General features: G+C 40.8%; 5 protein-coding genes across 8 annotated transcripts in view; 2 read left to right on the top strand and 3 right to left on the bottom strand.

Moving 5' to 3' along the window:
- Window positions 1-46,819: 46,819 nt before the first annotated feature.
- Window positions 46,820-59,347, bottom strand: znf346 (zinc finger protein 346). The gene is made up of 7 exons (XM_023342000.1): window positions 59,240-59,347; window positions 56,463-56,566; window positions 56,215-56,304; window positions 52,430-52,577; window positions 52,106-52,324; window positions 50,599-50,698; window positions 46,820-48,453 (listed from the first exon to the last, which is right to left on the bottom strand). The coding sequence occupies exons 1-7, from the start codon at window positions 59,295-59,297 to the stop codon at window positions 48,204-48,206; spliced, it is 969 nt and encodes a 322-aa protein (XP_023197768.1). The 5' UTR covers window positions 59,298-59,347; the 3' UTR covers window positions 46,820-48,203.
- Window positions 59,348-61,426: 2,079 nt separating this feature from the next.
- Window positions 61,427-78,099, bottom strand: LOC102219275 (15-hydroxyprostaglandin dehydrogenase [NAD(+)]-like). The gene is made up of 7 exons (XM_005814333.2): window positions 77,197-78,099; window positions 71,683-71,806; window positions 64,189-64,295; window positions 64,007-64,103; window positions 63,826-63,902; window positions 61,810-61,967; window positions 61,427-61,737 (listed from the first exon to the last, which is right to left on the bottom strand). Exons 1-7 carry the CDS (start codon window positions 77,287-77,289, stop codon window positions 61,599-61,601), a joined length of 795 nt encoding a protein of 264 aa, XP_005814390.1. The 5' UTR covers window positions 77,290-78,099; the 3' UTR covers window positions 61,427-61,598.
- Window positions 78,100-86,355: 8,256 nt separating this feature from the next.
- On the top strand, window positions 86,356-124,422 carry larp1 (La ribonucleoprotein domain family member 1). 2 transcript variants are annotated; one of them, XM_014474656.2, is made up of 21 exons: window positions 86,356-87,062; window positions 101,851-101,915; window positions 102,796-102,861; window positions 106,004-106,075; window positions 108,630-108,780; window positions 110,546-110,680; window positions 110,751-110,903; window positions 111,701-111,863; window positions 114,744-114,888; window positions 115,558-115,726; window positions 116,695-116,861; window positions 117,094-117,189; window positions 118,247-118,573; window positions 120,095-120,218; window positions 120,480-120,685; window positions 120,755-120,861; window positions 121,083-121,240; window positions 121,321-121,465; window positions 121,536-121,645; window positions 122,153-122,280; window positions 123,335-124,422. In XM_014474656.2, exons 1-21 carry the CDS (start codon window positions 86,690-86,692, stop codon window positions 123,554-123,556), a joined length of 3,282 nt encoding a protein of 1,093 aa, XP_014330142.2. In that variant the 5' UTR covers window positions 86,356-86,689; the 3' UTR covers window positions 123,557-124,422. The 2 variants fall into 2 exon arrangements, with proteins under 2 accessions (XP_014330142.2, XP_023197529.1); XM_023341761.1 differs by lacking the exon at window positions 106,004-106,075.
- A 1,671-nt stretch (window positions 124,423-126,093) lies between these two features.
- faxdc2 (fatty acid hydroxylase domain containing 2) lies at window positions 126,094-140,029 on the bottom strand. The gene is made up of 9 exons (XM_023342551.1): window positions 139,932-140,029; window positions 138,919-138,962; window positions 136,265-136,362; window positions 131,923-132,026; window positions 130,663-130,784; window positions 128,295-128,500; window positions 128,099-128,204; window positions 127,113-127,279; window positions 126,094-126,496 (listed from the first exon to the last, which is right to left on the bottom strand). Exons 1-9 carry the CDS (start codon window positions 139,948-139,950, stop codon window positions 126,340-126,342), a joined length of 1,023 nt encoding a protein of 340 aa, XP_023198319.1. The 5' UTR covers window positions 139,951-140,029; the 3' UTR covers window positions 126,094-126,339.
- A 3,112-nt stretch (window positions 140,030-143,141) lies between these two features.
- Window positions 143,142-144,179, top strand: part of LOC102237754 (core histone macro-H2A.1) — an 18,746-nt gene continuing 17,708 nt past the window's right edge. The window contains exon 1 of one of the 3 annotated variants that reach the window (XM_023342547.1): window positions 143,142-144,098. The gene's annotated coding sequence lies outside the window, so the exon portion shown is untranslated. Of the gene's footprint in view, window positions 144,107-144,136 lie in introns of those variants that run through there. The other 2 variants (XM_023342548.1, XM_023342549.1) reach the window with 2 other exon arrangements.

Genomic DNA, 144,179 nt, shown 5'->3' with positions numbered 1-144,179 from the left:
TTGTGTTTTTACAGTTAAATGTAGTGAAGTGAAAGTCATAAGTTTCCAAAAAACAAACTTCAGTATTACTCAAATAAATATATTCAGTTACTGTCCACTAATGGTAAACAAGCCTGTTTCTGTAACTAGTAGAAAACTTTTACTTTCTATGTCATTTGTTCAGACTAATATTTAGTCAATATTGGTCCCAATCCTTAGTTTGTAACTGTTTACCTGCTTTTAGTGAAAAAAAGAGAATTACAACAAACCAAACGAATAAATCAGCAAAACTAAAGCAAACGACATTATAAGGAAAGGAGAGGAAGATGAAAGAGACACAGGAATGAAGAGGTTAAAGGTCAAGAGGGCAGCAGTGACGAGACAGAGCGAGTCGCTGAGTGTGTGTGGGCTGTGAAGTTGCACGCGTGTTTCCATCTCTTTTCGTGAGCCATAACTCTCCATGAACCTCCAGGACCAACTCCGTCCGGCTCAGACTCAACCAGGACGTTTGAAACGTGGTTCGAAATTACAAAAACATGCATTTATGGTAGATCACCTAAACCTGAGACTAACTGGTTTAAATAAAAACAGCTTTAACTTTGGTCTCTAGGCTCATTAATATCAGACATTTATCACAAAGAAACTAGTTTCAAATTATTTTCCTCCATCTATGAAAACTGCAAAAGATAATAGAGTTTAACTGCAAAAACACACAATCTACCAAGTTAGTCTGTAATTCCTCAAAAATGGTAAAAAATTCTAATCTCACTGGGAAATTATTTCACAACCAATGAGAACTGAACTGTTACCTAGCAACCCCGGCCAAGCCCGACCTGTTACCCAGCAACCCCGGCCCGTTACCTGGCAACCCCGGCAACCGCTAGTAACCCAGTTCTAGTCCCACTGGCAGATTTCACTTATAATAAGACCTTTTTCTAATGTTATAAGTAAAATAATCCGTCAGTAGGAATCATTGACGTAAAATAGACTCCTACATCTTGCTGAAAACTAACTTCCTAGTTAGTTTTGCTTTTGCAGTGTTCTGATTTTTTCTGCTTTTTCTTAAGATGGTATTTTCACTTGATTGTGATTGGTTCTTTTCATACAAGATATACACTGACTGAATGAAAACGATCCGTCATTCACTGGTGGTTTATACGCTTTAAAGTTACTTGTGTGTTGATGTCATAATTTTGCGTACAAAAGGCACATGAAACTTCACACCTTTTTGGCCTGGTTAGTGTTCCATACATAAGGAACAGGGGCCTCGTGCATAAAACAGTTTGCAGTTTTCACACTAAAACTTGGCGCATGGAAAAATTTAGGAAAGTGCGGCGAACAAAATAAAAATCGGATGCATAAAGCCGTGGCCGCGCACCTTTCCTTTATAAATCCTAATTTGCGGAAGCAGAGCAGCTGCTGCTCCGCCTGTCGCCTCCATAAATGCATCTTAATGTAAATTGGTATAAATACCCGGAAGTCTGCCGCCGCGTGAAGCAGTAACCATGGCAACGTCCTTGTTCGAAGCTGTAAAAGTGTTTATAATAATTATATTTTTTATTTAAAAGGTGCTTTGAGGACACATAATGTCACCTCACAAAAATAAAAATACATTTTAAAGAAAAAAATCCAAATTAAAAAAATGAAAAATAAAGAGATCCTGTAAATGGCTGTTAGAGCAGCAGAGCGTTCAGCCGGATTTAAAGACAGGCAGAGAGTCTCTGAGTGGGAATGTGGACGATTATTGTAAATACTAGATGCTTCATGTCCAGAAGGAGCATTCACATAGCGGGCGGCTGCAGCTGGACCGGTACCGGTACCGGTACCTGCTTTAAGTTCTGCTCAGAGCTCCAGGATGATCAGTCTGGATGAATCTAAACGCTCAGAAACCAGCAGATCAATCTGATCTCTGATCAATGGCTCCATGTTCTCCATCAGAGCCAAAGCTCCTCAGGTAGCGGCTCACCTTGGTGCAGCTACTGATATACCTGGGATTGCATTCACACCTGATCACCTTCAATCAATCAAACCTGTTGATTATTTTTAATCAGCAGGTTGGAGTTAATCTGCTGATCCAATTTTAGTGACAATGAAATGACCCATAGATGCATTTCGGCGCTTCAGCTCTCGGACCAATGAGTTACATCTTTATGAGACACAAACTGAGGAAAAGTACTATTTACATTTTAGTGAGGTTTTCACATACTTTTATTTTGATTTTCTTTATTTTGTCTGCGTGTTAGCTTATTGTCTGAGGATAAATGCGGTTCAGTTTCATCATTTACGATTAAACAAAATATTAAAACCATGAAAAAACATCGGGTTTGATGCTTCTTGGTCTAAATAACTGAATGTCGTCAGATTTCGGTGGATTTAGTGAGTTTTGACGCTTTGTAGTTTGAATTTGTCCACAGAAAGTTTGTGTGGCTGCCGCACATTTTCACAGCAGTGAAAAAGTGTGCGTATATTTACACAACCTTTGACACAAAGTACATTTTCATACATGCTGACTTGTGCGTCGCCCCAGGAAAACTGTTGGTGTTAAATAGCCACACCCCCCCGCGTGACGATCAGGCATCTCCAATGGATTCAGAAAAGGATAAAGCAACAGAGAAACTTCTCTGTTTTAGAACAGATTAAAGTTTAACTCCTCTGCTGAACCCTGGACCATGTCTGCAGAGTACAAGGCTGTCTGAGTGTGTGCGCGTGTGTGTGTGTATGATCCAAAGCAATATTTGTTAGTTTGTGTTATCTACTGACCTCAGGAAGTATTTGTGATTGTGTCTACACACACACTGTGTGATAAGGCCAGGAAGAGTGTGTGGACACAGGATGTTGAGTTAACATGAGGGGGCTGATCGCAACAAGCTGCCACGTGGATCCAGAGTACCGACGCAGAGACCCGACACTATCTGCTTCCTGTCACTATGTAAACACTGCAGCACCAAAATGCTCTTATGCTGCAAAAACAACAGTTGCAGAGCGGTCACTCCACCACATTTTTGTAGTTTGATAGCAGCAATATGATTATGTAACAGCAGGGAAACTTTTTATTCCCAAGTTTACTAAAGACGTCAACAACATAACACTTGATCATCCAACCCTCCATGTTGGATTCGGAGTCTGACCCACAGGAGGGGAATGAAGAACCTGCAGAACCAAACATTCAGAGGAACCCAACAGCGTTATTACTGGAGTCATTACTTTATCTCTTAAGTTTACCTAAAGTGGATTGCGCGCCTCCTTTCACTCAAACTGGACACAGGCTGACCTGTATGGATATGTACATGAACCTCCTGTATGTTTCTGAATTATGTTTCTTTGGTGAACTCAAGGTAGGAGTCTAAAACCTGCCGCATTAGCTCTGGTTGTGCAGCAATATGTGAACCAGGAATAGCTTGTAGTCGCGCTTTCAGAGGCGAGGGTTGAGGGAGCGGTGAGAACGATTTATCTTTGTGGACAAATAATTTTGTGCAACGTTTCCATCTCAACTCGCTGCCCAGCGCCCGGTTCTGTCTGCGCTGATAAAGTTGATGTCTGTGTTCCTGGTTGGTCGGAGCGTTAGTGGCTAATGAACCAGCGCTAACCTCATCATGCAGGTTCAGCCCAGTGAGGAACTTTCACGCCCTCCTGGTAGTCACGCTTCACGCTTGTTTTATATTATTTTATTATTTTTACGGTTACACAAAGAATCAAACCATGCCAAATGCTTTGTCCACTTAGCCAGACAGAGTTAATGGGCACAGAGATCAGAGAAACTCGTCCCATAAACTGGAGCAACCGAAACAGTTTCTGTGTCTCTTGTTAAAAACTCAACAGACAGAAATGTTAGAGCTGCTAAAGCCACATTAGCATTAAATTAAATCTCCAGTTTGTTGCTCATCTCTGCTCAGTGCAGCAGATTGAACTCATCCTGCAGGGCCGGTCCAAGGCTGCATGAGGCCTGGGGCAGAATCTGACCTAGGGGCCCCTCTTGCTGCTAAAACCATCAGCACCTCTAACAGCTTCTGGGTTGATTTAATCTGGGAGAGAGAGAGTAGATTAACTGGCCAAACCAAAAACAATCAGTTATAATTGCAGTTTATTAATTTGTATTTGTGAACAAAATCAAAGATTAAACTCACAGCATCAGATTGTTGCTATGGTAACAGTTTAGCTATGAATATTCTTCTTTGAACTTTTACAATGTAAACTTTCCAGCCCCTTAAAATTAAATGTTAAACAATTTAAAATCTTTTAATTTATGCTGAAACCATTAAATCAAATTTAGCAGCATTGATCATCTCAATAAACAAATATTACATTTATGTATCTGTGTTAAAATATGATCATTTATGGCCCCTGAAGCCCTGAGGGCCTCATGGAGCCGCCGACTTCATTTGGATTAAACAGAAGTTCAAATAATTGATATTCATTTTAATTGTATTTTTTTGTTTTTGTGAGGATTTGGGTTTTCTGTGTGTTTATTTAGGTTTCTGTGTTCAGTAGAGTCTCTGTGTCTTCTACCCCTTGACTGATCCCAGCTGTGTCCTGTTTCCTTAATTACTCCCTTGTGTATTTAATCCCACCTGTGTCTGTGTTTCCTCATCGGGTCCTTTTTCTATTCTGTCGTGTCATTGTCTTTGTCTGCTACCAGAGATTAAGCGCCTAGCCTTTGCTCACCTGTGCTGCCTGGATTTTGTACTCTTTGTCATTTTAAACCGTCATTTACTCAACAACCTGGGTCTACCACATCTACCTCACCACCTCTCAACCGCACTTCATAGAATAGAATAGAATAACTTTATTCATCCCAGCAGGGAAATTATTTCGCAGTTACAGCATAGAGACAAGACACAATAACAACTACCACTGAGTAGCAGTTGTAGACAAAATAAAAATAAAATATAACATGCTGTTAATATAAAAAGCAGCTTAGAGCAGTTCTTGCAAAGATTCAAAAAATGCAGATATGTATATGTAAATATATGTACAGCAGTGTGCCACAGTGCAGTTGTGCGAAATCGGACTGATTAGTGCAGAACAATGATTTAGCTTTTATTGTACAGTGAGATGGCCTGTGGCAGGAAGGATTTCCTGTATCTGTCCCTACGACAGCGGAGCTGGAGCAGCCTATTTTATTGTCCATCATAGACAGAACCTTCTTCAGTGTCCTCCTCTCCACCACAGTTTCCAGGGACTCCAGCCTTAGTCCCAGTACAGAGCCAGCTTTCCTGATGATGTTGTCCAGTCTATTAGAGTCGCTGGCTCTGATGCTGCTTCCCCAACACTGGAAATCAGTGGGTGTACAAGGTGAAGAGAAAGGGAGAAAGCACAGTTCCCTGTGGAGCTCCTACGTCACTGACCACCACATCAGACAGGACACTGCCCAGACGGACAAACTGTGGCCTGCCTGTCAAGTAGTCAGTCACCCAGGAGATCACTGAGTCGTTGACACCCATCCTCCGCAGCTTCTCACCCAGCAGCAGAGGCTGGATGGTGTTGAAGGCACTGGAGAAATCAAAGAATGTGATTCTCACAGTGTCTCCTCCACCATCCAGGTGTGACAGCGCTCGTTGCAGCAGGAAGATGATGGCATCGTCAACTGCTAAGTGGGGCTGGTAGGCAAATTGCAGGGGGTCTAGAAACGTCCTCACCTGAGGCCTCAGCTGGGCCAGGACCAGTCTCTCCATGACCTTCATCACATGAGATGTGAGAGCGACTGGTCTGTAGTCCTCTGGGTCGGATGGCCTTGGCTTCTTGGGAACAGGAACCACATGTGATGTCTTCCACCGCAGCGGGACTCTCTCCAGCCTCAAGCTCAGGTTGTACATGTGTGCCAGTACAGGGGCCAGCTGGATGGAGCAGGTCTTCAGGATCCGTGGTGTAATGCCATCAGGTCCTGCAGCCTTCCCCTGGTGTAATCGCTCCAACTGTCTCTCAACCTGGCCTGTAGTCACCGTTAGCTGGGGGTAGGTGTTGTTGTCTGCAGTGGAGATGGGGGGCATGGGGGGCTGAAGAAGAGGTGGTGTGCAGGAGAATGCAGGTAGGTGGATTGAACGACTTGGGGCAGTGTGGATGTGTGGGGGGCTGGTGGTGGTAGGGGAGTAGCAGGAGGTGAGCTAAACCTGTTGAAAAACTGGTTGAACTGGTTTGCTCTATCCAGGCTCCCAGATCTCTGTGTGTCCTTCCCCTTCATTCCAGCGATGTTCTTCATTCCTTTCCACACATCTCTCACACTGTTCTGCTCGAGTTTGGACTCAAGCTTCCTCCTGTAGATGTCCTTGCATGTCCTCAGTGTCTCTCTGAGTTCACGCTGGACTCTCCTCTGCTCCTCCTTATCTCCAGACCTGAAAGCCATCTTCTTTTTGTTTAGAAGTGCCTTCAGGTCGCTGGTAATCCAGGGTTTGTTGTTGGAGAAGCAGCGCACGGTCCGGGCTGGCATGACAGTGTCCTCACAGAATCTGATGTATTCTGTGATGCAGTCAGACATGTTGTCGATGTCCTCCCCATGAGGCCCACAGAGCACATCCCAGTCTGTCGACCCAAAGCAGTCCTGCAGTGCCTCAGCTGCCTCCTGTGTCCACCTCCTCACCGTCCTGATGCGCACAGGCTGCCTGCTCACTAGAGGGACATACTTGGGAGTCATCCTTACCAAGATGTGGTCCGACCTGCCGAGGGGGGGCAGGGCTGTGGCGCTGTATGCATCTTTGGCATTAGCATACAGGAGATCCAGCATTTTGCTTTCCCTGGTGGGACAGTCAACATACAGCTGGAAGTTGTGTAGAGTTTTGTCCAATGAGGCATGGTTAAAGTCACCTGTGATGACCATGAAGGCGTCCGGGTGTTGAGTCTGTAGTTTGGTTGCGGTAGCGCTGATGACGTCGCAGGCCACCGCTGCATCAGCTGATGGGGGAATGTAAACAGCGATCAAAATGGCGGACGTAAACTCCCTCGGTAAATAATACGGCTGCATTCCCACAGCCAGAAGTTCAATGTCCGGGCTACAAATCTGTTCCTTCACGTTAACATGACCGGGATTACACCACCTCTCACTCACATACAGTGCAATCCCGCCGCCCCTCTTCTTCCGACTCTTGGAAAAGTCCCTGTCCCTGCACCAAGGAAAATCCAGGAACCTCCATGCTGTAGTCCGGAATAAGCGAGTGCAGCCAGGTTTCCGTGAAGCAGAAGATACTGCACTCCCAGTACTCCTTCTGGGTCCTAACCAGCGCCGTGAGTTCGTCTGTCCTATTTCCCAAAGACCTCACGTTCCCCACAATAATCGCCGGTATCGCTGGTTTGTGCCGTCTCCTCTTCTCCCTCCGTTTAACTCCAGACCTGCAGCCCCGTCGTCTCCTCCGTAACTCCTCCGGACCACAGGCCCGTCTCCGGGCAGCAGCAGAGGCCCACACAGCGCAATCAGCTGTTCACGCACATAAACAATGCCGCTACTCCGCTCGGCGAGGTTCTCCGCAACAATCAATGCCTCTACTCCGTAGAGAACAGCGACAGAACCGACAGAACCACATCCAGCCATTGTGGAAAGCCCAACTGATGATCTATGGGTTCTTTAAGCACGGATCCTTAATGGGTTACAGCAAATATACACAGATTAACACACACGACGGGAGCTGCGTCTGCAGGCAGCCAGCTGTGCCGGCGCCATTTTGAAAAAAGAAAATGACATGACACTTTTGTTGTTTTGTGGCTAGTTGTAGGTTTAGGTAGCGTTTCACTGTCTATGTTTTCCCATAACATGTAATTACCCAGTAATATTTTTACATTTCCTGTCTACTTAACATCTTTTACTACAAAAACACGGTGGAAGCCTCGGCGCCCCGACCGCCGGGCTGAGCAGGTTTACTGGGGCAAACCCTGTGATTAGTAACTAGTTACTCAATTACATTTATTTGAGTATTTTTTTAGAAAGATATTAACTTTTAGGAGTATTTTTACCAAGTATTTTTACTTGGGTACATTGATTGTGAAGTTTTTCTGGATTCACTGTGAGTCACTTCACTGAATGAAGATCAAACTGGTTTCAAACAAATAAATCACCACAAACTCACTTCCAGTTTTTGTTAAAGTTTCAAACATTTTGTGCTAAAATGTTTCTTTTTCCTGATTTTGTTATTCTATAATTGTGGCATTTAAATAAATTATTTTCATCTTGACCTTTAAAATTGCAACATTTCCAAATAACTTCATATTATGATCCATTTGATGAGATAATTAAGAATATTACATACTTGATGTTTGATCAGTTATTTAATACTTGAGACTTTTAACCAAATACTTTAGTCTTGAGTAATTTCTTGGATGGATAAGTTTTACTAGTTTACTATGTTGAAGTTTGGCTATGATTATTTTTTGGGGAGACTCTACCCTCCTCTATCCACCAGACCATTTAACTACCATAGTGTGTAGCTTAACTACAGTGTCCAAGCATTTCCGGTACAAAATATTATGCCGCTGCCACAATATGAATGCAATATGAGCAAAGTCTCCTGTTAGCTAATGAAGGAGTTAGCCAACAGGAGCGTCAAGAACGGCTAAATGCGTTTAGATCACGTGTTTTCCCAAAACGAAACGGCAAAACAAAATTAAATTAAATATTTATATCCAAAGTATGCAGTTCAGAGGTTAAACCTTGAGAATGAAGCTAGCAGCTAGCACAAAGCGCTAACAGAAGCTGACGGCTCAATGCTAACCAGACCAATGACCGTTAGCTCTTTATCAACACAGAAAATTAATGTCTGTAATTAGCTTTGCTGTCATTAGCAGCTCACCGCTTTGCTGTGGTTTCCACTGGGAGAAGGAACCGACCCTCAATCAGACCCAGTCTGGATGCTGGCGAAGGTCCGTAAGTTATCTAAAAATAGATTTTCCGTCTGATGTGGAAACAGTAAAGAAAAATAAAATGTAACCAGACACTTCTGTTGCCGGTGACGATGTAAGGAATCCTGTTTAATTCACTCCAGCCCAGTGGGGCCCAAAGTCCGGCATCCTGCATGTTTTATTCCCTCCCTGGTTTTAGTAACAACTTCCTCAGTAGGTCAGTGATCTTCTAATGATCCATCATTGGATCCAGGTGTGTTAAACCAGGGAGAGACTAGAACCTGCAGGATGCCGGGCCTCAGGGACCCACTGTGGGCCCAACATTTTCACTGGTCTGCTTTCGACTTCAGCAGAACTTAACTTTACGGAAGAGGATTAGGGTCACCGAAAAAATAAAATAAGAAGCTGCGAGGAAAAAAAATGGCGGATTCACAAAAATGATTAACAGTTCATCTTTTTTTGGCAAAGGCGGTGACGTCATAGCCAAGAAAATGTTATTCCTGCACGTTATTCACGTGACCCGGATGACGAGCGAAATTCAGATGGAGGTCCGGAAGTGGATTTCTCCGGTTCAAATCAGAACAAAATGGACCACAGTGAGCAGCTAACGCTCTAAATGGGCTGAAACAGACGAGGAATCTAAAAAAATATCCGTATATTTAGGATATGATCCATATTCTCTCTGTAAAAAAGACTTCTCTTATAATCTTGAGGATTTACCCTCCAGATAGTTAGTTAGATCCACATAACTAACTATCTGGAGCTTGTAACGCTCGGGTTGTATTTAAGGGAGGAGAGGAGGCGGCAGACTCGTCTGGGCGATCAAAAACATACAACCACACTGGTACTGGGAATTTCCACAGTGTTATCTTTTAATAAACTCTCTTCACCAACCTTACAAGCCCGGTTGAACGGCTGCTATAATATCAAACATGAAAATTAGCAGAGTCCAAACAACCCGTAACATTACTAAGGAAAGCTAACATGTCGTAGCACGTTTCTCCCACGCTCTCTACAGAGAAGCCGTGGCGCATACTTGTGACGTCACTAGCAACACTAGAGTGTCTTAAAGAGACACTACACAATTACGGCTGTTACATATTCCCCCCGGTCAAAAAAAAAGGCTGCCCTCAGCCGAACACAGCAAAGGCACAGTCAATACTTCACCAGCCTCCATACATAGAGAAACTGTTAAAAGTAAACAGGGAATATACAGCACAATATTGAAAAGCCGGCATACATGACAGTTTCCAACAAAGTGAATGTCTACTTGGACAAACATTGTAAAACGAAAATAGACTTAGAGCATTCAGGACAATTACAAAATGAAATTCCCGTTTTGTACTTTTTTTTTTTTGAATCACTGAACGATATGTAAGAAACATTCAAACATGGTCCATACAAAACTTAAACAACAGTCATAACATCAATGAACACAAATAAGGTCACTTCAGGTCAAACCGGGAAGTATGAAAAGGGTTGGTCCACTTGTGGACTGACCAGTCAGTGGTGACCCTCGGAACACGTCTTGGTCTAAAGTTATAAGAAACCCCAACAGCACACCCGTTGTTAGCAGGGGGCGAACTGTTAACATCTGTCTCCAAAGCAGTGTCAGTGTCTTGAACAGAGTTTTGGTCCAAAAAGGGTGAAACAGGGTCAATGTAGTCAAAGTCAGTTTCAGCTGGGACGTCGCCAGAGACCATCGCAGTGTCGACAACATCACAGTCAGGCTCTGGGTCCAAAACAGCAGGGGGCAAACTGCTGTCTGGCAAACTGAAATCCAAATCTGCAGAAGCCTTTCGCCTTGAGTGTTTGTCAGATGGAGCTGTAGCCCAGGTGTAGAATGGTTGAAGGTTTGCAACATGAAATACTCCAGCTTTCTCTCCAGTGTCTGCTTTGGTTAGACAGTAGTTCACATCAGACATCTTTTTGTAGACACGGTAGGGACCCGTGTAGAGAGGTGCTAGCTTTGCCGAAAAGTTAGTTGATGCATCTGACTTTGGGTGTGATTTTGCTCTGACCAAATCTCCAACTTTAAAAGAGACTGGGCGTCGTCTTAGATCATAGTAATGCTTTCGCCTTGTATGACTTTCTGCGAGAACCGTACGAGCATGGTCATGAGCATCTTGAATCAAAGCTCTCAGGTGATCCGAGTAAGAAGTCTCAGGGTCGTCCATTCCTTCCCACGACGCCTGAGTGATGAGGTCCAAGGGAGTGTCCAACTCCCGTCCATAGAGCATCATTGATGGGCTCAAACCTGTACTCTCATGAGGTGCAGTACGCAGTGCAAAACAGATCTGGGGAAGATATTTGTCCCATGAAGTGTGCTTATCCTCAATATATGCTCGAATGGCTGTTTTCAGTGTGCGATTCACACGTTCAGTTGCATTAGTTTGGGGATTGTAGGCAGTTGTCAGTCTGTGCTCAGTTCCAAGTTTTGACACAACATGCTCAAACAGTTCACTGATGAAAGGTGTTCCCCTGTCTGAAATAAGGTAGGATAGAGAACCATGTCGGGCAAATATGTCGGTGATGAACTTATTAGCAGCAACTTGAGCTGTTGCTTCCCTCACAGTGCTCACTTCAATCCATTTGGAGAAATAGTCCACAAACACAAGGATATATGCATTTCCCCTTTGAGTGCGGGGTAGTGGGCCAATGTAGTCCACACCCGTGTACTCCCATGGTCTCTGTGGTTGGATTGGGACCATAAGACCTGCTGGTTTTCTCTGAGTTGGCTTAGTGGTTTGGCATGAACAACATGACACCACATATTTTTTTACATCAGAGTTCATGTTTGGCCAGAAGAATCTGAGACGCAAGCGTGCCAGAGTTTTTGCAATGCCTAGATATCCGGCTGTAGGATGATCATGGTAATACTTGAGCAGATAACTACGGAGTGCAGTAGGAGCAAAAAGTTTAATCTGCTTGAGTGGGTGAAGACCACACTTTGTTTTTGGATCAATGAAATATAAGAGTCCATCTTGTACAATGTGCTGTTGCAGATCTTGGTTATCCTCCTCACCCTGTTGGTCATTTTCGAGTTGACGGAGCAAGGCGCCTATGACTGGGTCCTCCAGCTGCAACTGATGAACATGAGGACGGTCAGACACAATTACAGAAGGCAGAGCACGAAGATCCATGATTCCGATCATGGCATAGGGAGGAAGAAGATCAATAGGTGCATCCACATCAGGGAGGAGGTTACGTGAAAGGGCATCAGGCACCTTATTACGTTCTCCAGGTTTGTGAATGATGCTGAAGTCGAAATCCTGAAGGCGAAGAGACCACCTGGCAAGCCTACCAGAGGGATTGGGTCGAGACATCAACCACTTGAGGCTGCTGTGGTCGGTGTAAATAGTCACATGTAAACCTTCAACATAGGGACGGAAATGTTCCAATGCCCAGATAACAGCCAGACATTCTTTTTCCCGGAGTCGAATAGGGCTTTTCTGATTTATGCAGAGCACGGCTAGCAAAAGCCACAGCTACATCTTTGCCATCCTCATCCTTCTGCATCAATGCTGCTCCAAGTCCAGCATCACATGCATCAGTGTGGATGAAGAACGGACACGTAAAATCTGGGAATTTGAGGACTGGTGCCGAAGTTATGGAATGTTTTAGAAAGTCCACAGCTGCTTGGCACTTGTCACTCCAGTTGAACGTCACATCTTTTTTGTGAGAGCAAAGAGTGGCTCTGCATGACTGGCATAGTCTTGTACAAAGCGGCGGTAGTAACCCGTTAGGCCAAGGAACTGTCGCACCTTCTTTATAGTGGTTGGCACTTTAAACTCAGTCACAGCTCTCACCTTGTCGGGGTCAGGATGAATGATAGATGGTGTAACACGGTAGCCGAGGAAGGTGAGTTCTGTAAGGCAGAATTGACATTTGCTCAGTTTCAATGAGAGGCCAGCAGATTTAAGCCTGTTAAAGACCTCCTCTAGGTCATGTAGATGCTGCTCGAAAGTTGGTGATGCGACAACAATATCATCCAGATACACTGCACATGACTTATAAATCAGGCCAGCCAGAACATTGTTCATAAGTCGATGAAAAGTTGCAGGGGCATTACATAGGCCGAAAGGAAGGACTTTGAATTGAAACAGACCACAATGCGAGATGAAAGCAGTCTTTGGTTTAGCCTGTTCAGCGATGGGGACCTGCCAGTAACCTCGAGCAAGGTCTAATGTTGTCAGAAACTTTCCTCTTGATAAAAAGTCCAATGATTCATCCACTCGTGGGAGTGGATAAGAGTCTGTCACAGTCAGTTGATTTAGACCCCGGAAGTCAACACAAAACCGTGGTTCACGAGGGGGTTTGTTCACAATGACTACAGGAGCTGCCCATGGTCCAGATGCAGGTTCAATGATGTTATCCTTTAGCATCTTTTGTACTTGTTCTTCAATGATTTGCTTTTTAGCTGGGGAGGTGCGATAAGGTGGTAGGTTAACTGGCTTTGCATCCCCAGTGACGATGATATGTTCTGCCAGAGAAGTGCGACCTAGGTGACCATCAAACAGATCACTGTAGTTATCTAGCAACTTTAACAGTCCTCCTTTTTCAGCAGAATTTAAGTTAGCATCTTCAACTTTTTCCTTAAGTGAGACCTGTGGAGTGTTCTGCAGAGTCATCGTTCCACACTCCAGATCAGCCTCCACAAAGTCGTTTTCACAGGGTTCATCCAGAAATGGGGGATTGTCATCCATAATTACTGTTCTGGTTGGGACATGAATTGTTAGTGAAGTGCGAGTCATAAAGTCCATCCCAAGAACTAAGGGGGATGACAGGTCCTACACTATAACAAATCGTTGATAGACTGACTTGCCCATAAATCCAATGATCAACCAAGTTACTCCCAATGGATTGCAGTCAGTGCCGTTGGCCAGTCTTATAGGTGGGGAATGCCACTGATTCTTTAATGAGACATTTTGGGTCTTTTCAGGTATCAAGTCTGCATTTACTGCTGAAAGCGACACACCTGTGTCGAGTGTGGCCTCCAGAGCTGTTCCTTTTAAGTTCACTTTAACTCTGAAAGGAGTGTTCCAAGATGATTGTGAAGCTCCATCTTCAACGTGATTGAGCATAGGTGGTGAATTTGGGACTGACACAGGCAATGAGGGCGGAGTTACTGACCAGGGGGAGGGTTGGCCCTGTGAAAAACTCTCCCCCCTCTGAAGTTTCCCTGCTTCCTACCTGTTGGGTTTGGTTCTCTCACCACGTTAGCGCATTTTTGGTTCTGCAGGTGGAGTTTGGGGACGCTCTCTGGCAGATCTTGTAGAATGTCGAGCTCCATAATACTCAGTGGAACAGTTCGGACATGTGCGGGATGTAACACCAGGCATGGAACATTTAAAACAGTAGGGTCCATCATCAGTTCTATTTTTCATCTGGACTCTTGATGGCTGTAATGGGCTGGTGCCGAGAACAGAATGTAGCTCATGGTCACGCAGCACCAAATCAATTACTGACCTGATAGGTGTTCCATACAGTGCCACTCTGTACTTCTCCACTGCATGTTTACAGATAAGGTCAATCTGTTCTTGCTCAGACGGAGGGTTCCTCAGTCTTTTGAACTCACTGAGCATATGGGCTGCAAACGTTGGGAGAGGTTCTTCGGGGTGCTGGAAACTGTCCAAGATACCTCTCATAATATGCTCCTGGTTGTCAACAGGTAAGAACACGGTTCTGAAAAGTTCACAAAATTCAGTCCAAGTAGATACATGAGAGCTGAGAACACTAAACCACTTCCTTGGTCCCTTAGCTAGGAAATGTGGTAGTTCTCTGAGAATCTGAGTGTCTGTTAAGTCCAGTGAGGTCTTGTAAGCATTGACAGACTGCAGCCATTCCTCTGGATGAAGACCACCATCATTAGTGAACACAGTCGGTTCTAATTTTGCTTGGTGCAAAGCGGCAGCGAGGACTCTGGTAGTATTAATTAACTGCAGCGAATCCGAATGTGTCTGAGACGGAGCCCTCATGGACTGAGTGGGGTCAGGTGCTGAGTTGTATTGCTCTTTTTTCCTGGTACGTAGACTAGGCACATATGGAGTAGATGACTCCTGAGGGAAAGGTTGAGTAACCTGAGCACTTGGGACGTTAGGGACGGTTTTAGCTTGTTGAGTCCAACGCTCCAAAATATTTTTCTGGAGATCCAAAGATTCATGTAGACATTGTTGAAGCATGTCCACCTCTTCTTTTAAACTTTGTACTTTATGTTCTAGGTCAGGGGTATTGTGTCTGGCAGTATTGTGGTTTGGGAGCAACCTAAAGTCCAAATCATCACATAGATCAGTCAAGTCAGGATGAGTAGCCATAATGCACACTTATCTGAACCCAAGTCTGTATAATGCAAGTTATGCTGGAATAACTTCAGTTTTGGTCACACAGAAATAATTCCAAGAATGTTAGTTATTAATTTTAGCAGTGTGAAAAGTTGAAACACATTTAGCTGGACACAGACATAAACTTAGAATTTCACATGGGTAGAATTTTTTTTTTTTTTTTTTTTTTTTAAGCCAAACACCCTTAAAGATAGTTTCCAAATAGGAACCTTCAAACCAGTAAAATCAAAAGTCAGCAGTTAGGAACACCTTCAAATTATTGTTTTTTGTTGTTGTTGTTTGTTTTGTTTTCCTCCTTTGTCTTTTTCAACCAGAAAAAATTATGCTGCTGAGTCCAACGAATAGCTTCCGTATATTTGTTTTAATCCGGTCTCAGTCAGAGTTTAAGATTTCCCTTTGTCCCCTCTTCTCTTATTTTGCTTTTCGAATACTCACGGCTTCAGTTAGTATCTTCTCAGATGAATTTGTCTTGCAGCTCTGATCCGGTACAGAGCTGAGTCCAGTGAGAAAGTTCCGAAAGATCGTTCAGGGGGAAAACAAAGCTTGCAGCGCGGCTCAGCCGATGAGGGTTTTCCGCTTCACTCCGCTGTGCATACATGCACATTCAGAAATTATAAAGCATAATCCGTCTCACGTCCAGGCAGCGCAGTTGATCCCAAGTTGTCACGACGAAGGGTTTTAATAGGGAACCATATTATATACAGAGAACAGCTTTGAAGAATCCGCTCGTTGCCATGGAAACGCTCCGTCTTCTGCGTCTGGGCTAGCCTGGTCCGTTCCCACGAGGTATGGCGGACATCCACTATTTTGCAAAGTATCTCCTCAACGTTTCAATCATCAGCTGGTAGAAGATACTGCCTTCTGAGGTCCAAGAAAAAATGTTCGGGCGCCATTTGTAACGCTCGGGTTGTATTTAAGGGAGGAGAGGAGGCGGCAGACTCGTCTGGGCGATCAAAAACATACAACCACACTGGTACTGGGAATTTCCACAGTGTTGTCTTTTAATAAACTCTCTTCACCAACCTTACAAGCCCGGTTGAACGGCTGCTATAATATCAAACATGAAAATTAGCAGAGTCCAAACAACCCGTAACATTACTAAGGAAAGCTAACCTGTCGTAGCACGTTTCTCCCACGCTCTCTACAGAGAAGCCGTGGCGCATACTTGTGACGTCACTAGCAACACTAGAGTGTCTTAAAGAGACACTACACAATTACGGCTGTTACAAGCTTCAGACCTCAAATTATACGACGAGCCAGAAGAAAGTTTCCAAAAGCCTGGAGAATAAAATCCTTTAGTTTCAGGTTGGGTCAAATTTAGGACCAACAGAATCATTAAATGGCTGTGGACTGGTTTCTGCCGGGTGAGTAGTGAGTTGTGCTATTTAAGTAATATAGAACTACCAAAGATTCCCAAAATGGGAATCTTTGTCCAGGTACCAGAGAGGGGCCAGTTTGGCCCTGTCCCTAGAGCTACCAAAGAGGGGCCAGTTTGGCCCTCCAAGAGAGGGTGTGAAGAGGCGCCTTTGTTATGTAAATAAGGCCATTACTATCCTGTTCCAAGGACAATCAGCGTGAAAGTTGATGTAGTGAGTTTGGCTCTCCTCCCCCCTGCTCACCAAATGCAGTATATTTCAAGTCCCATGCATAGTTTCTCTTTGCATGGTAATTCTTACAACAAATCCTGATGTTGTTTTCTAAGTTTTGTCCCTCAAGTATCTTGTCTTGACTCTCAATTTTCTTTTTTAAACAACATGTTAACCAGTTTAATAGCAGATGCGCTCTAAAACTTTGTATATTTTGCATCCTTTGTTTACGGCTTTTTTTTGTGCAAACTTTACAACAAAATTAAATGTCTTTTCTTAGTGGTTAAATTATCAGCTAATAAACTGTTCATGATCTACTGCATACGTTTTGTTAGGTCAGTTGTTAACCTAACAAGCAACAACAACTGCACCATTTAATTGATTTTAAATGTGTACTATAGGCAGAAATGTCTGTCCACTAGCCTATATTAATTATTTAGTAATAAGCTGTTGTAGTGACTGGTGGATGGTTATGGTCTTTTCTATAATTTCTTCTCTGAAATTGCAATAGAGGACTGGGGTTTCACAGTACACTATGGTGAAAAGTCAATTTAATGATGTCGATGAAAGGATGTTAGCTGCCATCTTCCAGGTGTGTTCAGTTGGAATCAGAGAGTAATTAGCAGGAAAACTAAGAGTACTTGTTCCATGCAGGTCACCTACATCCTTTCAACAATTGTCAACGTCTAAACCTATCACACTGCATGCATCCTCACCCCCGTCTGTTGACTGCCTCTTCTGCTGTTGGTTTTGTAGGTTTAAATACTCAACAAGCTGTCGATCTTTTACACAGCATCAATGTTATTCTTATCTCTATAAAAAACACAGAAATAACCCCAGGCATTTATGACATGGAACCATAAAGCAATCGAAAAGCAAACTCTGGTCTACCTAATAACCAGGGTTATTAGGTGTGGTTTGAATGCATAAGTATGTGCCAAGCAAAGTGAATACCATTCCAAAAGCAAAACGTGAATTGTAGGTCAAAGCATTCTGGATAAATAAACCAAAGCAAATGTGCATGTCTTGCGCTAGCGGGAGGAATTGCTGGTAGTCTTTTGCCAAAGATAAAAATGAAGTCATACAACTGCTAAAATCTGACGTGACTCTGTTTTTGTTTACATGTCATGATAATCATTACATTCAAAATTGTAACATCTGTTACATTTTAAGTTGATAAGATATGCTTTCACACTGCATTGTGTTAAACAAATGAAACCCCATTAGCAACTTGTTTATCCTCTTGCCTGTGAAAATGCTGCACTAAGAATCACTGAAGGAAATGACAGAACAAAATCTGAACAAGACACTAAGCACAACTTGATTCTTAAAAATGTAAGCAAAAGTGGGGTGGCCTCAGATTTTAGCTGTTGTTGGATGTTTATTTTGTCTTTGGATAAATGTGAAAAAACAAACACTGTTCAACAAAATCTGCTCAGCATGAGTCGGGGATGAGGCATCAAACTATGGAGAATGTTGTTTTTCACACAAGTACCCTCTGCTGTAGTGCGTTTCCTGCTTTTGGAGCGGTCTCAGGACCACTTGGCATTCACGTATACATTCAAACCGCACTACAGTTCACTTCAGCTGAACCGAGACCTAGGCTTTTAGGAGGACCAGAGTTCACTTCTTTGGTCCGCATTAGAGTTTGAGTACACATTCACACCTCCCTAAATCAACCAAATTTTCTAGGCAAATGAAAAAGAGTATTAACGTGGGCTAAAGAGGGCTGGTGTGAATTTACCCCAATTCTCCTGAAACTTTGGGAACCTGTGGCAGATGTGTGCAAATCCACTCTCAATATCTTGTACATCACATGCCAATGTGTTATAAGTGGGAAAGGAAATGCAATTTTTTTCAACTTGTGGAGAAGATGAGCTATCTTATGCTGAAGATTGCTGTGTATTTTATCCAATTCACTTGTGAAAAAAAAATCACAAATGCATAGAACAAAGATACATTTCAAACATTTTTCATGTACAATATCAGTAAATACAAAGTTACACAGAAGCAGCACAGCGGTGTGGTAATTACCAATGTCTCCTTGGAAAAAATGATCTCCAGTTTGAATCGTAGCCTTGGATTTATTCTGTAGAGTTTGCGTTCTCTCGTGCCCTAGTGTTTGGACTTCCTCTAGCAGTGCTAAAGCATAAATATTAATAATATTCAAAATACCTTGTTTTAGTACATGTAAGTAGCCATCTTGGTGTGTTTCTGTGTTAGCCCTGTGTTGAACTTTAAATTCTCCCTAAGATACATTCTGCCTATCATCGACAGATAACTGTATCCAGTTTTTGGGCCTGAATAAGATGTAAGCTGGTACAGTAAAAATGTCAGAAGAACATTTCTGAATTGCTTGGGTAAAGGTATTGGTCTCTGTAACTCAATTCCATCAGGGTTGATAAAAATGTAAATGCAATAAAGAACCTTGGATTTGATGAAAATGTTTACATTAAACACTTTGGTGAGCACACTTGAGTCTATGAAACAAAAAATTCTGCCTTTTTCACATGCAAATGGTAAAAATTGAGTAAAAAATCTTAAAAATAAATTATCTTCTATTCCATTTACATAATTATCCACTGAAATGTTTTAAAATTAAGAGAAACAGTGCAATTGCACGTCTGTTTGCAGTCATTTTTATATGTATAAAATGTGAGCATACGCCTAAATGTTGAATTGGGGAGTGGGGAGAAGGTGACTTTAACTGCTGTGTTTTGAGCGTGAAAGTTGATGTAGTGAGTTTGGCTCTCCTCCCCCCTGCTCATCTACATGGATGCTAATTAGACCATTCAGAGTCGTCAGTTTGGCCACATTTGGATGCTAATAACCCAGTTTGGCCCCTCTTGGTAGAGATAGGAATTTCTCAAAATCCTGGTAGTCCTAGTGTTAAGTAATTAGTCTATGATAACGATGCTACCGCTAACAACAAGCTAACCCAGGTTATTTCTATGAGCTTGGATCTCCTGGTAAATCATTTATTTAGCTTCTGTAAACCAAATTCATGCAGGAGTTGTAGGTTAATGTTGAGTGGTTGTAGGGTTCAGGTCCAATGCAGGTCCTGGATTCGCTCCGACCTACAGAACCTCCGTGTTGGACTCAGACATGAACCGTGTGGGGGAACAGTCACAGCTCTCTGTCTGTATGGCTGGGGAGGTTACATTTCATTTATTTAGCTTTTAGCTTTTAGCATCAATAAACATGATCTTTTCTGTCCGGGACTCGGCCCTGAGCTAGCTGCTAACAACATTAGCGCTCTGAGGACAACCAAGCTAGGCCATAAAATAATATCTTACATATGAATGCTTGTCTTTCTAAGGAACTGTCCAGTAAAATATCTGAAAATACAATATAAACGATGCGATCGTTACCCGTTAGAAACTCGGCGCTGCAAACTGGCGTTGTTAGTTTTCACACCTCCTGTTTTTAACTGTAGATTGTTGATCCACTTTTCTCCTCTTTTTCCTGAAAGTTTTTAAAATTAACTCCCTTGTGACCGACTACCTTAGAAACAGGAAAATAACGTTTATCTTTCTCTGTATTAGAACGGCTGGAACAACCGTACAGGACTCAGACTTTAGGCTTTTTGATGCTGGATCAGCACAAATAAACAAACTGCTTTTACTTCCGTCTGCACTGGGTGACGTCAGAGCTACGTCATCTGAAACCCAGCGATAGCGAATGGAGAAAACTGAACAGACTGAAAAGTGTAATAAAAAAATTATATCTAAGCATCACCGGAGAGAATACATTCAGTTTTTTTCACTTGTTGACACTCAACGTCCAGAAAAATAATTATTTAAGGGCTGAAAAAGTGGGTTTTGCATGATATGTTCCCTGTAATTCAAGTGTACTAAGATATTTGCTCTGTAAACCTGACCAAATACTTGGTAAGATGTATTGTTTTGCAGTGTATTCCTTTTAAAGAACCAAACGTCAGTCTCTCCTCTTCCAGGATCTGGAATCAGGTGACAGGGTCAAAGTTTATGCTTCTAAAATGCTTAAAGTTCAGTTAATGATTGACTGCTTCAAGACTGCACTTTGTTGAGGGAATGATTTATGTTTTTTTCTTTAAGAACAAAAATATATTTAATAAATGCAAAAATATTCATAACCACTGTAACATGTTTTTCTTTTTTTGTGTTTTCTTACTTCACAACCACAAACTTCAGCATGTTTTATTGGGGTTTTATTTGATAAAGTAAAACAAAATAGTGGGTAATTGAGAATTGGGTCACTCTTTAAGTTTGCCACAGGCTGGACTTTGACTGGGCCACTGTGGCTCTGCCTCTGTCATCCTGCTGGAAGGCCGATTTCTACCACAGTCAGGTTTTTCTTCCACGATGACAAATGTTTCAGCCTACTTAGGAAACGGATCCCCATTAGGGCTGAAACGATTAATCAGATTAATTGATTATTGATATTAATCATTAACTGGAGTAAACTGACTAAAAGAAACATTTGCTGAAAGATCAACATGTTCAGAGCAGAAATCAAATCAAAACTGTACAAAAAATACAACCTTTTGCATTTTACATAAAAACTAAACATTTCCCATATGAAACTTCTCATTAGACAGTTTTATGGTTCAAATTCTATACAAATAATAAATTTAACACTTTTCTGTCCAGTTATTAATTAGTTACAGCTTTTCACAGGTTGATGTTTGGAGGATTGTTAACTCCTTTGCTACAAACCACCCTGGTCCTCCAGGCTCCTGTCCTCCATGGTTCAGAGGTTTTCCTGCTTTAATGCCTCATTCAACTGACTGCAGTTCAACAAACGCCTGTTAATCAGTCATCAGTGGAAATCAGCTGGACTGAAGCAAGGAAACACCTAAACCCTGCAGGCAGTGAGTCTGGAGGACCAGGATGGGAACCACTGAACTAACGGATGCTGCATTGTTGCATTTTAGGCTACAAAAATGTGTGTTTTCTGATTTTGCATGTTTAAATGTATTTTTTATATGCATTAAAAAATGCTTAAATGAAAATTCTGCAGCATATGTCATGACGTGTGGTGATGAGGTAGACGCGGTGGACCCAAGTATGAAGAGTAAATGATGGTTTAATGATGAAGAAACAGATCTCCAGGCAGCACAGGTGAGCAACAGCAACAAGTCTCACACTGGTAGCAACTGGCATTGACAACAACAGACAGAAGAGACACAGGTGGGTTTAAATACTCAGACTGTAATCAGGGAACAGGACACAGCTGGGAGCAATCAGGGCAGACTGACCAGAAACCTAACTAAAAACTCAGATCCTCAGGATATGGACACTTTTTCATCTGATTAGTTACCAGAATAGTTGATTCATCAGCAGATGAATCGATTAACCATCAGAGTCTTGGATCCTCGCGGTGAGCCCTCCTGACAGGCTAAACTGAGTTTTAGAGTAAAATGAAGCAGCTGTGTGTAAATGAGAACGCTCCGATCCTGTTCCTGTTCCTGTTCCGTGAAAACGGCTCCGGCTTCCTGAGCTGGACCTGCAGGCGGCCCAGTCAAAGCCAGATTCCCGTCAGCTCGTCTTGTTTATGGATCCGTCTTCTCTCCAGACTGACTGATGTGACTCTCAGACGGACAGGAAGCCCAGAGGTCAGAGGTCACAGCACGCCGCTGAGACAAACAGGACAATAAATCACAACACTAACAAAACGCTGAGCTTTGGAAAATGATTTAACATTGAACAAAATGTTTTGTTATCAGGAGAAATTAAGATTATTTTATAGTCTGTAAAAGATTATCCATGTGAAAGGTCAGAAATATTGGCGCTGTGGCGGCGCAGGGGAAAAGCAGAGCCGGCGTACGCAGGCCTCAGTCCTGGTGGCGGCGGTCACAGGTTCGATTCCCGGCCTGGTGACATTAGCCAGATGTCTTCCGCCTCTCACTGCCTCTTTCCTGTCGGGCTACTTTAAATAAAGGCCACTAGAGCCAACAACACCTTACAGAAAAGTTCAGAAACATTCAGATTCAGTTTGTCTGTGAGACACAAAGTTAATCAATAAAAGATGATAAATATGATCAATGGAAAGAGAAACATTCAATAGTCATAATAGTAAAAACAAATAACACAAAATGGATGGAGAAGCTCATCAATAAAACAACAAGAGTTTTTAACAAATTAAAATAGTGAAAAAATATCAATATACAGAAAACAGACATAACCTCCACTGATCAGAGGTCAAAGGTCAATAGTTTGACAAATGAAATCAAATCATGTGGTGCAGCTTGTCTGAGCGCACATTTTAAAAAATGTTAAGTGCTTATCAATAATATCAATAATTATTTCTGCGAATGTGAATTTATTCTTCTGTTTTATTATCGTCTGATTTAAAACGATTTAAAACTCAAGAAATAACAGCTGTGATTAAATGTTCTTCATACTGATAAAATGACTAATCATTACCCTAAAACAGTGTGTGCGTGCGTGTGTGCATGTGTGTGTGTGTGTGTGTGTGCGTGTGTGCATGTGTGTGTGTGTGTGTGTGTGTGTGCGTGTGTGTGTGTGTTTTGAAGGAAAACATTAAACGTAACTGCGCTGCAGTCGCCCATTCAGCTGGAATGTAAATGAAGCATAAATTACATGTAATTAACTGTAAATGAGCTAAATCAGAAACTGAGCCAAACCAAGCAGCATTTCAATGTTTGCTTCTACAAATTACAGATCTATGTTCAGCATGCGAATCGCTGTCAGGTCAAAAGTCCAATCAAATTATCCAGAAAACGACTTTGAGGAAAAGGTCAGATCAACCAGAGGGTTCTTCCTCTGTGGGATTCACTCAGTCGGGTCAAAGATTTAAATTCTCACATTGATCCATAACAAACTAAACGGATTTGAAGATTCGAACCATGAAGACACATGAAAATAGTTTTTATTTAACAATCTCTCTATTTTTACATCAGTTTCTTTGATGCTTATTATTGTCTTTCAGTCTTTCCTTCAGTGGTGTTCCTGATAAGGGAGTTATTCGGTCTACTGTCGTTCTACGGAAGCCCATTTCTGCCATGAAAGGAAAAATTAAAGCTCAACAAGAGGTCATAATTATGGGTTTACAGCCATAGTTATCAGCTGTAGAGTCCATTACGAGAGAAAATCAAAATTATGAGATATGAAGTCATAATAATGAGATTCAAATTCATAGTTATGACATTTATTGTAATTACTATGAGTTAAAGTCATAAATATGAGACATAAAGCCTGCTTCTCTAAGGATTCTTCTATAGAAGCTCATATCTCATAATTATGACTTTATATCTTAAAATTATGAGGTAGGAAGTAAATAATGAGTTTGAAAGTCAAAATTAAGACTTTTATTCTCATAATGAAGACTTCCTGTTGAGCTATTATTTTTTGTTTCATGGCAGTAATGGGCTTCCGTAGTTGCCACGTGCTTGCTTTGGTTGTTTGATCAAATGTCATTTAAATTAAACTGGATTCTATACAATTAGATATGAATTGTCTTGCAGAATGACATTCGTTGTGAATTAGTGCTTTAAAATATAAAATGAAGTGAATTTTATAAAAATGACTCAAACAGATAATGTTCTGCTTTTTCATGAAGCTAACTCTTTGGAAATGCTACGACTGCATTGTTTAAAAATAAAAATGAAAGTTATGGTTATGCTTTGCCTTCTTATAGACCAACATGGCTATGCTAACTTAAAATAGCATCTCAATGCTAGCATGTAGCAGCTAATGCTAATGTTAGCGTCCACAGTCCAGATGTCTAAAGAGCCATGAATGATCAGAGAAACAAAGATGAACTTTGCTCCAATCAGCTGAAGAACCTGAAGATCAAAACCTATAAATATTTATGATTTTTATCTCATCTGTGTGTTTATTCAATAATTTAGCTGCAAAAAGAGCTTTGGAATTGAAAATGTTGCTGATTTTGTCGATTAAACTGTGGTTAGTTAATTACAGACTCTGCTGTTTTACTTTAGCTTTAGAAATGTAAAATATTTTTTAAGAGACAGAAAGTGAAAAAGTTCAAAGGATATGAATAGTTTTGCAGATCACAATAAACTCCTGTTCTCTGGTTTAATAATAACAGTTGTACTGCATATGAAGCAGTTTGTTTTTTAATTATTATTAAGTAAAGCTGTGCAGCAGCAGCTAGATTCAATAATCCTGCCACACATTAAACTTGTTAGTTTTTCTGGGATTTCATTGCGGCTGTAAAGCAGAAAGCACGTCTCTGCTGAAGCGCTCAGCAGTTTTGAAGGAACTGCGCCGCTAGTCAGTTAGCGCTGCAGCGACCACATCACAGGCCGAGTCGTTCCTGCAGGACGCCGCCGCACAGATCGCTGCTGGGTGGCCATTTTCTTAGGCGTCGCCATGCGGGCGTGCTCCACGAATAAAACATGAGTGTGTGTCTCCACAGAGTCTGGAGGTCTCTGAAGCTCTCAGGATCCCAGTGGACACTTCAGTAGTGTCTGAGCAGCAGAAACACACATCAACCCTGGCCTCGTTCAGCCTCTGCTGTCACTGAACTATAAGCACTGAGGTCAGGAAGACGGACAGAAAATCAGGAGCAGAAACGACTCGACTGTTTTATCTGCTTCTAACATTAAAACTGCAGTTTGTAACGATTATAAAAATGTTTTTACACATTTATTCAAACTGTCTTCATGTTTGTTATGACACAGATAATCTGTGAGCAAATGGATCTGCTGCTATTATGTTGAAGAAATTAACCAAAAAGAGCCAGGAGGCGGGGCTTGGCGCTGTCAATCAAGGAGGGTGACTGACAGCGTTAAGACTGGCTCTGATTGGTTGTTTCTAGTTAGCAATGTGAAAAAAACAGAGGAGCTCAATTTGTCTCATACCAAACAAAATGTAGAAACATTTTTTTTAATAAAAGCTGCTGCAGCTTTCGGGAAGTTTTCCTCCTTACCGTCCGGTCGACCCGGTTTTACTGGAACCAGAACTCCATCACCTGCTCCACCTCCAGCTGCTGTGGTTCTGACCGAAACCAACCTGTTCCCCTCCTGGCCTGTGGGGGCGCTGCACCAAGAACCACTGAAGGAAACCACACAAAAACCTCTGAAGACACTGAGAGCAACTTCCTTCTTCACCAGATGGAAACAAGATGGAGGCGTCAGATTTTAGTGTTGGAGGATTTCTCTTTAGTCTTTGGCTGAAGACCAGGAGCCATTTCTGCTGCTAGCGCTAGGCTAGCACGTTAGCTTTGGTTGTATTTACCCAGAATGCCCTGCGCTGTAGTCCACTTCCTGCTTTTGGAGCGGTCTCGGCTCCGCTTGGCGTTCACATTCAAACCGAACTCAGACCGAGGTTTGGAGGACCAGAGGCCAGAGGTCAGAGGTCAGTTTTTTGTGAATTCATCGTTAATCTTTTGGTCAAACACTAAAACTCTCTTCATGTCTACCAGGTTTCTATTTATGTAAAATATAACAAAAATAAAGCTTTGGCTCAGTTTTCTGTGCTGGATTAGAGACGATGATGTTTGACTGAAACAAAATCTAATTTAAAATGTTTAGGTAGCAAAATTGAACACGTTTAATCATCAAACATCACATTTACAAACCAAACTTGGAAAAAAATCTAAATAATTTTAGTGGTTTATATTTAGTACTATTCTAAATGAGTTTTTACAGGGTACATTTATTAGTCTGAACAATATCTGGCAGTTCTTTCTGAGTCTCTCGGGAAAAACATCTGTTTCCTCAGAAGGTCATTTTCTGCAGAAAGCCTCTTTTCCACAGTCTAACTGTTCTTTTGTTGTTTGCAGACAAAGCTGGGCCTTTAAATTTAAATGTGAGGAACAAAGAGAATCTATATTTAGATTCTACAGTTTAGAGGGAAATAAAGCCATAAAGAGGAATTTGAAATTCAGCTGTATTTCCTGCTTTAACCTCCAGAAACTATTTCCTGCTTTCTAGCTGTTGCTTAAAATCTACTTAATTTAATCAGCCAAAGGTGAAAGAAATCCTGACATTGATATTCAGTTTATGTCTCCAACATGTTTTCATGGTGGAAAGAATGAGCCTCATTATCAATAAACAGTTTGAACTGTGCGTTAGTCGACTGACAAACTAAACAAGCCGCCTGACTCACTCAGATTGTCCTTTAGTGGGTTTGGATTTCCTGAATGTGAAGCAAAAATCTGCCACAAACTGTTTTCCCGCTTTTCTCCCGATGTGGAAACAGTCTCCTGCGGTCGTATCAGCAAACGCTGGTGGATTTCCAAACGCATTTCTTTGTTTTAACATTTGGCTCAGTGTGAGAAATGTGGTGAACTTGGGCCAGCGTGTAACAACTGCAGCAAAAACGGAGAGTTTGTGACAGAGTGAAAGATAGAGTGGAGTTCGGAAACCGGCTCTGAGTTTCCTGGATGTCAGCTGATATTTCAGAGACATGCGGAGATGAAGGTCGACCCCAACATGTCCGCCATCCACAGACAAACACGGCAAAATGTTTAAAAATGTCATTTCCATGAAAAGAGCTTCATATTTGCACAATTTCAAACTGCTGTTGTTTGGACGGGGTCAAGTATGAAATGAAACATTTTCACCAAAAGGAGAGATTTTCAGGATCGCACAACGTTTCCACCAAAACCCTCAGAAATACTGACATTTATCTGAGCTGAGCTCGTTAGCAGCTGCTGCTCAGAGCGACCATGTTGGGACGACTTCCTGGGGGTGGAGCTTAAGGAGGAGCAGGAGATTCTTAAAGAGACAGGAGTTTAATTTCTTTTAAGTTATGTTTTATTGGCTCTAGTGGCCTTTATTTGATAGCGAATTGACAGGAAAGAGGGAAATGAGAGAAGGAGGAAGACATGCGGCAAAGGGAATCAAACCTGCGACGGACGCATCAAGGACCAAGGCCTCCATATGTGGGTTGTGCTTAACCGCTGCAGCACCACAGCACCCCAAGTCATGTCTGATATAATTTGCATTTTATATCATCTGGAGGTAACATAGATGTTGATTCTACTATAAAAGGCTCTATGTGTCTCTAAAACACAGAACACTTTAAAAATCACAACTTAATCTGGTTCCAGAAGCAAAGTACCAAAAACATGAGCAGCAGCCTGAAACTTTTGCACAGCAGGATGTTTTTCTGGACATTTTGTTTGAAACGTGATGTTTGGTGTTGGATGTTTCAGGTGAAGCTGCTGCTATCAGATCGCCTCATTTCTCCTGCAAGAAAACAGGAAGGCAGGGTTAGAGCGACGAGATCCGGAGAGCGGATGAGTCCCCGGGAGGAATGCACCACACACACACACACACACACGCACACACACACACACACACACACACACACACACACACACACACACACACACACACACACACACACACACACACACACACACACACAGGAAGATCCTAAGCACACAGTTAACACACACTTTCTCTCCACTTCTGCCACACACACACATCCATTAAACTTATTAAGTGATCATGAGCAAACAAATGCACAAACAGCTCGAGGAAAAACGTTCAGGATTGTGAATGTAATAAAGAAAATCACGAGTTGAGGAAGACTTGGACTGAGCCAAGAAACAATAAGGAGCAGAAGCTGCAGCCAAGAAGCTGCAGCAAAGTTTACGAGCTGCATTAGGCCTCAGACTCAGTCATTATGAGGAAGAGCTGCTCATTATGGCCATTTGTGGGAGGAAACAAATAGTCCCCTGTGACTACCACTTAGCAGAAATGTAAAAGTATAAAAACCCAAAAACACCAGAGTTATCTTGGACAGATATCTGTGACCTCGAAAGGCGGTAATTGAGCGGAAAGAGGATGAAAAACATCCGCTGGTGGGTTTAGTGTGACTCTACACACACACACACACACACACACATACACACCCACCCACACACACACACACACACACACACACACACACACACACACACACACACACACACACACACACACACACACACACACACACACACACACACACACACACACACACACACACACGCAGCGCCGTGGCAGAGCCGGCTGGCCTCTGTCCGCTATTATCTCATAGCCTGAACATTCCCGCTCTCTGCGCCGTTACGCGCATCTGCGTCGCATTATGCGGCAGATTGTGAAACGGCGCCAAGCGTCGCGGCTCGCAGAGGTTTCAACCCGGAGCTCCTCCGGTTCGGGACGTCAGTGGTCAGTTCGGCGCTGACCGGTGAAACAGGATAAAACTGGAGGATTAGATAACATAAAGAACAAAAAGTTTGTAGTTTCACAGCAGATGTTAAATTAATATTAATATTTTTTTTAATTAGCGGTTTCTGTGCCTCAATCTGACTGGGAATTATTGGCATTAAAACACAAAACAATAAACAGACAATTAATCTGCCTGATGTTTGTTTTGTTTGTCGGTTTTTATTTGTTAGTTATGGAAGCAGAGCCCCGCCCCTTTATTACATTATTATTTCTGTCAACTTTTTGTTGCTCCTGTTGCTTTGATTCCTTACAGGAGCCATAAAACAATAAACTTAAACTGCAGAAATGTGTTGAAGAAATGAATGAATTGATAATTAGACCTGCTACTGACGGACGACAGAAACAGTCCGTCTGCAGATTCAGATTATTAATATGTCAAAATCAACAACAACAAATAATTGGGTCAATGGACGTTTAGCCGAAATTGTTTAAAACTGTTAAAGCATTAACTAAAAAATTCAGCAGCCAAATATCAGGATCTTGATCAGTTTTATATACAAACTTATCAAAAAATAACTTTATTATAATCATAATGAAATATAAATTTTGGCTACAATGTTCTGCGAAGGCAGGTGAAAACATCTCAGCAGTAAAATTAAAAATCCTCCATAAAACCAACCAAACAAGCTGAATGTCCGTCAACTCAATTTATGAGTGTTGAGTTTTCATGGAGTTTACCACAGCGCCCCCAGTGGCTGGATGAGTGAACCGGCTGGCCAAATGTGCTCAGTTTCTCCTCATCATGAGTCACGTGATCAACAACCGGATGTTTCTACTAGCAGAAACCACGAAGAAGAAGAAAAAGAAGACAGGAAGTGGATGGAGTGTTTTTAAATGATTTATCACTTATCAAACTTATTCAAGTGTGATTTTAATGTCATTTCTAGTTTAAAGGAAACACCACCATTTTTTTAAAAGTATGTTTTTTCAACATTAATGGAATATTAACTCAGTTTTCAGCATATTTGCCATGGAAACAAAGCTAATGCCATAAAAGTCAGGTAAACGTTGGACTGCTGGGACTGCAGACGCTCTGAAAACTATCAGGTTGATGTCAGAATTAGTTCCACATTTGGAAATGACAGACTGGATTGTTGGAATCGTTCAGACTGCGGTGAAAAAGCGGATATTGTGGCAAATGTTTGCTTTCTGTGAACGTGGCTGAAAACATCTAAACCGAGGCGTCACCTCCAGGTTGGCTTGGATTTCAGCTTTCAGAGCCATTTTTCAGTTTAATCTGACATGAGACCTCCGCTTGTCTCCGCTTGTCTCCGCTTCCTGTTGACCGCTGCGGCTCAGCCAGTTCCTCAGATATTTAGGTGATGATTCAGCTCAGAAAGTTTTGCTTTAATTCAAACTGTGACTCAGTTCCTTGCAGAGGAACATTGTGGCGGGTCGCGCAGCGTGTGTCCGTGGTGTTAACTCGACTCTCATCCAGCCATCACATCGATAAAACTAATCAAACTAAACAATGGAGCAACAAACATTTCTCTATGTTGTTGAAACAGAGTTGTTTGTTGCCCGTTTCCTCCATGACGGTTTAATTTGGCTCGTTCAGCTGGAAGTCGGTCGCCCGCATCGCGTTCCCACAAACACCGACTGCAGCAACAAACCGCAGGCGGAGAAATGCAGGAGAAAGTTGAACTCACCCAGGTCAGTTTCTCCACACAAATTCAGACTTTCAAGACTTTCAAGGAAAGTTTTCAAACTTTTCCAGCACCACAGATAAAAACTATTTAAATTAACACATAAAAATTTCAATTCACTATTATATGATATAATTACTGTTAATATTATCTTGTGATTGTATTCAACACTTTACAGCAAAGAACAAAACATAATTGAACAAAAATTCCCCAATTTCAACAACATTCAATGTATCCAAACATATCTGAAAAAAACGATTCAGTGAATATTTCCGGCGGCCATCTTGTCCCTGTACCTCCGGCTGAGCCTGTGGATCCCTGCAGGAGGGAATAAAATGAAAACGTTCAGAAACAGGTGGGGGCCCGGCCGGCTGCTGCAGCTGCAGTTAGTTTTGTTGCTGAAGCTGCTCAGCTTTTTCCTCTGCAGGTCAAAGATCTTCATCTGGATATTTTCAGGCCTTTTCCTTAGTTTTCATCGGATGTTAAAGTTTCTCTTTCCTGAGCGGCTGCTCTGTGCTCACATTCAGGAACTATGAGCAAACCAAAAGTCTGGGACAAAAAGGATCATGAGACAGGAAAATCTGAACATTGATGCCCTGAAATTCATTCATAATTTTCCTTCTAATGGAAGAAACCAGAATATTTTAGACATAAACTAAAAATGACATCCAAAATGTTCTCCCCTTACATTCAGTTTGATTTCATCTTTGTTAAAGACGGAACAAACCAAGACCACAAGGAAGACCACAAGGAAGACCTCTGGGGTTCCTTCGTTTCTCAGGCTTCACCATGTTTTGTGAAAATAAACCAGATAAACTCGGTGAAAAGTGAATTCAATCTGGAGAGACTCAGACGGAGATAAGAAGACAATTAGAAGAGTTTATTGACAAACAGGATTTAAAGTCTTTGGCGCTCGGCCCCGGTGGGGATAACGGTTATCGCAGCGTTAGCGACAGGCTTCAGATGAGCATCCTGATGCTGTTAGGAACGTCGTCCCCCGGGGCCCGGCACTGGTGGTGGAGGTTGGAGAAGGGTGCAGGCCTCAGGACCGGGCGAATGGAGGAGAAGGGGTGGTGGTGGGTTGAGCTCGGCTGGAGAGCGAAGGACGCCATGAATGAAGGTCCTTATCAGCTGGGACTTGGTCGATGATTGGACGTGACGTGGCTTGGTCCGGCGTTGATAGGTCGACGATTGTGGGCAGGTCGCTTCGATTAACGGGTCCCAGTGGGGATAAAAGAGTCTTCCAGTTTGAATTTGAACTCAAAAAGTTTAAAGAAGCAGAAATATTAAATATTTAGATATCAGATCCATCCAGTCAGAAGAAGCTCAGACTTGATTGAATCTATAAAATTGAGATTTTGTTGCAGAAATTAAACGTCATTATTTCTGTTTCATGGCCATAAACTATGAATCCATAAACTATGAATCCAGTGAAACATGTTTTTATTGTAACTGACATTAAAATAAAAGCAGAAATAAAGACATCTGCATCGAAATGGTCAAATTTAGATATTTAAATAAAAGACATGATTGAAATGGACAGAATAATAATAATAATAATAATATTAACGGTGTTTTTGTTCCTCCCATGTGATTAACTTCTGCTCAGGTCTTCAGGTCACCCAAAGGCAGCTGCACTCTGACCTTTGACTTGTGAGGAGAAGTCATGTGTCTCTATAAGCTCAGGTCTGCTGAGAAGGATTTCCACGTCTGGAAAAATTCGACCTTTGACCTCTGAGTTCACCTGTTTCTGCTGCTGGGAAAAGTGGGGCAGTTTTGTTTGAATAATTATGTTATAAATGAGACGAGGGAACGTTTACATAAAATAAATGTCACAGATAAACAAAGTTATGCAGAATTTAAATGTGAAAATATTTTGTTTCAAAAAGATCAAAAATGTCAAAGAAAAAAATTTATGATCAATTTAACTTGATTTCTTCTGAAACTAGTCAAAGTGTTTCTGTTTTAAAGGAATATGATTTATTCTGGACAACAAATCTGTTTATTTATTTATAGACACATTTTACCGGATATTTTTGTTTTAACTTTGGACTAAAGATCAAACGAGTCACAACTCTGAAAAACAAACGACAATAAAATAAAGATTTTAATGAGGGTTCCTGTATTATTATTATTATTATTATTATTATTATTATTATTATTATTATTATTATTATTATTATCATTATTATCATTATTATTATTATTATTGTAGCTGTTCCCTGTCTGATCCAGACGTGGGAACGTGAGAAAATGATTGATGTGAAATCTGTTTTCTGATTCTCTGGATGATTTTTCTGCGGCTTCCTGATGAAACCTGGCAACGTTTTCCTGAACTTTCCAGGCTGGTTCTGCGTAAAAGTGAGTTTAATCAAATCAACCAGAATAACTGAACTTGGAGCACAACTCCAGGAATGATTTCAGTCCAGCATAGATCATAAAATCATTTTAACCACAAAATAAAAACATCACAAAAACAAAAAACATTTTCAAAGTTCCTCAGGGAAAAACCAAAGAGCAGCTAAAGACAGAAATACAGTCAGAAAAAATGTTTTTAAAGAGAGAAAAACACAGAGAAGTAAAAAATCATTTTAACATTTATGAATTAATTATTATGAATTTCACAAAATCTCCTTAATTTTCTCACATTTAGGCCACATACCACCATTGTAAATGTGCAATAGGTGAGGCGTGAATGCTAATCGACCTCTGACCTCTGGTCAGACCGGAGACCGCTCCAAAAGCAGGAAGTGGACTACATCGCAGGGCATTCTGGGTAAATACAACCAAAGCTAACATGTTAGCCTAGCGCTAGCAGCAGAAATGGCTCCTGGTCTTCAGCCAAAGACTAAAGAGAAATCCTCCAACACTAAAATCTGACGCCTCCATCTTGTTTCCATCTGGTGAAGAAGGAAGTTGCTCTCAGTGTCTTCAGAGGTTTTTGTGTGGTTTCCTTCAGTGGTTCTTGGTGCAGCGCCCCCACAGGCCAGGAGGGGAACAGGTTGGTTTGGGTCAGAACCACAGCAGCTGGAGGTGGAGCAGGTGATGGAGTTCTGGTTCCAGTAGAACCAGGTCGACCGAGGAGGAAAGCTTCCTGAGTTTTCAGTGAAAGACGTCATTAGTCACTGACTGAATCATGTGGATAAAGATGATCTGTGTTGTTATAAGTGTTTATTGATCTTTTCGACAGAAGTCGAATGAATGGTTGAGTTTTCCACTGTGGACTGAATAAAGCGCTGGCTGGAGAATCGGATCCTTCAGGGTTTTAATGCTGACATGACTCCTAAAGGCCGCTAAGCTAATCTGGTTAGCCGCAGACGGACATCTGGGATTCAGCACACAGGAAGCCAACACGCCATGTTGCTTTATCCCTGCATCTCCTGCTTCTCCTGTTTTCAGAGCGGCCGAAACATCCCGGCTACCTCGGCCCACTCACACGGTACCCCAACCCAGATTTTACAGCTGGATGAAGAGCATCAATGGATTCAGTGAGCGAGCGCCAGACAATGGTAGCCATGTCCGGGCTGGCACGCCAGCCCCGGATTTCCTGGCTTAAACCACAATAAAAAAAGAAGTTGTACATTTCCGGCTCCAGAGGGAAGAATGAGGCGCTGCTGTGAATGTTGGGTCTCAGACCGGCCAGCAGCAGCAGCCGCTGCTGCTGTTGCTGCTGCTGCTGCTTTGTTTCCGTCTGTCATTGTGAGTTACTGTAAGGGTCCGGCTGGGCCCTTAACACCAAACGGCTTCAGCAAAGCAAACAGAGGCAGAATGAGCGGCGGGCTTCAAACGGCAGCACATCCCCGACAATAAACGCTGCGGCTCAGCAGAGGCTGCGTCTCTGTGGCCACATGGAGCCGCCATGGAGCTGACATAGAGCGGACATAGAGCCACCATGGAGCCAACATGGAGCGGACATAGAGCCACCATGGAGCCGCCATGGAGCCACCATGGAGCCAACATGGAGCGGACATAGAGTCGCCATGGAGCCACCATGGAGCCGCCATGGAGCCAACATGGAGCCAACATGGAGCCACCATGGAGCCACCATGGAGCCGACATAGAGCCATCATAGAGCCGCCATAGAGCTGACATAGAGCCGACATAGAGCCGCCATGGAGCCACCATGGAGCCGCCATAGAGCAGACATAGAGCCGACATAGAGCCACCATAGAGCCACCATGGAGCCACCATGGAGCCGCCATAGAGCAGACATAGAGCCGACATAGAGCCACCATAGAGCCACCATGGAGCCACCATGGAGCCGACATACAGCCAACATAGAGCCGACATAGAGCCGCCATGGAGCCACCATGGAGCCACCATGGAGCCGACATACAGCCAACATAGAGCCGACATAGAGCCGCCATGGAGCCACCATGGAGCCGACATAGAGCCGACATAGAGCCACCATAGAGCCACCATGGAGCCAACATGAAGTCGACATGGAGCCACCATGGAGCCGACATAGAGCCACCATGGAGCCGACATAGAGCCGCCATGGAGCCAATATGGAGCCGCCATGGAGCCAATATGGAGCCGACATAGAGCCATCATGGAGCCAACATGGAGCCAATATGGAGCCAATATGGAGCCGACATGGAGCCAACATGGAGCCGCCATGGAGCCGCCATGGAGCCGACATAGAGCCAACATGGAGCCACCATGGACCCGCCATGGAGCCGCCATGGAGCCACCATGGAGCCAACATGGAGCTGACATAGAGCCGCCATGGAGCCGCCATGGAGCCACCATGGAGCCACCATGGAGCCAACATGGAGCTGACATAGAGCCACCATGGAGCCGACATGGAGCCACAATGGAGCCGACATAGAGCCAACATGGAGCCACCATGGACCCGCCATGGAGCCGCCATGGAGCCACCATGGAGCCAACATGGAGCTGACATAGAGCCACCATGGAGCCGACATGGAGCCGCCATGGAGCCGCCATGGAGCCACCATGGAGCCACCATGGAGCCAACATGGAGCTGACATAGAGCCACCATGGAGCCGACATGGAGCCACAATGGAGCCGACATAGAGCCAACATGGAGCCACCATGGACCCGCCATGGAGCCGCCATGGAGCCACCATGGAGCCAACATGGAGCTGACATAGAGCCACCATGGAGCCGACATGGAGCCAACATGGAGCCGCCATGGAGCCACCATGGAGCCAACATGGAGCCGCCATGGAGCCACCATGGAGCCAACATGGAGCCGACATGGAGCCGACATGGAGCCGCCATGGAGCCACCATGGAGCCAACATGGAGCCGCCATGGAGCCGACATAGAGCCAACATTGAGCCGCCATGGAGCCACCATGGAGCCGACATAGAGCCATCATAGAGCCGCCATAGAGCTGACATAGAGCCGACATAGAGCCAACATGGAGCCGCCATGGAGCCACCATGGAGCCACCATGGAGCCACCATGGAGCCGACATGGAGCCACCATAGAGCCAACATGGAGCCAACATGGAGCCGACATAGAGCCACCATGGAGCCGACATAGAGCCAACATGGAGCCACCATGGAGCCACCATGGAGCCGACATGGAGCCGACATGGAGCCAATATGGAGCCAACATAGAGCCATCATGGAGCCAACATGGAGCCAATATGGAGCCGACATGGAGCCAACATGGAGCCAACATGGAGCCGCCATGGAGCCGCCATGGAGCCGACATAGAGCCAACATGGAGCCACCATGGAGCCACCATGGAGCCAACATGGAGCTGACATAGAGCCACCATGGAGCCGACATGGAGCTGACATAGAGCCACCATGGAGCCGACATGGAGCCGCCATGGAGCCACCATGGAGCCAACATGGAGCCGCCATGGAGCCACCATGGAGCCGACATGGAGCCGCCATGGAGCCACCATGGAGCCAACATGGAGCCGCCATGGAGCCACCATGGAGCCAACATGGAGCCGACATGGAGCCACCATGGAGCCGACATGGAGCCGCCATGGAGCCACCATGGAGCCAACATGGAGCCGCCATGGAGCCGACATAGAGCCACTATGGAGCCGACATAGAGCCAACATGGAGCCACCATGGAGCCACCATGGAGCCGACATAGAGCCAACATTGAGCCGCCATGGAGCCACCATGGAGCCGACATAGAGCCAACATTGAGCCGCCATGGAGCCATCATAGAGCCGCCATAGAGCTGACATAGAGCCGACATAGAGCCAACATGGAGCCGACATGGAGCCAACATGGAGCCGCCATGGAGCCACCATGGAGCCAACATGGAGCCGCCATGGAGCCACCATGGAGCCAACATGGAGCCGACATGGAGCCGACATGGAGCCGCCATGGAGCCACCATGGAGCCAACATGGAGCCGCCATGGAGCCGACATAGAGCCACTATGGAGCCGACATAGAGCCAACATTGAGCCGCCATGGAGCCACCATGGAGCCGACATAGAGCCATCATAGAGCCGCCATAGAGCTGACATAGAGCCGACATAGAGCCAACATGGAGCCGCCATGGAGCCACCATGGAGCCACCATGGAGCCACCATGGAGCCGACATGGAGCCACCATAGAGCCAACATGGAGCCAACATGGAGCCGACATAGAGCCACCATGGAGCCACCATGGAGCCACCATGGAGCCGACATGGAGCCGACATGGAGCCAATATGGAGCCAACATAGAGCCATCATGGAGCCAACATGGAGCCAATATGGAGCCGACATGGAGCCAACATGGAGCCAACATGGAGCCGCCATGGAGCCGCCATGGAGCCGACATAGAGCCAACATGGAGCCACCATGGAGCCACCATGGAGCCAACATGGAGCTGACATAGAGCCACCATGGAGCCGACATGGAGCTGACATAGAGCCACCATGGAGCCGACATGGAGCCGCCATGGAGCCACCATGGAGCCAACATGGAGCCGCCATGGAGCCACCATGGAGCCGACATGGAGCCGCCATGGAGCCACCATGGAGCCAACATGGAGCCGCCATGGAGCCACCATGGAGCCAACATGGAGCCGACATGGAGCCACCATGGAGCCGACATGGAGCCGCCATGGAGCCACCATGGAGCCAACATGGAGCCGCCATGGAGCCGACATAGAGCCACTATGGAGCCGACATAGAGCCAACATGGAGCCACCATGGAGCCACCATGGAGCCGACATAGAGCCAACATTGAGCCGCCATGGAGCCACCATGGAGCCGACATAGAGCCAACATTGAGCCGCCATGGAGCCATCATAGAGCCGCCATAGAGCTGACATAGAGCCGACATAGAGCCAACATGGAGCCGCCATGGAGCCACCATGGAGCCACCATGGAGCCGACATGGAGCCACCATAGAGCCAACATGGAGCCAACATGGAGCCGACATAGAGCCACCATGGAGCCGACATAGAGCCAACATGGAGCCACCATGGAGCCACCATGGAGCCGACATGGAGCCGACATGGAGCCAACATGGAGCCGCCATGGAGCCACCATGGAGCCGACATGGAGCCACCATGGAGCCAACATGGAGCCAATATGGAGCCGACATAGAGCCGCCATGGAGCCGACATGGAGCCGCCATGGAGCCGCCATGGAGCCAACATGGAGCCAACATGGAGCCACAATGGAGCCGACATAGAGCCAACATGGAGCCGCCATGGAGCCAACATGGAGCCAATATGGAGCCAACATGGAGCCACAATGGAGCCGACATAGAGCCAACATGGAGCCGCCATGGAGCCAACATGGAGCCAATATGGAGCTGACATAGAGCCACCATGGAGCCGACATAGAGCCACCATGGAGCCGACATGGAGCCGACATGGAGCCGACATAGAGCCACCATGGAGCCGACATAGAGCCACCATGGAGCCGACATAGAGCCAACATGGAGCCACCATGGAGCCACCATGGAGCCGACATGGAGCCGACATGGAGCCACCATGGAGCCAACATGGAGCCAATATGGAGCCGACATAGAGCCGCCATGGAGCCGACATGGAGCCGCCATGGAGCCGCCATGGAGCCGCCATGGAGCCAACATGGAGCCAACATGGAGCCGCCATGGAGCCAACATGGAGCCAATATGGAGCTGACATAGAGCCACCATGGAGCCGACATAGAGCCACCATGGAGCCGACATAGAGCCACCATGGAGCCACAATGGAGCCGACATGGAGCCAACATGGAGCCGCCATGGAGCCGACATGGAGCCGACATAGAGCCACCATGGAGCCGACATAGAGCCAACATGGAGCCACAATGGAGCCAATATGGAGCCGACATGGAGCCGCCATGGAGCCGCCATGGAGCCAACATGGAGCCACCATGGAGCCGACATAGAGCCAACATGGAGCCGACATGGAGCCGACATGGAGCCGACATAGAGCCACCATGGAGCCGACATAGAGCCACCATGGAGCCACCATGGAGCCACCATGGAGCCAATATGGAGCTGACATAGAGCCACCATGGAGCCGACATAGAGCCACCATGGAGCCGACATAGAGCCACCATGGAGCCGACATAGAGCCACCATGGAGCCACAATGGAGCCGACATGGAGCCAACATGGAGCTGACATGGAGCCAACATGGAGCCGACATGGAGCCGACATGGAGCCGACATAGAGCCAACATGGAGCCGCCATGGAGCCGACATAAAACCGTCATAAAACAAAACAATCTTACAGGAAACTTTTCAGCATAAAATATGAGTTTATGTCAATAATTCCTTAATATTGATTTTAAAAACTTATAGTTCCCCTGGCAGATTATTTCACTTATAACATTGGAAAAATATCTTGTTATAAATGAAATTATCTTTTCATCAAGATTATTGACTTACAACTCCTATTTCTTTCTGAAAAGTTATTTGTAGTTTAGTTTTATTTCAAGGGAACTAAGATATTCAGACTAGAAACTTGATGAAAATATTTGGAAAGGTTGTGTGTTTTTGCAGTGTATGCTGCTTTTTATTGCCAGTCTAAATCAAGCGTGAAATTTGTTCCCTGAAATATACATTTATAAATAAGTAAAATGTGGTATATTTATACAATACATAGACATATTTCTGGAATAAACCTTTTTCGAACATTTGAGGAAATAGTCTTAGAAAAACAAAGCAGTTGGAAAGCCAGCGAGCATCAGAGAGAAGCCAGTGGCGTTGAACCGAGCAGCTTTGGGTTAAATCCGGGCTTACAGGTGGCTCGCTCTCACCCGGGAGGAAAAACTCTCCCTCTGAGGATCAGACAGCGCTCGGTTTTGTGCTGAAGGGAAATGAGAGACGCTGGCGATTATCAGCACCAAAGGCAAAAGATCCCCTCCATCTTAAACCCTCCAGAAAGATCTGAGGCTCGATTCGCTGCTTTATTCCTCCTGATCTGAAACACAAAAGCTCCTCATGATGGAGACTGAGAGGCAGAGCGCGAGACGTGGAGCTTATTGTGTAAAAAATCTTAATCTTTCCTTTAATTACTCAGAGTACAGTAGTGTGAAATCCTCCCTGTTCATTCAGGGAGTACTGATAAAGGTCCTCCGCACTAAAAGGTTAAAATTGAAGCTTTACTCTTTTTTTGCTGGTTACTCACATGCCAGCATTAGCGCCGAACACAGCAGCTACAGGAAGCTGATACAGTTTCTGTTTTGGCAGATAATTATTGTTCTAATAAGAACATGTTGAGCTCAGGTGAGGGGCGAAGGAAGCGCTGTGTGTTTAGGACCTCACTGACCTCTGACCTGAGGTTTTCATTCTTCAGTTTGGGTCTGAACTGATTCTACAAACTGAACAGATTCGGCTCCACATCCCAAACCTCCTGCACACTCTGACCAACGCTTTCCAAAATACAAATAATGGAGATGATTACCTCAGTCATCTGCTGATTATTCTCGCTATTAATACGACAGAAATTGGGAACATTTTGCAGATTTTTCATTAAATCACTAAAGATAATTTAATAAGATGTTGAAAATGCATTAAAAGAGGCTAATAAACAAATAATTAAACTCTGTCTAAGTGGGAAAATAAAACATTTTGTTCCCTAAAATGCAACAACATATCGTTCCTTTAGTTCAGAGCCGGCCCACTGTCTGTCCTCAGTAGAATCAGCATTAATTCTGGTTTAATTTGCCATAAACAACTAAATGAAATATTTATGAAACCTCTGCTTTTATAGCAATTACTTCAAACATCTTCCTGAAAAACACAACAGAAATACAATTTTCCTTTTCCAAGGTTAAGAACAATGTTTCAGTGTCTGTTAAATATACGAAAAGTCGCTCTGACCTGATCAGACTCCAACTGAAACACAATGAAAGCTACAAAAAAAACTTTTACACCAGAAAACATAACAGTTGCAGGCTTATTAAAGGTATCTGTAATAAACACATAGTTCAAAAACATTACTCAGTCATGTTTAAAATAGATCAGTAAGCTGAAACTTCAAAATGGCCGACAACCTTTCCATAGAAAGCAGACTCAGACCAAACAGTGGACAGTTTACCTCCCTCTGAACAACACAGGAAAAACCAACCAATAAAAAACAAAAACAAAAAAAACAACCAATAAAAACCAATCAATAAAAACCAACCAGGTAAAAATCAACCAATAAAACCAATCAATATAAACAATCAATAAAACCCAACCAATAAAACCAATCAATAAAAATCAACCAATAAAACCAATCAATAAAACCAATCAATAAAACCAATCAATAAAACCAACCAATAAAACCAACCAATAAAACCAACCAATAAAACCAACCAATAAAACCAACCAATAAAACCAACCAATAAAACCAACCAATAAAACCAACCAATAAAACATGCTGAGGCCTCAATCTGCCATCTGTCTGATATATTAATATAAATCGTCACAGATCTCTGTGTTTCTCGCGGTGGTAACAACAGTCTGTTCTCTCTGGGTCTGAATTCATCTCAATCAAACCTCATTTTTACTAAAATAAGAATCAAACTCAGTATGAAGATTATTCCAGTTTCTTCCACCAACATTAAACATCATTTATCCGGCTGTTTCATGACATGACGTCACACACGCAGCTTAATGCTTAGAACGATGCGGCAAACTAAAACTACAGAAACTACAGTGCCACCTGCTGGACACTTAAATGTAAAAATGTTTATATTTTTATACAGTTTTGGCTTAATTACCTCTGAGTGTGTTCTTTCAGTAAACAACCTTTAGTTTAAATACTCCAGTTAAATAATCAATGATTAAATTATTTGATGATTCTGTGGGCTGAAATTGTAACAATGTCCAAAGATTTTACAATTAAAGTCACACTTTGTTGTTTTATATATATAAAATGAACAGAAATGTGTTTCAGCTGGTTAAAGATGGCCGCCTGAAGTCGCTCCGCTCTCGCTCACAAATCTGAGACAGGAAACAGAAAACGGAAACATTCAGCTGATCCAGCTGTTTTCTCCCATTCTGCCCTTCCTCCTCGATTTGTCTCTGTCTCACTCAACACACACACACACACACACACACACACACACACACACGCACACGCACGCACACGCACACGCACGCACACGCACGCACACACACACACACACACACACACACTGCCAGGACACCTGATACTTGTGGAGTGTCTGGGGGGTTAGTGTGTGTGTGTGGAGGGGGGGGTTCAAACAGGTGTCTGCTGAGAGTCCCATACAGCGCCTGTTGGAGGCAGGTTTTACCTCACGCTCCCAGCTGCTCTCTCTCTCTCTCTTTCTCTCCCACACACACACACACACTCACCAAGCACCATTTGTCCATCTGTCACAAGAATTAGATGTAATCCATGGGAATTTTCAGATGTCATGGAAGGAAGAGAGAAAGTGTGTTTGTGCTTTGAGTGGAGTTGAAATGCGACACACAGCCACCTGCAGCACACACACACACACACACACACCCCAACACACGCGCAGACACGCACGCACGCACACACACACACACACACACACACGCCCACACAGAAACACACATACGTCTGCCTGTGTGTTGTTGGCATTCAGCCGTGTGGAAAAAGAAAGTTTTTTCTTTCTTCATTCCTTCTGTTAATTTGTTCTTTTATGATTTACATTTAAACTAAATTATAAAATCTCTGCAAAATGAAATGTAAAAGTTTGCTGTTGTTCTTATTGTACATCAGGTTTTAGCATTTAAACTTAAAAAGCTTAAAACAAAAGAAAAAACAACATTAGCTATAACGCTAACATTAGCAACAAAGCTATCGCTAGCATGTTGACCTGCAATGAGCTAATAAAGAATAAAGAAAATAAAGGAACTAAATAAAATCATGACATAAAAGTTTTTCAGTTAGTAAATAACAATAATGTAGCACAGGGATGTCCACAGTGTGGCTCAGGGGCCATTTGTGGCTCCTTGACTGATTCTTTGTGGCCTGCAAACAACAGATGCTGTGGAAAGAGAAGTTATGTTTTTTTGTTGATTTTTCTTTAATTTGAGCAAAATTATTACCGAAAAATTAAAAATTTCTACAACAGAAAAAATACAAAGTTCAACATATTTTTCTTTTAATTCAATTTTTGCTGTCTCTTTAATTTTATAGTAAATGGGACCAGATTTATCTACTGACTGAAAGAATCAAAATCTGCTTTTATTTCATTTATTAAACCTTGTTTGATACAGCAAGGCTTTTTAAAGAGACAGTGACCCAGATCCACTTCTAACTGCTGAAAACAGGCAGAAAGTTTTGCAAACTCGATGTCTTTATTTAAAAACATGAACAACTATTTACATTTTTTATTTACAATGATTACATTACATTTTTATTTCCTACAAAATTCATTTCTTTACATATTGAATTAAAATAAATATATGCTTAGTTTATTTTAGAAATAATTTTGGCCTGAACGTTCATGTGAGCTGATGTTTTAGAGAAAACGTTTGGACTTTTATGAGCTGAAGTGACCAAACCTTCTGGCAGAAGAAGCGAACAGATTTAAACTGTCTCGGTTTTTGGAGCTTTTCATCACAAACTAAAAGTTTCTAAAATCTTTTTGTGCAGGAATCAGCAGTTTGGTATCTGCTGCAGGTTTTTACCCGGAGCAAGGGCGCCACCGTGTGGCCAGAGTGAGCCAGCTTTTCAACAGGATTAATAAAAATGTGGATTTTGCGGCTGCAGCTTCCGGCGGTCATCGATCCAGCCGGACAGCTGCAGGCCCGGTTCGGGCGGTTCGGCCCAGTTCGGAAAGCCGGACGTGTTTTAGGTCAGGACTTTTCACGGGAAAACATTTCTTCATGGACTGTGATTTTTAGAAGCAGCTGAAAGTAAAATGGAGGATAAAAATGTGAATTTTTCATAACAGTCTCCTTTAAGGTCAAAGGTCAAAACTGTTATGAACTTTTCTGCAGAATCAAAAGTTTCTGTTTGTTTAGAAAACATTCTGAAGTCGGGCTGATCAATAAATCAATTTGATCCATAAACATATTTGAACTCATTGAGTGACGTCATCGCCCCCAGAGCCGCCATCTTGTTTATTTGGATTCTAAATTCAGGTCGACTCATCATATGAAATATGATTTATTTTTTCAAATTCAGTCTAATAAAGTCAAAATAATAAGAGAATAAAGTTTTAAATTTACCAGAATAAATTTGTTTTCCTGGTAAAATTGCATCTTTATTCTGCTATTAATAAATATAATATAAATATTCTCGTAATTTAAACTATTAAAAATCTCTGCAGCCCGGTATTAATGCTGAAAACCTACAGACAGGATGATTTCTGAACATATTTTCTGTTATTTGTCATTTCCTTCTTAGAAAAGGAAGTTAGAACAAAAACAGGTTCAAATCTGATCTGGTGTAAAACAATTAGTTATTTTATTTTTAATTCATATCTCAGTTTCCATCTGGAGTCATCACAGTGAAAAACTTCCTGTTCAGTTTGTTCAACTATCAATATTTAAAATAAATTATAAAATCTCAGCTGATGTAACAACTGCTTTAGTTAATGATAAAAAATGAAATGAGCCTTTTCAAAATAAATGAAATAGTTGATTTGTTTGTGTGACCTTTGACTGAACCTGCTTTCATTCATGAATCAGTTTGCATTTTTTTATATTCACTTACAACAAAAGACTTTGTGTAAAACTCTTAAATTCACGCGCTTTGCAGAAGTTTTTAATACATAAACAAACTGAAAGTAACTCTTAAAATCACAAACACAGGATGGGAACAGAAAGGCCATTTCTCTCACACATGATCTGTACAGCACCAATAAAAAATCTTTAGACAAAAACATTCAGTACTAAAATATTTCCCGTTTTGACATCGTTTGCTCTGACATCAGTCTGCTTGGTGGCGATCAGGAGCTTTTCAGGGACAAACTGAGAAATTCTTCACAACTCAGATGAAGAAAATGGACATTTTCATGCCACGAGCTTTTAATGAGACAAACAGGAAACCTCTGCAGGAAGCAGAACTGGCTGAAAACAATCTGATTTAAGAGCAGCTCAGGTTTTATTGTTGCTTAAAGAGATTTCAGGGGGAAATGTAACTCAGGGCGTCTTACAGAAACACCAGGTAGAAGCCAGAAGGTAACAGAGCCTGTAGTTAAAATAACCAAAACTATTTAAAAACATGGTAAACATAAAAAAACAAAACAAAGTCAAATGATGTAAATTCTGCAGAGAACCGTTTTGGAGAATCTCCTTCAATACATTCAGAGGGAAAGTTTCTCTGTTGGTCGCTATTACTGACATGTAGCTTTAAAGCTGCGTAGATATTAGCTAACAATGATGCGTTACGCTGCCTAGGACAGGCTAGGATCCCTCTATGGCCTAAACAAAACCTGTTCATCACATTTTTTACATTAAATCATTCTCAGATAACCAGATTTCAGTCTGAGCTGCTCAGGGTCTCTGTCACTTTAAATCCAAACTAGCTGCTGCTGGCCACGCCCCCAACTCAAAATGAAAATGGCTGCAAACAGAGGCAAAACTATACAACCATACATCTTTGAAAAGCAATACTGAAGCCTTCTGCACAACCAACCAGAAAGCAGCAAGTCAACAACTAATCTTGACTTTTCCAGCAGCCGTTGTACAGCAGGAAAACCAGATGATCAGCTGGGTTGCTAGGCAATAGGCAGAACTCTGCTGGGGTTGCTAACCCGCCACCGTATCGCCCGAAATCACTCAGCTGTTCTGCTTTATAGAAGCATAAAAATATTAAAATGTGAATTCTGCATAATGTTTCACCACTGAAGCTGCATTAAACCGTTTTCACGGTGGGAAGTTTTCCATGGATCTTCTCTGGTCTCCAACTTGCCAAACTAAAGTCCGGTTCTGGTCCGACCCAAATGGACTCCAGTTCACCGACCGCAACAACAGGAAAACTAATTTAGTGGTTTTCCTACATTAAGAGTGTTGGTCACTTCCTGTTGTTTGGGGTTTAATGGCCGCCGCTGGCTGCTGGGTTAACTCTAATCAATCAATCGTTTATGACGTCACACAGAACTCACTTCCATAAACTTAAGATCTCAAAAATATTTTTACAAACATGGAAACTCCCATCTAGTTTCTACAGAGGTTTTTAGATTTTCAGTCAACTTCAGAAACTCAGAACCAATAAAATCCATTTGGATTAAATATCATTTTGGACTTTGGATCCTGAATTTCGACTTTTTCTGCTCAACAAACGTTTCATTTGGACTCCTGAGGGAGAGACTCCCCCTGCTGGCCAACCTGAGTAAGCAGACAGGCAGATATCAGAACCAACAACCAGAACATTTAACCCAGTTGAGCCCGACCCGCTTCAGCAGAACCTCCAGACTCTGGTAGCCTCGGCCCGGATCTGTGCCTCCAGGAGCTCCACAGGGAACTGTTCCCTCACCGCTTGTTTTGTCCATGCGGACCGTCGGTCTGGAGTTAATGGGTCTACGGAGGCGGAACACGATCAGCTGCCACGAAGCGGCGCTCTGAGCAGGACGGATCGTTTGCGTTTCGAAAATAAATTCACTTAATAAAATGCCAATTTAGAAAAAAACTAATGTTTTGACAAAAAGCATCGTGGGGATCCAGTGTGTTTTTGTCAGTATCAAAATTAGTGTATTTTGCAAAACTGCAAAGGAAACTTTTTTCTGCATTGAGTCACATGATCAAAAGCGGATGTTACTCCTGCTGGAAACCACGAAGAAAACAGGAAGTGGTTGAGGATGATGGTGCTGCATGTTTTTAATGACTTATCAGATGAAACATTTTTTATTTTAATTTAGTTTCTTATGTAAAGGAAACAGCAGCAGTAAAATTGTGTTTTTTCAACATTAGCAGAATATCAACAAAGTTTTGCTCCTGTTTAATAAAAATGCAGATGCTGGATTTGTTTACATTGTTCATATCGTTGCATAGCTTAATCAAAACTCACTGATTTTAAAAAACCTCAAAGTTTTGTTGCTGGAATGAGGTGGATTTTTTTGGCCATTTTTAAATTGGTTTATTTCACAATGGAAACATTTGTTTTGCCTCATGAGTCACATGAGCAACAACAGGATGTTACTACTGCTGGAAACCTTGAAGAGGAAAACAGGAAGTGGCTGGGGGAAGATAGTGCTGCGTATATTTTAATGACTTATGTGAACCACTTATTCATGTGATTTTAATTGTGTCTCTTAGTGGAAAATATTGTAAAATAATTTTTTTGACATTAGCAAAATATTGACTAAACTCAGCTGCTGCCAGAACAGCGGTGCTTCACTCAGAGATCAGATATTTCAGGAAATATGGAAATATTAAACTTTCTGCTCAGACGTAGCAGCAGAATGTTTCACCGACGCCTTTTTTTCTCAGTACTGTAAAAACTAAAATTAGATTTTCCAGCCCATCTATTATTTCCTCCTTTGAACTGGTGAAGCTTGTTCCTCTGAGCCGCAATCGCCGCTGTAATCACAGGATGAAGGGGCGTTGCGTTACAGTGGCGTTGCGTTACAGTGGCGTTGCGTTACCGCGGCGGCTCAGCAGTGGAAACCACTTCATGTTTCACATAAAATCAAAAAAATGATGAAAAACCTGAAGCCTCCTCTGTTTGAGACAGCGTCTTCAGTCAGAGGCCTCTACAGAGGCGCTGTTGAACAGACTGCTACAGCCGCAGCCATCGACATCTACAGCCACTGAGTGATGGGAGTCAACATGTTTAATTTCCCTCTGGGAATAATACAGGATGTTTGAACTGAACTGGATTTTCTTGTCAAAACCATAAAATTAGCAAACATCTTAAAAATCCTGAGACTTGGTCTCATGGTTCCCAACAAATCAGCCTGAAAAGGAAACTTTGCTTCAAAGTGAAGATACTGACTGCTGAAGAGCAAACAACAAAATCCCGCCTCAAGAACATGTGAACAACCGTTGAAAACGCGGCGCTTCTTTCTGTTTCCGTCGCTGCAGCTAAAATCATGGTACTGTCCGAACTCTGAGAGAAAACAGAAGGACTGCAGCGTCTCGGCGCCGCCGCTCTGCAGGCCCGCCAGAAATCACACATCAGAAAAACAAACAGGAAATGGTGGAGGGCACATGGGGGTCACAGTCCAGACTGGTTTACAGGAGCTAAAGTTTAATGGGAGGGACTGGGAGTGATGGTTCGTTAAAGGGGGGGCTGTTTGGAGAGTTTAATCCCAGTCCGGCCTCAAGTGTACTGGAACTGGTCCGAAAACGCAGAGAACTCCGGGGTGTACTGGTGGTTCCCAAACTGGCCGTCTCCGCCCTCGTACTGGTCGTCAGGGGCAACGTAATGGTCGTCTCCGGGGGGGTACTGGTCGTCTGCGGGCGCGCGCCGGCCGTCGACCCCGGAGTACTGGTTTTCTCCTCCAGTGAACTGGTTTGACTCCACAGCTGAAGGTTGGTCGTCTCCAGACTTCTGACCAACTTTCTTCATTCTTTAAAATAATTGAAAAACATCATAAATTCAGAGTTCATCTCCTTTTCATAGTAAAATGAAACATTTTGATCATTTGCAGCATCTGCAGCTAAAATAACTAGAACTGGTTATAATGGTTCCTGGCCCGACCCGGCAGGTTCCCACCCCTCCCACAATTATTTGAATTGTTCAGAACAATTTACCCAGAAAACCTGAGCTCATTTTTAAAGTTTGGTCAGATGAAGCACTTTTATATTTTAGTAAATACACTTCAACCAACCATGAGCACATTGAGTCAGTAAGGTGAGGCCGACGGCCTGCAGGTTTCCTCAGGCGCTGGTGAAAAGCCTCTAGGTACTTTTTGTGTGACAAGTTTTGCACTTTTACAGAACCTGGAGGTGGATGTTGACTGAATCAGCAGGACGAAGAAAAAGTGCCAGTTTCAAAATGATGGGCCATTGAGTTTCACAGCTACGTGCGTAGCGATGTTTAATTAGTTATTAGATTGTCATTGGGAAAAAATAATTATTGATAATTATCGTGCTAGGATTTAGATTTAAGTTATAAGTTGTTTTTGTTTATTCCTTAGCGCATATTGTGGGTTTCATTGGGCTCAGAGTTGATCCCAGTCTGGCTTTGGCTAATGCCAGCTTAATGGCTCAATGCTAATAAATATTCCAGAACTTACCAAAAGGTTTTCATGTTTTGGGGGTCCGGCTGCAGTTCAGCGGAGAAACATAAGAATCAGAAGAATGGAGTAAAACCAAAAGAGAGCAGTCATGGCTGCACCGGCCAGCAGCAGGACTTTCTGCTCGACTTATCAACGCAGCGTGAAGCTCATCTCATTTTTATTAATTGATTAATAATTGGATAGTAAAAAGTAATAAATAGGAGATTTTTTAATAGAATGTGAACCAGGTGATGCTAAAAATGCCACTAGAGAGGTTTTGTGTAGAAATATTTACAGACAAATTTAGTTTTTTTATCTGATATCTTTACATTTTTGGCTTAATTCCTGCTCTGAGTGTTTAGTTTTTTCAGTAAATTTGTGTCTGTAACAATTAACTGATTTCTAAATTAGTTGACAATTATTTCAATAGTCGATTCACCATGATTAATTTAATTAAATGTTTCAGTTCTGTTACTAATACAGTTTTGATAATATTCTACAGCAGGGAGAACAAAACACTAATTTTACTAAAAAAAATCTACCTATTTTAATAATTTAACGTAAAAAATATAAACCAAACTTATTTTAATGACACAGTTCAATCCGTTATTAGGAATAATAAATATTGATTACAATCCAAACGAATCACGCCGAGATAAAAAACCTCCTGCTCACATGGAATATTTAAACATAAAATATAAAGGTTTAAAAATATTTATATTCCTGGTTTCATTACTGGTTTCCATGGTTTAGACTAATGTCTCAGCCAGATCTAGAGAAACTCATCCATGCCTTCATCTTCAGTCGTATTGATTATTGCAACAGCGTCTTCACAGGTCTGTCCAACAAATCAATCAAACAGCTGCAGCTGATCCAGATGCTGCTGCTGGCGTTCTGACTAAAACCAGGAAGATAGAGCACATAACACCAGTTTTAAAGTCCCTCCACTGGCTCCCTGTAGCTCAAAGAATAGACTTTAAAATACTGTTGTTAGTTTATAAATCACTGAACGGCTTAGCACCACAATACATTAAAGATCTGCTGCTGTTGTATCAACCTTCCAGACCTCTCAGGTTCTGGTTCTGGTTCTGCTCTGCATCCCCAGAACCAGAACCAAACGAGGAGAAGCAGCTTTCAGCATCTATGCACCACAAATCTGGAACAAACTTCCAGAAAACTGTAAAACAGCTGAAACACTGACTTCTTTTAAATCTCAACTAAAAACCCACCTGTTTAGGATTGTATTTGAAATGTAATCAATTACAAATTTATTGATGTAACTTGACTTAATGATTGATTCTATGTTGCTTTGTGATTCTGTGTTTGTTATGATGTAAAGCTCTTTGAAATGCCTTGCTGCTGAAATGTGCTATAAATAAAATTTGATTGATTGATTTGATTTAGCTACTGGTTTTCATGGTTTCATTATTGGTTTCCATGGTTTAGCTACTGGTTTCCATGGTCTGGTTACTGGCCTGTTGAATGGTGACCTACTGGTTCTTATGCCTGGCGCCGCTGATGTGAGACTGGTACTGTTCCACGGAGTTGAGCACGATGCTGCAGACGGTGCAGGGGTAACCGTTTAGTGTCGACGCTGCAGACAGGAAGAGAGAAGTTATTTTCCCAGTGAAAAGCTGAACTTTCAGGGACAAAATGATCAGAAAATATACAGATACTGAATATTCATCAGTGTTAATCTGGTGTGGTTTGATCAGTTATCCAAACTTTACAGCTGCAGAGCTTTTCATCGGGAGTTTACTGATGTTTAATCTGTCATGAGAACGAGGAGAATGAAGTGGAAGAGTAAAGAAGATTTTCCAGATTCCACTTGGTCCATTTTCACCATATTTAGTCAGTTTGCCTAGTCAAAGTCCGGTTTGGTTGGTGAGGTGTGAACGCCAATCGACCTCTGACCTCTGGTCCTCCAAACCTCGGTCTGGTTCGGTTTGAATGTGAACGCCAAGCGGAGCGGAGCCCGCTCCAAAAGCAGGAAGTGGACTACTGCGCAGGGCATTCTGGGTAAATACAACCAAGGCTAATGTGTTAGCCTAGCGCTATCAGCAGAAATGGCTCCTGGTCTTCAGCCAAAGACTAAAGAGAAATCCTCCAACACTAAAATCTGACGCCTCCATCTTGTTTCCATCTGGTGAAGAAGGAAGTTGCTCTCAGTGTCTTCAAAGGTTTTTGTGTCGTTTCCTTCAGTGGTTCTTGGTGCAGCGCCCCCACAGGCCAGGAGGGGAACAGGTTGGTTTGGGTCAGAACCACAGCAGCTGGAGGTGGAGCAGGTGATGGAGTTCTGGTTCCAGTAGAACCGGGTCGACCGGACTGAAGGAGGAAAATCATCTTTATACATGAATCCTTCTTTACCGTCTAAAGCAGCGGTCCCCAACCTTTTTAGTTGCGCGGACCGGTCAGCCCTTCGCAAGGGGGGGTGCGCGTATGTGTGTGTGTGTGTGTGTGTGCGTGTGTGTGTGTGTGTGTGTGTGTGTGTTTTGAAGGAAAACATTAAACGTAACTGCGCTGCAGTCGCCCATTCAGCTGGAATGTTGCGCGGACCGGTCAGCCCTTCGCAAGGGGGGGTGCGCGTCGTAAGTATCGAGTCCGATGCTGTTGTTCGGGGGGGAGTGGTGCGCCGCAGTACTCCGATGTTGTTTTGTTACTCATTCTGCTGCAAGTTGGCTCAATTTTGACCCGCAAGATATAACCGGTAAAATCCGGTTTAGTATTTTCAAAATAAAACATCCGGAAGTAGTTCATTATTTCTTGCGCGGCCCGGTACCGGTCCGCGGCCCGGTGGTTGGGGACCACTGGTCTAAAGCAGCTGATGCATCAGAGACGGCTGGTTGAGTTAACAGAGCTCTGCAGCAAGAACAAACCTTTACTATTTTTAGTTACATAAATATGTAAATGAGGCAGAAGATTTGCAGTATGACACTAATATTAATGCAGTGAGTCTGCAGAGGATGAATGAGGGGAACCAGAACCCGGGCGGCGGTCTGACCTGGTGCGGTGGAGGGGCCGTACGTCTCCATCAGCTTTAGCCTGGTCATGTGCTTTTTATGCTTCTTGCCGGCGTAGTGCTGCTGGGCCATGAGCGGGTTGTTGAACGACGCCTTGCAGGTGGAGCAGAAGCGATCTGGGTTGTTGTTGTTGTCGGTCTCAGAACCGCCGGCTGAATTGTCGGCGGGTTTCTCCACCGGCTGTGAAGACTGAGAGGCTTCTGCAGAGATTAACATACAGAGAAAAAAAAATGTGTGTAAAAAACACAAGAAATTTAAAAATAAAACAGGAGATGTGCTTTGGATGATATGATGGAAGCAGCAACCTGGAGTCTGGGATTCAACAGCTTTCATTTTCAGCCTCTTGGCATGAAATTTGCCCTGATAGTGAGACTCGGCCATAACCGGAGATGTGAAGGTCATGTTGCACAGGTGGCACGCCTTCAGCCGGTCCGTGTCTCCGTTGTTGCAATCCTGCAGAGAAAAGACGCAAAAACAGCTGATCAAACATTTAACAACAAGAAAACTTCTGAATTTAAAGACGCAGCAACCAGACAAAAACTTTTAATTTACGGATGAAACTAATCGATTAGTTAATCATTCTGCAGATTCTTCATTAAACCTTTATATGCACTGGAGCTTTGGAGCGTGATGTCACTGCCTTCAGACAAAGTCTGCGGCGCGATGGCCGAAGGGAGATGAGCGCCATCTTGAGGGGCCATAAGCACAACTGACAAAAACGATTGACTCGCAGATATTTTGAATCCAAGTTACTTAAAATTATTTAGCAATGGTTCGAACTTGCTGCATTATTGGATGTAAGGGTTAGGGTTAGACCAAAACAGTAAAAAGATGGAAAATGGACTTTGGTTTCACTGTTTTTCTGCCTGGAAACAACAAGGAGAAAAAAATCTATCAGAGCTAAGCTATCGGAGCTAAGCTATCAGAGCTAACGAAAAGGAGACGAATCCCGGGTATCAGCGGTGAGACGTTCTCCAACTTCCCAAGATATCTACTAGTTTGCTCCAATCTCCTGAGTTTCTAAATTCGTTTTGTTGCTGTTGTGTCATAATGTTTTGCTATGATTTTGTCCGGGTGACTCAGGTTCAGGTACATTGAGTTCATTTAAGTGGGTCAACCTTGTTTAGGTCTGGCTTTTATTTTTTATGTAGCATAGTCCGAGTTTTGTCAGTGAACATCGAGGTTATTCCATTATTGTGAAGTAAACTATTTTACTGGTGTTATCAAGTTTACAGTATTAATACTGATGTGTTCTGATATTATTTCCTCTTCAAGGTAAACCGACATATGAAATGGATTAGATCAATCCAGACTGAATCTGGGTCACTGCGAGGTAAACGCCACGACATCGGACTGACATGCACGACAATTAAAGAGGCGATGCAGCAAAACCACGGTGGATCAACAAGTTACAGAGACTGTAACTTGTTGATTTACCCCAGAAGAGGTAAATAAAACACAGTGGAGGCTGTAGAAGAGGAGCGAGTTGGAGAGGCTGAGGAGGAAACCGCAGGAGAAGAGAAGCTCAGCAAGGCTGCAGACTCTGAAGAGGAACATGAACCAGCAGCAAAAAGACAACAAATAAAATCTCACTTATGTGAACAGAGAAGAGAAATAAATCAGTTACAGGAGAACAGGGAGCTCAGGTCAGAGCTGAATAAAAGCAGCTGGTCACAGGTTTTCTTAAAGATGAATGACACAAGAAAGTCAAATGTTCAACAGGACTTTCTTGCTTTGTCATCTTGTTATCACTGTTTAACACTGTTGGGCCTTTTCTGCCAGCATCAAAAAACTTTCACACTTTCAAATGGTTTTACTTACATTAATCTAAGACTCGATCTACCTGTTCAGCTTCTTTGCCATCTTTTTAATGTGTCACATAAAACTGTGTAAAGCCTTTGGACACCCTCGATGTGTCGTATGTTCGCCTTAAGCCCAGGGGAAGGGCAACACTAACCCGCCTCCTCAGCTTTTGGAAACACTTGGAAAACATGTAGCAATTATTGTTGACCGTTTTGAACTAGGCACAGAAAGACCCTCAAATTTAAAAGAACGCGCACGATCCTTATCCTCCTTCCTTACTGGTGTAAAACCACATGGGTGGATTTCTTTTATTTCTAAGGGGTGAGGCGGACGTGCATCAGACAAGCACATAACAGAAAACTGTGGCCTTCTGTCCAGTTTATTACCTGTGTTAGCAGACAGAGACTGACAGTGTAGGAATGATGTGTGCTGAGGTCAAGGGAGAGGTCAACTGGATGCTAACGATGCTAAAGACACACGAGCTGCAGCTGCAATTCATGTGGAAAGAGATCGGTTGCATGAGGAGCAAATACTAAATGTTTCACAGAACCAAGTAGTTGCTGCTTCCATGTGAGGGTGAAGGTGACTTGGTGAACATGTGTTTTAGTGTAAAACATAACGCAAATGAAACCTGTACATGTTAATATGAAACTGCACAGGTGGAACTGTTAATTAAAATGCAGATTGGAAAAAGAGATTATTTTCTGCACTCATTATTTTTGAAATATTTGTACGGTTAGCACTGTTTGATGTAAACTGTAGATAGTAAAAAAGAAAATTGTATTTGTTCCCCTCATTATTTTGTGTTCAGTTTTAAGTGTCTGTTTTCTCTCATTCAATAATTTAATGTGGGAAAAATTCATGAAGCGTTTGATTCAAGCTGCATGTAAACAGGCGATGAAATGAAAAACAATTATATTTTAAATATTTCAGGTAATAAACATACATGTAATAAAATATTATATTTTTAAATAAACATTTTATGTGATAGAAGTAAACAATTATATAATCAGACATTTTGCAGTAAACATTTAATGTAACAATCAAACCAGATGAAAGAGTTCATCTTTAAATGTTTAATGTGTAATTAAACATTTAGAGTAAATAATAAAGGTGACAAGTAAAAGTTATGAAATAGATCAGACTTTAAGGAAATATTGTTGTATTTAACATATTTCAGGTAAGAAGTGAACATGAAATAGATCCTGTCTGAATTTTATGTAACTGATAAATGTGATGATCATCTGAGGTAATACATTTTATGAAAATTTTAAAATATTTTTTAAATATAAACTTAGCTAAAAAAAATTTAAATGGGTCAAAATGGAATAAGGATGAGAGCTTCATCTATGCAGCCTAGCAGAATAATTTCACACTGATTTTAAGTCAATGAGTCACATGACCTAGAAGCTACTGAAGAAAACATATTTAATATAAAAATTCTTTAAAATATTAAATATGACTTCACATTTTAATAGTGTGTCTCATGTAACAGCATGAATTACCACGTTGTTGTGTCAGTTTTCACAGTGCAAAGCCTTTATGTACATTTATTCACAGGAGTGTTTGGTTGGAACCTGACGGTCCCTCAGAGAACCGCCGGCCCAAAGCAGCCACCATAAATCGGATCAACCTTGAGCTAAACGCAGCTCACTCCACCGAGCGCCAACATCCAACATCCAACATCCAACATCCAACATCCAACTTGAAAACAACTTCACACAACAAAAACACCGGCATAAAGTTTGTTCTGGTCTGTGGCCTTTAAAGATGGCGCCGAGCGGCTGAGCAGTGACGTTGGTTCCAAAATTAGAAAAACATTCAAATATAAAAACTGACAAATAACCGAATCCTTTTCAAGGAAGAAAATAAACATTTTAATGTTTAAGGGTCAATATCATTTCATTCCTTTAGTGACATGAGAAAAGCTGAACATCAATACAGACTGGAGCTGATCTATGGATTAATTATTGATTAACTGATTAATAATCGGATGCAAAATGTGCTTTATGTAATTTGAACTAGATGAAGCTAAAACTGCATCTGGGAGAATTTTGGGTGGAGCAAATTTACAGAAAATGAAGGTTTTTCTTTTTATCTTAAATGCAAAAGGTTTATTTTTAAAACAGTTTCAGCTTAATTAATGATCTGAATATGTTGCCCTTTTGTTAACAATTAATCAGTTACTAAATCAGTTTGTGATTATTTCAAGCCCTGCTGAGGTTTTCAGTTTGCTCCACATCCTGTTGGCGTCACTTTTTTCATCCAATTGAGGTTTTTCACTCACGTTGTCGGAGGTTTTGGGCTTCTTGACCGGATCGCCATTCTCATTTTCCAGGGAAAGGAAACGCCGAACCTTGTTGGCATGTTTCTTACTCTGGAAGCAGAAAAACAGTTCTTGACTGGAAATAAAGAATAATCCAGTTCTGGTTCACTGTAACAAGTTACTGAACATATTAAGGTTCCAGCAGTGTTTCACGTCTTTACAGGATGTTGACGAGCTTAAAGCTTCAGCAGCGATTCTGCTGCACTGACCTGATAATGAGTCAACTTCTGAGACTGAGAAATCAGGACGGCGCTGCAGACTTTACACTGGGTGTCAGAAAACAGGTCGCCTCGCTCCCGGATCATTTTATCTACTGCAGGGAGGAGAGCGACAGAAGCACAGAGGAATCAGGATAAATCATCTGGAAATAAAATATCACTACGAATAAAACACCTGCAGCAACACTGCTGCTGTTTTCACACTTATCAAGAACAAATCGGCTCTTTGGTTTACACAAACCTCCCAAACGTCTCTGATGACGCACGAGCAGAAACCCGCAAATAACGCCGCCAAAAAATAAAAATAAAATGTTTTCAGGCTGATCCGAGTCACAATTTAAACAACAGATTAGATTCAAATTGGCGTCAAATTACAAAAATATACAGAAAATACAAAAATAATCTGGAGATTCAAGATGGTCAACAAAAGACTCAGTGGTTACACCAGGGGTGTCCAACATGTGGCGCGGGGGCCGACTGTGGGCCGAGGAGTTATTTAGGCCACAAGCTAGTTGATGCAGGTAAACATTTTATTTTATTTAAAACAGGGCAATTTTCACAAACAGACAAATTAAAGTCAGCTTAAAATGAAAAATGTAAAGTGCGACACATTGCATTCAACTTTTATGTTTTGGCTTTAATTAAGTAGTAAATAAAAATGAAAACATCCAGAGACTTTTACTCAAAAAGCAGACTCATGCTCAATTACTAGTATTTTTTTTTTGTTGAAATAAAAACCCAAAACATTCCTGAGCTAGTTTTTTTCTTTCTCCAGGTAAACCTGTGAGAATGTTTCCGGGTTGCAGATCCCGCTGCTGCAGACCTCAACATCGCCTGTTGTTAAATCGTGACATGCAGGTTTGGTTCGTTTGTTTTTCTCTCATTTCTTTTGGAAAAGATGGATTGTTCATTTGAAGTTGTGAGGTGGGAAAAAATGCCAAAAATGTCAAGCATTGCACATTTTTTATTAATAAGTGTAATATCAATACAAATAAAAGTAAAAAAAATATTGATGTTTGCTTGGACACATTTACTCAATAACTTCATTATTCACACCAAAATAACCAAAAGCTTCCTGTTTCTGATGGATTATATTTAATTAAGTCAGATAATTTAATAAAACACATTCCTAAAGTACAAACCTATTTCCAGTTTCTGACTCCGGTTCACCGATTCGTCTCCAGTATTTAAAACAAAACTAAATCTAGTATTTTAGGCCAAACAGTGGCTTACATTAGCAATTATGAAACAAAACAAACAATGTGCACGACTGTTGGTGCGTTGACGCGGTTCTCTACCAGCATATGCACGCGTTTGGAGGATCCAGAATGTCTGGCCACATTGTTCATATCGTGATCACATTTAACTACAAAATATGGACATAATCTGCAGCTTAATCCCAGAATTTAATCATTTTTATTTTTATAATTGATGTAAGCAAAATATCTTTACGTTTCAAGGCAGGCACAGTTACTGTGTTAAAGTTTTTAATGGTGAAAATATAAATTATACATTTAAAAACTGCTGGATAAAAATGGATCATTGTAACTAAATTGACATTTATTGTAAAACATGAAAAGACAACTCCTCTAATATAGTTTGTTGAAGAGAAGTATTTTAAAAAATATATTTTTTAAAGGAAGTAGTCAAGAGTAGCGCTACCTAAACATTTTTTTACTCAAGTAAAATTAGTCGTCCAAGAAACTATTCAAGAGTAAAATGGTATGACAGAAAGGCTACACAAGTACTAACTGATCAGAAAATCTTATTTAGTATGTGAAAAGTTATGTGCCAATTCTGTTTTTTAAGAGTAAAATAAAAGAAAATCACATATAAAACAAATACAAAATAAATGTAGGCACTAGAAACTTTTAGAAATCAGTCTTTCAATAGAAGGTTTAACACAATAGATACAGTTTGTTTAAGGTAAATTTGCAGCTTTTATTATATTTTGATCTCCAAATATAACATTACTAAAATAAAGCTGGTGTATGAACAAAAAGTCTCACTTTGACAGAAACCTGGTACATTTCTAATTAAAATATATTCGGTGAAGTTACTCCAGCTGAGTAGAGACTCCGTTAATTTTATTCAAATATGAGTAGGGCTATTTCATAATAACATTACTCAATTAAAAGCAAAAAGGATGTTGGAGTAAATCTACTCTTAAAAGTACATTTTATTACAAACCGTTACTCAAGTAAATGTTACTAGTTTCTACAAATTTGAAAATGTTGCTAATATGCCCATTTTCAGTCATTGCAATACATTTATTAACATAACGATTTAGATTAAATGTGCAGTTGTACACATCTATTTGTGATCCGTGAATAACGTGAAAGATGTGGGATAAACGTAGAGCATCCTGCCAGGCTAGCGAGGCTGCGCCGCATCGCGATGTTTAACTGTGAGTCTCGTGAGCGGCTTTCCCATCACTACGCACAACAAACTGCGTAAAAACGCCTCCTCCCAACTAATTAAAACAGCTTCTTTAGCGGAACACAACATGGCAATGCTCCCATGGTGTCGTCCTAAACGTATTTTTCGAGAAAAGTCCGAATTAACATCGGATGCAGACCTGCTCTCGTCGACCTTGGAGCAGAAACGTTACAGCTACTTAGCTTAGCACGTTTTAGCATTAGCTTCGAAGAAGCCGCGAAAAAAACGCAAAGTGTTTCAACCGCTACAGTCTCCGGGACGACTGCTAGGTGCGTTGACGCGGTTCTCTACTAGCATATGCATGCGTTTGGAGGATCCAGATGTCATACCCTCCGCCAGTCCCGAAGGTAAGACAGGAAAACTGTCGGTCTGCATCGCCTCCGCCATGATTTTTCTACACACAGCATCGGCTTCCAACAGCGCATGCGCGGCAAATAAACAGACTGGGGGCATTTAGAAAACTGGGCTTCAAACAATTAAGTAAAAGTTTCCTTTATAACGCATCGAGTAAATATGTGTTATAAAGGTGCTAGTAATTTGTTGCATTATACCCTCCGAAACATATGAAGGTTCTTTAATGTTTTTGCGACTGTAGCTTTAAGAATTGACGTAGTCATGGAAACCATCTTTGATTAAAAACATATTTAAAAGGCTACCTTACAGCCCCGACATGACTGGCTCAACATTCGGTAATCAATACGTTCGTAAAGTGGACACAGAGGGTCTGAGCCGGACAGAGGAGATGATTGGAGAAGTTTCTAGAGCCGGCGACCTTTAAACGGTGCAGACCCTAAACCAGCCACTAGATGGAGACAAATCATTCAGTTTTTAGCTTTGTGTGTTTGCAGCGGCGCCATGACTCGATGCATTCCAGTAGGTCCAGTTCTGCATGACTCCAAAATGATGACATGATGAACGATTTGGAGTGGCCTAGTCAAAGTCTGACAATAAATCCAAACAAAGGGCCAGTCTTCCTTCACAGTGTGTAAAAGACTGCTTGTCAGCTGTTGCAAACAGTTTATGATTGTTGTTGCCAAACTTCACAGAGGACAAAGAGTCATAATAAATAATTTTAACTATGAATATAAAATAACATTTTACACAAAGAAAAATATAATTTTACTGTCAGGTAATGCAACACTGATTGAATCCACTTATTAACACATTATAAATCTTCTTATTCTGAGTGAAATTAGTTATATTAGTTTGTTATACAGCTCACAAACCTTTTGGATCTGAATTATTTAGTTGACATACTAAACAGCAGTGACTGATGTGTGTCATGAAGAGGAATATTTCCTCTGGTCAGAGGAAAAACCATAAAAGTGTAATGTGTATATGAATGTTGACTTTATTGTCCAGGTTCTGGTGACTTGCATACAAAGTATGTTGATTGGTTTATAAATGACTAATGTAACATCCAGATTAAAGAAACATTTCTGCAGCAGCTGTTACCTTCTCGCCTGGCCTGAGGAGGAAAACGCTCAGCGACGGCACAGAGAAAAACAACAGAAAATGTTCTGTTTACAGAAAGTTGCATGTCTGACTTTTGGTTTGCTGTGGAAACATGAAAGCAGCTCTTAGAAAATGTCATTAAAGTTAATGACTAACAGATTTAAACCTTCCGGCTCCTTTTGTCTTCAGAAGATCATGAAATAGATTTCTCATTATTCACATTTGTTGTGTTCTTACGTGGATTAGTCCAAAACCCCTAACTTTCTGCTGGTGTTCCTAATATAAACTGTGTGGAACATTTTATGTGCTAATGGCTTTTTAAAGCTCTTCTCTTTTAAATTTGACCTCCTTCATAGGATTTTATTGCCCCGAAGCACCAAATAATAACATTAATAGGTATGAAAATGTTGTATTCTAGTGTATTTTAGTTACACTAAAATACACTATATGTAATATAGTGTAAAATCTATATTTTACATTTGAAAATATAGATTAAAATGGCATTTACACGTCTGTTCCTGAGACTATTATCTGAATTCTTTTAAAGGTGCAGTTTGTTTGGTCTAGTGATTTTTTTTTTATAGGAAGTAATTTTATGAATGTCCAAAATGTCTGTCAATAAATGCCGTAGAATGATTCTTTACTATAATGCTGTTAATTTCTTTATTTCCTTAGCTTGGGTTTCAAACAGTGGTAGAAAATGACTAGAAACAAGAGAAAAAGTAAATTATAGAAACAATGTGGCAAAAAGGCTGCACAGTGGCGCAGTTGGTAGCACTGTTGCCTTGCAGCAAGAAGGTCCTGGGTTCGATTCCCGGCCGGGGTCTTTCTGCATGGAGTTTGCATGTTCTCCCTGTGCATGCGTGGGTTCTCTCCGGGTACTCCGGCTTCCTCCCACAGTCCAAAAACATGACTGTCAGGTCAATTGGTTTCTCTAAATTCTCCCTAGGTGTGAGTGTGTGTGTGCATGGTTGTTTGTCCTGTATGTCTCTGTGTTGCCCTGCGACAGACTGGCGACCTGTCCAGGGTGTACCCCGCCTCTCGCCCGGAACGTAGCTGGAGATGGGCACCAGCAACCCTCCCGACCCCATTAGGGACAAGGGTGAACAGAAAATGGATGGATGGATGGATGGATGTGGCAAAAAGAGGAGCTGTGATCTTTGGTATTTAAGACCACAGCAGGCCTGATGGGTTTTTTGCAGAACTGAATCCAGATGTTGGTTACTGTTCGTATTATAAGGGTTTATTTTGTGTTGGATTGAATGTAGGGAACTGCATGTACGTGGCTCCACTCTGTAAGACCAGCAGGGCCTCTCCGTTCTTCGTGTCGTCTATCAGCAGCTCCAAGGCGGCGGCGGCGACATCAGAAACCCTGAAACCATCAGAGGAATGTCAACAAAAGGAGTAAAAAGCAGATTAAAACCATTTCAAAGCGTCCACTTACGCTATCGTCCCCATCACGTCAACCAGTTTGTGTGTGGCGGCGGCCAGGTTGGAGAACTGACCCAGCCGAACCGGGATGTTGGTTATCAGGTCGGTTTGCACGAAGCCAGGGCAAACCGCGTTGAACCGAATGCCGTACCCAGAAGCCTCAGAGGCAGCCTGAAAACAAACAACACGGTTTTCCTCCCAGGTCCCATCCAGAACCCATCCAGATCCCATCCAGATCCCATCCAGAACCACCCAGATCCCATCCAGATCCCATCCAGAACCACCCAGATCCCATCCAGAACCACCCAGATCCCATCCAGATCCCATCCAGAACCCATCCAGATCCCATCCAGAACCACCCAGATCCCATCCAGAACCACCCAGATCCCATCCAGATCCCATCCAGAACCCATCCAGATCCCATCCAGAACCACCCAGATCCCATCCAGAACCACCCAGAACCCATCCAGATCCCATCCAGAACCATCCAGATCCCATCCAGAACCACCCAGAACTATCCAGAACCACCCAGATCCCATCCAGATCTCATCCAGAACCATAGAGAATATTTAAAACTTTCTTCCAGAACAGGGACATTTAGTTTTTATTATTACTTAGAAACTGTGCAGTACTCATAACTCTTAAAAATGTAGAGCATACTCAGAAAGTCCTTTGGATACTTACTGATGCTTATCTACCAACCCTGAATAAGAGCATCTAGTTTATTCACTTTGGATCAACATTATTAGCTTTTTCTTCTTTTGCTCTTTCTTTTGGTTTGTTATTTTGTTTGTATTTCCTTTTAATTCCTGTAAAGCTCTTTGTATTGCCTTGTTGCTGAAAATGTGCTATATAAATAAAATGACCTTTATCTTCACAGAACCATCTAGAAGCAGTCACAGCTGTCTGACATGTTTCTGACCATTTCTTAATGGGGACATGTTATTAAAAATTCACATTTTGTTCTTTCATTCTGTTCTCTACTGTTTCTACAGCAGGCTGAGCTTTTTAAAAATCCACCCAGCTGTTTTTGGCAATCACTCATGATTAATTTGATTTAAAATAGGTGCAACAATTGTACAGATTTATGTGGAGATTACGTGATTCCATAAATGTCATCCTGTTACTAACAGGTATGTCTGCTGGGTTTAAGTCCAGAATGTGGAACCTTTTCCTAAGTCTGTGACTTATATTTGTAGTTTCTATTTTTATCTTATTTAATGATTACAATTTTTTATCTAGACCTAAGTTAATGTCTTTAATAGAGATATTGACTTTTTATATAAATTTAACGTTCATGTTTTTTGGTGTCTGGAAAATTCTTGAGTCATTCTATGGACGCTGTGCCGTTGCCTAGCAACCCCAGCCAGCCTGGACTGTTACCTAGCAACCCAAGCAGAACTCCAGCACAGTTGGTCAGCTGGTCTTACCGCTCAATGCTCTGCACTTTAAAACAAATCTTTGTTTTTCCTAATTTTTATGAAAAGTTTGGAGAATTAAAGAGAAATAATGAAAGGCTTTTAAAATAGTTAATGTTCTTTTCTGTAGGGTTGACTATTTTAGTAATCAATTACTCTATTGATTATTCTGACAATCAGACAGAAAAATTGGCAGGTTCTATAATATTAGAAATACTTCAATAGATGCAAATGAACAAATAATGTATTTTTTTAAATAAAAACAAACATTTTATTTCCTAAAATGTGACCTTTAGTTTGATAATTTCTACTAAAGATGAATCAGCAGATAAAAACAAATTTCTTACATCAACATGAGAAAAGTTCAGATCTGTTTATGGATTAGCTGACTAATAATTGGACAGAAAAAAGAGATTAAGTGGAGATTAAACACAAAATGTACATATTATTGTACAGTTTTGGTTTATTTACTGCTCTGACTGCGTTCTTCTAGAAAATATTTTTTGGTCTATGCTCTAATTAACAATCAGTTACTAAATTATAGCTGCAGACAGCATCAACAGCTGATGATTAACCTGTGGTATATAATTAATATCAGAGTGTTTCCTTACGGCCATGGCTCGGGTGAATCCCACCACTCCAAACTTGCTTGCTGTGTAAGAGGGGCAGCTCAGCAACGGACCGATTCCTCAAAAAACAAAGATAATCCACCTTATTTCTGACAAAACCAATTTAAAGACCAAAACACAGGCAGTCAGATGTTTGATTTTTTATTTCCAGCTGAACGTTTACCTGCCATGGAGGCCATGTTGATGATGACTCCGCCGCGGCCGCCGCTCAGCTGGTTCATCTGCTCCAGAGCCACGTAGGTCCCTCTGATCACACCCATCTGAAACACACACACACACACATCTCACCTAAACACTGGAACTGATGATGAGATGTTCAGAGAAGTATTTTTAACGTCCACTCACCAGGTTGATGGAAATGGTTTTCTCCCAGCTGGTTTCGTTCAGGACGCCGGCGTTGTTGCATAAAATGTCGATTCCCCCGAAGATTTCTACAGTTTTCTTAAATGCAGCTGCAGAGAAAAACAGCAGTTTATGGTTTAGTTTAGTTAATTAATTCAAGTTTTGTTCCTTCAATATTCAGCTAAAAACCACAGCAGTGAGTTAATGGAAGCCTTATCTGATTTACGAACCATATTTAGGTATAAAATAAAAAAAACAATTCAGAAACATTTCATTGATCCCAAAGGGAAGTTAGATTTAGCTTTAAATCATATTAATTCATAATTTATAAAGGAAACATGGGTAGATGCTTGTCTTTCTATATGTGGTAAATATTTAGTCAGTTTTATTGTTTTATTTACCTGTTAAACAATCTCAGTGTGATGGAGACCATGGGTTCCATCCCATGTTGATTATTGATATTATGTTGTTTTCAGTTCAAATGTGTTTGTATTAGTTTTTGTTTAGTTATATTGTGACATTTGGTGAACATTCTTTGTGGGGGGGAGACTGGCCATCTTTCCTGTTCGGAGAATGTGGGAGAGAGGGGGAAATGTCAGTTCGTTTTGATTTAGATTAGTTCAATTTGAGTTAATTGAGTATTTGCCTTTCTGGGTGTGTCTCAGCAAGGTGGATCAGAGAGGGAGACGAATGCTCCTGGAGCATACCAACTTCCATTAAGAGGGGGAATACTCTGAGGAGATTTATATTTAGTTATATTTACTTTTGATTGACTTTAGATTAGTTTAATTTTAATAATTTGCATGCATGTAAATATTTGTTGGATCATTTATTGTTAGGTTTGTGTAAGTAGTGTTTGTTTGTCTTTTCTTTTTGGATCACCCCTTTACCTGGTGTAAGTGTTGGAACTTGCCTCAGGTATAAATGTCAGCTTCTTTGTTTCACTAAGGAGGGAAGGGTGCTGGTGTAATGAAGATTTGGAGCTCCCAAATAAATCCACCTCAAAGACATTTGTTGCCTCACTTCCTTCATTAAACGCAGAGCCTCCGCCGGTCAAAGTGACAAATGGTGTCAGAAGTGTGGCTTTTGGAGGAACAATGAGACGATGATGACAAGAGGTGGTAAAAGAAGTAATGAAACTGAGAATCCGGAGAGTAGTGCTGCTATGAGTGGAGCTGAAGCAGCTGCTGGTGCTAGCGCTGATGACAAACTGGATCAGCTGGCTAGCCTCATCAAGTCACTGATGCAGTCTCAAACTGCCCGAGACCAGCAGATTGAGAAGGAATCAGCACGCCAAGAAGTAAGATGGAAGAATTTACAACAACAGTTTCGACAACTCCAGACTCATGTGGAGGAATTGAAGGAGGAACGACAACATGAGGGTGACTTTTTGGAGGAGGATCCTCACACTCATGATGACGACAGCGACAGCCATGATGATGGACGAAGTCAGATGTCTTTCCAGCTTCCAGCCACACAGAGGGAGCCAAAGCTGCTTCCATTGGCTTCTGATGATGATGTGGAGCACTTCTTGACAACTTTTGAAAGGATAGCTAAGGTCTGTCATTGGCCTAAAGAGGAGTGGGCAGTCCGACTGGTTCCGCTACTTACTGGGAAAGCACGTAGTGCTTATGTGCTGATGGACATTGCTGATTCTCACATGTATGACAAGGTGAAAGATGCCGTTCTGACCAAATATGAGATAACTGCCGACACCTATAGAAGGAGGTTTCGATCCCTGGACATTCATCAGGGTGAGACGCCGAAAGAACTTTATGTTCGGCTCAAAGACATGTTCTATAAGTGGGTTAAACCAGAGACTTCTACAGTGAAGAACATTTCAGAACTGATGATCATGGAGCAGTTCCTGAGGATGGTGAATCCGGACTTGGAGGTGTGGATCCGGGAACGAGCCCCAACATCTGCAGAGGAGGCGGCAAGTTTGGCAGAAGTCTTCTTGTCAGCAAGGACAGGGACCAGAAGAGCCCACTTTGGCCGTGAAAACTTTCCTACGGGAAGAAGTAAGTCTGATGGGGGTGAAAGGGGTGGTGCGCTAGGTCAGACTAGGAGTTATTCAGCTACAAAGTCATTTTCTGTTGCTAAACCCAACCCTGCTAAGAACTACTCTTCCTCAAGACCAGATGTCAGGTGTTTTCAGTGTAACAGAATGGGTCATACACAGTACACATGTCCTGCCACTATACGAAGTAAGCCCTCTCTTCTCTGTTCGGTTCCCAGACCACCCTCCCCATCCCCTGCCCCTGAATCTGCTCACACAGTCCCTGTGTTGGTTAATGGTCAACGTGAAACAGCTTTGTTAGACACAGGAAGTTTTAAGTCTGTGGTCCTGTCTAGCTTAGTGCCAGGAGAACTGTGGGGTGATGCTAAGACAAAAATAAGTTGTATTCACGGTGATGAAATGGAGTATCCTGTAGCTGAGATTTATCTAACTATAGGCGGTCAGACATTTCTATTACCTGTAGCATTAGCTTCAAGGCTTCCTTATGCTGTCATTTTGGGCTTGGATGTCCCCACTTTGACTGATTTAGTGTCGAACACAGCAGCTGGACATTTGACTCAAACTGATGGCCATGAGGGATCCCAGGTCAAGACTCAGAACACTACACTCTTCCAAAAACATGTCCCCATAGTGGCAGGAGCAGAACTTTCCTCCCCAATCTGTAGCTTGGTCACTACTAGAGCCCAGGCAGTACAGAACTCACTTAAGGAATTACCATTCTATGATGTAGAACTGGAGGTGGGTGGTGTAAAACCATCCAAATCCAGAGCACAAAGAAGAAAGGAGAAGTTTTTGGGTTCGGCCAGAATGGAGGTGGAAGGTAAAATGAAACCTTGCCCTTTATTTGACTTTGATATTCCTTCAGATATTTCTGCCCATCAGAGATCGGACCCAACATTAAAACCATGGTTTGATAAGGTTACAGAAGTAGAGGGAAAGAAGCAGGGTAAACTAAATGCCTTGGAAGATGAAACTTATGTTGTGAAGAATGGTGTCCTTTATCAGGTTAAGGGTAGATCGGAAGCCATTGCTTTACCACAGCAGCTAAGGGGAAAAGTGATGGAACTGGCTCATTCAGTTCCTTGGGCCGGGCACCTGGGATTTCAGAAATCCCTTCATAGAATAGCGAGTCGGTTTGTGTGGCCAGGCATGTACACACAGGTGCAACAGTTCTGCTCTTCCTGTCACACGTGTCAGTTAACTACGAACAGAGGTGTTTCTAAAGCACTTCTACAGCCATTACCTATCATAGAAACACCATTTGAAAGGATAGGAATGGATGTTGTAGGTCCCCTGGGGAGAAGCTCCTCTGGTAACCGTTACATTCTGGTTATCTGTGATTATGCTACAAGATACCCTGAAGCTTTTCCTTTGAGATCAGTGAAAGCTAAACAAGTAGCTAACTGTTTGCTTCATCTGTTTTCACGGGTAGGCATTCCTAGAGAGATCCTTACAGACTGCGGGACTAATTTCCTGTCAAACCTTTTGAAGCAGGTCTATCAGTTGTTGGGTATAAAGGGTATAAACACCACCCCGTACCAACCCCAGTCAGATGGACTGGTTGAACGTTTTAACCAAACACTGAAGAACATGTTGCGCAAGTTTGTTACAGAGACTGGCACAGAGTGGGACAAATGGCTGCCCTATATGCTTTTTGCATATCGAGAAGTTCCACAAGCGTCAACTGGATTCTCTCCATTCGAGCTGCTGTATGGACGACAAGTGCGGGGGCCGTTGGATCTTCTTAAAGAGCAATGGGAAAGCCCAAGTCCATCGGGTGAGCATGTGGTGTCTTATGTGATAAAAATGAGAGAGAGACTTGAACAAATGGCTGTAATGGCACATCAACACATGACAACTGCTCAAGCAAAACAAAAAACCTGGTACGATAAAAAGGCCAGGGAGAGGAGTTTTCATCCTGGACAGAAAGTGGTGTTGTTGCTCCCCACCAGTGATAATAAGCTTCTCACGAAATGGCAGGGACCTTATGAGGTCACACGATGTGTTGGGAAGCTTAATTATGAACTGTATATGCCAGACAGGAAGAAGAAACATCAGACTTTCCATGTTAATCTTTTGAAACAATACCACGATTCACCACAACAGTTTGCAATGCCGTCTGTTTCTCAGTCATCTCAACAGGTCCCAATGCAGAATAAGGAGCATGCAGACACTGTTGTACCGCAACTCTTTGTGCGTGTGGTGGACGATGAGGAGGAAGATGAGCTATTTTTTCCAGCCTGTAGCTCCGCACCTGTTGCAATTTCTCTCTCTCATCTTCAGCCATCCCAACAGCAGGACATGAAACCCCTTTTGGATCCAGAGTTGTTTCAGGAAAAACCTGGGTTCACAAGCCTGATGAAACACAGGGTTCACCTCAGAGACGATGCTGTACCTCGCAGGAAGTTCTACAGGGTTCCGGAACGTCTCGTCCCACAACTCAAGAACGAGATACAGTTCATGTTGGAGCTGGGGGTCATTGAGCCCTCTGTGAGTGAATGGTGCAGTCCAGTAGTGCTAGTACCAAAAAAGGATGGCACTTTAAGGTTTTGTATTGATTTTAGATACCTAAATAGTGTCTCTAAATTTGACCCTTATCCAATGCCTCGCATTGATGAACTGTTGGAGAGAGTTGGGAGATGCAATTTTATTACCACACTTGACCTCAGTAAGGGCTACTGGCAGCTGGCCTTGGCATCAGAGGCGAAAGAACTGACTGCGTTTAAAACACCATGTGGGGTTTTTCAGTTTAGGGTGATGCCCTTTGGCCTGCAGGGGGCACCAGCGACATTTCAGCGCCTCATGGACCAGGTGCTGAGGGAGGCATCTGACTTTGCTGCGGCATACCTGGATGACGTGGTGGTTTTCAGCCAGACGTGGGAGGAGCATGTTCATCACTTGCAGCATGTTTTACAGCTCATTAGATATGCGGGCCTTACCATTAACCCTAATAAATGTAAGTTGGCTCAGAGGCAGGTAGAGTACCTGGGCTATGTGGTGGGACATGGCCAAGTTAGACCTCAAGTGGGAAAAGTAGAAGCGATTCATGCATACCCAGTTCCTACGACTAAAAGGAAGGTCCGTGCCTTTGTTGGGTTAGTGGGGTGGTATAGTAAGTTCATTCCCCATTTCGCAGACAGGGCTGCTGTTCTTACAGATTTAACAAAAGTCTCTGCACCAAATAAAGTACAGTGGACTGAGGGGTGTGACAAAGCTTTCAGGGACCTGAAGTCTGCAATTTCCAGTGACTCTGTTCTCTACAGTCCAGACTTTGATGAACCGTTTATATTGCAAACTGACGCCTCTGGAGTAGGCCTTGGTGCTGTATTGCTGCAGGACATTGATGGTGAGAGACATCCTATTGTTTTCCTCAGTAGGAAGCTTCAAGACAGAGAGACCAGGTATTCCACAGTCGAAAAAGAATGCCTTGCAGTTAAGTGGGCAGTGGAATCACTGCGGTACTATCTGTTGGGCCGCCATTTTACCCTGGAGTCAGATCATCGAGCGCTGACATGGCTACACCAAATGAAAGACTCTAATATGCGCATTGCAAGATGGTATCTGTCACTACAACCTTTTGATTTTACAGTGCTGTACCGGTCAGGGAAGTCTAACCTTGTGGCTGACTCTCTGTCCCGGATGTTCGAGGACTGAGTACTGTTGTCCTGGGTGACGGGAGAGGAAATGTGATGGAGACCATGGGTTCCATCCCATGTTGATTATTGATATTATGTTGTTTTCAGTTCAAATGTGTTTGTATTAGTTTTTGTTTAGTTATATTGTGACATTTGGTGAACATTCTTTGTGGGGGGGAGACTGGCCATCTTTCCTGTTCGGAGAATGTGGGAGAGAGGGGGAAATGTCAGTTCGTTTTGATTTAGATTAGTTCAATTTGAGTTAATTGAGTATTTGCCTTTCTGGGTGTGTCTCAGCAAGGTGGATCAGAGAGGGAGACGAATGCTCCTGGAGCATACCAACTTCCATTAAGAGGGGGAATACTCTGAGGAGATTTATATTTAGTTATATTTACTTTTGATTGACTTTAGATTAGTTTAATTTTAATAATTTGCATGCATGTAAATATTTGTTGGATCATTTATTGTTAGGTTTGTGTAAGTAGTGTTTGTTTGTCTTTTCTTTTTGGATCACCCCTTTACCTGGTGTAAGTGTTGGAACTTGCCTCAGGTATAAATGTCAGCTTCTTTGTTTCACTAAGGAGGGAAGGGTGCTGGTGTAATGAAGATTTGGAGCTCCCAAATAAATCCACCTCAAAGACATTTGTTGCCTCACTTCCTTCATTAAACGCAGAGCCTCCGCCGGTCAAAGTGACACTCAGTTTTCTCATTAATTAGAATAATACTGTTTATTTTTTTTAAGTTGTGTTTCACAAAGACAGACTCTGATTGGTCCGTTCTCACAGGTTTATGTAATTACATTTCCACTAGCAACCAAAGAAAATATCTCTTTACATGACTAGAAATTCAAACTGTCAAATTTTTATTTCATGTTTCAAAAAATAAAAACATAAAAAAGGTCAGTTTGTAATAGGACCTGTAGAGGGCGCTGACAGGCGTCATGAAATTCAAGAATAACTAGAAACTGGACAAATGAAGCAACTAGTTCAACATTAACTGGTTGTTTCTGACAACATAAAAAATCAGAACAACATATTAAAATCAAATCAACATCCTGGACTATCAGCAGCATAAAGCACTAGCTTCGTTAAAATAAAGGAGAAGTTAAATCCCTCTTATGATTTTTCTATTTAAATATGTAAGATACCAATCATCTTTTATTTAACAAATCTTGACTCAATTTTTTTTTTTTACCCCTCCAGGGGGTATTTTGTGGCTCTAGTGTCCCTTATATGACAGCAGGCTGACAGGAAACGGGGAGACATGCGGCAAATGTCGTCGGGTCCGGGAGTCGAACCCGCGACGGCCCCGACGGCCGCGTCGAGGACTGAAGGCCTCCAAATACGGGTCGCGCTAACCGCTACACCACCACAGCACGCCCCAATCTTGACTCAATTTTAATATAAGGATTTAATAAAAAGTTTTACTTTCCCAGCATGCAACAGGAACGCTGAACAGAAACGAATCAGTTCCTTCTTCTGTTTTTAATCTGCTGGAGCTTTTAAAACGTTCTGCTACTTATTATACCGTGTTATAGCTGCACATTTCATATTCTATGTTTCTCATGTTAAATGTCTATAACTGTTTATATGATGTGGACATTAGCTGTTGCTATGGTAACCGCTAATGGGGATCCAGCCACACAAACAGAGAAAAATATGTCGGAGTTTGACCCTTTCCAGATGTTTTCAGACACTCTCGGATGTTTCCAGATGTTTCCATGTTTCCAGAGAAACAGTTGTGTAACAGAAACCTGATCCTGTTTGTCGTCTTTCTGGTTCCTGACAGATGTTGTGGAAAAGCTCCCGGCTTTCAGCTCGGCTCCGTGTTTTAACACGCTACCTCTGATCTGCTCCTCGGATTCAACGTCACACTTCAGGAAGATGGTCTTCTCTGCCCCGAAGTGCTGCTCCAGCGCCTGCAGGGGGCGCTCTGCTGCAGCCTCATTAATGTCCAGCAGAGCCACCTGCACAGGTAGAACATGTTAAACACCTTCAGTGGGTGTGAGTGACCTGCAGAGACCAGAACAAGATTCTGATCTTCAAATTAACTCTGAGTTTAACAAACTAGATGAGAGCATTTATGTAACATTCTATCATTATTATATATTATATTATATCTGTTATTTAACCAATTCAATTTAGTTTATACAATATTAAAAAATAAAAATACATAATTTAATTCCTTTTTTGAATAAGAAAAAAAACTTTATTGCCTAAAAGTCAATCATTTCATTCCTGTAGTGAATATTTGATCATCTGCAGCTAAAAATCCTTCAAACATCAACATGAGAAAAGTTTCTGGATTAACATCAATACAGAGCAGAGATTATCTGGGGACTATTATTAACTAATCAATAACTGGATGTTAAAGTTGATTAATAGACTAACAGAGTGGGAACCAGGAGAAGCTCAAACTGACACTGATTAATAAATAATCATTTACTAAATTTGGGATAATTTCAGTAATCATCTTGATTAATGTGATTGGTTGTAACACAGAGACATTTTTATTCTTTTCTTTATTTATTGAAGCGTTTCCAGTCGGATCCATAAAGCTCATCAAACTGAAGACATTCAACCAAAATATTGATTTCTTTTCTAGTTTAGATCATTTTTTCTGCTGTTTGTTCCTGTTAGTAAACATAAACACCAAGATGATTATTAATTGGTCTCTAATCTCCTGGTTTAACTCAAAACCTAAACAGATCAAATGTGTCACTAAAACCTGTTGAGCCTGGAATAACAGACTGAAATAATCTGAACTAATCTGAGTCACAACATCATTTTGGATTTGAATATAATTTCCCTCTGGGATCAACAAACTCTTTTAATTTGAATTTCTTTGGAGCGTTATCTTTAGCCGCTGTGCAACATTTAAAACAGCACAACAACAGAAAACATTGTTTATTAAAGCTGCAGAGTGTAACTTTTATAAAAATATGTTTTTCACATGTCGGTTAAAACTGTCAGTATGATTCAGATAATCAGTGGAGAAAAATCAAACTGGTTTGTATGACGCAGTTTTAGGGACGTACCAATAAAAAAATAAAAGAATGACTATAAAAAGGTCATACAATTAATAGAATAAACCTGTAATAATAATAATAAGTCATAATATTTTGAGAGTTGTAACATTATGAGAATAATGTAGTAAAACTACGACTTTGCTCTGATAATTGTATGTTTAGTTATTTTCTTAGTGTGGCTCTACTGCCTCCTGCAGAAACTCACCGCTCAGTCAGAATCAACCTATCAGAGAGAGGGGGAGGGTCTTAGCGCTGCCAATCAGGATGTGTATGCACTGCTCACATCCTGCAAGTTCACCAGCAGTGATGGGTAGCATCAGCAGTAATGACGCAGCGTGTACCTGAGCATGATTGACAGCGCTAAGTCCCTCCTCCTGGCTCTGATTGGTTGTTTCTGACAGAGAGATTGATTTTTTTCTGTCTCATATTTTTTTAAAAGAGTTTCAAACTTTCTTCTCTTTAGTTGGAACATTTTGCTAAATGATGTTTTTACGTCTTCTACTTATAAAATCTGGCAAAATATGGCTGTGAAACAAACAGATTATTGAAACAGATTTTTCTGATGTTTGCAGTTTGATTTTGAGATTTAAAGCCAATAATGATTATCAGACATAATGTGATTAATTTCACTGCATTTCTGCTGACTGTGTCTCGTTTTAATGACGTTTCACATTTTCTCTCTGTAAATAAGAAACTTTAAAGCTCCTGATTCTTCGTTTCACTGATTCTGTTGGAAAATTAAAATGTTTTTGTTTCTCATCCATCCATAGGAATCATTTACCAAAGATCGCTCCAGGTCAAAGGTCAAACCTGATTAACTGTAACCTTTTGTTCTTATTGGAAGCCCTGGATGTTTTTATTGCATATTTATAAATTAAACTTTCTGAATGTTTTTTATTAGCAAAAATCTGTTTTATCATTTTCCTTCCACTTTCATTCGCCTGTCATGATAACATTTATCTGGACGATAAGTCGTCTCACAAGTTATCACGATAAACGATATCATTATTGTTTTGAGACCATCTTCCACTAATATGTCATAATAATGCAGGAACACAACAATCTCACAGATTTAATTCCTTTTGTTGAGGCTCTGTTGGCTCTGTGGGCAATGAGAGAAGAGGACGACAGGGGGGCAAAGGTCACCAGGCCGGGAATTGAGCCCACGTCGCCAAATATTTTACATATCCCAAATAAAAATACAAAACAGAAACAACAAATAATGTGAATTATAAAATTTCTGTAAACAAAATTATCCTTCAAAAACAGTTTAGAGACCAAAACACCAAACTGAAACTTTAGTCATTCAGTTTTTAGAAAGAGAAAAACAATAAACTAGAAAATTTCTGAAGAAATTTAACCGGGGCCTGCCAAAGCGTGTCCGTCGGTATGGGCCCGGCGTTGTCATGCTAGAAATTAGCATCGATGCTAAAGAACGCTGCAATGTAATCAATAGCATGTGGAGAATCACAAGAACGTTAAGTAAGGTGGACGTGCACCATTCAGTATGATTTAAAATTTGTCAAGGCTTTTATTTTGGAATTTTTGTTAAACTTCATTTCAAAGGGCCAAACTAATCCCATGTGTAATAGTCATTGGGTTAAATCAGTTATATAATGCTGAAAACGCAAGTAGTTGATGTAAAAATATTCAAGGCTTTTATTTTGAAATTTTTGTTAAGCTTCATTTCAAAGCACCAATCTAATCCTATATGTATCAGTGCTTTGGATAAAAAAATCACATAATGCGAAAAGAGCAAATACCTGATCTAAAAATTTTCAAGGCTTTTAATTTGAAATTTTCAGTATGCTTCATTTGAAAGGTCCAAACTAATACCATGTGTAACAGTCATTGGATAAAATCAGTTATATAATGCTCAAAAGAGCAATAATCTCATGTAAAAATTGTCAAGGTTTTTATTTTGAAATTTTTTGTTGAGCTTCATTTCAAAGGTCCAAACTAATCCCATGTATAACAGTCATTGGGTTAAATCAGTTATATAATGCTCAACAGAGCAATTACCTGATTTAAAAATATTCAAGGCTTTTATTTTGAAATTATTATTATGCTTCATTTTAAAGTTCCGAACTAATCCCATGTGTAACAGTTACTGAGTTAAATCAGTTATATACAGCCCATAGCAGCAATTAGTTGTAAAGGCCAGTTCAGTCCTGATCTGTTTCAACTGAGTGTTCCACCATAGATAGAACTACAGTGATGCGTATTTGTAGTCCTAATCAGCAGCCAATAGCCTCTTGAGTTCCGTTGCTATGGTAAATAAGTTTCTCACCAAAGTGTGAACTGTTAGTGAGAGAGGCTGGGGCAGACAATTCTCTGTTTGAGCCAGCCAGTTTTACTGAAAAAAAGCATTGGGAACAAATCCTTTCCATTCGGGAACCGTAATACATATTCGAAAACCGTTTGAAGCGTATGAGAGGGCAATGTGTCTTCTGCAATAGTCCCGAGATTCATATCTCTACCTCACTCACAGCATTTACAGCGATGAGAGAAAGAAATGGTTTGCCCAGATCTGAAATGTTTGAGAAATATATAGGAGAGAGCCTGAGACAGCCTCAGAAAATCCTGTCGCATGACTTTGCTCTGAAGCACCGTGACAGAAAACCGTACGGTCTAGATAAATTTCGAAAACATTTTACCGGAGCAGACATGCGTATCAATGTGAGGACCGATTTTGATACCAATTGTGCGATATTTGTGGGCGTGATGGCGATTTCAAAAATGATTTGGGGTGAAAAATTCTCTTCATTTCTCACTCTAGCCGAGATCTAAAGGCCCTGGCTCTCACTCTAATTTTAGGAAAAATGAGAAACTTTGGGTCGCTTAGAGGCAAATTGTGGACAAACCGTAATTGGTATCGACAAGCCGTCTTCACTTTCGAAGACATCACAGATGTATCTACAAAATGAAATTTGAATGGCATTTCTACGTGAATTCGTGACGACACAGAAAATCCTCAAAAATAGGGTATTTGAAGGATTTTCCCATTGACTTATAATGGGGTTTTTTTCGTAGTTTTTTGCGAATTATGTCGCCACGTTAACCCCGAATCCCACCAAAAGTAATAGCTCCAATGGCGTGAATTTTCTGCACGTTTTGATACCTCATTTGTAATCCAAAGAACTTTTTCTGCCTTCAGTTTAACTGAATAACACTCATTTAGAGCAGCAGAGTTTACATGACTCTCAAATAAAACTAGTTATGATTCAGGACATTTGTTGATATTTTTTATCTTCTAAGTTATTTCAAAACTTTGTGTTTGTTTAAAAAGATGCCAGAGCATTTCTACACGATAACATGTTTTATCCTGTAGAATGGCAGCAATTATTAATTATTAGTTAGGATAATTATTGATGAATTTAGCTCCAGTATCAATTTTATTCAGTTTTACTCTTAAAACAAACAAAACATGAAAGTTTGGCAAAAGTCAGATGCAAACATTTTCATGAAAAACATCTAAAAAGTAATTTTGTTGTTGCTAAAATCTGCTTTTGTTGTTTTATCTGGATTTAAAATCAATGACTGGATCGTTAACATCGTTCACTTTTGTTCTGTCTGTTGCAATAATCAATAAATCAACTAATCGCATGATTAATCGAACAAACTCAATCATGTTTGTTTCTATGATTTTTTACTTTTTTCTGATGAAAGTTTTCAGTTTTTTGTTTCCAGAGATTTCATAACTGATTTTATTTGTTTTATTAATTTTATTTAGAACGTCTTCCTGATCTGGTGTTAAACGTTCATTACAGTTTAAAGGTTATTCATCTTTGAGGATGTTTTCGTGCTGTAATGCCATTTCAATTATGATTCTTGAAGACTATTTGAATATTTTTAGTATAATGACAAAACATTCCTCCGAACATTGTTGGTTTAGTGGAAGGAAAAAATGGAGGCAAAGATCAAAAGAAACATCTGAGCAACAAAAACAAAGTCTGAAATATAATAAATCATGCAGCTTCAGTCTGCTCTTTATTTCTCACGCAGGTCTATTTTTATGACATTCTGGTTTTTAGTTTCAAATTTAAATTATGCAAACACAAACAAATAATTTGCCCTCTTCGTATGGAAAGTAAATATTAAAAATGAGTGTCAGAGTTTCAGAATATTTTGTGAGTATTTTGTGATTCGGGGTCCTCCAGAGCCATCCTGAAACCTTTAGATCCATTTTTACTGAACCAGACCAGGATCGGCTCTGATCGGGTGACGAAAGCTGCAGGATGGAGGAGCAGCCCTGCTCTGAGTATTATCTGGTTATTATCTGGTTATTTTCTGGTTATTATCTGGTTATTTTCTGGTTATTTCCTGACCTTGGCTCCGTTCTCCAGCAGGATCTCCGCCAAAGCTCTTCCGATCCCCATGGCCGCTCCGGTCACCACCGCGGTTTTCCCCACCAACGCCATCTCAGCCGGGCTCTGCAGCTTCAGGAAGTCTGCAAGGCGTTAAAGGTCCGCTTCCACAGAATCTGCTTTAACTATCGCCGCCCACGAACTGCCTCCGCCCACAAAAGCCGGACCTGCTGAGGCCTGAAACACGGAGTTTCTCTGGTTCAGTTCACCTCAAAGGCATTAAGCTAAATGGAAAACTAACAGCCGATGATAGAAACCCTGGAGATGTTTGGATTGTTGCATCGTCGTGATTCATTTGGGGTGTAAATCCCCACATGACTCAAATCTTTTCTCTTTTTTCCCCTCGTTTCTCCGATGATTCATAAGTTTAAAAAAAATCCTAACGTCCAATAAACATCAAGAATTATTTCTGTAGCAGTTTAACAGTCATGTAAACCCAATTTGATCTGGTCGTTTTGTCCCGTTTGGACCCGAGTTAAAATAACTAAACCATAAAATAAAACGGCTTTTCGCGGTTCTGCCAGATGCTGTGGCAGAATGTGACCGCTAGATGGAGACAGAGAGCCGCCGTGACTCCGTTAACGGAACGAGTGAGAGTTTTAATATTTTAATCTCGGAATTCAGAGATTAAAAGTCAGAGTTATTTTTTCAGTGGCTCTAATCTGCTTCCGTATATTCTTGACTCAGTTTCTAAACAATTAAACGCTCTGTCACTGGGTGAACAAAAGCTACAAATAAATGGTAAATTTCAAGTTTTTAATCTCAATCTTTCAGTTGAATCTGATAAACATTTTGACCCAGTATTTATTCCGCTACTGTTGTTTTTTTCTTGTATATAAATATACTGTATGTAAAGGATGACATGATCCGGACTGACATGGAATCATAATTTGATTTGGTGTCAAACTCCCTAAAGTTTCCTTTATTTTCAATATTGGCCACTTAAGTACTAAGTATTACAATAAACCAGGAGAAAATCCCAACCTGTGAAAATTGTTATTGATTTTATGTGAAACACCAACAGATGATAACAGACAAAAAGCAAACAAAAAATGTGCTGCATCTGTATCTATCTGCTCTGGTTGATAATATTGATACCAAAGTATTGGTATTAGGTTGATACTAGCCTAATACCTATGGTCAAATCAATACTTTAGTTTTTTCAATTTTGTTTGATTTTTTTTTTTTTTTTGCAGTTTTTTAAATCTACCTGAAAAAAGGTTTGGTTCCTATTTGCTCTCAGTGACATTTTTTTGCGCTTTATTTAGGACGAAAGCCCATAAATCATATTATTAAAGTATTATTTGTAGACATTTATAAGCTTATCCAAATTTTGTTCAAGGTTTGACGAAAATAATTCAAAGGAAAAAACTCAGAGCCAGCTAAAGGTCAGAAGTTTGATGATATGTCAAATTTAAATAAAAAGGATCAATATCTCTGTTGGCAGTATGGACATTAAAATTAACTTTTATCTGCAATTTACTGCAAAATTACAAAGTATTTTTGTTTATTTGAATATCTGAATTCACTGGAAATAAGATGAAACTAAATTATAAGAACTTGTTTTAATTCCTTAATATTGATTTAAAAAGTTCCAGTTCCACAGTTAGATTATTTCACGCTGTTACCTAGCAACCCCAGCCAGGCCCAGCCCGTTACCTAGCAACCCCAGCCAGGCCCAGCTCGTTACCTAGCAACCCAGTTCCAGTCCCACTGGCAGGTTATTTCCCTTATAACTTGGGGAAAATGTTTTGTTCTAACTGAAATAATCTTCCAGTTTATCTGGAACTTTTTTCATCAACATTAAGGAATCATTGATTTAAAACAGGCTCCTGTTTCTGGCTATAAAGTTGTTTATAAGTTAGTCATTCCTTATTTTAAGTGAACTAGGATATTTAGACCAAAAATACTTAATAGATTTATGTGTTTTTGAAGTGTATTTGAAGCTGATAATGTGACAGATATTTAATCTGTGAACTAAAATAAAAAAGGAAATGAAACAAACTGAAAATAAAAACTCAGTTCATCTATAAATGTGTTTTTTCAGTGAAATTTACAATCCAGCCGATATTCATTTGCTGCTGCTGAAGATGCTGCAGCTTTTTATTTATTTATTTTTATTTAAAGTGACAATCCTCAGATGAAATATAATAATCACTCTTCTTTTTTACTTTGTGACTAAATTTGTGATGACATAAATGAGTAAAAGTAAAACTGAGTCACTTCCTCATTTTTATCTCTGCTATGAAACAAAAGTTTGAAACTTTGAGCTCACGATGTTCAAACCGTTGCTGCATTTCTGAGACAAATCCTGAATGTGAACTTTGACCTCTGGTACCTGATGAAAATGAGACTTTATTTAGCTGCACAAAGGCCCGGCGCATCCTGCTTACGCTGCAGATCCACCGTTTAACGGCTTTCAGCCGCGATTTGCTGACCAGCTGCTGATCCGAGTTTTCTGCTCGGCCGCCGGGTTCTGCTAAAGAGCCGAACAAAACACCCCAAACAATCAGCTGAGCACGTTTACAGGGCAGGGAGGAGAGAGAGAGAGAGATAGAGAGTGTGTGTGGGTGTGTGTGTGTGGGTGTGTGCGCGCATTCGTTTCTAATACCTTGTGGGGACCATTTTCCTGACATATACTACGTTGTAGGGACACACTGCTCCTTGGTTAGGTATGTAATGGGTAGGGTTAGGATAAGGGTAAGGGTAAGATTTAGGCTGTAGAAATGAATGGAAGTCAATGGAAAGTCCCCACAAAGATAGCTGCGCAAACAGGGTTAGTGGTGTGTGTGTGTGTGTGTGTGTGTGTGTGTGTGTGTGTGTGTGTGTGTGTGTGCGTGTGTGTGTGTGTGTGTGTGATGGCTATAATAAAAGACAGTAACGATGTAACTCAGATAATGAATGGTTACTGTCTTTGTGATAAATAACCCACAAGTCAACCTCCAAACCATGAAGCTAAGACCAGCAAGGATGCCTAAAGTGTGGCCCGGGGGCCATTTCGGCCCTCTGAAGGATTTTGTGCGGCCCTCCTGAACTCTATTCTAGAATTAAATAAATCTGATACAGAAGTTGCTACAGATGGATCATTTTTCATCTTTTAGGGAAAAACCTTTGACAGATAAATAAAAATGAGGTCCAAAAATAGATTCCCAATGATTAACAATGTTTCTGTTTTTGTTTTCGCTTTGGAGAAACCAGAATCACAAACATTGACTTTTACTCAAACATAAATCATCTACAGGCCAAATTAGAAAATAATCTATCTACAATAATTCACAGATCTGTTTTCAACAAAAATCAGACTATTTTGTTGATTTACATCAAATTTTACATTTTTAGTTTATTATTGAGCAGATAAAGTTATAACAAGAAGAGAAAAGTAGCATAGCTAGCATCAGGTGAAATACATGTAGCTATGTTGAAATAATAAAGAAGTCTGTTTACATATAAAGCTTATTATAAGATACAGTCTCTTAGGAATATCAAAGGAGCTTATGAAAAATGTCTTTCATAGTTTATTTTGAAATGAAGCCTAATTTAGACCAACCAGCTATAACTAGCTAGCTACACACTAAGGTAATGTAGCTTTGGTAAAATTATTTGTATTTTATTTGTTAATTTTGAAATTAAGATTAATTTAGTGTATATCGGTCAGGAAAAATTAAACTTTCTCAACCTTGACTCAATTATTCAATTACACCTGAAATAAATGTAACCTTAGCAAGCAACTGGCTAATGTCAGGCTACAGGCCAACGGGTTCTAACTACAGCCATGGTAAGGTAAAAACTCATCTAAATGTTTTAGTTCATTTTCAAATGAAGTTACATTCAGAGTAAATATGAAAGGAATATGAACAGACCCAAACATTCACTGTAACTTAGAAATGTAAAAACTAGCTACATTCTGACTAACAGCAGAGATGTTAAACTGGCTTCTTTATTTAGAGAAAATCTTTCAGGAAGTGGAGACATTATCACACAACTCTGGTTCAGTTGCTTCATAATAACACTAAAACTAGCTACTAGTTAGCCTAGCGGTAGCCAGCCACTAGCAGCATGCTACAAGCTAACAGCCTGCTCTCATTAGCTTAAAAAGTGGAACTACACAGTTTAATATTTCTTTTATCACCAGATCATTTTAACATCAGAGTTTGTTGGGAACCTGAGGAATTTAAGAAATTATTTAAAAAATGCTGAGAACTTTACTTTTGAAAATCTAAATTAATAAAGAGCAAATAAAATAGCAGAAAAACAAAATGTTTATGCAGATATCCTTCAAATATCCTGCAGTTTTTAAGTCACGGCTGATACAGAAACAGATTTTTGGGTTTTGTACTGAAAATGAAACAGAAAGTTATCAGAGCTGATGTTAAATAACTCAGCTGTGACAGGATTTGGAGATTTGCCTGCTTGGTGTGACGGTCAGTTGAGGTCGCAAAGGTCAACATGTGGACGGCTGTCAGCGTCTTTATGATCCCAGAGTGTCTGATGAACGCTGCAGGTAACCTGTGGAGTGACACGTTACGGCCTGGCTGGTTCTGACCGCAGCTCAGCTCGGGTTTTGCTGCGTTGGTGAACTGATTGTGTTTCTATAGAAAAAAAAATCCTGCACTGAACCGGAAAGCGAGTCGATTCTGCTGCAGCCGGGCCGTCCAGGTGGATCAGCCTGCAGCGACTGATCACACCGAACATTGTGACGACAAGAAAACAAAAACTGAGCTCCATAAATCACATGCATCTATTAAAATTCAACTTTAATATCATAGCAGCGGTCTGCATTGGTGAAGATATAGTCTCATAAATGAAGTTATGGAGTGTTTGTATGACAGAACATTGCAGCCTTGCTAAGAAAAATAAAAATTAAATTATGAGAATAGTTGAAATAACGTGAGGATGAGGTCGTAGTATTTTGAGAATATAGTTTGAATATTATATTAATAAAATTATATGAAAATAAAGTCTATATAAATATGTTGATTATTATAATATTAATAATTCATATAATATAGTTAGAACACTATATTAATAAAGTCATAATGTTATGATTTTATTATATTTGAACTATATTCTCAAAATGCTATGACTTTATCCTGGTAATTACATTTGTTTTTATTTTCCTAGCCTGGCTCTAATATTTTGTCATAATGTTTGAACTTGACTTTCTCTAAATTATCTAAATTTTGTCAAAATTCTTTTGTATTTTCTTTCTGATCGTTTCTATGGAAGACCAAAACTGACATAATTAAAATAAAAGCAGAAATCTATGAATGTTGCAGTAAAAAATATATATACTTAAATGCTCCAGTTAATTTAGAAAATCAGAACTTGTTGGTCCATCTTCGCTCTCTATGGAAAACCAAACCGTGTTTGTCTGCAGATCAAGTCCAGCAGAGGATCCACAGTGAGTTTCTGTAAACGGCAGAGTCACGTGACCAGAAGGGGAGCAACAGCAGCAGGAGTTCGGACCGGTCCCGTCTTGTCTGCCTCGCCTCGTTCTCCTGCCGGATCGTCGTTCTCCAACTGTTGAAATCTGACAAACTTTCTCACCTTTTCTCAGGTTTGTTGCTGTGATGATTTCTCTACAGTTTCTTCTGTGATCCACTGAAGCGCTGCTGTAGAGAGGGAATGTTTCTGCACAAGCTGTTATTCACAGTTCTTTAAAGGTGAACTGTTATTCTTCTTTGAACAGGTTAGGATCTGTCTGCGGTCTAAACAAAACCTGTTCATCACATTTTTACACTAAATTATTCTTAGATAATGAGATTTCAGTCAAGCTGCTGCTGGAAAATGAAAAGAAAATGGCTGCAACAGACGCACAATTATACAACAGTACATCTTTGAAATGTATTAGTGGAGCCTTCTGCACAACCAACCAGAATGCAGCAAGTGGTTTCTGGATACTCTAGTGTTTTAAAGCAGCTGAAGGTGTTGGAGCTTTTCTTTGGTTGCTAGGTAACGGGCCAGGCTCAGCTCAGGCTGCTAGGTAACGGCACAGTGCCCGTTGAATGTGACTGAATATTAGAAGGTTTTTGAAACTGCTCATTTTCTAGACACAAAGAAACATTTCTGTGTTTTTAAAAGCAGCTGAGACCCAAATGGAAGAACAAAAACCTTCAAAATGTGAATTTTCCATAACAGATCAACTTTACAGTGCATGTTAGGAAATGAAATTAGGCTTCAGATTCATTCAGAAGTTAGATTGTACTCTATAGATTCTTTCTTTTACAGGTTTCTCATGTGAAACTGTCCTCACCTGTGGCTCATTCAGACTGAACAACAGTAACGCATCCTGGCTGCAATGCATCATGGGAGAAAAAGTCTTTTCAGGATCTGTGCTGGCTGATCACAAACTTCAGGCTCTAGTCATAAACTCAGAGACTTTAAGCTGCAGCTAAACTTCCTGCATTCGTTCCTTTCACTCTGAATCCTTCAACACAAACATGGAGACGATTTCTGCAACTTCATGACCAAACTGAGATGAGTTGAAATATTATAAGAGTTTATTTGAGTAATTTCATCCAAAACTAAACAAATAATATAGAGAATATTACATTCTTTATATTAAATATCACCCCCTGTGTGATATTTAAAACATTTTATTTCTGTAATGATCTCAGCTAATAGCAAACAAAATTCAGCTTCTCAAGATAATAAAAATAATCCTTAAAAATGGATAAAAACATTTTAATAAACATTTAATGTTATTTTGTGCTGTACTATGCTATGCTACATCATGTTATGCTATGCTAAGTTATGCTACGTTATGTTATGACATACACAATCAGAGGCAAGTCTGTACTACACCTTTTTCTTCCACTCAACTTTCTGTTATTATACCTGAAAACAAGTCAAGTCAACTAAAGCAAGTATAGCATATTTCAAAAAGCAAAAATCAGTTCAAAGGATGAATAAAATAATTTTTCCCCAGTGCACTGAAAAACAAGAATGCAACTCCAACTTTAAAAAAGTTAATTGGCCTCAATGAAGCTTGTCAAACTTCAGTTGATTAATTGTGGAAGATAATAATAATAATAATTCAAAAATATATTTCACCTATTATTATTATTATTATTCCAATGATTCTTGGTGTAAAAGGCGTAATAATGACTCTAATCTTAGAAAGCTCACGCTTGCTTAATGTAATGAAAGGTTCAGTTTCTCTCCTCTCTAGCAGCAGCAGATTTCTCTAAAATATGCAGAAACACGTTTGTTTTAAGTTCATAATGCATGAAGATGACACTTCTGGAAAACTTGTTTTTGTTCTTGATAAACATCCAACGTCTTCACAGATCTACGAACAGACGGCTCAGAAAAACACAACGTCTGACCAGGAATTTATAGCAAACCAATTAGCTCACTTGAAATAAAACACAAACAGCCACTTTTTAGCTTTAAGTCAATAAGTCCTTGATATTAATTTAGAAGTACTGCTTCACTGGCAGATGTGTCCATATAAGTAAAATAATCTACTTCTTAAATGAACATTAATCAATTATTGACTTTAAATAAGCTGGTATATTTTGCTGAAAAGTTACTTTTTTAATTCAGGTGCTCTGAGATCTTTTCAGTAGAAACTAGATAAAAACTACATGGTAGGATTTTGTGTTTTTGCAGTGCAGCTCTTAAAAGTAACCAGGCGGGTCAGGAGAAGCAGATTTGTTGTATGTGCAAACATGGCCGCCGTGTTTTTGCAGGAGCTGAGGCAACCTGCGGTCCAAATGTAACGACTGGGTCTTCACCAAGTTTAGTTGATAATCCCAGCATTGAGCAAAAGTATTGAATCATTATCGCAATTTTGTTTCCAAGTAGCCAGGCTGTCTATTAATGCCTTAAAGTTTTAGTTCCTGAAGCCTGTTGGAGATCTTTCGACATTTCTGTTTGGCTTTTAATTCAAAGTAAACATAAATAATTGACTTCAACTTTGATCTTTCCAGTTGCCTAACCAGCCAGACAGACGGGATGATCTCTAGACTCTGAAAACATATCAGCTGCTTGTAGGCCGAACATGAAACCTCACGTTTGGAAAAAAACACAGAAAGCTCTCTGAAAGTCGGGGTTCCACGCGTGACGAGGCACGTGCAACTCCTGTACGGGCACGTGTGAAGTTTAAGGGAGGGAGGTCATTTTTGTCCCCCCCCCTGATATTTAAAGAGACAGCACCGCTAAGACACACAAGCTAACTGCTAACTGCTAACTGACATGCATGACGCTGGACAAACAGCCTGCTGCGGGAAAAAGCGTTTTCTGAACACATGTTCTCATGAACTGACGCTGACGTTTGAACTGGCTGAGGCCTACGTCACACAAGGATGTACGGTGCGTTCACGGTCATCGGAACATTTCAAAACCGGAATGTGAAAGCGTTTTATCCTCCTAACGAGCTCATTCAAGCTGGGCCTTTTGGTAGGAAATCAATGCCTTGCTCGTGTTAATTGTTTTTGCAAACAGAAATGGACACAGTAGTGGTGAAACTGATCCATCTAATCTGAATTTCTCCAAGAACTGAGATGTTCAGGTTATTTACTGAGAAAACAAAACATTTTCAGAGCAGTAATTAAGCCAAAACTGTACAAAATATATGTATGCATTTTGCATTTAAGATAAAAACACATGCATCTTTTCATGTATTGTTAATATTGTCTACAAAGACGTAAATTAAAAATATCCCTCAAGGACCAACGGATCAAAAAAAAAATGTTCTTTTTAATTCATTTATGACAGAGAAATTAGGGCCACACGATGAAGTGTAATTCATTCCCGTAATTGTAAAAGTACAAGAATAAAGTCATACATAATATTACAGAAATAAAGGCAAAATATTATGACTTAAATTATGTTATATTTTCACCTTATTCTCAAAATACTACGGTCTTTAACCTCATATTAAAATCATAATATTTTGAGAATAAAGTTTTAATATTATGACTTTATTCTAGTAATATTATGAATGTATTCTCGTAATTTTATAATTTTATTGTTTATTTTCTCTTAAGAGAAACCTTTTTATTTCATCACAGTGGTGGAAATGGGTTTTCAGACAGCACCTGAATGTACCATCCCGACCTGAGCCCTGGAACGCGCTCCCGATGTTTACGTGGGTACTCCTCCTCAACTATACTGTACGTGCGCGCACCCGTCTGTCGCGTGGTGGGGATCATCCATATTGCTGCTAGTGGAGCTGATAAGGTTGTAATCCTGAGAGGCCGTCGGGCGCGTTTCTTCACGGTTTCCCCGTGTTTTTTTCTCGGTGCTGACCGCTCCGCATCCCGGGCCGAAGCGCCTTGGCTCTCGGAGCGACAGAGGAGCGGCAGGCCCCGCGGAGAAACTTCACTCTTCCCCGAAATTGAAGGCGGATTCGGACTAGTAAGAGAGAGACAGAGAGGAGGGGGGGAAGGAAGGAAGGAAGGGGCCGTTAAGTCCTGAGAAGGGGGGAAAGAAAGACGGCGGTGGGGAAATGGCCACTCAGGTGGAGGCCCTCCTACCCGGCAACCCGCTCGCAAAGGCGGAGGAGCACGGGAAAGTGATCCGCGGTGAGCCGGTAGAAGTGGGAGAGGAGGAGGAAGAGGAGGAGCAACAGCGGGCCAAGCGGCAGCGAGGTGCCGCCGACAGCAGCGCCGAGATGGGAGGGACCACCGGCGGCGAGGAGCAAACCTCCACACGGGCGGCGGAGCTCCAGGACGACGGCTGTGACAGCGAGGACAAGCCGGGAGAGGAAGGGGTTAAAGGCAGGAAGGAGTTTACGGACGCTCCCCCGCCCAAGGTGAACCCGTGGACCAAGAAAATGAACGCCGTGACCGTGGTCAGCGTGAACGGACAGCCACACTCCGGTAGGTACCGCTCCAGCACCGGCTTAGCACCGCTCTGCTGCGGCTGCGTTAGCATTTAGAAAATCAGCTAAAAGCGGGGACAAACGGAGCTGTCAGGCTGGTTATATTTGGAGCCAGCCCCCTCCGTACGGTGCAGGCTATTCTTAGGGATCATCGTGTCTCTGTTCCAAGTGGGCACACCCTTTAAAACACTTAAAATGCTCGGTCCGTTCAGGCTCGTGTAAACAGATGGTTCTGTTTGGGTTCTGCGTGATTTACGCTCTTAATCACATCTCAGACCTGTAATTTAGTGGTTTGACTCTAAAACTGCCCTTTTGTCTTGTTGTGTCCTTAGAAAAACCGGCTTCACTTTCATCTATAATTATAAAAACATTATTTTTAGCCGTTTCTTTTTTTGCAGTGTCATCGCTGCAGTCTGGTTGCGAACTTTCTTTCACACCATGTTTTGCAGTCTGATCAGACGCACTCTGTGGACTTGTCAAACATTTAAAGCTGTTTTTGTTTACATATTTGTTTTTTGGGTCGGCCAGCACGCCGAACATTATGCCAGTCTCTGCATCAGTGCAGCGGAATAAAAGCCGGGTTGTGGCTAGCTGTGTAGCAGCGTAGCCGGGGCTAACAATAGCACACACTCCCCTTGGGGCCTAGTCAGTGTGCCGAGCCCGTCCCGTTAGCCCGGCTCTGCCGTGGTTAATGCCCACGTCCACTCGGGTTCTCCATCGAGAAACATTGGCCACCATGAAAGCGTCTGCTCGTTAAATCGCTAAAAAGGAGCAGGTTTGTTATGAGACGTCACGTGTTCTCTCCACGTGTTCCCCGAGAGAAAAAGCATGGCGGCTAGCAAGCTAGTTGGCTAGGTTAGCAGCCTGTCTACGGTGTTTTTGCGGATAAATGTCAGCTCAGGGCGTGTAGGGTGTCCAGTCCCGGGTGACTGGCCACCAGGGAGCCGGTTGTCTTGTACTGTGTTCGCTGTCACAGCCAGGAAAGCTTCCGCATGGCTGTTCGCCCCCGCTAGCTGCTGTTGGCATGTAGCTCTGAAAGCTAATCAGCACTGCAGAATCTAGCAGGTGATAGGAGTCCAATTTCTATCTCAACGTTTTAAAAGTGCTTTAGTTTGGAATAAAAAATATTCAAATTGCGATATTTTAATGAAATGTCTAATTTATGGACCTCTTTTGTGTCTGAAATAAAGATTGATTGATTGATTATTATTTTGCATTCCAAGTTGTTTTATTTACTAGCGAGTGGAACATTAGCATTGGTTTGAACAGTCATATTTCTCAACAAATGGTCTACTATTGGAAGATACATTAAAACGATGAAAGTTAAGAAAACTACTGTATTTTAAAATGTGAGACCCAACGTTACCGTGTGGTTCAAGCGTTTTCACTCCTGCGGATTGATCCTAATTTTGGTGTAATGTTTTGGATCAAGCTAAATTTAATCAGTACATTTAAAGAGCAGTTTCAGACGGGGATTAATGTTTATAATGGAAAATTAACTATCCAAACCAAATGGGTCTTATGGAATAAGAGACAAGTAGTTGCCCCTTGTGACACATTTGGGGGCAACAAGCACCATCATGTATTAGAGGTGAGGAATTAAGGCTCACTTTCCTGTCCAAAATCAGCCATATTGAGAGTTTTTGATTTTAAAACTGCCTGTAAAATGTCCTGCCAAAGCATCTCAGTTGGATTAAGGCCTGAATTTTGACTAGGCCACTAAAAAATCTTCATCTATTGTTATAAATTTTGTTTTTGAGCTGTTCAGAAGTGGTTACCGTAGATCGGCTCTTCAGCAGTCAATCACTCCACCACCATGTTTGGTTTTAATTATGAACGGCTGCATTCGTTTTGGGCGCTCAGCTTCTAATCAGATCCAGAAGTGTTGAGGGTCATCAAAACGAGTTTCTATTGTCAAATGTGAGATTGGCCTTTTTGTTTTATTTTATAATCCACACTGATGTTGTCCTTTAAACTTTCACGTAGAATAAATATCCAGCTTGGGTTGAAGAACTTTTTTCTGCTTTTATAAATTCAATCTTCATTTTAAATGACTTGTAGATTTATTCAAGGCATCTTTTCTTTTAAAATCAACTTCATCTCAAATATTGAAGTGTGACATAAAAATCCCAGAAGAAATCTTAAAGTCAGTGAAAACTTTTTCAGTCTCAGGCTGATGTGGAATAATTTGTTTGTATCTGTGATGCAGTGGCGATGAAATCATGATCAGGCCTGTCACTAACAAATATTACTTTATGAAAATTATTGTGATAAATTATAACACTGTCACTTTGACACCCTTGTCAACTAAAACAATAATAATAATAATAATAATAATGGTATACTAATGCAAGTACATGTTTAAAACTTAAATAAAGTTATTTTAGTAATCAATTCAGATATTGATTATTCTGCCAATTAATCAATTGGTTAAAAAATGGCACATTCTACATATTTTTAATTTAATAACTTCATCATCTTTGTACAGTATTATAAATACATAAAACAATGCAAATTAAAAATTAATGTTTTAATCATGAAAATAAACATTTTATTGCCTAAAGTACCATACAATAGCATTCCGTTAGCAAATCTGAATTATGCCACTAAAATAAAATGTATTTACAGACAAAGGTGTTTTCACCTTAAATGTACAATCTAAATGTTTTTGTACAGTTTGAAATAATGTTTCTTTATCCTGTATTTTTCATTGTTAATTTTTTATGTATATAATAAAATCTCTTTTAATTTACATGCATGAACAACATGCAACATTAAAACAATAAGAATACAATCTACTTAACTGATTAAGTGGTTAATCACGATTAATAGTTTCTGCCTTACACTGGGACTGAAATATCCAAAATAAACAAAAGAATATTATAAGGTTTTTGTAACCGAAGTTGCATTTTAAATATTTTACTGCAAACTGAAGTGAGAGTTTGGATTTTTGTAAAATAAATAAAGTGCAGACTAACTTTATGTCAAAAGAGTTTTTAGCGACATTAAAAGGGAGAAATTGTTTAATGATGGTCTAAATGGAAAATATTGAGCTAATTTTATTTTATCAATCGATGCTTTCCTTATTTTACATCCATCACTTCAGAGTTTGCTGAAAACGACTGAAAAGTGTTTGAATTTATGGAAGTTGTCATGTTTTGGGGCAGTTTTTCAGACCTGATGTTGACAGCAGTCAGTTGATTTGCAGAAATGATTGTAGACAACGGAGAAAACCTAGAAACTCCTGACAGTTGACGGTTTCCATTGGGTTGACGGTTTCCAGGCAGCTGGTTGTTGCCTCCCAGGGTTGTCTGATCCCGGACCCGGCCAAGTCAGCGGGCTTTGTTTGAGCCCGCTGCTGGTTTGGTTGCTCTGCTGCTGAACGTGTTGTTTGGTGTTTTTAGCAGCTTTTGGCCGCGGCACGTATCCAGGATCAGAACCGAGCGGTGTGTGTCTGGGTCGCCGTCAGAACCAAACAGCTTCAGGGTTTCCAGTTGAAATGCAGACGCTCGCTCGGCTTTCCAGAACTTTAGTTTTCTTCCAGTAAATCTGAACGTCGCTGCTGTGAGTCTGGACCAGGAAAGAAAACGGGATGCTAACTGCAGAGAGGAACTCGCATTAACTCCCGTTTTTATTAACATTCCTTTAATCGCTAAAATTATTTCATCTTAAATATCAAAGTTTATAGCAGATTTACTGCAGCCTCGCTGACCAACGTGCTTCACAGCTAGAGAAATGATAAAACAAGAAATAAAGTTTAGTTTGATTAAAAATAATAAATTGGATTAAAGCGGATTAATCCACCATAAATGTCCTTAAAATTTTGATTAATTGTGATTTTTAATAATATGTGTAGAAATTTGAGGTTGTGCTAGTTTATTCCCCGCCACTTATTGATGTTTTTAAAAAATGTCATAAAATTATTCTTTACAAGTTCTTTGTTGTATTGCTTGAATTTTTTTGCACCTTTTCAGTTTATCTTAAATTTGTCCAAATATTTACATGCATGTTAGAAAACGGATCAAAAGGGAAAATGTTTAAATCATTCGCCGTAACATTTCCACATGGCTCTATAATGCAACACAAACTAAATGCAGAAACTCTGTAAATAATTTTAGAAAACATGTGAAGCGTCTGCAGGGCCGAGTTTACCAGCAGGAGTGAAGCGGGGCCGACAAACACGACTTCTGACGACTGATTTAGTTTTATCGTAATGCTGCAGAAAGAGAATAAAAGTATCATTTTAAATTGAACCTGAACTCACCGTTTCTGTCCCTTTAAAGTCCAGTCATCACTGCAGGTTAGTCACAGGAAGTGATGTAATGTGGTGCTGCTGCCGTTGAGCCATAACGGTTTGATCCATCTTCATCGTCCAACAGTGGCTCTGTGTGAAACTCTGACGGCGGCCATTTTGTTCCTGCTGGTCGCTCTTCATGGATGACTTCTGGGTTTTGTTTCTCACAACGTGCCAAACTCTGAGTTTTCTGAGCGCTAATTCATGACATAAAATTTTAAACAAAAATCCTCCAAAACAAACCGCAGAGGAACATTAATAGTGGCCTAGTCAAAGTTCGGGGTTTGATCCAGTCTAAATGCTTTGACATGAGGTGGGCGATGTGGACTGAAATACTTTACTACTGTGATAATGATTGTAAAGCTATTTATTCCGTTTAAGGTAACTGAGGGCATCAGAATATGACTAATTATTAAATGCAGTTAATTTTTTCAGTGTATATTAATCCCACTCAGTGAATAAATGGATTTTAAATGGGAATGTTTTTCTAAAGGTTGTTAGTGTTTGAGGTGCCATAAATGCTGATTTTTACTGATATTTTCAGATTTTTGTTGATGCTATTGTGGAGCAAACAGTGGAGAAAATAGTGAAAAATTACGTTTATGATGTTAGTTTTAGTTTTTCTTTCAAATTAAAGTTTAGACGATGCATCAAAGTTTGTCATAAAAATTTCTTACGATAAATCACAAACCATGTGATGAATGATGACTCCTAATACTTGTACATGTTTAGTATTTTATTAATTAATTTATTGGGTTTTACATTTTGCTTTGAATAAAATGTCTGTGCCTTTTAATATTAAAAATAATGTGTTGGTTTAAACTTTTTGAACATAAATAGAAATGAACATTTTCATAAATTTTTGTGATAAATGGCTAATGTTTCAATGTAGAAACTATCATTCGCAGTCATGAGGCAGAGGTCATCAGTCATTATAAAATCCTGGCCTGAATTTGTAAATTTACCATAAATATGACACGTTAGCATAAAGCCTGTTAGCTTCCGCTCATCGACCGTCCGTCCCTCAGCCGGCCCGCTCTCCCTATGTTTATCAGCCTCAGGGCTGAGTCTGGCTGCAGAGATAGCGGGCCGACCCGGCTGGCGCTGGGTGGAGTCCGCCAGTCCAGCATCAGAACTGAACAAACTGATATCGGGTCGTTTGGTTTGTCTGCTGTTTGCTAAGCTAGTCTGACTATTGAGTTTTAGGTTTGCTAAGCTGTTTGTCCAGCATTTTGAAATAAATGTTTTATTTTTCTTATTTTAAAGGCTCTGGTTGCCTCCCAGTTTCTCCAGTTTAATTTCATTTAGGTTTTATTATTTTAAAGGTCTCTGCTGCCTCTCTGCTTGCAGATTGCCTTCTGGGATCCGTTGCCGGTCCAGCATCTGGCCTCAGGGGCGGGGCGGTTATCGGTACCCTGCGGTGATGTCATCGTTCTGGTCATGTGACCTTAGGCTGCAGGCGGTCTGAACAGATCCAACAGTGTTCTGTTCATGGAGTTAAAGTTTGTTCTTCCTGAAAGTTTTTACTGATCTAAAGCTGGAAATGTTTCGTTTTATTCAAAGGTCTGAAAGATAAATCTGTTATTTAACTGAATATTTAAAGTTTGATGGGAAAACTAAGGAGGTGTTTCTCCTGCTTCCTCTCCTCAGCTGCTTGTTTGGAGAAACAGCAGCCTTCTCCTTATTGCATTCCAAGCAATCCTTTGTGCAACATTAACATTTCACAGTGACAAAACACTGTAAAAAAACACAAACCGCTTTATTCCCGGTTTAATCAAAATAAACGTTCCTGTTTCCAGAGCTGGGTGTTTTTTTTTCATACCTGAGCCCATTTATTTTCCTCTCTCGCTTTTTCTATAAAGAAATTACAAAAATTTATTTTGAGAAAGGGGATTTTATTTCAGTCATCCCATCTGAGGTAAAAGCTGAGAATTTTACTTTAAAAACAGTTTTACCAGAAAAAATGTCTTAAAATTACAAGACTGTTGTTTTGAATGACAGAATAATGTTATTTGTGAGGTTACGATATCACTGGTCAAACTATCCGCCAAATTCTTATATATATATATATATTTTTTTTTTTTTTTTGTGTTGTATTTATATTTACTTATATTCTATATTCTTATTCCTTGTTTCTTGCATAATTTAAGGTTTTTCTTGCATAATTTAAGGTTTTGGTTACTCACATTTAGTGTGTACCTTAGTATTTAATTTGTATTTTGTATTCTTTTGCACTTACTGTGTGTTATCTTTGTTTTTTGCCTGAGAGCTGCTGGTAACTTCAGTTTCCTGAGGGAGTCTTCCCAAGGGATCAATAAAGTACAAGTCTAAGTCTAAGTTTGATCAGCTGACGCAGATGCTGGCAGAAACATCATTAGCATTAGATTGAGTTCTCTAAAACGTCATAATCCTCCCTTTAGTTTTACTTTTCTTTTGTGCTACTTTAGTTTCCTGATATTATGACGCTTTTCCCTTTATTAAAATATAATCTTAGCTTGACGCCATATTTTCCATCAGAGTTGAACCCAAAACATAAACAAGATGGCCGCCTGACATCACTGAACTACAGAAAAAGTCCAGATTTTCCAAGAATTTACAAAAACTAAAATTGTTTTAAGTGTAACATTTCAGGTTATATATGCGTTTTGCATCTGGATTGTTAGAGACACATAAAGACGATTTCAAAGTCGGCCTTCTGTCACCTGAAGAAAACAGAAAATTATTTCACATCCAGCAACAACAGCAATGAATGGATGAATCTTTAATAAACTATCTGTATTTTTGCATCTACACTGGATGGCATGAGAATTTCAGCCAGTCAGTTTTAATTTTCTAACTAGCTCTATACTTAAACTTTATTATATTTATAGAAGATTATTCATCAGGTTTGGGAAATCCATTCAACCGGCTGCATATTTTATTATTGTACAGATTTATCCAAGTATTGCATTTCTTGCATTAATATCTAGCCAGATGTTTCATTCACTCATCAGTTTTGATTTTTGTGGAAAAATTTTAAATATTAAATCTATTGTATTATTTAAAGACGTACATTTATTTCCAACTGCAGCAGAGACAAAAGCCACTGGAGGTGATTGTGGATTTTCTGATGAATTAAAGTCAAATTTAAAATTTTCATGTTAAATTTGTAGTAAATAAATGATTTTAACAGCCGGAGTTTTTATGGCTGCAGAGGCGACGTGGCACAGAGTTTATTTATGTAGCGGCGGGATTTACTGCAGCGTTTTAAAGCACCATGGGAATTTCCTTTCTTCTTACAGGAGGCGTGTGTGTGTGTGTGTGTGTGTTCAGGTTTTGTGAGGAAAGACAGAAACTGAAGTTAAAGCTGCAGCCTTGGATTAGCTGGAGAGTTTACAGAGGAAACGGTTCATGTTTGCTGAATTCAGAGGCGATTTGAAAACTAAAAACTGATCAGAATAAAAATGGAGAAACTGATGATGGTTCGCTCCACAGTACTGACTGGAAGACACTCAAAGAAACAATTTCAGGTTTAATTAAACAACCTGTGTGTGAGAATAGCTTTACAAATTACTTCACCTCACATATTTCAAGCAGAAGAAATGCTGGTTTATTTATTATATTTCTAGAACTGCTACCAATGATTATTTTAGTAATCAGATTATAAGATGGGCTTGTTCTGCAGATTTTTCAATTAATCCATTTTTATGAAGATTAGAAATGCATGAATTGATGGAGTGCTGTGGAGGTGCAGCGGTTAAGCACCACCCACAGATGGAGGCCATGGTCCTTGACGCAGCCGTCGCAGGTTCGATTCCCGGCCTGGTGACCTTTGCCACATGTCTCACTTATTGCCGTCTTTCCTGTCAAGTCACTATCAAATAAAGGCCAGTAGAGAAAATAAAACGAACATAAAAGAAATACATTAAAAGATGCAAATAATTCAGTACCTTTTTTAAAATGAGAAAATCCACCTGGCTGACAGGTTGATTATTTGATTTAGCGATTAATAGTAACAGAAAAGGTGATTAATTAGAGATTTTCTTTGCAGAATTTGAACCAAAACTGAGAAATTTTTAGTGCAACATATTTACAAACATGTTTTTTTAAATCTTAAGTGGAAAATATTTAGATTTCTGATACAGTTTTAGGTTAATTGCTGCTTTAAGTTGTTCTATTAGAAAATTGTCTTTTGAGTTTAAACATTCCAGTTATTCATTGATTACATGAATATTGTACTATTATTTCAATAATCGATGAATAACTTTACCCCTAAATATTGTCTGAATTTTTTTTCAGTTCTCTAAATTGGATTCATTTATTGCTGCAGATGCACTGAATAATTACAATTTCTGCTTATAAAGCATTAGAATGAGAACACAACTGAATATTTTGGTTAAATATTGGTATAGTTGTATATTTATGGTCATATACTGGGATCTGATCGCTCTGTTAGATTTTATTTCGTAACGTTTCCCCTGCAGTCTGCTGCTGTACATATGATAGAAATGATTTCTTTTCTGTTTTTCTGTTCTGCTCAGTCAGAAGTTTCTTAAATACACACCTGATTTGTCCTTCAGTTATTTTTAGAGAAAGTTATCAGAGCTTCTGTACATTTGGACACAAACTGCTCAGATAAGAGCCAAGTTTTTCAGCGAGTTAGCGGCAGGTGTTTCAGCGCGTTAGCGGCAGGTGTTTCAGCGCGTTAGCGGCAGGTGTCTCAGCGCGTTAGCGGCAGGTGTCTCAGCGCGTTAGCGGCAGGTGTCTCAGCGCGTTAGCGGCAGGTGTCTCAGCGCGTTAGCGGCAGGTGTCTCAGCGCGTTAGCGGCAGGTGTCTCAGCGCGTTAACTAATTGACGATCATTTGTCAATTAGTTTTTAACTGAAGCATACTAGTTAAAAGGCCATTTGCTAAATAATATATGAAATATGGGAACTTTTAATATTAAAGGGTATAAATTAATCAATTACTAAATGAAAGTATACTCAGCTGAGTTCAATGAGCTGATTATTATCTCAGTAATTAATTAATCAGAATTAAAACGATTAAACGTGATTGAAGCTGCAGTCAGTTATTTAAAATAATGAAATGTTGTGACTGTTGGATCAACACTTTCTGCCTCTGATGTAAATCTGCTCCTGATGACGACACCGTAACAAGTTGCTGAGCAGGAAGCTGCTGTTGCTGCGTCGTCATGGTGACCTGATGGCATTCCTGGATCCCCCTGAAGGAAAAGCGGCTTGTTGTTCCCAAACGAAGCCGATCGGTTAAAGATGTTGGGTCAGATCAGCGTTAAAGTTAATTTCTGAGGTGATTAAAGTTAAGGTGGCGGTGGGTTAGGGTTAGTGGCTGTAATCTGCTGCTTGCTCATCTCTGCGTTTTGGTTTTGACTTTCAGTGTGGGAAGTTGGAGGAATAAAATAAATGCTCACTTGTGACGTGGGAAGTTGTTGAGATTTTGACTTTTCTGCTTAATTTCATCTGAGACGATTCCAGGTGATTTTAAGACGGATGGATTTCACTGTTTGATTATTGAAGATAAATTAAAGGAAAAGTAAAGATCAGATGTAAATATTACGTTCTCTCTGTAACTTCAAAATGAAATCTGTTGTTGAGAGTAAACAATTATGTTTTTCTTCCATCTCTTTTAGCTAGTTGCAAAGCTAAAGGAAATGACAAGTTAGGAAACGCCTCCAAGCTAAAGCTAAAGGATCTGTTAGCTTAGACCAGGGGTCCCCAAACTTTCTCCTGTGAGGGCCACATAACTTGTCCCTTCTCTGATGGGGGCCGGGGTCAGTTTTTAACAGAAAAAGTGTGACAATTGTAAGAGTGCTAAACATAAAAATGTATTGTTTTTCAGAAAGCACAATCAAATAACCTTTTCTGGATTCTTCAGAGAACAAAAGTCAGGAAATAACACTATTTATGAAATAAATAATAACCAAATAACACTGGGTTCTCCACATTAAAAAAAAGTCCATGGAACATAAACTTTCTGTTGTGCTGGTCACAATCTTAAAAGGTCCAAGTTCAGCTTAGTTGTCAGAGCAGAATCTCTTACTTAAATGGCTCATATGAGCAGGTTCTCAAAGTTCTTGTGTTCCTTCCTTATAACCTTTTTGCAGGTTCCAGTAACTTGTAGACGTCGCTGTTTGCAGCTCATCGACTTCCCTGTAAAACCCACAAAGCAAGCAGGCTGAGAAACTGAACTAAGTGATACAGCACCTCCAAAGCACAATCAGTACTACTACCAGTATGGTTGTGGAGATGGATTTTATCCCAGTAGATTTTATTATGATTATATTTTTATACTCAGAATGACTCATCTCATTCAAATCAGAAAAATGACCTTACCTTTGTTCATCAGTGTGAACTGTGGGCGTGCATCTGACTGGTGAGAAGTTGAATGTCAGGTTCCATTCTAGTCACTGCCAGTCTCAAACACTGATGCAGATGTTCATCTGTCAATCTTGATCTCATTGACGTTTTCAACAGTTTCATACGGGAAAGGTTTTGCTCGCAGATATACGTGCTGCCAAAATGTGTGGACATCTTCATTGCGTGTTTTCTGATGTTAGGGTTCGTGTCGTTTGGGAGGGCGCCATAGAAGTCAATGAGGCTGTTGGGCTTGAACGCATCTTTCAGAACATCACAGTTCTGTAACTCGGCCAACTCAAACTGATAAGAAGGCTGGGCTTCATCGATGTCGGCAACAAAGGGCTTCTGGAAAAGACGGATTTTTTTTGCGTAAATATGTAGTTCACAAAATCGCACACCGAACTCCACCTTTAGCATTTCCAGTGCTTCCACACACTTTTCAGCTGGAAAAGGGACCGCTGGGTTTTCTGCAGAGAGATTTTGTGTAGCAGGGAGATGGATGAAACGGTGCTTTTTCGCTTGTCCCAGAAGCAGCTCTAGTTTCACCTCAAATGCTTTGATGTGTGAGTACATTTCACAAATGAGTTTCCCCTGGCCTTGTAGCTGCAAGTTAAAGCTGTTCAGCATTTCTGTCATGTCTGTTAAAAATGCGAGATGCCATTTCCATTCTGGGTCTTTCAGCTCTGGCACAGTTTTGTTTTGTGAATGAAGAGATGTGTTAATTTCAGGTGGCAGCTCGTAAAAGTGCCTCAAAGTTATTCCCCGGCTCAACCATCGGACCTCTGTGTAGCACAGCACATCCCCGTGCGCAGATTCCAGTTCAGACAGGAATTCTTGGAGCTGCCTGTGTTTAAGACCCTTTGCTCTGATGAAGTTTATGCACGACACCACAACCTTAATGACAGAATTCCACGTCAGCACTTTGCAGCACAGTTTTTGCTGGTGAATTAGGCAGTGGACTTGTAGCGGTGCGGTGAGACGTCGTTCTTCAAACTCCCGGTTCATGCGTCCTATTAGACCCCGAGACACGCCCACCATATTGGGAACCCCGTCAGATGTGATGCTGGCCAGCTTTGACCAGTCCAGGTCCAACTCTTCCATGGTTTGGTACACTTTTCCGAAAATATCCTCCCCGGTCGTAGTCCCTTTGAGACTTTGGAGGGCTGCCAGCTCCTCGCACATCTCAAAGTTTGCAGTAACTCCACGAATAAAAATGAGCAGCTGCGCGGTGTCCTGCACGTCCGTGCTCTCATCCAGTGCTAACGAAAAAAATTCAAACTCTTTCGCCTTCTGCTGCAGCTGGGTATATACATTACCGCCGATTTCTTCAATGCGTCTGGTGATTGTACTGGCTGATAGACTCACGGCATTAAAGACGTCTTTCTTCTCGGGACACACCTCCTCCGCTACAGCTCTCATGCATTTCTTGACAAACTCTCCATCAGTGAAAGGTTTACCGCTGCTTGCTATCAGCTGAGCAACCCGAAAGCTGGCCCGAACAGATGACTGGTTCAGCTGAGCTTGGCGTACAAATGTATTCTGCTGAGCTAACAATCCACTTTTTAGCTTTGAGAGTTTGTCTGCTCGCATTTGGCCTTGCAAGCTATCATACTTGTCTTTATGACGGGATTCATAGTGTCTCCGCAGATTGTATTCTTTGAATACCGCCACCGCCTCTTGACAGATGAGACAGACAGCCTTTTCTTTGCATTGGACAAAAAAATAATCGTTTGTCCATTGCAGATTAAATGCCCTGCATTCTGAATCAATTTTTCTCTTACCTAATCTTTTCGCCATTATTCCGTTTGCTCTTTGAGAGAGGCGGGTTTAAGATTTTTTGATGGGGGTTGCCAGATAGGCAACATCCATCCACCCTTCTGGGGTCTGTTATATGTTACGCATATATGTCGTTATACGTTATATGTCATGCATATAACTGATATATGTCAATTATATGCATGTATAAAATAGTTACTAACTAATGGTTAATAATAAATAAAGTTCATTACTAAGGAACATTTTATTGCAAAAGTCCAACTTATCAAATAAAAATGCACATATATAAAAATACTCTGGTATTGTTCAGGGGGCCGGACCAAATGTGGAGGCGGGCCGCATCTGGCCCGCGGGCCGTAGTTTGGGGACCACTGGCTTAGACAGAGTCTGTTGGCTCCTAAAGGTAGCATGAGAAATGGACCGGCTGTATTTTGGTATTACTGAATGGAGTTCATGAATTCAACTGACTCTTTTTCTACTTCATACATCCAGAACTCAGCATGGAGATGAATAATTCTGTCTCGCTATAATAGAACTGAAGGTAACTTCATATTTCAGTCATAAATCAGTTTACACCAGGGCTGCAACTACCAATTAATTTAATCTAATTGGACAAAAAATTGACACATTCTGCAGATTTTCATTTAACCACTTAAGATTTTTTTACACAACATTAGAAATACATTAAAATATTCAAATAAACTTATTTTTTGAATAAGAAAAATAAACATTTTATTACCTATAATGCAACAACAGAGCAACTCCTTAGTGAACTCCTGAAAATTAAACTTACAAATTATTTTTATTTTACCTGAAAGAAAAACTAAAGGGCATCAAAAGGAGAATATTCTAATATTATTTACAGAAATCTGCCTTCCCTGTTTGAGAAAACTAAATGAAGCAACTGCAAGTTTCCAACATCAGGAGTTGATTCCCCTTTACTCCATTTCTCAATGCTCAGCCGTTGAGAGTTCAAAGGTCAAGCAAATGTTGCAGCTAATGTGGCTAGCCTGCAGAAACGCTTCATTGCTGCAGCTGAGGCAGAAAACGTTCACTGAGTTCAGTTAGTCCTGAAACACGATTCAAGCAGATTAAAACGGATTACGTCTGATTAAACCTGAGCCAAAACGTTCACACTATGTCAAATATGTGAAGTAACCATTATTAATGACTGGATTTGTACAATTAACTCTGATTTTAAGTTATACAAATTTCACATTTTGGATGTTTGTAAACTTTTATTTGTGTCTCGGTTGTGTTAAGGAAATAAGTCTTACCTAAGGTGAAACTGAGTCAATCAAGTACGAATCAAATGTATTTTGATTATTATTTTATTAAAAAATTAAGCAAAGAATATAGCAATATTTCCCCTGGCTAGTTCAGTGAAGAAAAGATGAAGGTACATCGCTTTTAATATCCACCAACTCTCTTACAGAGATGAGAGCAAAAGGGAGAATCCCAGCAGTCTCAGTTTAATTCACAACTCTGGTGTTTGACCTGCAGACTGTGAACCTGGACGGTTCAAACCCAGGTCAGAAATCAGAAAAGCCTTCATTATGTGTTTCCAGCGAGCTGCCTCCAACATGAAGGCTGCTTTATGGCTAAAATTGATTGATTGCTTGAAATAAAACAAAGTTTGACATAACAGCTGCAACAGAACAAACTCATAAAGAAACAGACGTTTAGCAATAAGTTCATGTGTTTTGGTGTCTGGAAAAAAGTCGTTTCAAAAACCTTCAGAATATAACATCACAACTGGGCTGTTGCCTAGCAACTGCAGCCCGTTCCCTAGCAACCCCAGCTATACTCCAGTGGTTGGTCAGTTGGTTTTTCTCTGTACAATGGCTGCTGGAAAACACAAGACTTTAGTTGTTGCTGCATTCTGGTTTGCTGTGCAGGAGGCTCCACTAATGCTTTTCAAAGACTTACGGTTGTATAACTGCGCCTGTTTGCAGCCATTTTGCTGCAAGTGTAACTGTTGAGGGTTTCCAGGCTGTTCTGGAAATGGCCTGGAAACCTCGACTGGCCAGAGCCAGTCGGTTCCAGGAAGCAACAGCAGCTTGTTTGGATTTAAAGTGGCAGAGACCCTAAAACAGCTCAGACTGAAACCTGATTATCTGAGAATGATTTAGTGTAAAACATATGAACATGTTTTGAATAGGCTGATCTTAACCTGTTACTGGAAGCAGACTGAGTCACCTTTGAGCTTCTAACAAAAGAAAAAAATGTGAGGGTTCTAAATAAATGTGTGTTTGTTGACTAATTCATATTTTCTTTCTTTTGCTTTTGAATTTTATTTTGGAAAGCAGAAATCCTGTGGATCCTGGTTTAATGTCGGCCATCTTTCTTTATTTCCAACAGAGTCGAGCGGCCCTGCCAAAGTGGTGAGAGCGGGGAATCCACCCAAAGCCAGGCGAGGAGGAAAGGTAACATTCTCAGCGTTTAGAGCTCTGCTGCCCTGAAGGCAGGAAAAATAACCGACAGTGAGAAACGCCGAGGGATGGAGCGGCAGCTCGTCTGGCTGTTTGACCTCTGACCCTGCAGCCCACAGTCTGACCGCCATCGGGCTCCGGAAACGGCCTGGAAACCTCTGGAGCCAGTCGGTTCCAGGATGCAAATGATATCTGCTGCTCCATTTCCTGTTTCACTTTCTGCTCCACTTCCTGTTCAAATGTGTAAATGTTGTCACTTCCTTCCTTCCTTGTAACCCCGAAGCAACTCTAAGGTCAGATATGACCGTCAGCCGTTTGTCGGCCATATTGTTTGGTGATGTCATCGGCTCAGATGGACAGAAAGCGAAGAATATTAAGGATATTATATTATTATCCTTCAGGTTGAATCAATTGTTCAGTCACTGGCTGCTTTTATCAATTAATGTTTGAGTTTTGAACATTTGATTTTTCCACCAATTAACTCTTTTTGTTTCCATAGTTACGAGTGATGTCATCACACTCAGAGCCGCCATCTTGTTTTACAGTTTCTGTTATTTGGGCTTTGAATTTAGATCAGCTCTGGTGGAATATATAGAAGTTGTATATAATGTGGGGTTAGGCTAATGTATTTATGTTTTCACCAGAACAGTTAAAATATTAGGAGAACGAAGGAGTAATTTTATGAAAATGATTTTCCTTTCGTAATATTTAGATATTTTTCTGGTAAAATTGCATTTTTATTCTAATATTCTGAATATGTTCTAGTATTTGAACTTACTGAATCTCAGAATAAAAGTCACTTTTTAAAATATTTGTGTTTTATTGTAGATTAAAGTTGGTGATATTTAAAATATTTCTCTCATTTTTGTTTCAGGTTGGAGATTTTGGCGACACCAACAGCTGGCCGACTCCAGGAGAGATTGCAACTAAAGACATGCAGGTAGCGCGTGCTGGGGTGAAGGGGCGGGGCTAGAGAGGGGGCGGGGCCTATAGACCCCCTGCTGACAGTGAGCCGTACGACAGTTTGTTGTTGCTTTGAGTTTTTCTTGGTTTGTTTAGATGAGAATAAGTTGAATCTTCAATCTGAGTTTCATCTGAAACTCAGATTGAAGTTTCTGGTTTCTTGACTCAGAGGGCCGCCGAGTCGACACAAACTCGACTCGGCGGCCCTCTGATTGGCCGGCGGCAGCTGACCCTCTGATTTATAGCTAAAATTGATTGATTGCTTGAAATAAAACAACGTTTGACATAACAGCTGCTTCAAAACAGAGCAAGCTCTTAAAATAACAGACGTTTTAGCAATAAGTTCATGTTTTTTAGTGTCTGGAAAAAAGTCGTTTCAAAAACCTTCAGAATATAACATCACAACTGGGCTGTTGCCTAGCAACTGCAGCCCGTTCCCTAGCAACTCCAGCTATACTCCAGTGGTTGGTCAGCTGGTTTTTCTCTGTACAATGGCTGCTGGAAAACACAAGAGTTTAGTTGTTGCTGCATTCTGGTTTGCTGTGCAGGAGGCTCCACTAATGCTTTTCAAAGATGTACGGTGGTAGAACTGTGCGTCTGTTTGCAGCCTCGTTCTGCAGTCAGAGATGTGAGCTGGTCAGATAAACAGAAATAAAAGAAAAGTTAAAATGTGAAGCATACAGAAATGATTTTTCAGGTTCTGATCCGAGCCGCTGCCAGTCAGAACCTTGCAGTTAAAACATTAATAAAATCGTGTTTCATTAAGCAAATTGTATAATTATTTGGTAAATGAAATGCAGCTGGTGAGGATGAAGCCTGAGAAACTTTTCATGTTGGTTAGCTTCTTGCTTTAGCGTTCACTGCAAAAACACAAAATCTGACCGACTATTTCTGTCCAGTTTCTGCTGAAAATATCCTGAAATAAGAGAAAACTAACTGAAGCAGAGGTGGGGAGTAACCTTTACTTTAGTAACTTTCTGGACAAAATGTACTTTCAGGAGGATTTTCACTTCACTGTATCTTTTGTAAACTCAAACTGTCTCATTGAAAAACGTGAATTTTTATCCAAGTAAAATTTATTTTCCTGCCTGCGGTTTGAGTGATTACCTGGCTACCAGACGTTAGCTGCTGGGATTCTCCTCGCCATTTCTTCCTTTCTTAGTTATATTTTCTCTGTGAGCAATGCGGCGCAGCGAGTAGCCATGGTAACCGGCTCTATTTTGGGCGGCCCGGTGGCGCTAACGGGCCAGATCGTGTCGTCGGTCCCAGGAATAACCTCCAGGTCCGGTGGCAGAACGGAATGGTCGGAGGCAGGATGTCCTTCTAGGGCCGCCGTAGAGAACCGGCCGGTCCGAGCCACTGCTATTCTTAGTGCTGCCGGGCCGCGGCGTCCGTCACGTTCACCGCCGTAAATCAGAGCCTGGCGGCGGCGGCGGCGAGCCGACACGCTGAGAAACACTCGGATAAACCCGGAGTTATTCCTGCCAGTCTGGGATTATGGCTGACATTTTTCTGACATTTTTAGACATTTTCTCAGGATGTTTCAATAAAAGAATCAAGATCTGCTTTTGGTTCTTCATTCAAACAAGTTAAATTTATTAGAGAATATTTCAGCAACACAAACAGCTTTATACAGTAACCAGTTATGGATAAACACCAGATGAACATATTGATGAGGTTTTAATTCATTTTTAAGCAGAGCAGCTCCAACCAGCTGGGCATTAAGTCTGGATTTAAAGGAACTCAGTGTTTTGGCTGTTTGCTCCAGATCTGTGGATCATAGAAGCTGAAAGCTTCATCTGTGAAGACGCTGCTGCAGGAATCAAAGCCACTAAAGAGAAACTAAAGCCTGGATGAGTTTCTCTCATATGAGACTTTAGTCTGTGGTCCTGGAAATGTTCTGCAGCTGGGAGAAGGCCCACTGTGGAACCCAGAGGTCAGAGGTCAGCCTGATCTCTGGTTTACAGCTGGAAGACCTGAAGCTGTGCTGACTCTAGATCTATAGCTCTAGGTTGTTCCTCTTTAGGTTAAATCATAATAAAATTTTTGTTTCTCTGGAGAGAAAATGTAAACTGGAACGTGGAACTTCTGCTTGAACCTTTGACCTCTCCCACGCAGCGGAGCCACAAACGCTAAACATGCTAACAGTCTAAACAAACGCTACGCTCATCTTCACTTTCAACTGAGATAATTATTTTCCTTTATTTAGTCGGCTTTTCTAATAGTTACAAGATAAAGTTCAGTAACGAATCCAAGAACCACATATTAATAATTTCTGGGAGTTTTGTTGCTCAGAACCGAATGAAATTATTGCTGCTTTCAATTTATTCATGTAAACGTTTCGGGTCATGAAAAAAATAAATTCAGTGAAAGTGTTCAGTAAAATCCACGTATATTTATTTTAATAGTTCCAACAGCAGATAAACCTGAGTATGAAAACTGTTATGACTTATAAAGTCTCTGGAAACAAAAGTATCCTTAAACAGCCCGAAGAAACGATAAACCATGTAAATGAATGATTTTGTTTTAATTTATTGACTGATGACCTTGCGTTGACCTCTGAGTAGCAGTGGTCAGTTTCCTGCTGAGTCCCACAAAGAGGCGGCGACCTGCCGAAGGTTTTTTTTTCCTTTTCTGCTCGTCGTTGTGAAGCAACAGGACTGACTCGGCAAAACGAGGCTCCGCTTTCTGTGACTCGGCAAAACGAGGCTCCGCTTTCTGTGACTCGGCAAAACGAGGCTCCGCTTTCTGTGACTCGGCAAAACGAGGCTCCGCTTTCTGTGACTCGGCTTTTCTTTTCTCTTAAATTCAGAGAAGCCGCCTGGAAGCGACCGGCTCTGATTCTGTTTGTGGAAAGTTTAGGAAGCGTTTAGTTGTTTCCTCTGGGGGACTTTAACCGCTACGCCGGCAGACGCTTCTGCTCCCGCAGCTTGTGTAACTCTGACGTGGCGTTTTGGAGGAACCAAACGCCTCCAGGCCCCACGACACTGAGAGTGACTCACAGCAGCCTGCTGTGTGTGTGTGTGTGTGTGTGTGTGTGTGTGTGTGTGTGTGTGTGTGTGTGTGTGTGTGTGTGTGTGTGGATCCTGTCTAAACTGCTCTTCCCTCCCTGTGTTCAGATGGAGGCAGTGGGACAGAGCGCGTCCGGCCCGCCGCCTCTCAGGCAGGTCAGAGACTCGTGGAGAATCGCTGTAAGTTCAGCTTCTTAACTCCCCATGAGGCCAGAAATGAAAAATTCTCCAGGCAGAAGGAGAAGCTGCTTTCCCCTGATTGTGCAACACTAAACACACATGTTGAACTAACAGAGAAAAATCGATTCAGGGAACGTTGCTGTTGGCACAGCAGCGACCCAAAGAACCCGGCAGATAAAACCCATTTCAGGCCAAAGGTTCACATGAATGTTTAAATCGTTCACTTTCAACAGTTTGATTCGGTCATTTTGATTAAATCACTTTCTTGTAGAAACCTTAAAATCCAGATTTGAAAGTTTCCAGCTGGTCAGACTTTAGTTTAGTATTTGTGATCCTTTAAAGGAAATCTGTTGTGAAAAATTCACATTTTTGTTCCATTGAGTCTCAGCAGAAAAACACTTAAAAATACCCAGATGTTTTTGGGCAATAATTTCGTGATTGTTGGCTATGGAAAAACGGCTCCTTAAAAAACAAAAAAACTGTGCTGTTGCCTAGCAACCCCAGCTATCCTCCAGCATTTGGTCAGCTGGTTTTCCTGATGTACAATGGCTGCTGGAAAAGACAAGAGTTTAGTTGTTGACTTGCTGCATTGTGGTTTGTTGTGCAGGAGGCTCCACTAATGCTTTTCAAGATGTACGGATGTATAATTGTTTGTCTGTTTGCAGCCATTTTGTTGTGAGTGTAAACGTTGAGTTGGGGGGGTGGCCAGCAGCAGCTTGTTTGGATTTAAAGCGACAGAGACCCTAAAACAGCTCAGACTGAAACCTGATTATGTGAGAATAATTTAAAGAATATAATGAACAGGTTTTGAATAGGCCATATGCTGCTCTTTTAACTGTACTGCATTAATGCAACTGTAATATTATTTATAGGGACTTTAATTCATACAAATAAATAATAAAACAGGAAAAGATAAAGATATGTAAGCAGCTTGATTATATTGCATGTAATTTTTAACAGCATTTTAAATCTGTCTGTTTTTTCATATCAATTAGAGGTTAGCATGTGAGGGAATTTAAAATAAAAACATGCGCTCCTTCATTTAGCTCACACACTGAGGAAATGAGCCTAACATCCTTTAGCTTTAGCTGAACAGACTGTTGAGCAGAACAAAATTAAACATCTTGCTTAGAAAACTTTATGCTCACAAACAATCGCCATGGTTACCTCTTTGGCTGCTGAAATAAAATTCAAATTCAAATATATTTATCTGTAGTTTTTTCACTGTAAAACAAATGTGCTCTTTAAGGAAGAGATGAGATCATTTTATCTGAAAACAAAGATTATTCATATTTTTGGTCCCTCATATATTCATCAATATGAAAAATATATTTAAAAACAGGTAAAGTTGTTTGTTCAAACAATTCAGATTCAGAAAGTGTCAACAAATCTAAAGGTCGAATATTTAATCTGTTCTGATTTTGTGTTCAGCTTCATTTCCAATTATCATGTAAATCATTAAAGGTCAAACAATTAAATCAAAAGGCCAAAACTGACGCAACAATCTTAACCTGAACAAAAAAAGAAATTCAGTGATGATGTTTCTGCTTCCTCACCGGTTTAAAAGTTTAAAGTTTAAATTGAATTTAAAGTTTTCCCGTTTGCTGCAATCAGAGTTTTTCCAGCCGTTTCTCGACTCGTTCTTGAATGCAGCACATGAATCCAAAGCGTTCTGGGTTGTGTGTGTGTGTGTGTGTGTGTGTGTGTAACCTGAGGAACCGTTTCCTGTGAGAACAGTCGCCATGTTGTGCTCTGCTGTAGTCAAATGTTGTGAACTCATGCAAATCCTCTTCTGTTCCTCTTTAATGAAACATTTAATTCACTTTCTGCTGCTTTAGCTCCATATTTGGTCCAAATGACACAGGTTGACTCGTGTTACTGATTTCCTTTGGGTGTATTTGTGGAGTATTTAGAAACTGACTATTTAAAATATTTCTGTATTTTATTTTTCATAAGCAGATTTTACCTGGACTTGCTGCTGATTGTTTTAGCTGCTGATTCTCTGCAAAGATTTTCTTTGTTTGTTTTATGGGAACAAATCCAGCAGCAATCCTTTCTTCTTAATATTCAGTTTATTAAAATAAACTCTGGAAAATGTCAGTAAATTAGTAAATCCATTTCTACCGCTGCTCCGCTCAGCGATGGCTGCGTGGCGTTTGAGCTGCTATGGACAGGAGGTGGGACCTTTAGAAAAGATGAAGCTAAGTAATAAAAAAGCAACGTTTTGGTTGATTACAGTGGAGTTTAGTTCTGATCCCAAAGTTTAACGTTTTTTCCACAGGATGTCGGCTGATTGTTTTCAGAAAATCCTTTTTCATCTGGTTTATCTGCGTTGATGTTGCTTGGTTTGGATATTTGCCTGTGAATGAATGAAACAAGCTTTGAGTTGCTGCTGTTAACACCGAAGCTTCACTTTGACTTGGAGGAGTTAGAGAAGCTGCTGCATCATTTTGGCTCTCGCTGCTTTCAACACGTTGCAGTTTTAAGGTTTGGATCCCAGATTCCAGCTGTTGAACACAAAGTACTAATCCTGCAAACGGTTTTTGTTTTTAAGGGTCCCAAAAGGTCGGTGGCTAAGAAAGAGCCAAAGGACAAGAGAGAGAGCAACGAGGAGAGCAAGGAGAACCTGAAGGCCAAATCTGACGACTCGGGAGAGGAGAAGAACGGCGACGACGACCCGCAGAAAAACGGGCCAAAGAAAAAAGGTCAAATACTCAAAAACCAAAGAAAACTTTAAAATGTTGGCTGAAGCTGGCGTCTTCACAAAGTGGATCGATTCGAAAAATCCATTAAAAGCTCAAACCCAGAAAACACAAACCTAGCTGAAGTATGGTGGTGGCAGCATCATGCTGTGGGGGTGCGTGGTTCCCTTTCTAAATTAGATGACATTATAAGGAGCAAACATGATGTCATCATGAACCAGGAAATTGAATTTGTTCTTCCAGACGAACAAAAACAAAGTTCTTCAGATTAATCTTATTTTTTGCTTTTTAAGATCCAATTTCTGGAATGAACTCTTTGGGTTTCCGTAGTTCAGAGTGATGTCATCACAGCCAGAGCCGCCATCTTATTTGACCAATTTGTTTTCCATTTTCCATTTATTAGGCCCAGATTCTGATTATTATTATTTTTAATTAATAAAGTCAGAATATTAGAAGAAAACAGTCACAATATTAGGAGAATAAAGCAGACATTTTCTGAGGACCATAGAAATCATGTTTTAACACAAACATCATTTTAATTTCAGCAGGTTTTGAAACGTTTGAACATGAACTGAATCTGTTTGGAAAGAATCACATGAACTGAACTGATCACGTCTGAATTTTCACAATTAAACACTAATTCTCTAATACTGTGTCATCTAGCTCACAGGAAGGATGATTTGAAAATGTTTCCTGTCGTTTATTCCTTTTTTAGAAAAGAAAGTGAGAAAAACATTTGATGTCTAATCGGATTCGGTTTGAAAAACTCTGATCTTATTTAGAAGCTCTAGTAAAGAGCTGGATCCAGTTCAACCAGTTCTGCCAGAAACTACTGAGAATCTTTAGGAAGAAAACTCAAAAACATTTAAGAAAAACTTAAATGCAATTTTACCAAACTTCTGTAATTCTGATGTTCTGTAAATAAAAAAATTCAGATCAAAACGGGAAAAGTTTGAGCTCAAACTGCGTCATTCTTTTTCTTTTCTGTTTTTCATCTTTTTAATTGAACTTCCAGCGGTTCTCTGCTGCGCCCTGCTGGCCAGCTGAGGTACTGCAGCAGCATTCCGCATTTTGAAGAGAAACTTTCCGGTGAAAAAAGCAGCAGATGTTGAGTTTTCCTGAAATCTGATCCAGAAACTGATTCTCCTCTTCAGAGAATCCGTTCTCAGAGTTTTTCAGAGTTTAGGATATAGGAAAGAAAAATGTTGTAAAACTTGAAACTTAAATGATAAGTTCTTGATTAGGACTGAAGCAATTAACCATATTCATTATAATTAATCAGTTATTGAAATAACTGTCAACTAATGTTGTAATTAATAGTTGACTGGAGTTTAAAGACTCAAAAAAAAGACCACAGGATGATACAACACTGGGAGCAGGAAGTCAGCTCAAACTGTTTAAACATGAACATCTTTTATCTTAAATAAAAACCTTTATCTGTAAATCTGCTGCATCCAGAACTCCTCTGTAGTTTTAGCTTCAGCTGGTTCAAAAGGCCTTTTATTAATTGTTTAATTGAAAACAGGATCATCTTTCCTCTGTTGTTGATCAGATTCTTGTTTTCTACAGATGGTCAAATGTTCACTGAATGAATGAAAGGTTGTTTAATACAATGTTCATTTTCTAATAATAAATGAGTGGAGTAAATATTATTGAGGTATTTCTAATATTGTATAAATGGATGAAAGTTCTGCAGGATGTGATTTATTTATTATTTATTGATTAATTGCTAACCAATCGATGTTGGACTCCATGTTTCCCCCAATAGGAAACAAGCAGAAGTGGCTTCCTCTGATGATTGACGTGAAGCCTGAAGGGCCGCGGGAACGCTCGGCGTCCCGCAACAACAGCCGGCAGAACGAGCAGCCGCGGCTGGCGCCCAACGCCCGGAACGACCTCAGAGGTCAGCCGGACCGCTCTGATGGTCAGGAGAGGTCAAAGGTCACCCCTGATGCGGTTGGTTTTTCCGGCAGATTGGCACAGTCAGAAGTACGAGCGGGAGTGGCGTGACGACCACGACGAGGTTTCCAGCGTGAAGAGCGAGGGGGCGCCGTTCCGCGGAGGGTTCAGAGGTCGCGGGCGTGGCAGAGGAAGAGGGCGGGGCCGAGGCCGAGGCGGCGGCAGAGGTACAAACACACGGAGACCTGTGACACAAAAAGCACATTATTCAGGTTCTTATGCTTCAGTTTGAGTCGCTGCTGCTTCTAAACATAAAATCCTTTCAGACGTTTTTGTCCATAAGTTTGTTTTAAATCTGTTTATAACCTTTAAAACTCCTGCAGTTTGATTTGACCTGCTGTCGGACCAATAATCAGAATAATCTGAACGTATCCAGGTTGGAGTTTAATCAACCAAACTTCAGTCGGATGTTTCATGTTTCAGCAGATTTGACCAGAGTTTAGCTTGATGGCCGTATGTAAACTTATGAGCTTTTTTTACTTTTTTGTTTTTTTGGGACAGAAAGTACAGAAAAAGAACATCGGATGTAATCGTGTCACAATGAACAATTAATAATTAAAATGAGCTCAAATATTTCCATTTCATCAACAATCGTTAGAGAAATTTCTTTAAAAAGTTGGAAAAACTAAACCTTAACTTTCTGTTTTATTAACTAATGTGTTAAATGCTCCTGCATTTTGTCTTTGGATGCAGAGAATGAATTATTCATTTGCATTATTGTTTATTTTGAATATTTAAGATGTTTCCAGTTCCAGATGTTCTTTTTTTAATCTTTTAGAGGCTGTGCGTCAATAATTATTTTATTATTATTAATTGAAAATGGTTTTGAAACAAAAGTATTATCATTTATTGCAATAATTTCTGGAACTAAATTTGTGCTCTACGCTGTGTTTGCCTACCAAGATGGCGCGCATCACTTCCTGTTCAGACTGGTGGGAATAAGCCCCGCCCCCTGTCTCTGCAGGTCACCATGACTACCACTACGGATACAAGGCGTTCGACGGGAAAGACGCTCCGTACGGCCAGAAGTTCGGCAGCTCGGTCACATATTACTACGACAACCTGAGCAACAGCGAGTTGTACGCCGCCGACCAGGAGCTGCTCAAGGACTACATCAAGAGGCAGATGTAAGCACCAATCAACCATTAATAACAGTTATTGATGACTAATGGTGATTATTAATGATGACTGATGGCTGGAGGGGAGGAGCTCCTCATGTTTCGCCTCTGAGTGATTTTAGTGGAGAAAGAAAATTTCAGCTCTGATTCAAAAACTCTTTAAATGATTCAGTTTCATTTAAACATTAAAGGTTTAATTTTTCTATTAAATTCTTCAAAATGTTTCAAACTGAACAGTTTGGTAATAAAATTCAATCTGATGTTTGATTAAAATCCTAAATTCAGTAAAAGTTTATTTACACCTGATATATTTTTCTCGCCGTCTGAAGTTAAATCAGATCAAATTTCTCTTATTTTAAATAATTTAGAGTTAGCAAAATTATTTCTATTTAATAAAATGCCAGAAATCTTGGTGGGAATAATGTTTTGAGATTTCTTTTTTGTAACTTTTTTCCTATTTTGTGTTTACACCGTGTTCCAAATTATTATGCAAATTGGATTTAAGTGTCATAAAGATTACATTTTTTGTTGTGCTATTAAATTTATAGATGCTATTGTGTGTCAGGGCTCTTTGAATCACTATAATTATTTAAGAGAGCTGGTTGATTAGTTTGTCTGGTCAATTAAAAGAAATCTACTTCAGAAGGATGTTCCACATTATTAAACAGGCCACAGGTTTCAAGCAACATGGAAAGCGAAAGAATCTCTGCTGACAAAACTCATCAGATAGTTTAGTGCCGTATGACAAGATATGAAAACTTCAGATATTTAACAAAAACTGAAGCGTCATCGTACTGTGAAGAGATTTGTGGCTGATTCAGAACAAAGATGGTTTTACAGATAAAAACAGAATGAGGAAAGTTTCTGTTTGACAAATTCATCAGATTAAGAGAGCAGCTGTTAAAATGCCCTTAAAGCAGCAAACAGTTATTAGAAGCTGCTGGAGCCTCAAGGTGGAGGATCCTCCAGAGGCTTGTGGTGCAGGAACCTACTATTGGGCCCCTAACCAGAACTCACAAGCAGAACCGGTCCCAGTGGGCCCAGCCGGACATGAAGATTAATTTTCAAACAGATTTGTTCACTGATGACTGCTGTGCAGCCCTGGATGGTCCAGATGGACGCAGTAGTGGATTGGTGGTGGACGGCCACCACGTCCCAACAGGCTGTGACATCAGCAAGGAGGTGGTGGAGTCATGCTGTGGGCCGAATCATGGGGAGAGAGAGAGAGAGAGAGAGAGAGAGAGAGAGAGAGAGAGAGAGAGAGAGAGAGAGAGCTGGTCGGCCCTGATGGTGTGAAAATGACCTCAGCAAAGTATCTGGACTTTCTGACTGATCATTTTCTGTCATGGTTCTAAAAGAAGAGCCGAACCTTCAGTAGCAAAATCATCTTCATCATGACAATCCACCATCTGATGCTGCCAGGATTACTACTGTGTCATTGGCTGCTATGGGCATAAAGGGGAGAAACTCATGGTGTGGTCACCATGACCTCTGACCTCTACCCTACTGAGAACCTTTGGAGTTTCCTCCAGCAGAAGATCTGAATCCAGTTCATATCAACCAGCAGCTCTGGGAAGGTTTTCTGACATCCTGCAGAGAAATTCAGCAGAAACTTTCCACAAACTCACAAGTTCAATGGATGAAGAATTGTGCTGTGATATCAGAGAAGGTCCAAAGTTAACATGGAACTGGGTCTGTTAAGATGGTTCTGATTGAAATAGATTTTGATTTTAGTACATGTGAACACTTAATGCTGCACATTCACAGAATGACCATTTGCAGTTCTTTATAATCCATAAAATGTTTGGAAAATCTGCTGTGCATAATAATTTGGAAGATGGTGTAATCATTAATTTGATCAGGAAGGTTGTTTTAATTTAATCAATATTTATTATTCCTAATAACTCAATAACTTATTGATCATCTCCTATTTCTTACATTAAAGAAAGTTTTTAGTATTTTTTCTCAGACCAGTCGTGTTTTCATGAAGCTAGACGTTTCAAATCAAAACATTTTATTTTAGTTTTTAGCTTCTTCCTGCTGAACAATATAGATTTTATTAGCACTAATAATTAACATTAATTCAAACTGACTCATTTCTATTGTTTTTATCTCCAAAGTGTGAAGCTGGAAAAGTTTGAAAACTTAAAATTTTCCGTGTGAAAAGTGAAGAAACTGTAAAATTAATCCAGTCCTGTAAAAATATAAATTTTATTATTGATTATTTGATGGAGTGACGGCTGATCCTCAAACTGCACATAAAAACCTGAACGTCTCTAAAATACTTACTGTTAATAGTTTTTAGTTGATTCATCCCAGACCATTAATAAAATATAAATCATGAGAATATCATCAGAGAGGACGGTGATGCGGATGCAGGAAGGATCTCTGGTAGCAGTCAGTGTTGCAGCGTATCTAAAGAAGCTTCTGATTGAAGACTAGCTGAATGACACGGTAACATTTCCTCCTCTTTAAATCCCCATTTTATTTATAGTTTTAATATTTATTCAGTTCAGTTCAAAAGTACTTTATTAACCTCAATGGGTAATTAAATGTTTTTTAGTCTTCAAAGATTTATTGTACCACTATTTATGTAAAGAATCTAAATTTAATGCGAGCTGAAGTCGGGTTTCTTGCCGTTTTGTGTAAAAATGTTTCTCCTGCAGAAACATTTGAAGCCTCAGGCTGATCGCTGGTGGATCTCAGAGAATCAGGTCTTTAAAGCCGAAACGTTCGACCTGCAGGTCCAGTCAAAACGAATCCAAACATCAAACCGACCAAATGGGTCATCAGGAAACAGCTGATTATTGTGATCCAGGTTAATTCTGACCCAGATGTTGGTGTTGTGTTGGTGAAGCTGAGAGCAGATCAACGTTTCGTCTCCTGCAGAGAATATTACTTCAGCCTGGAAAACCTGCAGCGGGACTTCTTCCTGCGCAGGAAGATGGACGCCGACGGCTTCCTCCCGGTCGGACTCATCGCCGGCTTCCACAGAGTTCAGGCGCTCACCACCGACGTCTCGCTCATCCTGGAGGTCAGACTCGCATACGTACACCACAAGACGGACAAATTAGTCCAAGAAGAGAGAAAAACCAAACATTTTTACTGACTGAAACAGTGAGATTAATGCATTTATGACATAAAATAAAATCATTAATATGGGTCTTATCCAGACTATTGAGGCTGTTCTACAGGTGAGTACAGGTACTGAGCTTTAGCTGAGGAAACTGAGAGTAATAAATATTTCTATGTATTGACAGGAGAAATTATGATATTGCAACATTTTATTTCACAGTTGGCTTGAAGTTAAAAAGCATAAAACTTTTTCCAATGATAATTGGCAACAAGAGAAACTGGAACAATGTCTTTCTCTCTCTCTATCTCTCTCACTCTTTCTTCCTCTCTCCATCTCTCTTTCTTTTTCTGTCTCTCTCTCTCTATCCATCTCGCTCTTTATTCCTCTTTCTTTTTCTCTCTGTTTCTCTTTATGTGAAACTAAGTTTATTGTAAACCTTTCAATTAATCTTGCTTCTTGTTTTCACTGTTTTAACTCCTCTACTGATTTCTTGCTTTTTGTTTCATCTATAAAACATTACATTTTAATTTTGTTGTGCTTCTGTGAAATAATAAATGATTTAGATTCTGATTTCAGTCAGTTTAGGGATTAAAAGTGTGAATCTAATAAAATCTGTCTGCTCTAAAGGCTCTGAAGGACAGTAAAGAAGTGGAGGTGATCGACATGAAAATTCGCCGGAAGGACGATCCCGGGCGGTGGCCTCTTCCGGGCCTGATGGCGCCGAACCACACGGACTTTTCCCAGCTCATCAACTGTCCTGAGTTTGTTCCCAGGCAGATGGCGGAGGAGTTCAGAGGTCAGCAGAAAAAAATTCATCCAGCGTCATCTTTATTCTTTGGTCAGATTTCTGTTGAGATATAGGTCTGAAATTTCATTTATGGTAGCTTTAAAAAGTCTTAAATTCATTTTAAAAACCAGTAAGTTGGCCTTAAAAATGTTTATCTGTCTTAAATTTGGTCCTGGCAGGATTATTTATTCATGTTCTATGTAGTTTTATTTTCTCGCAGTACTTTTCTGCCAGGCTAAAATTTGAGTTGTACTCTGACATCAACATTACATTCTTTAACTGCAGGTGCTAACTAACTAGCTGATAATATGCCCTTGCTAACTAGCCAGCTAGCTTTATTGCGTCTGTCATGGGTATGTGTTAGTTTGTCTCATGGCTGGACAAAGTTTTTACATTTCTGTGGAGATATAGGTCTTAAAATTAATTCATAAAAGTCTTAAAGGTCTTAAAGAATCTTAATTTTATGCATCTAAAATGTCTTCAAATGTCTTAAACTCATTAAAAACTTTGCCTGAATATGTCTTAATCTGTGTCTCTGCAGGATTTAGTCTCATATTCTATGTAGTTTATTTACCTGTAGCTCGTTTCTGTCAGGCTAAAGTTGGAGTCGCACCCAGATGCTAACTAGCAGCTAACATACCCTAGGTAGCTAGCTTTTCTTTTTGTATGGTCTCATATATTTAATGTAGTTTGGTTTTCTTTACGGATTTTTATTCTGTGGCTCAAGGCAGTTGAGGCCATCGCTAACTAGCTGCTAATATGCCCATGCTAACTAGCAAGCTATGGACACAAAAAAGCTAGCTAGCTAGCTAGGTTTTTTTGTCCATAAGTCTTCATAAGCCGGCTGGATAAAGTTTGAGTTGGGAAAACCTGCAGAAACCTGAATTCCAGGAGTTTTTGGTGTTTAAAGTGTTTGATGAAAATGTTGAGGATGTGATATTTAAACAGCAATGCACCTGACTGTGTTTCTGCTGCAGGATCATCCAGATCTTCCACTCCGGTGCACCAGCAGACCAAACCCGACGGAGACGTGTCCAACCTGAAGACGATGCCCAAAGGCCTCTCAGCCAGCCTGCCTGACCTCGACTCCGAGTCCTGGATCGAGGTGAAGAAGAGACCCAGACCTTCGCCTGCCAGACCCAAGGTACCAGACATGACGAGCTCCTCCCTAACGATCTCCTCCCTAACGATCTCCTCCCTAACGAGCTCCTTCCTAACAGCTTCAGGACTCTCATGCTCTAAACACATCTGTCTGTTTCTTACAGAGTGAAGTCAGTTATTATCAGACATCCTATGTATTATTTTTCATTATTTTCCGTTAATCCAGGTAGACCAGGTGAGTTTTTGTCCTTCATCTCGTCTGCTCCGTGTTTCAGGCGCCCTCGCTGCAGCAGAGGGAAAGAGACGATTCGCTGCGCTCTCCGCTGCCGCCATCCGGCTCTTCGCCGGCGCCGCTCACCGCTGGAAACAAGGTGGGGAATTAATAACTCATCACTGGTTTTAATGGCTGAAATCTGGGAGGCGGCGGCGTGAAATCGGAAAGGAAAGATTTTCCATTTTCTGAAAAAGTTTGTGAAAAAGAAAAAGATTTTTCCAGATTTCCAGACAAACTTTGCTCTGCAGTTATCTTTTACACTGATTCGCCTGCAGATGATTTTATTATTTCTGTTATTATTATTATGGGACAGTTTTTACCCGATGGCAATCATGGCACTAAATTCAAAGGCATAAGAACTTCTGCTCTTGACACCACTTTGTTAAAAATGTCAATTCTGTTGCGACACCTCCAGGCGCTGCAACCATCTTCTGATGTCTATTTATTTCTCATTTTGTACTATTTATGTCTTTATCTTTGTATATTATGTATATACACATAACCTGCATCTTAAGTCGAGTCGAGCAAATCTCAATCTGTAATCTGTTGATGACAATGACAATAAATCTTATCTTATCTTAAAAATGAGATCCTTTGCCTCAAGAAATTAATCTGCATTAATAAACCTAAAATAAAATAAACCTGTGATTTATTATCTTTGATTTGAATATTTTACCCATCAATGTTTCGGTTTTTAAAAACCATAAACGCTTCATTTCACCGTCTGGTTTGTCAGTAAATTGTTGGTTAAAATGTTTTTTCATTCGGACCAGAGTTGGATAGTAACTAGTTACATTTACTTCAGTAACTTTTTTGAAAAAGTATTTTTACTACGCTGTACGTTTTACTTTAGAATGTGTTGAAGATATTTCTGTGTACTCTTCCTCCTCTGAGGACGATCCAGAAATTTTACAAGATTAGAGAAAGATTAGAGTTGCTTCATGATAAAAATTACTCAAGTAAAGGTAAAAAGTAGTGAAAATTCTCCTAAAAAGATTTTTTCCTAAAGGTAAATGTGACTATTTGCCTCTTTTTGTTTTTCACATTAAATTCCAATGAAATGATTTTTAATCTGTCATTTTAATATGTTGTATTAAACGTATTAATACAAGCGTTGTGAATAATTTGGATATTTTCTGTTGGCTCCGGATCAGGACGGCGCCGAGCCGGATGAGCCGGAGGAGCTGGACTTCATGTTCGACGAGGAGATGGAGCAGATGGACGGCCGGCGCAACACCTTCACCGATTGGTCGGACGAGGACTCGGACTGCGAGCTGGACGACCACGACGTCAACAAGATCCTGATCGTCACGCAGACGCCGCCGTACCTGCGGAAGCACCCGGGCGGCGACCGCACCGGCCATCACACGTCGCGCGCCAAGCTGACCAGCGAGCTGGCCAAGGTCATCAATGACGGCCTCTTCTACTACGAGCAGGACCTGTGGGACGACAAATACGAGCCGGAGTACGCCACCATCAAGGTCAGCCGAGGTCGCCGCCGCTCACCGAAACCAAAGCCAGGAAAACCGTAACGAACCTCGTCCTGCATTTCTAAAACTAAAACATGCTGAAGTTACAGATGCAATATCCTTCATTCTCATGTTTATTAATCCATTTATTAGCCATTCAGTCTGATGAGAAGCTGATTTTCATTCTAATTGGGTTCTTCACACGTTTTATTAAAATAGTTTCTTCTGCTCAGTAATAATTACCCAATCAATGTTTGCATAATCAATACTTTCACATTTTCTGCACCTAAAAATGAACCAAAATATGAAAAACTAAACCTGCTGCTACAAAAAACTAAATAAACAATGTTTAAGTAATAAGAACTAATAAAAACCAGTGAACAAAAAGTCAAAACGAAATAAAACTAAACTGTAAACTATTGAACAATTAGTCAGTTTAACTAATTAATAAAAGTTTTGTTTTTTGAAGATTTAATTTTTGGAAAATGTGGATTTTTTTCCTGGGTTTCCATAGTTACAAGTGATGTCACACCCAGGGCGGCCATCTTGTTTATTTGGACTTTTAATTTCTGTCATTATATGATTATTTTATTTTTATTTTATTTGCCAGGAAAAGTCTCAACCATAAAGTCAAAGAATATTTCAGGTCATCATTCAGACCAAACCTGAATTTGTTTCTTAAATAAAATCAAAATATTAGAAAAATAAAGTCGAAACTTTATGAGAACATGAAAAACAATCAAAATAAATTAATATAATCTTAAGCATCTTGTGAAGATATACTTTGGTATAAGTTTTAAAAATGATGATTAATGCTTAGTAGACATAATTAATCTAAACACATCAGCATCAAATTATCAGCAGCAGGAAATGATTGAGTCTGTTTGTGACATCACATCCTGCTAACTAATCTGTTTCCCTCATTGAAATTTTTTCTAATATTTTGTTTATATTTTTATGATCAAATATTTCCTGCAGCCTTAACGCTCACCGGACAGATGATTGAAATAAAAACCAGGTTTAGAAAAATATTTCCTGCCGTTTGAAATTTCCCTTTTAGAAAAGAAAGTGAGAAATAGACCAGAAAGAGTCGGGTCTTTTATTTTGAAGGCGTGTGTCGGAGCTTTTCTGGCTCCGTGTTTCTTTTCTGTTTTTGGAGGCGTTTCTGCTGCAGACCAGAGGACTCTGTGGATTATTAGCTGAAACACAGAGCGCTGCTTTTAGTTTTGTTCTGCTTTGTTGCCACGGCGACCCATTGTTCGATTGTTGTGTGGGACCGCCACGTGTTCCCCGGCGTACGTCCAGCGCCCCACGGACCACAGGTTTATAAGCCGCTGGCCGCCTGACGGGGTGCGGCCCGGAGGCGTTCAGCTGCTGGTTCAAACGGGAAGCAGGCTGTTCAGCCGGGTCGGGTCCGGTACTGAGCAGTACCAGCGTTTGGGTCGCTGTGGTTTACTGAAGATCCTTACGGTCCGTCGGCTCCCTCTGGGCTTAAAACCGACTGAAAGTCATTTTTGTGTCGTATTTTTGCAGCAAGAGGTGGAAAACTTCAAGAAGGTTCATCTGATCAGCCGCGAACAGTTCGACTGCCTGACCCCTGAACCCCCGGTCGACCCCAACCAGGAAGTGCCGCCGGGGCCGCCCCGCCCCCAGCAGAGTAAGATCACAACTACCAGGATTTAGGCTAATTTCTTTTTTAATATTGTATTTATTTTCATAACATTTTAGGACCAATTTAGAAAAATAAATTCCGATTTTCTGTCAGAATTCCAATATTTTTCTTGAGAATTGGGACTTCTCTTCTTGAAACTCAGACTGTTTTATTTTTTTCAGAATTTGGATTTTATTTCCCAGAATTAACGATTGAATTCAGACTGCTTTTTCAGTGACCTCACTTCCTGTTCCTCTCCGTTTCCAGTCCCCACAGACGCTCTGGCAAACAAACTGTTCGGCGTTCCCGACCCGTCCTCCACGGCGCGCTCGCTGCCCACCACCGTGCCCGAATCCCCGAACTACCGCAGCGCCCGGACGCCCCGCACGCCGCGCACGCCCCACAGGAAGGACGCCGCCATGACGCCGCGCTTCTACCCGGTGGTGAAGGAGAGCCGGCCGGTCGACGCCAAGGCAAGACGAAGGAACTTGGAGTTTGATGAGGAAAACTTGATCCCAGTCTCACGGTTTCGTCTGTTTCAGACGCCGAGGAAGAGGAAGACCCGACACAGCTCCAACCCTCCTCTGGAGTGCCATGTGGGCTGGGTGATGGACTCCAGGGAGCACCGCTCCCGCACCGCCTCCGTCAGGTAAGACTCACCTGCTCAGGTACGCAGGAAGTGCTGACTTTAAAGAGAGGAAGCAAAAGCCGTTAGGTTTCCATGGAAAATGAGTCAAAATCCTGCAGACTGGAGTTTAGTTAAATCTGCGTATATCTGGCTGTGAATGAACCTCAGAGTTTTTCTGTGGTTTGTGTTGCCGGCTGTTGCTCCGCCCCCTGATGTTGCCGGCTGTTGCTCCGCCCCTGCAGCTCCAACGCCAGCCCGTCTGAAGGGACGCCCGCCCTTGGCGGCGTCGGCTGCACGCCGCAGTCCCTGCCGAAGTTCCAGCACCCGTCACACGAGCTGCTGAAGGAGAACGGCTTCACGCAACACGTCTACCACAAGTACCGCCGGCGCTGCCTGAACGGTAAGCCTCTCCCTCCCTCGCCGCTGCCGCCGCCCCCCGGCGATTAGCGACCTGAACGCCGTTTTCTCCGCCTATCGCAGAGAGGAAGCGGCTGGGAATCGGCCAATCGCAGGAGATGAACACGCTGTTCCGGTTCTGGTCATTCTTCCTGCGGGATCACTTCAACAGGAAGATGTACGAGGAGTTCAGGCAGCTGGTGGTGGAGGACGGCAAGGAGGGCTACAGGTAGCGGTCGCTCCGCAGCGCCTCATTGGCTGACGTGGCGTGGCGCGTTCTGATTGGCTGTGTGCTGCAGGTACGGTTTGGAGTGCCTGTTCCGGTACTACAGCTACGGCCTGGAGAGGAAGTTCAGACCCGACATCTTCAAGGACTTCCAGGAAGAAACCATGAAAGATTACGAAGCAGGTCAGGAAACGATTCATCACGATTAATCGATTAATTTAGTTATGGATTAGTCATTAACTGGAGCAGGAATAAAAACATTTTGCATTTAAAATGAAAAATCTTTATTGTCTGTAAAGATTTTCCACTAAAAACTCTTTAAATGACAAATTTATTCTGTGATAAAAAAATCAAAAACATCCTTTAATAAGTTAATCTAATAAATAATCCCAGATAATTTCTCCACTGGACTGATGCTCAGTTCAAGTTTTCACATGTAGAAATATTTTTAGATTCATCCTACATTCACTAAATGAATATGTATCAAATGTGTTCTATTTTATAAAATAAAATGTTTTTATTGTATAAATAATTGAAATACTGTTAAATCTGCTAAATGTGACAATTTTAATCAGATTAATCGATTATTAGAATAACTGTTCAGATCTGTAAACACTTAAAAAACACGTGAAATGACCGTTCCAATTGATCTAATCAGAGTTCTGGTGCTGTCCTCTGTCCGGGTCACAGGTCAGCTCTACGGCCTGGAGAAGTTCTGGGCTTTCCTCAAATACTCCAAAGCCAAGAACCTGGAGATCGAACCCAAACTGCAGCAATGTCTGAGCAAGTTCAAACGCCTGGAGGACTTCAGGATTGACGTGAGTAAACAGCAGAAGAAGAAGGCCAATACTACTCCAATGATCGATTAGGAAAATTCCTTAAAGCAAATTAAATTTAGTTTAATATCATCCAGATCAAAAAGAGCAATGATGTGGAAAAAATAGGAAATGTTTTCATCTTAAAGAAAGGAATTTAATAATTTACAGACATTTTCTCAGTGGCTACTACAAAACAGGACCATTAATTTATCCAATTAATCATCAGAATAATCCAGAAAATACTCCATCAGCTTGTCTGCATATCTTTGGAAAATATTAAATTAATCCATTTAAAATTATGGCCTTAAAATGTCTTAAATTAATTTTTGCGTTGTCCTTAAATAAATTAATCACAGGTCTTAAACTTTATCATGGCAGAACTATTTTATACTACATTGTTGAGGGTTTTTTTTGTTCTGTAACTTGAGGCATTCTAGGCTAACGCTAACAAGCCACTAATATATTCTTGCTAGCTATTTCTTTTGTGTTCTGGATAAGCAATTTCATGTGTGTAATGAGACGTTTTGTAGATTTCTGTTGTGATTTGTGTCTTAAGTTTCATTCAGTGGTCTTAAGTAGTCTGCGTTTCATGTTTGTAAATTAAGACCTTGAAATGTCTTAAATTAAGAAGACAAAAGGTAAGTCGGCCTTAAATACATTAATTACAGGTCTTAAATTTGGACATGCAGCACTGATGTCTCCAGCTTTGTTTTTTTCTTCTGATTTGAAGAAGTTGATGTGACTGATAGCAACTGGCTAATATAGCTCTGCTAGCTAGCATTTTTGCATTTCTTGCTAGCTAGTTTTATATCAGTGATGTGGGTCAGGGGAGGCAGATTTTTTATTTTTTTTCTTTCTCTGTCTTCAGGTAATCAAGGCTACTGTTAGCATCCTGCTTGCTAGCTAGCTTTACATCCATTTGCTATTTTGTACATTAGTTGATACAGGTGTTAAATTTAATTGAAAATGTTGTTAATTTGAGTTTCTGAAGGCGGCAGAAACCCGAATCCTGAATCATTTCTTCACTTGCTGAAGAGTTTCTGTCCTCTTCCAGCCTCCGATGGACGATGGCGGACGCAGGAGACACCCGTCCAGCGGAGACGGCCGGCGCCGCCACCCCTCCCAGCCCTCCAGCCGGCCCCATAGCCAGGCCGGCGCCGCCGCCCCTCCCACACCTGTTGCTGCTTCTGCTGGCTCCTCAGCCAAGGACGTTGCCAAACCCGCCAATCAGAACCAGAGAGCTGCTGCAGAACCGGACGCCAAAACACTGAAATAACCGCGGCACGGTTCTGCAGGGACCGAGCCAAGCGGGTCCGCCTGGCGCCGGAGGAGAGGAGCGCTTCATTCGTTCACCTGATCAGTTTCAGAACAAAAACTGTTGAGTTTGATTTCTCTCGAGAGGTTTAAATTTGTGGATAAATCACTGAAGAACGAGTCTCCCCCCCCCCACCGCTCCGTCTGGAAGGTTCTGACTCCTCGGACCGGACCGGACCAGACCGGTTCCTCAGATGAATCTGACTCACGGCCAGATAAAAACTGAGACTCTCTGCGTCAGGCTGTGAACGTTGCCTTATTTTGATGGTTTTTCTGTCGCCTCCTCGCTGTTACCATGGTTACCACGGTGGCCTGTTCCAGCAGCGGCCACCAGGTGGTGCTGCCGGGTTTCCCATCCGTCTGAACCGTCTTCCTTCTGTTACTGAGATTTAAAACAACAAACCAACTCAAGTGAGAATTAAAGATGGCCGCCTTCTGGCTCCTCCTCCTTCCAGACATCAGCAACGCTAAGCCACCGGACCCAGAACCGGACCGGACCCGGATCTGATGATGTCGTCGTGTAAACGTGAACAGATAAAGATCAGCAAATTCTATATTTTCCGTGTCTTTAACTCTTTATTTTAAATTTCTTTTGTTAAATTTGCTCTGCTTTGGTTAGAACTGAGGAGTTTGAACACAAAAGGGAAAATTGACTTTTCGTGATCAAATCTGATTATTTTTAATTCAAACTTCAAAATGGGTAAAAAAAAAAAAATAACAGCAAGGCAGACTAATTATTAAATCTCTTCAGGTAGTTTCTGTTTGGGAATTTAAAAAAAAAAAGAGTTGAGATATGAATTAGATTTTTGTAAATTTTTGTGAGAAACCTGAGAGAAAACAAAAAATGTTGACAAAAGGAGCAAATTAATAAATTAGAATTGGGCCTTTATGTCGGTAATATGATTCTAAAAGTCCAGATTCATAACCTGCAGTGACACATTTTAACTTTTTGTGGCTCTCAGAAATTTTAAGATTATATTGAGATATTTAAAAAAAGAAATGTTTTTATTTTTATGTGAATTTTGTCTCCATTTACTGTATAAACAGTTCAGACTCCAACTCCTCAAACTGCAAAGGATAAATATAAATTTACTTCCCAGTCAAAAGACGATTCTCCACAATTCTCTGAAATTATTTTTAAAAATCTGCTGCACTTTTTCCTTCCACCAACTTTCCATTAACATGTTTGCATATATACATCAATCAGAATTGTTTTTATTTTTTTTTTACTATTTAAATTTCCTGAGAAGCTGAATTTTAAATTTTTTGTTTTGGCCGTGACCTTTGACATTAACTGGATTAAACGGCAGAATTTCCCTGTTTGTGTTGAAGCTGGAGAAAGCAGAGTGACTCTGTCCTGATTGGCTGATTCCTGGTGATGAAGGTCATTCTGAAGGTCGCGTTCGGCCGCGATGTTTTTTTTTTCTTTTTTTTTCTCCAATCTCCTTTGGACGTAAAAGTGGGAAATCTTCCTCCCAGCTCATCCTCTTCCTCAGAGCCTCCCGCTAATGTGACGGGAAGAATCCATCTGCTGCTAGCTGCCGGTGGACACCAGGGGGCGCCGTTCGGCGGACACCAGGGCGCCCACTGGTGTCCATTTGGCGGACACCAGGGGGCGCTGCCTGCTCAGGCGGGTGTGAGAACAGAAAGACTTGAGATCCGGATGGAAAACTTGGCTGCTTGTGAGACTGAAAAGGACAAACGCTTCATGAAGCCATATGAATAAGAACTACCTGAACCATCTAATATTTCCTTTGGCTTGTTATGAGGAAAAAAAAATGAAAATGAGGATAAAAGGAACAAAAAAATATATATAAAGTGGAAAAAAATGTAAAATACTTGAATGAGAGCTTGTATTATAACATTTAATATTCATAATATCTGCTTTGTAGGCTGACGTGATTCGCTATTAGTGTTATTTGTAATTTGTAGTAATTATGCTTTATTCTTTAATAAAGAAAAAAAAACTGAAAACAGACAAAAAAAACCTGAAAGCGGCGCTGGAGAGTGATTTATGACGGAGCAGGAAGGTCCTCTGGTCCCGGTGATATTTGTGTTTGTTTGGGGCTCAGCGGGTTTCCTGTAGCTTCCTCTTCCTCTTCCTCCTCCTCAGTGATGCTCAATCCATTTCATTGCTTCAACAACTTTTAGACTTTTGGAATAAAATTCACAGATGAAATCTCTGGATTTCCATATTTCAGAGATGAACTTGGGTTTGAATTGTGGTCGACTAGCAGCGGCCAGGCCGAGACGTTTCCTCTTCAGTTATGACCATGAAGTCATAATATTACAAGAATAAAGTCATACAATAAGCAAAATAACACAAAAACAAAGTGCTAATATTCCCAGAATACAGAAAACACAAAAAGTCACAATGAAACCAAAATAAATTAATATTAACGAAAAAAATTGTTTATTACCTGCATTATTTTAAACAAAACAGTTATTTCAGTCTTTTAAAGATTTAAATTCTCCACTTCAGAAACAAAAGAATGAAAATGTTTGTGACTCTGAAACATTTTAATGTTCCTGTGAAAATACTGTGCATGTTTTGGATCTGAAGTACAAAATGGAAGCGATTAACTGGATTCATGACAAAGTTACAGCCGGAGATGGTCAACATTTCCTTTATCTAATAATTAACATGTTAACGAATCAGAGCGCTGCAGGAGCTACCAACGCTGGGGTCAAAGGTTAAGGCTCCCACAATGACCGGGACCTGCTGAGTGGGGAGGTCGGAGGTCATCACTGGCCCTTCTTGGGGGTTTCGGGGATGCTGTGGGTGAGCGGGGTCAGGCTGGTGAGCAAGGTGTGCCGCTCGTACTGCTTCGTCTGCCGGAACCGGGAGTCGGTGCCGTGCAGCCGGTCCAGAACGCCAAACACGCCGAAGCACTGGTTGAACCTGGAACCAGGAGAGGCACAGATCAACTACCAGGCCGGGGGCCAAACACGGCCCGCCGCAGACCTTAATGTGGCCCTCCAGACTCCAGAACTCAATCAAAAGTCAACAGGTCTCTGCATTTTTTAACGCTAACGCACTAATGAGTTTATTCCAGTTTATTCCAAACATTAAACATTATTTAATGTTTGGTCACAAACATTAAATGATGCTAATTCCCACCAACAGGGGGCAGCATTACAGCTGTCTCAGCCTGACCTCACTTATCCTCATATTTACTGTGATGAGCACAAATATTGCAAAATGTTGCAAATATTTCTAAATTATCTTCACAAAAACGGATTTTGATTAAATTCTGGAGGGACCAACATGAAAAGATGTTTAATATTTGAATTTGTTCTTATTGAAACCCGAGACAGATGTTAATGTTTCATCCCTACGATCTGCGATGATTGTGAATGAACACGAGTGAAGGAACCATTGGGGTCATGGGGTCGGGTTCTTGGTTTTGGGTCGTGGGGTCAGGTTCCGTGGGTTTGTGGGGTCAGGTTCTTGGGTTCGGTTCGTGGGGTTGGTTCGGTTCGGTTCGTGGGGTCGGGTTGGGCGGAGTCAAACTGACCGCAGGTGGTGGAAGTCGTGGAACTCGGGCGAAGGCAGGAAGGGAAGGTGGTACCCGCAGTGGGAGATGGTGGTGCTGACCAGAGCCAGGCAGTACCACACACTGGTGGTGGTGATGTGGGACCCCAGCAGGACGGGTCCAATCACCACCGGCAGCATGTTGGAGATCTGAGGGAGACGCAAACATGAAAAACATTTTGTTGCATTAAAATACAGATGAACCTCCTGATGGACCGGTCGACCCGGTTCTACTGGGACCAGAACATCTGCTCCACCTCCAGCTGCTGTGGTTCTCTGAGTCAAACCAACCAAACCCTCAGAGCAACCAGTGGCTGAAAAACATATAATGTTTCCATATCAGTTGATATTGATAATTGATTCATTTTTTGTTTTAAACATCAGAAATCTTGTCAAACTGCAAATGTGACGTTTCCTGTTTTATCCAATTTTCACTTCCTGCTGGTTATTTTTAAGAAGTTCTCTAAAAATAAACCTGAAACTGCAAGTTATTGAACAGGTTGTTGCTAGGCAACCAAAGAGCAAAAGGTCGAGCAGCTAAAGTTTTTCCCTACATCTCCCAGAATGCTTTGTGGTTCTGGAGTTCAGTTCAAAACTATCAGATTTATTTTCTATTGATCATGGATCTATCATGTATTATTGATTATTTCTGCAGTCTTAGCATTAGCCTAGCACTAGCAGCAAGCGTTAGCTTGTGGTCTTTAGCCAAAGATGCTAAAATCTGACGCCTCCATTTTGTTTCCATCTGGTGAAGAAAGACGTTGCGCTCAGTGTCTTCAGTGGTTCTTCGTGCAGCGCCCCCACAGGCCAGGAGGGGAACAGGTTGGTTTGACTCAGAGAACCACAGCAGCTGGAGGTGGAGCAGATGGTGGAGTTCTGGTTCCAGTAGAACCGGGTCGACTAGAGTGAAGGAGAAAACATCCTGAGTGAATCTACTAGCGGTAAACGGAGAGAAAATGGCGGCTGTACCACGTGCTCCAGAGGATGAGCGTAGATGGAGACGACACCGATGGGAGCGGTCCACTCATGGTGCTGCTTGTGGAAATGCTTGTAGAGGCTAGGATGGTGGAACAACCTGAGGAACGACAGACGGATCAGCGAATGTCCCACTGGGTCTTGGGAACTGGTTCCCAGTATATTTCCAGTATGTCCCAGTATATCCTGCCTGTGTGAGTAGTAGAACAGAATCTCCTCCAGCATGGAGAACACGGCGAGCTCCATCAGGCCTCGGTGGAAGGTGGGCAGCTCCGGGCCGCAGGGCCGGCCGGTCCGGCTCACCAGCAGGTAGACCAGAACCACCATGGGCCCGGAGACCAGCACCTGGTTGAACAGGACGGTCCGAACCGCCTGCCGCAGCTTGGCCGGGTCCACCTGCAGGAACAGACATGGGTCATCGGCCGGACGCACCAAGCCGCACGCCGGTACCGACGCCTGAGGCTGCTACAGACAGGAAGTGAATCACAAAGTGATAACTAGAACAGCGCCACCAGCTGGTCAAACATGTCAAAACTTTAATCTGCTCAGTCGGAGCAGAAACTAAACTGAAGCAAAGTTTAATTATTTATTTCAAATAAAAAGTAAAATAAATAAAGACGTCACTCAGAGCACAGAACATAGAAATAGTCTGAATAGATCTGCCCTTATGGATCAGACACATTTTCTGCACCGATATAAATATTGATATTAGATCAGTGAATATTTTAAATGTCAAGATTTGCTGCTAAATGCAGCTTTTTCTACTTTTATTCACATTCAAAATGATTTTCTATGTAATAAATCAATTTTATTCAAAGAAATTGGTCTCAGCAACAAAAATAATCTGGATTATTTTCCTTAAAAACTATTTTACTGCATCAACTGATTGTGATGTAAAATCAGGTCCATAATGTTGGTGAATTTCGGTCAGAATTATTTTTATTTCATTTAAAAACCTGAATTAAAGTAACAATTAATTTAATTGGTGTTGAGGTTCTTAGTTTCTCAATATGATCAAAACGTTGTCCATATTCTGATCATGTTTCCATTAAATAATAAACTAAATTAAAATCACATGAATAAATTTGTTCACATAAGTCGTTACAGATATACAGTACTTCCTGTCTTCTTCTTCTTTGTGGTCTCCAGCAGTAGTAACTTCCTGTTGATGTGAAATTGTTTCCGTTGCAGTTTAGGAAAACGGAGAGTCAAAAACCTTTTTATTGAAAAACTTGATATCTTTAAATTTAACATTTTAATTCAGGAAATGTGAAACTGCAGAACGATCAGGTGACTGGAAACGCAGCGGCAGACATTTTGTTTCCTCAGTGGCTGTAAATATAAAAACTGCAGCTGGAATCAGGGAGTGAACTTCCTGCTCAGCGTGTTCTGGACCTAATCGCTGATCAATAATCATTAATGTTTATCTGAGAGTCGGACTTTGCTCAGCGGCTCAACGGCAGAACGATGTACCGACGATGTCCTTTCTGATAATCTGAGAACGTTCTAAGATTATCGTTTAATTCCGTCGCGCGTTAAGGATGATCGGGTCGGTAGAATGCCGAGTCGCTCCAATCTAGAATCTGAAATCTAGAATGGGGATTATTGAGCATGTTGGATTGTCCTGAATTATCACATCCTGTGGTTTTTCCCCGGTAGGAGTGAGAGCGCCGCCTGCTGGATGTGACAGCAGCCAATCAGGAAGCGGAGCCCCAAACACAGGACAGTTACTATGGTAACCCAGCGTGCGGCAGAGATCAGAGACCAAATGTGGAAAAGAGGTGAAAGTTTATTCAAGGAACATCGGCAGAAACGAGTTAATAAATCCGGTAACTTCTCAGCTTCATTAGCATATGATAATAACAAAAATATGAATTTTCTTCCACTAACTGCTGTTTTTAGATAAATGGGATGAATTTTGCACTCAAATGTTTTATGAGAGAAAAAAATCTTTGTGTTGTATTTTACATTAAACTGAAAAATTACAAAAACTCTTGGAAGGCCACGTTTGTGCTGCTGTTAGATTACAGTCACAGGGCCGCACAAAGTTCATCCAAGGCCACAAACGGCCCCCGGGCCGCACTGTGAGCACCCCTGAGGTAGACTGTAGCTCTGACTAGTAAAACATTCACTGATGTTTGGTTCAAACAGTGAGATTTAAAATTAATGGCTTTATCTGTCATTTTGTGCTCATTAATTTCAGTGGAATCAGAAAACAGAAAAAATTGAATCATAATTAAATTTGAAACCAAAATGAACAGAAAATCATTTTAATTCAACAGATCGACTCTCATCCCGTCACTCGTTAGTCCAAAACTTTCCGGGTTTGTTTCGTCTTTTCCAATTGAATCCAAACCGTCGCTGCGCTTCTGCATCGTCGGCCATGTTTGTTTACTCAAACGTTTTACTGGACTTTCTGTCTGGGGTCCGAACGCTGCCGAGTGAAACCGCTTGGTGCGGCTGGACGCCTCAAACCGACAGCTCTGGTTTTTTAATCGGATTCTGTGCGATCTCTCCGGTTTAGAGAATCAGTCGATTAGTCCAGAACCTGAACCTACCGGATCGTTCCTGCCCTCCTGGATCCGGTACCGGGTGATGAAGGACGGTTTCCCAGACGTGTCCACCAGCAGCAGCAGGCCGTTCAGCATCCAGAACACCAAGGTCGGGGCCAGCATGGTTCCTGTCCCAGATGAAACAAACCGGGTCCAAAATGTCGTGAAACAATAAACTTCATGCCTTGAAATTGGGCCTTTGTATGTAAAATTTGATTTAAATCGACCAAATATTCGGATTTCTGTTGAAAATAGAAAATAGATCTGTGAATCATCGTAGATATTATTATTAGTTTCAACCTGATTGACCTGGAGATGATTTATGTTTCAGGAAATGTCGATGTTCGAGGTTCTAGTTTCTCTAAAGTCGAGATGAAAACAGAATTGTTGGGAATCTATTTTTGCGCCTCATTTTTATTTCATTTATCTATAAAAATCATTTCCCTAAAAGATGGAAAATAATCCATATGCAGCAACTTGTGTATCAGACTGAAGTCAGGAGGGCCGCATAAAATCCCTCAGCGGGCCGTGATGGGCCCCCGAGCCACACTTTGGGCATCGCTGGTTAAAACGTTTGAGAAAAACCAACAAAAATAAATTCCTAAGGATCCAAACCCTGTAAGTTATCAGAAAACAGGTTTAGTTCTCGCTGTGAATTAGATTTTTCAGCGTTAAGAGAACAGAATGAAGTTACTAAAATAAACTTTTCAATAATATTCCAATTTATGAAATATCCCTAGATATGAGTTTCACTTTTGAATTAAATTATAAACTGAATTAGTTTTAAATCTGTGCAGCTGGTCAAGTTTCTGGAGCTGATATTATACACAATAAAATACAGAAATATATATAAAATACTGTATTATTATTACTAAGATTTGCTTCGTAATCATAATTTACTGCTTAGAAGAAAATATGAGTTGGATATTGAAACAACTGTTTCAGACAGAAAATCCAGAAAGTTTTTGGTCTGACCTTTGACCCAGCTGACATCTGAATAAACCGGTTCATGAAGCTGCAGCGACCTTTGACCTTTCCCTTTTCTCAGACAGACGGCAGTAATCTAATCCTCATTTACAACTCCTGGGATTAAATTACGTTTTGTTTCCGTCATAAATCTGACGGACGCAGATCGATAGAGATTCTCCAACCTGATGGTTTCACAAACCGACAATAAAAATATTCATCTCAGCCTCAGATCTGTGACCTTTGACCTGAAAGGGAACAAGACCTGGAATATTAATTCTCTAGCATTAATTTTCTTACCTAAGAAGAACAAAGCAGCATCATGACCTTCAAACTGCAGGTAAACCTTCGTCCACAACTTCTGCCAGAAATCTCCTGAAGCTCCCCAGAATCTCTGAAGATGCCTGGAGCCAGAGGTCAGAGGTCACTCAGCTTCTTTAATTGATTTTGTTGTTGAAAAGACGAGAAAAACCCGATTTATATCAGACAACTAAACCATAAACGGTTAAAGCATCACCAAATTCATCATAACAAAAAACATTCATTCATAAAATGCACAAAAATCGTGTCTAATATTTAATATCTGTTATTTAAATATTGTTTCAATCTGGGTGTGAGAAAAACATTTTATTAACTGAGGGAAAATGTATTACCTGCATAAAAATATAAAACCTGTTTATTAGTGATGCTGATTATAATAGAAATCACTTTTGTTGATGTTAAATATAAATGATTCACAGAACCAAAACTATTAAACAGATTCATACAATAATTATCCTTCATTCAGATTTTATAGTGAAAAATTCTTAGTCCAAACCAGAGGTGGCGCTAGACTTCTTTGTTCTGCCTCATGTTGACAGAGAGCATCAAAAATCCGTCATGTTCTGTTTTTACCTGTCAAATTATAATCATATTATCGTCGGTTATTGAGCCGCATTTTGATGCAGGTTAGTTCATATTCACCTGGTTGAACCTGAATCCAGATCCCGTCACATCTAACATTTTCTCCATAGTGACACAAACAAATCAATCCTGCAGCTGCTGCTGGAGTTCTGACTAAAACCAGGAAGTCAGACTAAAGCAGCGTTCTGGATCAGAACCAGGAAGATGGAGCACATCACAGCAGATCTACAGCGCTGCACCGGCAGCACAGCTCCTGTTACCGTCGGCTCCTGTTACCGTCGGCGCATGTTACCGTCGGCGCATGTTACCTTCGGCGCATGTTACCTTCGGCGCATGTTACCGTCGGCGCATGTTACCGTCGGCTCATGTTACCGTCGGCTCATGTTACCGTCGGCGCATGTTACCGTCGGCGCATGTTACCGTCGGCGCATGTTACCTTCGGCGCATGTTACCGTCGGCGCATGTTACCTTCGGCGCATGTTACCGTCGGCGCATGTTACCGTCGGCGCATGTTACCGTCGGCGCATGTTACCGTCGGCGCATGTTACCGTCGGCGCATGTTACCGTCGGCGCATGTTACCGTCGGCGCATGTTACCTTCGGCTCCTGTTACCGTCGGCGCATGTTACCTTCGGCGCATGTTACCGTCGGCGCATGTTACCGTCGGCGCATGTTACCTTCGGCGCATGTTACCGTCGGCGCATGTTACCGTCGGCGCATGTTACCGTCGGCGCATGTTACCGTCGGCGCATGTTACCGTCGGCGCATGTTACCTTCGGCGCATGTTACCGTCGGCGCATGTTACCGTCGGCGCATGTTACCGTCGGCGCATGTTACCGTCGGCGCATGTTACCGTCGGCTCCTGTTACCGTCGGCTCCTGTTACCGTCGGCGCATGTTACCTTCGGCGCATGTTACCTTCGGCTCCTGTTACCTTCGGCGCATGTTACCTTCGGCGCATGTTACCGTCGGCGCATGTTACCGTCGGCGCATGTTACCGTCGGCGTATGTTACCTTCGGCGCATGTTACCTTCGGCGCATGTTACCGTCGGCGCATGTTACCATCGGCGCATGTTACCTTCGGCTCCTGTTACCGTCGGCGCATGTTACCGTCGGCGCATGTTACCGTCGGCGCATGTTACCGTCGGCGCATGTTACCTTCGGCTCCTGTTACCGTCGGCGCATGTTACCTTCGGCGCATGTTACCGTCGACCCATGTTACCATCGGCGCATGTTACCTTCGGCTCCTGTTACCGTCGGCGCATGTTACCGTCGGCGCATGTTACCATCGGCTCATGTTACCGTCGGCGCATGTTACCATCGGCGCATGTTACCGTCGGCGCATGTTACCATCGGCGCATGTTACCTTCGGCTCCTGTTACCGTCGGCGCATGTTACCGTCGGCGCATGTTACCGTCGGCGCATGTTACCATCGGCGCATGTTACCGTCGGCGCATGTTACCTTCGGCTCCTGTTACCGTCGGCGCATGTTACCGTCGGCGCATGTTACCGTCGGCGCATGTTACCATCGGCGCATGTTACCGTCGGCGCATGTTACCTTCGGCTCCTGTTACCGTCGGCGCATGTTACCGTCGGCTCCTGTTACCGTCGGCGCATGTTACCGTCGGCGCATGTTACCATCGGCGCATGTTACCGTCGGCGCATGTTACCATCGGCGCATGTTACCGTCGGCGCATGTTACCGTCGGCGCATGTTACCATCGGCGCATGTTACCGTCGGCGCATGTTACCTTCGGCTCCTGTTACCGTCGGCGCATGTTACCATCGGCGCATGTTACCGTCGGCGCATGTTACCATCGGCGCATGTTACCTTCGGCTCCTGTTACCGTCGGCGCATGTTACCGTCGGCGCATGTTACCTTCGGCTCCTGTTACCGTCGGCGCATGTTACCATCGGCGCATGTTACCGTCGGCGCATGTTACCATCGGCGCATGTTACCTTCGGCTCCTGTTACCGTCGGCGCATGTTACCGTCGGCGCATGTTTACACTTTAAATGGATCAACACAAACTTGCATCTCTTTAGTTTCTCTGGTCTGGAATTAAAGGCTCCATTTCAACCGAAGGTTTTTAATGCTGTTCCTCACCAGACGGTCCAAAGCGTCCGGTCCAGAACTCTCCAGTCCAGAACTCTCCAGTCCAGAACTCTCCAACATTTAGTTCAGAGTCCATGAGGTGATTTTCAGAAAGGATTTTTTACTGATTGATTTTAGGGGTGTGAATTATAATCTGTCAAATGACCGACAGGATTCAAATTTTTCCATCATTTAAAAGATAACCGGTCAAAATACGGAAAATATTCCGATATCGCGACCTCTGGTCCAAACAGAAGCAGTAAATATTATTCTATCATAATAATAATAATCTATGCATCATTAGAATATGCCTGATCCAGGGCTGGGTAGTAACTAGTTGCATTTACTGGAGAAACTTTTTAGGAGTATTTGTACTACACTGTACCTGAGTAATTTTATCATGAAGTATTTTTACTCCTGAGTCAAATTTCTGGATTTTCTACCAACTGAATGAAAATCAAACGTTTTAACCAGAAACTCATCAGAATCAGAATCAAACCTGCAGCTTCTGCTGAAGTTTAACAATTTTTACCTAAAGAAAATGATTTGGAAACATTTTTGATTTGTCTGATTTTACGTTTTGTTTGTTTCTTTTGTGATTTATTGTCATTTGGGTTCTTAAAATACCAAAATTCAAATTTAACTTTGTTTTCGTCCATCTGATGATGTCATTTACATTAAATGATTGATCATTGATCAGTTACTTTGTACTTGAGTCGGACGTTTTACCAAATACTTTTTACTTTTATTTGAGGAATGTTTTGTATTCTCTATCCTCCTCTGGTCTAATTGTAGATCTATATTTTTATTTATTGTAAAGATTAATATTGATTATTTACATGAAAAGATGACAGATTTCAGCTTCTGGCTAGTTTCCATTTCCTGTCCCTATGAATTAATTGTTATTATTATTACTATTATTATTATCTCAAAAGTGGAAGTGAAAATAGAGATACTTCATAATAAAATTACTAAAGTAAAAGTAAAAAGTACAGCATAGTAAAAATATTCCTAAAAGTAATTTTTTTCAAAAAAGTTACTCAAAACTTCCTGAGTAACTGTAACTAGTTACTACCCAGATTTCTACCATCAAACTCCACACCTTTTCTTAGAATGTTTATGTTCTCATGCAGCAAGTTTGCTTTGACTAGACCAACCCAGAGTTTCCAGACTCAGGATTCTGGTCTTTCCAGCTCCGACCCACCCAGCCGTTTTGTTTCTGTCATGATTCCTTCCCTGCCTTTGTCTCCTCTGTTAATTATTTTGCCACTCAGCCTGGCTAACCGTTAGCTAGGTGCTGTGATGGTCGTAGTTAGCCTGGCTAACCGTTAGCTAGGTGCTTTGATGGTCGTAGTTAGCCTGGCTAACCGTTAGCTAGGTGCTGTGATGGTCGTAGTTAGCCTGGCTAACTGTTAGCTAGGTGCTGTGATGGTCGTAGTTAGCCTGGCTAACCGTTAGCTAGGTGCTGTGATGGTCGTAGTTAGCCTGGCTAGCCGTTAGCTAGGTGCTGTGATGGTCGTAGTTAGCCTGGCTAACCGTTAGCTAGGTGCTGTGATGGTCGTAGTTAGCCTGGCTAGCCGTTAGCTAGGTGCTGTGATGGTCGTAGTTAGCCTGGCTAGCCGTTAGCTAGGTGCTGTGATGGTCGTACCACGTCAGTGAGTTTCCAAAAGCAGCCAGGAACAGGATTCCAGATCCGATGACAAAAGCAGCTTTCTTCACAGAATCCCACAGTCCTCCTGCTGATTCCTGGAAAACAAACCAGCGCGATGAACAACAGAGCAGCGTTAGCGTTCACCAGGCAAACAAAACTCCAAATATCCAACCAGGAATTCTGCTACAGATTACAGAGCAAACATGTCTTAGTTCACTGGAAATAAAACACAACATGCAAATAACAGCAAGAGCTTAACTGCAGTTAATAATTCCTTAATATTGACAAAAAATTTCAGTTCCACTGACAGATTATTTCATTCATAGCAAGATGAAAGTGAAATAATCTGCCATTGACACCATAACTTTTTCATCAATATTAATGAATTATTAACTTTAAAAAGCTCCTATATCTTGCTGAAACCTAACAGTTTTGTTTTATTTCAAGTGAGGCAGACCAAACCTACTTGGTCAGACTTTGTGTTTTTACAGTGCATAATGGTGATAAATAAACTTTAAAACAAGCAGCTGCCAACAGTTGGTCCAGCGGTGCGTTCAAAGACAGTACGACATTCTCCTTCTCCGCAGTGGGAGACGTCCAATCAGCAGGGATTAAATTCCAGTCGCATTCCTCAGGCTTTCACCTCGGCCACCTCTACCGTAACCATGGCAACCGCAGGAACAGCGCCGCCTCGGGTGTTTCTGGGTTTCCTCTCGGTTCGAACAGAAAGTTCTGGTTTCATTTTTACCAAATAAAACCATAAACGTTAACTTCATCATTACACTGTAAACAATCATCATTCAGTCTCTGCTTCACCGATGAAAACACTTTAAAATGTCACTAGTTAGGTTGAGCTTGTTGTTATGTAACAAACTAATTAAAATAAATATAAAGGCCTGTAATAATCAGAAGGTTTTAATAGTTCTGGGTTTTTATTACAGCTTCGTTTTATTTTGTTGTGACTTTTTGTTTCATTCAGTTTTAATTAGTTAAATATTATTTAGTTTTTTTTCATACTTTGGTTCATTTTAGGAGCAGAATTTTAAAAAACTCAAAGTACTGTGATTATGTAAACATTGATTGGGTTATGAATATTCAACAGAAGAAACTGTTTTAATAAAAATATATTTAATTATTGTTGAATTCTGGAGTTTTCTAACAACGTTTGAATGTAAAACTAGTGAATGTAATTTACTGACAGCTGACAAACTGCTTGTTTGAGGGAATAAAACCTTAGCAGTTTCAAACGCTAATAAATAGATTCTTAAACACCAAAACAAAGGATAATATTTCTATAATTTCAGTATGTTTTATAAATGCATGACAATAGTTCCAGTTAGTTTTAATTTTTCTCCATTAACGATAAAATTGTATTTATTTACTTAATGAAAATGTTTTTCTCTATTTCAGTTTTTCTTATTTCATTCGTTTTAATAACTGTAATAACTTTGGTGAATAATGACGACATAAATATTGTCATAAATATCATTGATAATGTACCTCCAATTTAGCTGAAAATGAGGGTTTTCAATATAGTAATTTTTTATAAAGATTATTAATAAATTATGACAAGGCAGAAATAAAGACGGTATGTGTCATAAACTGAAGTTTTAAAGCTGCAGAAACAAAACAAATATAATTGATGAACCTTTTAATATTTCAACTGGTACTCTTATAGAAAACTAAGGTTTTATTAAAACCAAAGGATTATGAAAACAACACAAACTCCACCCAAAGACAAAAGGCGAAGAAATGAAAATAAGAGGTCAGATTAATGACTCGGCCTTTTGTGAAACTGACAATCTGCTTCTTCACTTGTTACATAACTGAAGATTGTTTTCTGACAGAAACGGAGATTTATTTCACAAAATTCATCCAACAGTCAAAAATATTAAAATCAGATGTGAGCACAACGCAGCGAGCCGTCTTTATTCCTCACAGATTATAGACAACACTAAAATAATGACATTAAATAAATTATCACCACAGTTAGCAAACTGTTGCCTAGCAACGGGAGCAGTTAGCTTGAAAAATTAACCAGCTAACCGAAAGCTACACAGCCAAAAGTTAAAAATGTAATATTCTGAGCAAATGAGTAAAAACCTTTTTATAATTTCTACTAAATTTAACATTTTTATTCTACACTGCAAAGACTCAAAATCTCACCAAGTAGTTTTGGTTTAGCTTAGTGTGAATATCTCAAAACACTAGAAATAAAACTAAACTTTTCAGCTAATATTGATGAAAAATTACTAGTATAAGTGAAATAATCTACCAGTAGAACAATATAACTTATAATATGGGAAAAATGTTTTGTTCCACTGGGAGATTATTTCACTTATAACTAGAAGTTTTTCATCAATATTAAGAAAATATCAACTTGAAACAAGCTCATCTAATCTGGCTAAAACGTTACCTTTAAGTGAGTTTCATTGTATTTCAAGTGAACTAAGATATTCACACTAGAAACTAAACCAAAAATACTTGGTTAGATTTTGTGTTTTTGCGGTGTACTTTCATCAAACTATAAATTAATAGATTAAATTATTATACTGTAATAAAGCATTTTATCAGCAGCAGTAATAATAGTTGTTCTGTTTTAAATGAACTCTGTGTGTTAAACATTAAAGTTTGCGGAGATGCGCTCTCACCTGTTGGCCGCTGCCTGCTGAGCTCTTCTCGGCTCTCCCCGTCTCTGCAGACAAACAGAAACAGTGTTTCAAACTGGGTCAGTTTCACAACAGCATGAATGTAGGGGACAGGGTCACCGTCTCCACATGAGACCAAAAGAAGTTGGTCTGCAGGGGCAACATGGCCGACAGCAGAGGACTGAAGGATTATTCTTAAAGTTTGAACTGAAAATGACCAAAAACATGTTTTAGTTCATGGTTTTATGGCCATTCTCCTGGTGAAGTTTAGGAGAATAAAAATACATTTGCAGGCGTTGCTACACAAAAAGACTACCTGTCATTTCCACACAAACATGTGACTTGTTGCTGCGCCGTCACTTTATTGTTTTAATGTCCTCAAATATCTCTTTTAATCTATTCATGGTACAATAATCATCTAAGTGCTGTCTGGAAAAAAAACCAGAGCTGCAGGATTACACATAATCCTATTATAATCCATCTTTACAGTGAATGTGCATTTTTCCATCACATTAACGAATCACTACAGAGTAAAAATGAAGCAAAAATCAGCTAATAATTATTTTTAACAACAAATCTATTAGATAATTATTATCTAAAACTACCACTGAAAAGCAAACCTCTGTCTTTGTCCACTACAACAGTTTTATTTCAACGCCACAAATAATCAAAAATGAATGTTTATTTTCAACATAAGGAATACAATAAACAGTCATAACTGTGACGCGTTTCCAGGCTTCGTTCCTGATGGAAAAATTAATCCAACAGGAAATTCAAATGTCAAGTAAATTGGATTAAGCCTATTAAACCAAATCAAATGAGTTTTTATTGTCAGTGGAAGGTTTTTAAATGTAATTTTAATGTTACAGAAAATAGAAGCACGGAGCGAAATGCTTGATTCTGTTTCTATGAGAACAGAATCATAGAAATCCACAAAGAAGCCAATAAACGGCGCAGAGTTTTTATTAAATAACTTTCAGGCGGATTTTATGACGGCAGGTTGGACAGAAACTCACCGCGGTTCTCCGTCTCCATGTTTCCTGCGCTTTTTCCTCTCTGCTCCTCCTGCAGCCAGCGGACACATGAACTCACAGCCGCAGTTTATTTACTTCTGAAGGACGCTCCTGATTGGCTGCTCCCTGGTCAGCTGACAGAGGCCGAACCCGGAAGTAAGCTCCCGGATCTCCAAATGTGTTTTCCTGCAGGTCACAGGTTAAAGGTCGAGCTGCGCACTGTCTATAAATGATTAGAGGACATGTAGGGGTCAAAGGTAATGAAAAACAACGCTTTAATCATTTCAATAAATACAAATTTTCACACTTAAACTACAAGGACTTGCAGTATGCAATGAAGGGAAATAATTATTTGGTCTTCTGCTGACTCAAACTAATTATCTTATGATTTTTATTCAATTTCATTTAATGAAGCAGATATTCTGTCTCTAAAAGTGAGAGATTTTTAACATTAGAGAACAAATCATAACTGAACTGCTACAGCTTGCAGCATATTTTGACAAATGGTATGAAATAAATATATGAGCCATCTCATTGCTTCATTTAAACAAAATTGTGGGGAAAAGAAAACAAATATCATATTGTTCTTTAGAAACTGAACTACTGAAATTTTTAACAAAACGTTATTTACTAATTAAAAAGTTTTCATAAATATGAGAAAAAGCTGAAATGTATGTTTATAGATAAGAAATATAAAAGTACCCAGCTAAAGAAATGCTGTGTATCTGTAAAAAAAACTGCCAGTTCCATCAGTATGAGTTACTTTGCTGACGGTGAAACTGAATGTGTTTTGCTAAAATTTAGAGAAATTTGAACAAAGTAATGTTAGGGTTAAGAAAACGTTTTACCAACTGACATAAAAAACCAACAGCAAACTGAATCTGATTGAACTGAACTAGCTAGATACAAGGCTAGCTAGTTAGCGAACTACTTATTTATATCAATAAAGCAAGCATTTGTTTTGTAAAGTGCATTGTGGCAAAAAATATTGTTGCTGTATAAATAAAGATAATAAAATGAAATAACTTATAAAACCATTCAGTTAATAAAGTCTTTCAGAATCATTTTTATTTTCCTTCAACATTTTTTGGTCTTTGTCTATAAAATGTTGTGACTAGATGTGTTTCTGTGAGGCCCCAGCTGCTGACGTCAGTATTTCTAGCATTTAGCGTGCAGCGAGTCAGAGACGTGAGGCGTTCATGTTGCCGTTGTGTCTTAACTATCAGCTGCCGCTCCCTAAACGTGCTGCAAACACACGTGACTCTATTATCAGTCATCATCAATGCTCTCTCTTTAATTGCTAACATAACAAGTCTGGAAATTGTTTTTGAAAACAATTTCAAAAACATCTTTAAACACGCCTGCAGAGAGCTGAGCTTAACTCTTCACAACAGAATTCATTTTCACAGGTTAGATTTAAAATTCCAGCAGTCAGATCATTTGTGAAAACTTTTATTACTCATGTGCTGCACATGTGGCCCCTAAACGATGGAAGAACAACGTGTTAGAACAAAATCACTGACTGATACCGTTTACCTTCACTCCTCTGGTCAGATAATAGAATATTATTATCAGATAATAGAATATTATTATCAGATAATAGAATATTATTATCAGATAATAGAATATTATTATCAGATAATAGAATATTTCCTCCAGCAAGACAATGAGCCAAAACACACCTGGTCACCTGGCCCAAAACCAATTTATACTGTCTATAATATTTCTGTTTCTTATATTTTCATTTCATTAGTTTCTCTTCCTCACTCTGCAGGTCAAACTATCATCTGAGGTCATCAGTCAGCTTTGACTCCAGATTAAAGTTGAATTCTGAAGTAATCCCACTCGTGTCATTCCTACCGTACACCTCACCACCGTCTCACTGGCTGCGTTTTATGAACCTTAAATTGTCCAAATTAAAATTACAAAAATAAATTTGCTTAATGAAAAGACACCAATTTAAAAAAAACTCAAGTTTTTTGATAAAAAGTTTTTGTGTGAGGATTTTTTAGATGTATGGAAATAGATTTATGAGTCACATTTTCACTATCTGGATGTTACTACTGGCAGAAACGCAGAAGAAGACAACAGGAAGTGGAAGCAGGATGTTTTTTTTTCCTTATGTAGCTGGCTCCACCATAACTCTATAATTTATAACTTTTCTATAAAATGGCCGACTACACTTTCCTGAAAACGCTGCATAGCCACTCCCAAGTAGGCGGGGCTTGTGGCCAACTCTGATTGGCTGATAGATAATGAGCGCTAGTTGCTGAATCATAAATATATTTCATGGAACTGTTTACATCCCTGATTTTTAATGCCTTATCGTGTGAGCAAGCATATTCATGTGTGATTTTGATTTAATTGTTAATTAATGGAAACTGTTGGTTTTTTACATTAACTGAATGTATTAGCTAGAAATGGAAACGCAGCTGGTTTGTTGGTCCTGCACATAATTCTGCTGATATTTCAATAAATGAATGTACTTCTTGAACGTGTTCAAAACAAACATCAGGCCTTTTCCTGAAACCTTCCTCTGACCATCAGGTTCACAGCTACACCTACAATTATTCACCGCGTTAGGTTTAACTGCAAAATACATAAACTACAGTAGTTTGTGTGTTTCAGTAGCAAGCAGAACATCTTTTGGTTGTAATCAGATCTGAGTGATAATTTCTGACATTACAGAGGAATCTGAATGCTGAAACTGTTTATTTCAGTCCCAGCAGATCTTCAGGTCGGATGACTGGTGGAGATAAACAAGAAATATATTCTGTTCAGGGGTTCAATGTTTTGGTAAAAATCTTCTTCAGTTCATTTTATTTAACTATATATGCTGTTCTTTCTTTCCTTTTTGTAATTTTTTTGTCAAGTTGGATGTTTTCAGCAAACCTAGTTGGGGTTGAATAATTTTAGCTGCATGTGTATTTCCCAATAGTTGCTATAGCAACCATGTTGTGAACTGATGGACCAACCACGTTAGTTTATAGTAGTTTTATTTTAAAATTGCATTTTGTGCGGTGTGTAGTTGATGGGAGTTAAACATGGTGAGACCCCTGGTGGACATCTGGTGTCACTACACCAGAATGCTGAGGGAGAGTTGCTGTTTTTTCTTATTTTAAGATTTTATTATGTCTTTTGAAATTACATTCTTTAGGATATATTTAGATAATTACAGATCTGATCAGAAACAAAATATGCATTTAGTAATTACTTTTACAGATAAGTGTAACATCTAAAAATAATTAAACCTTTTCCTGATTCTAATTAGTCAACAAATGAGCTGTATGTTGCTTTTTTACTATTATTAAATAGCGGGACGTTTCTATAATATATCCCAATTTAATGCAGAAAATAAAATACAGAAATCATTGATTTTGGTCAAAGGAAAGTGCAACATTAGAGATCAGAGCTCAGCTGCAGGCGTGTTGTGGCTAAAGACCAGATAGCATGCTACAAAGTTAGGGCTGTTATGATCTCAATACCAATATTAGCATAGCTGCTAAAAAATGGTTTAGAAACATTTTTGTGTCGCTTTAAGACAAATTTTTTCAAATATTGATGCCAACACAGTCTGCCATAATGAGTCCTAAAAGCTCTAAAAGATAAACGTCCTAATTATTTTATTAATTTTATTCAGTATCAGAAACTGTCCACTGGCAGCCGCATTAAAGCATCTGAAGTTTTCTTTATGAACCACTTAGGGACAGAAAACGTTGCTCTGACTTTTGACTTTGAACAGCGAAAGTTGAATGAGATTTAAATCACCTATCAGGGGAAATTCCTGCAGGAAATGAAATCTATATTTCCATAAAGCTTAACAGCAGAAGGAAGCGTTTTCTCCTGAGTTCAGGTGTTTTTCATGGTTCAGGGGCCATTTAACCATGACGGCTCCAGGCTCAGTCCACACTGACCTTTGAACTGTCTTAGCTTTGGTGGGAGTCCCTGTTGCTTCTTCCTTCCACTCAACTTTCCAGTGTGTGGAGCCATTTTCCTGAGCACTGACCCTTTGAGGTTTACCTCCTTTGTGGATGGAGTCATGACCTTCAGCTGGACCGCTGTCCTGACCTGGTTCTGTTGGATTTTTCTGGGTCTGAACTTGGAAATTCCCCTTTCGGTCCAGAGAACCAGTGACTAGTGCAGTGTGTTGAGATACCAGCTCTTCCAAAGGTCATCAGGTTTTGACTTGTTTTTCTTTTAACAGATGAATCGTTACTCCGTCACGATGATTGCATTTCATTGCCCTGATAA

This window comes from Xiphophorus maculatus, chromosome 11 (genome assembly GCF_002775205.1).
Source record: "Xiphophorus maculatus strain JP 163 A chromosome 11, X_maculatus-5.0-male, whole genome shotgun sequence".
Lineage (NCBI taxonomy): Eukaryota > Metazoa > Chordata > Actinopteri > Cyprinodontiformes > Poeciliidae > Xiphophorus > Xiphophorus maculatus.
Note: the sequence above shows the minus strand (reverse complement) of the source record. Positions and strands in the feature narration are given on the sequence as shown.

Excerpts from the sequence above, each read along its gene's own strand:
- znf346 (XM_023342000.1), bottom strand. The coding sequence starts at position 59,297 with ATGGCGGAGGCGATGCAGACCGACAGTTTTCCTGTCTTACCTTCGGGA. Across the intron at positions 52,325-52,429 it reads TGTTGAATCCCAGACTCCAG|AAGCCTCTCAGTCTTCACAG; the intron begins GTTGCTGCTTCC and ends TAATCTCTGCAG. Across the intron at positions 48,454-50,598 it reads GGCGCCAGGCATAAGAACCA|AATGAAGAAAGTTGGTCAGA; the intron begins GTAGGTCACCAT and ends ATTATTTTAAAG.
- LOC102219275 (XM_005814333.2), bottom strand. The coding sequence starts at position 77,289 with ATGGCGTTGGTGGGGAAAACCGCGGTGGTGACCGGAGCGGCCATGGGG. Across the intron at positions 64,296-71,682 it reads ATCCGAGGAGCAGATCAGAG|CTGCATTTAAGAAAACTGTA; the intron begins GTAGCGTGTTAA and ends TTTTCTCTGCAG. Across the intron at positions 63,903-64,006 it reads CAACATGGCCTCCATGGCAG|GAATCGGTCCGTTGCTGAGC; the intron begins GTAAACGTTCAG and ends TTGTTTTTTGAG.
- larp1 (XM_014474656.2), top strand. The coding sequence starts at position 86,690 with ATGGCCACTCAGGTGGAGGCCCTCCTACCCGGCAACCCGCTCGCAAAG. Across the intron at positions 101,916-102,795 it reads AAGCCAGGCGAGGAGGAAAG|GTTGGAGATTTTGGCGACAC; the intron begins GTAACATTCTCA and ends TTTTTGTTTCAG. Across the intron at positions 120,686-120,754 it reads GCCGGCCGGTCGACGCCAAG|ACGCCGAGGAAGAGGAAGAC; the intron begins GCAAGACGAAGG and ends CGTCTGTTTCAG.
- faxdc2 (XM_023342551.1), bottom strand. Across the intron at positions 130,785-131,922 it reads TGCTGCTTTGTTCTTCTTAG|GAACCATGCTGGCCCCGACC; the intron begins GTAAGAAAATTA and ends CATCTGGGACAG. Across the intron at positions 128,205-128,294 it reads CTGTTCTACTACTCACACAG|GTTGTTCCACCATCCTAGCC; the intron begins GCAGGATATACT and ends GTCGTTCCTCAG.